Raw genomic sequence first — 144,179 nt, 5'->3', positions numbered from 1 at the left:
GAGAAAAATTAGCAATGGCGATAAAATAGCATATGCAGCTCGGCGATCAGTTGGTGTGAAGATGTATTTATATTTAATACAAACCGCCCAAACACTTAGTGTTTAGTTGAGTCTCTAGCCCTAGCTAGCCCATTAACCATAACGTGGAGCACGGAGCCTGTGTGCGTGTAGGAAGAACAAAGCGTCGCTAAAGAGCTATTGTCGACCACCCATAACACAGAGGGTAGATGCTCGTGCACGTGTAGGGAGGAGTCAGAGATAGGGCCGTCTCTAGGGACAGCCGAGCGTCAACATGACTATTCGGGGATTTGCTTTAGGATTAGCTGTATGTCATATTTAAGATGGTATATATGAAAGAAAATCATTTGGTGAACAAATATGGAGAAAACAACTCGGAGAAACATTATGGCGATATATAATGATTGGAGAATATTTAGAAGAATATTAAAGCGTGACTTAGCTGTATATAGAAAGTCTAGTCAGTGGCATATGGCGTTGCCCAGCCCTTGAGCTTTTCGGTGACTCGGGTGGCTCACTGGGTGGCTCGCTTAGCGGCTCGAATGGCTCTGGTAGCGACTTCTCGGAGTTCTCTCTGGTCGGAGTCAGAGTAGTCGAACTCAGCGGGTGGAATCGGCTCATCGGTGTTGCCGCCCATGAAGTGGTTTACGATCATGATGAGGCGGTTGCATCTTCGTCCATGAGGCACCTCAGCTTGCATGCCTCACGGAGATATGCAAGCCAGACGGAAACCTTGGCTATCTTTAGCTTGCATGACACTAGATCATCGTGGTCGTGCCTGGCTTGCTAGCCACTTGTGCATGCAACCGTGGTGATGAACGTAGTTGAATTCGTGCATATGCATGCATTGCTGCCCCACATAAGATGCATCTTGGTTATTTGCCTCGGGATCTTGTCAGCTGATGCACGCGTGGTTAATCAGGTTGCTAGAGGATGTAGAGCCATGTGCGTCGAACAGGATCTGCCGCTTGACTCCACGTATCAAAACTTGCTGCCGTGAATTCACAACAAGTTGCGTCGTGACGTCAGGTCGCCATGGGTGATGTTGACGTTGATTTTGAGATCCATCTCATTCGCCATGGATCAGCACGCACACCCCTACCTGGCGTGCCAACTGTCGACAAAAGATGCTCGGCAGTCTACCGAGGGGTATCCTGCGATGGTAGATTTGTCGGTGGAGGTGCGCGTAATCAGGAATCGGATGGTGACACAAGGCGCAGAGACAGTGATTTAGATAGGTTCGGGCCATCTAATCAACGTAATACCCTACGTTCTGTGTCTTTGGTGTGTTGTATTGAATATGAGATCTATGGAGATGTCGACTAGGGGACCCCTGCCTCTCCTTATATACTCTAGAGGGATAGGGTTACAAGGAAAGTATCCTATTTGGTTCTATATAGTATCTTATGATGCACATCGACTAGTGTCATACATGCCTTGATCTTGTGGGTTAGGCCACCTCTGATGGTGCGGCCCATGTCTTGTCTTGTGGATATCGGGGGCCATACCGCCACAGCAATGGAGATCAGAAGTTGAGTGCACAAAGCTGTAGAATGGAAGATAAAGTTGAAGCTTCTCTGAGCAAGTTGATTTGGGTGTAAAGCAAGTTTAAGGCAAGTATTGCATGTGATCTTCCTTGTTGTCCTATTCACCTTAATATCATTTTAATCATATGCATGTGTCTACCTTGGCAACCGTAGTATTTTTTCTAGCTATTTGATATCCTGGATTCCTTTATTCCTTTGGGTTATTGCATTGGGTAGTATGATGCTAGTGCTCAACTACAAACATGATCTTGTAACTTGACTAATGGTATATGCAATAAACATTAAAAGATGCTTTTTAGCAACATGGAAACAGGGGGCTAGAGCATTGGGCTGTTTTTATGGTGCTCTAGATTCCTCTCCCTAAGGACTTATCGGTAAGTGATCATCCAAGACTTACAGTACAACTATGAGGGCTATATGGCTCTGCCTTTAGCTCAGTATGAGGATCTTTTCTAGCTTATTAGAGGTTACCTTTATTGGCATAAGAATGGCTTGCCAAATTGGGTATAGGACAACCTCTACTCTTATGTGTATAGCCATGATGGAATTGTGCCATTCGACAGGGGGGTTCCTATATCTGTTTGCCGAGTCAATTTAATGGCCCTAACTTGTTAGACAAACCTTTGAAAGGCTTTATAGTGAACCCTGCCGACCTTCCTTAGTAGTGGGTCAAGAGGCTCGCGACCTCGGGTAAAAGGGTAAATCACGACTCACAGTGAAAGTGTACAACCTCTACAGAGTGTAAAAATAGTATATTAGCCGTGCTCACGATCACAAGCAACCTTGGAACATTTATGGAATAGATGATGAACACTAATGATATTGATGAAAAAGATGCTCATTAATGGTTAATTGTTTATGCTATTCATTATTCTTGTTTACCTGATCATGTGTTTATATGGGCTTGTGATAAACTTGTTGCTACTCCTTTGCTAAAATTGTGACAATTAAAAGGTAATCGCTAGTTAAACCAGTGTCAGCCTTTTGAGCCTCATGAACCCCATGTTATATTTGTTGAGTACGACATATACTTACGCTTGCTTTACTTTTCACATATTTGGATAAAAATCCTGGATGGGTACCAGATTGCCAGTTGGAGGAGTTAGGCTTGTGATCAACCAGTCAGTTGTCCCTATGGAATTGGAGTCTTCACCCAAAGATCGGAGTTGTCTTTCTGTTGTTTGTTGTCTAAGGTTATACTTTTATACTAAGTATGTTATATATTGAGCATTTGTCTTTTGATATTACCCTTATTTGTAGCTATATGTGAGATTTGACTTCCTGGGCTCACATATGGTGCGTATCTGGTTTTGTTCTTAAAATCGGGTGCTACACCTATCAAGAGGTCGAACTCCATAATATCAAAGATATAGAAGCTCAGATGAACCTTAGTTCCTTTTACCTGAATAGGGAGGACATACAAAATTCCCAAACTTGGAGAGAATGTGTCCTGAAAGACCTTTCAACAACTTTGATGTTGGGGTTAATGGCATGTGTTTCAATAAACCATGAGCAAAAGATGCAGACATGATATTAACACCCACAACTGGATTATAAAGAGCATCGAAAGGAGCTTTATTAATTTGGCAACAAATGGAAATAGAAGGTGAATCTAGATGAACCACATCAGAGGAAAGCTCTGATTCTTCTAACCATTCATTGCTTATAATAGATACAAGGTCTTTCATAGTATTTTTAAGGAAAGCTTCCTCAGAAGGGTCTAAAGGTTCTTCATGCAATGATGATTTTCTAAACTTCTAGGGGGCCCCTCATCATATGGTAATTCAAAGTATTTCCATATTCGTCAAAAAGTTCATCCTCGAATTCAAGCATAAAATCCAAAATAGGAATTTCCTCCTTTTCCGGTGGTTTGGGATCTAGGACAACTAAAGTTGGTGATGGGTCTGGTAAGAATTTGGGTTCAGCTATCTAGGATTCCTCATCTAGTGGCTTCTTTTCTACTTCTTTAGGATGTTCTCTAAGATTTTGGTAAGAATGCTTCTCCCCGAATTGGTGGAGACATGCAAGAACGAACCTCATGAGGCCGTATTATGACACTTTGAGGTTTTCCTATCAAGACCCATATAAAAGTACTAAAGAAGAATGGGGTCTAAAATGGCAAGGTTAGGGCCCATATTAATGAGAGCACTAAAGCATTCACATGCCATGCCTAGAGATTCTTTTTCTTTTTGTTTAAAAGATAGAACCTCAGAATGAAGGCTGACTACCCTAGAGATGGGAAAGAATTGCAAGCAAAAGCTAGAACACAAGGCTTTCCAATCTCCTTGTCTACTCCCAATGGTGAGATTGTACCAACATTTAGCTAGCATGTAGAACATCTAGTGGCGCTCTGACATGGTGGGGTTTGAGCTAAAACCGCACCGAATCTGTCAGGCCAGGACCTCAAGATCTGCTCCCAAAAGTCCTGGCAGAAGGGGTGATGCTAGGGGCTCATTGCTCGCCGACACAGCCCCATGGAGTGGACAAAGCTCGCCGTAGCAGTTGGTGATGTAGGCCAGGCTCTCAAAGTTGAAGGCCTAGCCCAGAGCGAAGGCGCCAGCCATGACGGAGAACTCGTCGGGGAAGCAAACACTGTCGTCTAGGGCAGTGTCGCTTGCTCCAATGATGAGGCAGGTGGCTTTGGTCACCATAGGGCCTAAATCGCACTTGACACTACCCCCTACCTAGCGTGCCAGCTATCGAGAGGTCGGAACCGCGGCAAGCATTATTATTCGAGTTGGTGTTAGAGTACATGTCTCTGATGGCTTGGGTGGACTCAAGAACACAAGAATCACAAAGAGGACGCAACAGTTTATCCTAGTTCAGTCTAATCAGTACCCTATGTCTAGTAGCTAATGATCCTTATACTCAAAACCACCTAAAATCGGAGGGTTATAATAGGGTTGTAGAGAGATTTGGTAGGGGGTTAGCTCGATGCTAATCCTAAGGTTGCCTCGTCGCCGATGGAGTTTTTCCCTCATCAGAGAGGAGGAAGATGACGGGATGTGGTGGAGGAGCTCTCAATGCCCCTCTCTGGGTTGCCTTGCTCTAGGTGCTGAGCAGATGCCAAGGAATGGAATGGAGTGGAATGATCTGTCTTCTGGTGATCATCCCCCCTAGGTCCGACCTTATCCTTTATATAAGGAGATATGTCGGGTACATGGTGGTTTGGGGGAACTAGTCTATGGTCTACATGCACCAGAGTTCAGGAGGGCCTTGTAGCGATCTGTTGTGGACCATGGTGGTGTCATGGAGCCAAAGAACCCATGGGCATCATCCGACTACTCTGTTCTGACACTCTGCGTGTCAGGATGTGTCGGCTTGGACTGGCCTACCCTAGGTGGACCTTCTAAAGTCTTGTTGGCGGTGAAGGAGGTCGGTTTCAGGGGCTGACACATGGGCCCAGAGGCCTCTGAGTCCCTAGAGGCCACAAGGAAGCTTTGTCTTCTTGTGTCACGCCCAGTGCGTGACCTTGTCAGGGAAGTGGCCTGTAATGTTGTGCCCAAGGGGCAGTGCCAGGGAGCCTCCGAGCCTCGGTAACTCAGGGCGTGTCTTCTTGTGCCCAGGCCATGGCTAGCTTCGTTGGTGAGGCAGGAGCCAAGGACCGGGTTAGAGTGCTATCATAGATCGGGAGCCTCAGGGCTCGGGCAAGCCCCTAAGCCCCAAGCAGAAGTCGTGGCGGAGTCAGGCTCGGGCGAGTTTCTCCTCAGAGGGTGCGCGCGAGCATACCCGATGGGTATAGCCTCCGAGCCCCTAGGCGATCCTAGAGGGGTCGATAGGGGGGTCTTCATCTTTTGAGAACCATTGGACCCGAGGCTTAACATACCCATATGTTAGGATCTCGTCCACGAGCATGCTGGGGCCCAAGGCCTGCTCGCCTGGTGCCGCACCTAGAGCCAACTGAGGTCGTGGAGCTCCATGACGACATTGAGCTATAGCGCGGCGATGGCAAGCGTAACGATGTTGCACTAGTGTCACCGGTCACTGCGCTGTGGCCCTAGGTGAAGCCATCTCCCGACATGCCTAGAACAGCTCCACACATCGGTGGACGTTCCAAGAGAAGCGCAGGGTGCCTGACGATGGACCCTCCCAGACACCATGTGCAACGAGCCCGCATGAGCCACACCGTCAAAGCCACGAACTTGGCCCTGCCGGCCACCAGGCCAGCCATCCTCCACAGCCAACTACAAGATCGGGCGGATCCACAGTGGCACCCACCAGATCCAAAGCAGGGGCGCGAGATCTGGCCATGGTGGGCTCAGATCCACCCCGCCAGCCAATTGCCGGGTCGCCTCCACCATTTGCAAGGCCGCCCAGATGCACCATGGCACCCACTAGATTTGAAGCAGGGGCGCAAGATCTAGCCATGGCACGCCTGGATCCGTCTTGTCAGCCATGCCAGCCACCCATGGTTAAGGAGAAGAGGCAGGGTGGCGAGGGGAGGAGGGGGAGGACGGCCAGACTACGAATGGAGGCTCGTTTTTTAGAGTGGCGGCGGTGGCAATCGAAGAAGGGCAGGGAGGTGGGGGATTGGTGGCATCGGCGGGTCAACCCCCCCCCCCCAAGCCGCCCATTGGGGCACTCTAGGTACTCTGTGTTGAAAGATAGTAGGAACACTACTATGTTTAAACTAGAACACAGCTTTCAGTGGTATTTTGTGTAACAATGAACTTTACATGGTATTTTTCAGATGTCATAATCTTTAAGTGCTATAAAACAAATTTTCTGTTTATTTTCTCATGGATTTTTCTAGTTTGAATTTGCATCTCAGTTTTTACATATGAGTACATATATTTATGCACTACGTACCAAGTTCAAAAATTCTTTGAGTCATTTTTGAGAGTTTTTTTGAGAAATTACATGGTACAACGTAGATGCCCACAACGCATGCACACTCATATCTATGAACATAGGTACACAAATCCTATCCCTATAAGCGTCTCTAAAGAACTGAGCTGGCAGATCTTGAGATTCACGAAGTCAACATAGGTGCTTCGCTGTTGACCGGGATGTTGCCTACCATAGAAAGCATAGCGCCGTTAAGTCTTGAATTTATTCTAGGAGAATGCAAACACCCGTGCCAAGTCGAGGACTTAAACCCAAAAAGGCAGATTTAAAAAAAAGTTTCAATGCACCTGAAAGGACCATGATGCCTAAGAGGGGGGGGGGACTAGACAACTTAAAAACTTCAACTCTAAAGCTATGGCCTCTTTTTCTATCTCTAGCAAAACTATGCAATAGATAAACTATCTAAATGTGCAACTACGGTTTTGCTAGTGTGTTGCTATCTCTACCGCAAAACAAGTAATGTAATCAAAGTAAATGCGGAAGCTAAAGAGCAAGGTAGAGATATGTAAACTCCCATCGATGACTCTGGTATTTTTACCGAGGTATCAAGAAGCGCACAAGCTTCCTCCTAGTTCTCGTTGGAGCCCCTTGCAAGGAATCCCTCGCAAGGGCCAAGCTCCTGGTCGGGAAACTCCATGGATAGCCTCGGGCCTTCCCCACGCGCAAGTGGGTCTCCGACGTGCCTTTCGGCAAGCCTCTCCCGGATGCTCCCCGCCGTCTTCACTATCAAGCTTCCGGCCGAAACGCCGCGGGCCTTGTTCCCTTTGGTATACGGTGGCGGCCACACCACAAACGTGGTTGGTGTGATCTTGCAAGACTTCAAGCCCCTCCGATGTACAACAATGGTGCGCGCAAGCACCGAGTGGTAAGAGGTATGCAAACCTCACTAAACACTAGGCCTAAACCTAGAGCAAGCGCATGAGCGATGGTCTAATCAACCTAAGCACTTCGCAAAGCACCTACGCTAATCATCAAATGAATCACTGAGCTCTATGCAAGTGGAGATCACTAAAATGGTGTATCAACACCCTTGATATGTTTCCTCAGCTCCACACATTCTAAATGGCTAGTTGGGGGGTCTATTTATAAGCCCCACTGAGAAAGTAGCCGTTGGGGACAAAATCCTGCTTTTCTGCTACTGACCGGACGCTGAAGTCATCCTGACCAGACGCGTCTGGTCGCAGTTTCGCCGTTCTAGAACATCTCTGTACTCGATCGGACGCTGCTTCTCTATGTCCGGTCGTTTCGCCGCCAGCGTCCGGTCCAGCATCCGGTCGTTGCTGCTGCTGACGCCAGTTTGCCGAGCCTATTCACCGGTGCGTCCGGTCGCTTCTGCCAGCATCCGGTCCAGCGTCCGGTCGCCTTTGCGAGCTCATTCCTTCACGATCTTGCGTACGGCTTGGTTCCTATCTTCATGCTTAGACTTTGCTTGATATCTTGAGTTTTCTCTTGTGCTTCTAAGGTCTTGATTACGGTGTTGATCATCGGATCATCACGTCACCTTCGTCCAAGTCACTTCTTGCATCCTATTGGACTGCAAAACAAACACTTGCAAATTCATTAGTCCAATTTAGTTGTGTTAGTTATCAAACACCAAAATCCAAAGTAAATGGGCCTAGGGTCCATTTTCCTTATAATCTCCCCTTTTTTAGTGATTGATGACAACACGACCAAAGCAAGCAAATAATAAAAAATTTGAAATCTAAAAACTACCTACTTGCTAGGATGCAATGCAAGGGGCAAGGTTATGTGATGCTAAAAGATACTACTTTGTAAAACTAAATGATACTTCATAAAACTTATCTTGCCCTTGCAAATGTCCCCATGTGGCATTATGGATTTAATCCTTGTTTCCTACAAATTTTCCCATTACATAGGCAATCCATAATCCACTATCCTCCCTTTCTTGGACCATTACACTTTGTATTAATGCTTGCCTTTGGTCCTCTAAATTCTCCCCCTTTGGAATCAAACACCGAAAAGGAAGACATTAGTAGCACAAGGAAGGGTCAAACTTTGTGATCCTTTGCATGTAGAGTGGAATAGATCACAAACTTTGACTCTCACAAGGGAAAGTATATGCATAAATAGCAATTTATTGCACAAGGGAATTTAATCTATATAATGCATGGAGAAAGCATATAAATATCAAAATAAAATCAACATGATGATATTGGTTTAGAAATACCACATGTGGAAACTAATTTGATTTCTACCACTTGCAATAGGTGGTGGATATTTGAAGTACGATGCTTAACTCCGAGGACTCTATTTTCCTTGCAATGAGACTACTGCACACATGATAAACTTGAAAATGGTGTTAGTCTCAAAGCATACAACTTGTAGAGTAACCTCCCCCTAAATTTGTGCATACAAGTGTGGAATACTTGTAGGAATTATGCACATTGATTTGAGAATCAAAATACCACTTAAAGGATGACATCACATAAATGTGAGAATCATTTTCAAAGATGATTTTTGGGAGAGATTATCTACAATTTGGACTTTGTCACATATTAGATGAACAATTGTAAGACAAGCTATGTGCCGTGCTTCTAAGCATTTTTACACCATGTAGGATTGTTCCAAGGAATAAGAGTGAAACCGAGCAAGCCTACCATATGATGCACCTAGTGTATGCATGACAAAAGATATAAGCATGTAAATGCAAACCTAGGCATGAAGAATAACTAGATGCTTAAAGATACCATTTGTAGGAAAAAATTAAATCTAATACTGATTGAAGTAAATTGAATCTAGTTACCTAGCATGAGAAGGGGAATTCGGGTCCATAGTGTTCACTAACCTACTTGGCAATGGTTTTGTCCATCATGATGCACCCTATGAAATGCACCCATACTTTGCCAAGTCTCCAAATTCCCCGAAGTCCATTGGACTTCTCACTTCCCTTTCGGGATCCAAACCTTCTTGGTGCTCTTCATGTTGGAAATGATTTCCTTTGGCACCCAAAAGCGTTTGACCCCATTGTTGGCTTGCTTTTTCACCTTGATGGCCACCACCTTGTCATTTTTCTTCTTCTTTAAGAGATAAGGTGTGGAGGCCTTCTTGTCCACCTTATTAGTGTAGGTGTTGGAGAGCTTGCTTGTTTGCTTTTCCTCTTTCTTCTTTTCTCCTCCCCCATTCTTCACCTTGCACTCATAGGACTTGTGGCCTTCCTTGTGGTACACGTAGCAAACCATGGTTTGTCCTTCATCAAGCTTCTTCACTCCCTTGACGGTATTATCTTGATGAAGTTGGGCTTGCTTTGCCTTACCTTTCACTTGAGTTAAGTCCTCGGTGAGGCGAGCTACTTCTTGCTTGAGTTGCTCATTCTCCTTTGCAACCTCTTGTGCGTATGTGTCTACAACCACTTTCTCAACACAAACTTGGTTGCACAAAGGTGAGTCTAAACATAAATCATTGCAAGAAGTAGAGGCATCCTTTTTAGACATGTTTAAGATATAACTTTTCTCTTTAGATGCCTTGGTGGGGGTATTATTAATGGCTTTAAGATTAGCAACTTTATTAGTTAGCTCATCACAATGTTTGCACATAGTTTCCATTTTTGCAAGCAAACTTTTATAGGCATCTTGTGAGCTAGCTAACTTTTCTTTTAATTTTTCATTTTTCTTTATAAGTTGCTCATCATTAATTGTGCATGCATTTGTTGCTGCACTAGCCTCAAGTTTCTCAATTTTAGTAGATAGTTCAACATTAAGATTAGCAAAGTTCTCATATTGTTCAAGCAATATTTTGTATGATTTTTGTGAACTATCTAGTTTTTCTTTTAAAATTTTGAGCTTCTTTTGTTGACTAGTGCAAGCTTTAGCATAATTAAGATTTTCTTTCACAATTTCATGATAAGAAGGCATATCATCATCACTATCACTCTCACTAGAGGAAGAGCTTTCGTTACCTCGTGCCATAAGGCACACACGAGAAGAGTTTGATGATGAGTGCTTGTGGCCTCGCCTCTTGTGATAGGGTTCTTCTTCACTTGAAGAATCATCCCATGACCTTATTGATTTGAGAGCTTGGTTCTTGCATGCCTTCTTTTTTGTCTTGGGTGTGGGCTTGTTGGGACAAACTTCCACAAAGTGCCCCAACTCGCCGCATCCATAGCATCCTCTCTTTCTTTGCTCATTTCTTTGATTTGTGAAAATGAAATCTTGGATTTGGATGGGCACACCCTTGACATTTAGCCTTTGGATCATCTTCTCCACCTTGTTGATAAGTTTGATTGATTCTTCATCAAGGTCGGAGGTGGAGGAGGAAGATTGATCATCATCACTTGAATCTTCATCATCATCATCATCCTCATCTTCTTCTTCATCTTCACTTGAGGAGCTTGAGCTTGAGCTTGTCTCAACTTGCTTGCCCTTCATGTTCTTTTTCTCGCTACATGCGAGAGCTGTGCCTTTGCTCGATGAAGAGGCTTCTTCTTGACCCATCTTACGTGACATTTCAAATGCCACTAGCTTGCCAATTGCAATGCCTGGGGTCATGGTGCTCAAGTTCTCCATGTTATGAAGGATGGTGATGATGCTTGCATATTTCTTTTGTGGTAACACGGAGATGATCTTCCTCACGATGTCCGCATCATCTAGCTTTATTAATCCTATTGAATGGAGCTCATTGATAATCAGATTCAAATGAGAATACATATCACGAACAAGCTCATCATCATTTATTGTAAAGGAATCATAATTTTATTTAGCTAGATAATGTTTTTGCTCATGGACATTACTTGTGCCGTCATGGAGCTCTTGGAGTTTTAACCAAATTTCATGAGCCGTATTTAAAGTGAACACTTGGTTAAACACGTCCATGCTAAAAGATTCAAACAAGCAATTTTTCGCTTTAGCATTGAAATGCATTTCTTTTTCATCACTCTTTGTGGGGTTTTTGTGATTCTTGATGGGTTTCATCCCGTCACGAGTGATTCTCCATACTCCCAAATCAACCGTCTCAAGGTGGCAAACCATTCTAGCCTTATAGTAAGGAAAGTTAGTGCCGTCAAAGTGCGGAGGCCTAGAGGTATCCATCCCAACCACTCTAAATAACGTCGGCTCAAGGGCGGTTAAGCTAAAGGTCCAAATTGAGTCAACTGGCTCTGATACCAATTGAAAAGACCGTGACGCCTAAGAGGGGGGGGGGAGAATTAGGCAACTTAAAAACTTCAACTCTAAAGCTATGGCCTCGTTTTCTATCTCTAGCAAAACTATGCAATAGATAAACTATCTAAATGTGCAACTACGGTTTTGCTAGTGTGTTGCTATCTCTACCGCAAAATAAGTAATATAATCAAAGTAAATGCGGAAGCTAAAGAGCAAGGTAGAGATATGCAAATTCCCGTCGACGACTCCGGTATTTTTACCGAGGTATCGAGAAGCGCGCAAGCTTCCCCTAGTCCTCGTTGGAGCCCCTCGTAAGGAATCCCTCGCAAGGGCCAAGCTCCCGGTCGGGTAACTCCGTGGATAGCCTCGGGCCTTCTCCACGCGCAAGTGGGTCTCCGACGTGCCTTCCTGCAAACCTCTCCCGGATGCTCCCTGCCGTCTTCACTATCAAGCTTCCGGCCAAAACGTCACGGGCCTTGTTCCCTCCGGTACACGGTGGCGGCCACACCACAAACGCGGTTGGTGTGATCTCGCAATACTTCAAGCCCCTCCGATGTACAACAATGGTGCGCGCAAGCACCGAGTGGTAAGAGGTATGCAAACCTCACTAAACACTAGGCATAAACCTAGAGCAAGCGCATGAGCGATGGTCTAATCAACCTAAGCACTTCGCAAAGCACCTACGCTAATCACCTAATGAATCAGTGAGCTCTATGCAAGTGGAGATCACTAAAATGGTGTATCAACACCCTTGATATGTTTTCTCAGCTCCACACATTCTAAATGGCCGGTTGGGGGGTCTATTTATAAGTCCCACTGATAAAGTAGTCGTTGGGGATGAAATCTCGCTTTTCTGCTACTGACCGGACGCTGAAGTCGTCCTGACCGGACACGTCCGGTCGTCTCGACCGTTGAACCGCGAACAACTGATCGGACGCTGCCAACGTCCGGTCACCTGCCACCGGACGCGTCCGGTCGCAGTTTCGCCGTTCTGGAACCTCTCTGTACTCGATCGGACGTTGCTTCCATGCGTCCGGTCGTTTCGCCGCCAGCGTCCGGTCCAGCGTCCGGTCGCTGCTGCTGACGCCAGTTTGCCGAGCCTGTTCACCGGTGCGTCCGGTCCAGCGTCCAGTCGCTTCTGCCAGCGTCCGGTCGCCTCTGCGAGCTCGTTCCTTCGCGATCTTGCGTACGGCTTGGTTTCTATCTTCGTGCTTGGACTTTGCTTGATATCTTGAGTCTTCTCTTGCGCTTCTAAGGTCTTGATTACGGTGTTGATCATCGGATCATCACGTCACCTTCGTCCAAGTCACTTCTTGCATCCTATTGGACTGCAAAACAAACACTTACAAATTCATTAGTCCAATTTAGTTGTGTTAGTTATCAAACACCAAAATCCAAAGTAAATGGGCCTAGGATCCATTTTCGCACCAAGTGAGGGACCACGCAGATCACACGCCCAGTTATCAACGCCAAGCTAATGTAGGATTAGTTACGCCCAGTTATCAACGCCAAGCTAATGTAGGATTAGTTTGTTTTTCACCCTCTATAAAGAAAGTTTGTTTTTCACCCTCTATAAAGAATCGTATTCTGCGGATTCGATTCAGCCGTTTGCTGGTTCATTTTGCCATGTTTTCTTCTGATGAGCTGCGCTGCATGCCCGGCTTCGGGGTTCGTGGTTAACCCGTTCTGGCCGTCCCGTCACGGCTCGCGCTCCGAGGATTTGGCATGCTGCTGAGGGAACAAACACAGGCGGTGCTGCCAGTCCAAGCCGACCAAGGCGGAGGAAGCGGAAGCAGGGGGGAGCAGAGCGAGGCTGTTATATGCTCAAGTTTGTAGAGTGGAGTGGATTTGAGAGAATAAATCAGTACAAAAATATCGTTAATAGTCAATTTGTTTTTAATCATCAAAATGACATTGGCATTGTGCCCATTAGCTTGTCACGCTTTTCTCCATGTTCAGTTACGACAGTGTATAGATTGACATATTCGTGTAGAATACATGACAAAACAGATTAGTGAATTATATGGCATCGCATTTCTCTCTATATGTATGTATATTTGCATCGCCTTTAGCCACGACGCTTCCTATGCAAAACTTGCACGGGCATGCTAGCTCCCCTCCATCTTATTAGTGAGATTTTGGAGAAAATCAAATGCCAACTTATACTTTTATACAAACTATTTTGATTCTATGAGCCAAGGAGAACATATCAAATCAAACCAAAGCATTTGCTTATGGCTCCATATTGTCAATATATTCTGAATGATGCAGTGGTGGCTGATCATATCCCAAAAAGTGTGCTCTTGGTCGAACTATCTCCGTCATATATATCGATTTATTTTTCTCGACGTACAGATTTGATGAATCGAAGGATAAATTCCATGACAGAACGAGGAAAGGTCATGATGGAACGCAAATCCAAAGACTCCATACATATGGTAGTTCGTACGCTTGGCTCGTGGACAGCAGCTGAACTACTCAACGCCCAAATGGTTGTACAGTGTGTGTTTGTTTGACATTACCAGACAGTTACTGAACACAAGATAGCGTTGATAGCAAGAGCGCGCAAGCCGGTTCAGAACAGCCGGGCTTTTGGGCTCACCTCGTTGGTGGGTCTGGTTGTCTGCCAGCTCGAGCCTTCACCGCTGCAGCGGATATGCATAATCGCGCATATCTCGTACTCCCTCCGTACCTAGAAAACAAGACGTCCTGGGCCTTAGATTCAGTTTTCGCAAAGCACGTCGTTGTGGCCGTAAAGCTACATACTCGGACGCGTTTGCCCCTGGTATTAATCGATTCGGCTGTCAGTCCAACCGCCCACATTAATCGCGTGCGGCGCATGCGCATGCTCGCAGCTCGCCCGCTTCGTTTCACCCATCGCCTTCCTTAATCGCGCACACGCTCGCCGCTCGCTTCGTCTCCACTTGCACGCTCGCTGCTCGCACACGCGCGCCTCTCTTCCTCGTCGCCCGGCTGTAGTTAGGGTTCAGAGCTCGGTCGCGCCATGGAGTACGTCGAGTCGCTAGAGTCCGTCGAGGTGCCGGACTCCGTCGACACGCTGGACACCGTCGAGGGGCTAGAATCGGAGATGGCGCTGGACTCCGTCGAGGTGCCGGACTCCGTCGAGGTGGTGCCGGAGTCCGTCGAGGTGGTGCCAGACTCCATCGAGGTGGTGCAGTGTCCTCGCTGCGGCACGTTCCATGCTGGCGGCGTTTTCGAAGAAGCCTGCTTCCAAGCTCGCCGCCGTGCTCGCAGGTGTGCCCGTTGTGGCCTTTTATATGAAGACTACGACCTCCCAGCAAGGTTTTTGCATAACATGAAAAAGTTTGATTGTGAGTTCTTCATTCCTCATGTGGAGAAACTTTAAATGGATGGTGACACAATACTTCCTCCTGAGCACGTTATCAAGAAGTTGGAAGATGCAAAGATGAAGCAAGATGCACAGAAAGAAAGTAAGGTACATGTCTCATTCAGTCTTTGCTTCGGCTAGCATGCTGCAAAGACTAACATGCTTGCATCTTCTAATATTTTACTTCTAATTTGCTGCAGGTAGACTAGCAATGCATTCAGCAAGCGAGGAAGCTTCACATGAGATTTGCAATGGCAGTCGATCTTCTCTCTCTAGTTTTTCTTTTTGCATGTGAGGAATTTTAAACTTGTTGTATCCTTTAACTTTCATGGCTTCCTTCAAAACACTTTGAAGTGTTACAAAAATCATGTTTGCTTTTCGTGGAGAGTACTCTAAGAATGCCTACAAAACATTAGTTCAAGAAATGAATCAATGAATTGTTGGACGGTTGGAACTAGATATTTTATTGTTTTTGCATCCTTCTTGTATTGAATAGCTTGAATAGCTCGAAAAAAACCCAAGTCAAAAATGTTGAAATCCGGAGAATTGGGTGGTTGACAAATGAGGCGAATGTCAAACCCTTCTTGCTTGGCGGCCTCACAAAAAATAGGATCATCCACTTTTAAATTGGAAGGTGCATTATCTTGTTGTATGAAAATTGGCTTGTTCACATCTTCCCTTGGCCATTTGGCTCGAATAGCAGGCAAGCATATTGTTTACCATGAAATCACTAATCACATCTCTTGTGATTGAAGTTATTGGCTTGATTACTTGTTCTCCACGTAGACGATTATGACTTCTTCTGACAGCATGTTCATAAGTGACAAGTGGAAAACAACCAATTTTCCCATCAAAAACGCACTCTCCATTCCTAAACCTTGGCCGAGCACAAACACACAAGAATATGAGCCTAGGGATGTAATTCTTGTTCTTACAAGTACGATGTGGTTCATCTTCCTTAGGTAGCAAGTAATATTTTTGAGATTTTTGAGAGAGGTAGAACCATTTTTCATCAATGAACACAAAGTCAAAAAAATCCTTAAACCTTGGATCATCAACCAAACCCTGCTCAATCATATCAACACACCACTTCAACCTAGTCTTCTTGTTAGCATATGTGAGATATGGTTTGATGCTACTAGAGTGGCACCTAAGTAAACCTTTTTTTAAATACCTTTGTATATTAGATTTGCTCATACCAAGTTTACTAGACACATCTTCTATGGTCATTCTTTGCTTGAGAGGGATGTTGCGCAATAGTTCCAAATCAGGATGTACTGCCTTGCGTCCACTCCTACCCTTCTTGGTACTAGCTACCACAACTGGAATGTTATGAGCAAGTTGGGTTTTACCTCGCTTCCATAAGCGCTGAACTGACCAGATGTGTATACCAAATTAAGCAGCAACGATTGTTGTATCCTTCTTGTCTAGTTTCCCATTCTTGCTTCTAGCCAACAATACTTGGTACACTTGCCTTGTTTCTTCTTCTGTCATGTCCTTCCTTCTAGCCTGGACAGTATGTTCTATTAAAAGAAAAAAACAAGCGCATTCAAAGTATCAGCCACGGCATGCAGATTTTGTACGGTAGATGTTGTATCAGAATAATAGGCATGGCATGTAGGTTTACCAGGTAGGTTTTGTACGAAATCGAAATCAATCGCACCATAGTCATCTAATGGCAAGTTCAAATCAAATCCTGTCCAAAAAGGAAACAAACCAAACTAAGGAAAGATGGAGCTTGAAGGAAACAAAAAACTCAAACAAGGAAACACATTACCATTGTCGTTTTCTTCTAAGCCAACGTTGAGATCAAAGCCGTTGTCATCATCTTCTAAGCGAACGTTCAGATCAAATGCAGCAACTCCTGGATCAGCCGCCATTGCATGCAAAACAAGGAAAGAGAAGAGAGGGAAGTCAGGAGATGAGGCACGGTAATGGAAAGAGAAGAGTCCAGGAGAAAGACCGCGTTTTAATAGGCACAGTGGAACTCAAACGACGGAGCGGGCGAGCGCTAAAATTAAAATTCCGTGGCGCCACCGCAAAAAACGTTTGCCTATGAAAAAACAACGAAAAATGGCGCCCAACACGGCGCCAAAAGCGCCCAAACGTGTGCGCCACGCCCAGCCAAATCAAATTCGTGCGCCATGCAGCCACAGTGCTCACGCCACGTAGCCCGCCAGGTATCGAACCCAAGACCTCAGGACCAACGCCTCAATGCACTAGCCATCTAAACCGGTAAACTTTCTCGTATAGAATGCACCCGCAACCATATTTAATAGGGGCAGACATGGAAAAATATCCCATAATTAATCACTCCTTGGTAAGCACAATCCTGTCCTAAACGACATGTTTTCTGGGTATGGAGGGAGTATCTCTTATCTTATACAACTAAAACATATGGATTGTCAACATCTACTTGGCAAGAAAAAAACACTCATGCGATCCATATCCAGCAGGCAAATAATCACAATATGGAGACACTGGAAGGCAAGTAAATAAAATAGAATAAAACTCACGGAATCACCGGCAGACAAATAATCACCTCACGTAGACACTAGAATGCAAGTAAATAAAATAGAATAAAACAGAAAAAGAATTATGGGAAGAAAAATGAATTTATTGGAATATCACCATGCAATGATCATGATCGTGATCCAAATCTCATTCGTCGTCCTTCGCGTTGCGTGTTGATAACAAATACTTTTTCCCCAAAAAAATTAATTGTTGTCATGCCTCATGCGGGCTAGGATATTGTAAGTCGAGTATATATATTTTGGGCAAGGCAGAGCATGGATAAATTCAGTTCGATGCCTAGCAATAAATTTTCAGCCTTTGAGGCAACTGATGTTTGTTATAACTTTCAGACAACAAGCTCCAAGCCTATCTTTTATTTCAGATTCATTATGATAATGAATGTGTTTCTAGACATCATCATGGTATAATACATGTGAAAAATTGAATTGATATATTTTTTATTTTGACTTGGCTAAGAAATATCTTTTTCAATTTATGTTGCACTGTTGTAACGCACGGGACACTCATCTAGTATTAACAAGATAGGGAAGGTTGCAATCAGCATCACTTTTGTATACCTCATCAGTACACTATTGGGCCGTTTGTGTCTCAACCGTTGTATTCGGCATGTGTCCACGGCCATATATAGGCTGATTAGAGTTACTTTATAACAGGTTGGTGTGGTACGGCTATATATAACTGGAATTGCCGATGCAACTAAAAAGGCGGAATGCATGTATGTACTTTCTTCTATATCACATAGAAATTATTCATGTAATGAAAGCGTACGACTGTACGAGCCTATCCTTTTCAAGGCTACCACTACTCTATAAATATATATATGATTATGTGTTCTAGCCGGTGTTTATGAATAATATCGTTCAGCTTCACTCTAGCTAGTTCACCAATGAGATTTTGGAGGATGCCAAATGCACACTACGCCAAAACACACAAGCATTGTTAAAGCATTACTGCCGGTTCTGATAGTGATTGCTTCCATACCGAAAGTGCATGCCTGCAATACTCCCATACCGAATGTTACCATCCAACATTAGCCTGGGCACATCAACGTGTCCAGGACCATGGACCCTGGGCTCGTGTACGAGCTCAACGTCCCCAGAGTACGCCGCCCACGTCTGCTCCACGCTCGGCGAGGCCGCACTATGCGCCGTTTCGCGCAATGACTGGTGGAGATACTCCGGGCTGCCCACCATGCATGCACCCGTCCAACCTCAAATATCTGAGCATCACGGTACCGCTGCAACAGGCGGGCTTCACCGGCCGTGGTGAGGATGCTGACGAACGTCGCGCCTCCGGGAACGCCAGAGACATACACGGCCAAGGTGGTCATGCCCTCGAAGGTGCGCGTGACCGTCAACCCAAGCACGCTCACCTTCACCTCCTATCAAGGGCAAGAGGCCTCGTACCAGATCTCGGTCAGCCGAACCGGCAATCACTACTACAACAATCTTAACCGAGGCGGGTAAAAAGCATTAACTGAGGCGGTTTTTCGTTGAAAGGTCACGGTTAATTGGTCCTATAACGGAGGCGGTTGGCCGCCTGCCTTGATTAATCAAATAAAACAAAAAAATAAGAAAGTTCGTGGACAAGCCCAGCGAGCCCATCCACGGGTCCGTCGAGCCCATCCACAGGTCCGTCGAGCCCGTCCACGCGCCACCGCCGTCGCCAGGATCTGCCGCCGCATGCTCACCGCCACCGGGATCTGACCTGCGGCCACTTGATCTGCGCCTGCATGCTCCTCGCCGTCGGGATCCGGCCTCCGGTTGCCGAATCTGGATCTACACGCTCCCCACCGCCAGATCTAGGCGCTCCTTGCCCAGATCCACGCTGTCGGTAAAGGGCCACGCCATGGCCGCCACCGTGCGCCGCCGAGAAGGGGTCGTGCCGTGGCCGCCCCTCACGCAGCCGGGAGGGGCCCGTGCCGTGGCCGCCCTTCGCGCCGCCGGGAAGGGGCCGTGCCATGGCCGCTCCTCGCGCCGCCGGGGAGGGCCCACCGCGTCGCCGCCTCGCCCGCGCCCGCGCGCTCATGTGGTGCCAGAGGGGGCACGAGGCCGGAGGTGGAGGGGAGGGAGAGGAAGGGGCGCCATGGGGGAGAGGGCACAGGACCGGAGGAGGTAGGGAGTGCCGCTCTGCTCTGGAGAGGAAGGCGGCTGAGTGGAGAGGGAGAGGGGAGGGATGGGAAGTGAGTGAAAAAAAACCCTAATTCCTGTATTTATACTCGAAATGGCTATTGGGTCCGTCTCGGTTAATAGATTTTTGTGAGGCGGATGGTTGTGACTGCCTCGGTTAATAAAAATGCCCGCCTCGGTTAATCCCAGGCATTGACCGAGGCGGTTGAAATTCCTACCCGCCTCCGAGGCCCATTCTCAAACGCCTCGCATAAGTTTCTCTAAAGTAGTGAATTTTTCCCTGGTCCAAGGAGTTGTGTACCAGGCCACCGTCGAATGGTCCTCAAGCGAGCACATGGTCACAAACCCCATGCTCGCCGCCGTCGACGGCCTGGCCACATCTCCGCCGTCCACGCCGTGGAAGCTGGACTGAGCAAGGGGCTGGGCGTTGATCGTCCACTTCTGCGTTTCTACTATTTTGTTTGCTATCCTGGTCGAACCGCCGGTCGCCGACCAGCCGTCGTTGCTGGCGGTGTGGCCACGCCGGAGTTAATAACTCCAAACAGATCCCCGGTTCTAAATCGTGGCACGCTAGCTGGGAGAGTGGGTTTAATTTGCTAGTTAATTAGGTTAACTATAGGGACGAGACCTATGCAATGTTGGATGGTAACATTCGGTAAAATCGTGGCACGCTAGCTGGGAGAGTGGGTTTAATTTGCTAGTTAGGTTAACTATGGGGACGAGACCTATGCAATGTTGGATGGTAACATTCGGTATGGGAGTAATGCTTTACCAATAATGAATTGCAACAGGGGATCTCACATAGGCATGACACCGAGAAGGAAATGTCCTCGACCTGCACGGGGATCTCTACAGCCCCGTTTCACCGACAACCTGAGCGGTAGCAAGTTCTTTCTCTTATTCATTGATGACATATTTCATACAAAGAAACAGTCATACATTGCTAGGTCAATGGTCATGGGTTCGATTCCTAGTTACATTAGGGCAAGCTGCCGTGGGCAATTTGTTTAGTCGTGCGTGGGGGCATGACCGTAACCGGTAACTCCATTGGTCCTGGCCAACCACTCCTCCAAGGGCGCCAACATGGTAATTTTCAAATGCTGCTTTACTGAAATCTAAATCGTTGTGACTGTGATTTGCAATCTGTTGCAATCTGTTTCATATATGCAGAAAGGTACTGTGATATGCAATGGAGCTACTTCATTGTGTGATCGGAGAAAACTGAATGCTGCTAGCTCATTCTTTAGAAAATGAACATCAGCTGGTAGCGTGGATCAGAGAAAATGATTTTGGCAACATATAGACCCTGAAATTGTTTTTTTGGCTGATTTCTGTATTTGCGCACTTCTTACTAGTACTGCAAATAGTGATATTCCATAAAGTGGTATAGAATTGATAAGAACTTGTTGGAATCTAATAAGTTTCAGTTCGACTGATGTTGGACTGTGATATGCAGGGATCTAGAAGAGTGGCCCCTCGTTACCCATTTACCATCTTTTGTCAAAAATTTTCTGAAAACTGAATGGCAGTTGCTTGTCAGTCCTAAACTACTTTTATCAAAACTGAATGACAGTACTGAAAACTGAATGGCAATGCTACTTGAATGACAGCTGCTTGTCAGTTCCAAACTCTGAAAAATGTAGAGAAAACTGAGATGGTGTTCCCAGGAGACAGCCCAGTTCTATTACTGCTAGTCCAAAGTCTCCTGCATCTGAGAGTGCTATTTTTTTTGTTACTGATAGTGCTTGTAGTTTCAGACTTTCTGTATGGAACTACAATTCTTTTTTTTTCATTTCCTGCTACTTCTAATGCTTGTAGGTTGGCCATTATATATGTCAGCTTTGCTGTTATCAAGAGCTAGTTTCAGAGGGATCAGTTTATATCTTTCAGATCTCATAACACCAAACTTTAAATTTATATCATTCAGATATTTGAAGCAAACAGCATGGCAGCTGCAAGGAGCCTCAAGAAAAAATGGAGACTTCACGGAACATGGATTCTGAAAAAATATTGCAATCATATTCAACTTATTTATGCTTGATCTGTTTTACGTCAATTAGCAACACAATGGTATATACATGCAATCATTAAATGACTTGTAGATATAAATGTCCATGCAGCCCAAGGCACGACGGCACGGCACGAAGCCCGTTTTTTTAGCCCGACACGAGCATGGCCCGGCCCGATGACGTGCGGGCCCGGGCTAGCCCGGCCCGAGGGTGCAGGCCGTGCCTGGGCCGCTGTTTAGGCCCGTGGGATGGCACGGCACGGCCCGGCCTTCGACGGTCGGCCCGGCCTGCCCCCTCCCCCTCCTGGGCCTCCTCACTCCTTCGTCCCCTCCCCACGGCCCAGTGCGACCCACCATCCCCGCCTCCACCCCCCCCTCAGCCCGGCTAACCCTAACACCCCATCGCCTCCACGTCTACGCAGCCTGGTGTCGGCTAACCCTAACACTCCCTCCCGAGAAGCACGGGCAGCCGCGCAGCCGCAGCCCTCGGCCCTCGCTCCCTCCCCAAGTCACCGACCTCCACTCCTCCCTCCCCAAGGCCGGCCTCCACTCCTCATCCAGCCTCCAAGCCTCCCAGCGCTCTCATCCTCGGCCTCCGCCGGAGCTCAAGGGCGGCTAGGTCTTCCCCTTCGGCCTTCTCCTCCCTCCTCCTTCTCTCCGAATCCATCACCAGCCATGCCCGAATCCGTCGGTCCCCTTGGCTGGATCCGGCCTGTCGGCACGTAGATCTGTGGTGCACATGGCGGGAGGCGGCTGCGGTGGCGGGGCTGTGGTGCTAGTGCAGTGCGGGCGGCGGCGCGGGGAGCCACGCGGGCTACACCGGTGGCCCTACTGCGTTGTCCTGGCCCAGCTTGCCCGGTGGCCGTAGCTCATGGAGCTGCGGCGGCATCGAGGCCGGTGCCGCGCGGGACGTCCCTCCCTCCCTCAAGCCCTCACGCATTTTTTTTTTTCTGTCTGCCTCTTACCCTCCCCTCGGGATGCCGGCCCCCATGCGGAACGCCCCCTCCCCGCCTCCACTCCGGCGGCTCTCGCTTCCTCCCCGTTCTCCTCTCTCTGGCTGCTATGGAGTACGTCGAGTCGCTAGAGTCCGTCGAGGTGCCGGACTCCGTCGACGCGCTGGACACCGTCGAGGGGCTAGAATCGGAGATGGCGCTGGACTCCGTCGAGGTGCCGGACTCCGTCGAGGTGGTGCCGGAGTCCGTCGAGGTGGTGCCAGACTCCATCGAGGTGGTGCAGTGTCCTCGCTGCGGCACGTTCCATGCTGGCGGCGTTTTCGGAGAAGCCTGCTTCCAAGCTCGCCGCCGTGCTCGCAGGTGTGCCCCTTGTGGCCTTTTATATGAAGACTACGACCTCCCAGCAAGGTTTTTGCATAACATGAAAAAGTTTGATTGTGAGTTCTTCATTCCTCATGTGGAGAAACTTTAAATGGATGGTGACACAATACTTCCTCCTGAGCACGTTATCAAGAAGTTGGAAGATGCAAAGATGAAGCAAGATGCACAGAAAGAAAGTAAGGTACATGTCTCATTCAGTCTTTGCTTCGGCTAGCATGCTGCAAAGACTAACATGCTTGCATCTTCTAATATTCTACTTCTAATTTGCTGCAGGTAGACTAGCAATGCATTCAGCAAGCAAGGAAGCTTCACATGAGATTTGCAATGGCAGTCGATCTTCTCTCTCTAGTTTTTCTTTTTGCATGTGAGGAATCTTAAACTTGTTGTATCCTTTAACTTTCATGGCTTCCTTCAAAACACTTTGAAGTGTTACAAAAATCATGTTTGTTTCGTGGAGAGTACTCTAAGAATGCCTACAAAACATTAGTTCAAGAAATGAATCAATGAATTGTTGGACGGTTGGAACTAGATATTTTATTGTTTTTGCATCCTTCTTGTATTGAATAGCTTGAATAGCTCGAAAAAAACCCAAGTCAAAAATGTTAAAATCCGGAGAATTGGGTGGTTGACAAATGAGGCGAATGTCAAACCCTTCTTGCTTGGCGGCCTCACAAAAAATAGGATCATCCACTTTTAAATTGGAAGGTGCATTATCTTGTTGTATGAAAATTGGCTTGTTCACATCTTCCCTTGGCCATTTGGCTCGAATAGCAGGCAACACATTGTTTACCATGAAATCACTAATCACATCTCTTGTGATTGAAGTTATTGGCTTGATTACTTGTTCTCCACGTAGACGATTATGACTTCTTCTGACAGCATGTTCATAAGTGACAAGTGGAAAACAACCAATTTTCCCATCAAAAACACACTCTCCATTCCTAAACCTTGGCCGAGCACAAACACACAAGAACATGAGCCTAGGGATGTAATTCTTGTTCTTACAAGTACGATGTGGTTCATCTTCCTTAGGTAGTAAGTAATATTTTTGAGATTTTTGAGAGAGGTAGAACCATTTTTCATCAATGAACACAAAGTCAAAAAAATCCTTAAACCTTGGATCATCAACCAAACCCTGCTCAATCATATCAACACACCACTTCAACCTAGTCTTCTTGTTAGCATATGTGAGATATGGTTTGATGCTACTAGAGTGGCACCTAAGTAAACCTTTTTTTAAATACCTTTGTATATTAGATTTGCTCATACCAAGTTTACTAGACACATCTTCTATGGTCATTCTTTGCTTGAGAGGGATGTTGCGCAATAGTTCCAAATCAGGTTGTACTGCCTTGCGTCCACTCCTACCCTTCTTGGTACTAGCTACCACAACTGGAATGTTATGAGCAAGTTGGGTTTTACCTCGCTTCCATAAGCGCTGAACTGACCAGATGTGTATACCAAATTAAGCAGCAACGATTGTTGTATCCTTCTTGTCTAGTTTCCCATTCTTGCTTCTAGCCAACAATGCTTGGTACACTTGCCTTGTTTCTTCTTCTGTCATGTCCTTCCTTCTAGCCTGGACAGCATGTTCTATTAAAAGAAAAAAACAAGCGCATTCAAAGTATCAGCCACAGCATGCAAATTTTGTACGGTAGATGTTGTATCAGAATAATAGGCACGGCATGTAGGTTTACCAGGTACGTTTTGTACGAAATCGAAATCAATCGCACCATAGTCATCTAATGGCAAGTTCAAATCAAATCCTGTCCAAAAAGGAAACAAACCAAACTAAGGAAAGATGGAGCTTGAAGGAAACAAAAAACTCAAACAAGGAAACACATTACCATTGTCGTTTTCTTCTAAGCCAACGTTGAGATCAAAGCCGTTGTCATCATCTTCTAAGCGAACGTTCAGATCAAATGCAGCAACTCCTGGATCAGCCGCCATTGCATGCAAAACAAGGAAAGAGAAGAGAGGGAAGTCAGGAGATGAGGCACGGTAATGGAAAGAGAAGAGTCCAGGAGAAAGACCGCGTTTTAATAGGCACAGTGGAACTCAAACGACGGAGCGGGCGAGCGCTAAAATTAAAATTCCGTGGCGCCACCGCAAAAAACGTTTGCCTATGAAAAAACAACGAAAAATGGCGCCCAACACGGCGCCAAAAGCGCCCAAACGTGTGCGCCACGCCCAGCCGAATCAAATTCGCGCACCATGCAGCCACAGTGCTCACGCCACGTAGCCCGCCATGTATCGAACCCAAGACCTCAGGACCAACGCCTCAATGCACTAGCCATCTAAACCGGTAAACTTTCTCGTATAGAATGCACCCGCAACCATATTTAATAGGGGCAGACATGGAAAAATATCCCATAATTAATCACTCCTTGGTAAGCACAATCCTGTCCTAAACGACATGTTTTCTGGGTATGGAGGGAGTATCTCTTATCTTATACAACTAAAACATATGGATTGTCAACATCTACCTGGCAAGAAAAAAACACTCATGCGATCCATATCCAGCAGGCAAATAATCACAACATGGAGACATTGGAAGGCAAGTAAATAAAATAGAATAAAACTCACGGAATCACCGGCAGACAAATAATCACCGCACGTAGACACTAGAATGCAAGTAAATAAAATAGAATAAAACAGAAAAAGAATTATGGGAAGAGAAATGAATTTATTGGAATATCACCATGCAATGATCATGATCGTGATCCAAATCTCGTTCGTCGTCCTTCGTGTTGCGTGTTGATAACAAATACTTTTTCCCCAAAAAAATTAATTGTTGTCATGCCTCATGCGGGCTAGGATATTGTAAGTTCGAGTATATATATTTTGGGCAAGGCAGAGCATGGATAAATTCAGTTCGATGCCTAGCAATAAATTTTCAGCCTTTGAGGCAACTGATGTTTATTGTAACTTTCAGACAACAAGCTCCAAGCCTATCTTTTATTTCAGATTCATTATGATAATGAATGTGTTTCTAGACATCATCATGGTATAATACATGTGAAAAATTGAATTGATATATTTTTTATTTTGACTTGGCTAATAAATATCTTTTTCAATTTATGTTGCACCGTTGCAACGCACGGACACTCATCTAGTATTGACAAGATAGGGAAGGTTGCAATCAGCATCACTTTTGTATACCTCATCAGTACACTATTGGGCCGTTTGTGTCTCAACCGTTGTATTCGGCATGTGTCCACGGCCATATATAGGCTGATTAGAGTTACTTTATAACAGGTTGGTGTGGTACGGCTATATATAACTGGAATTGCCGATGCAACTAAAAAGGCGGAATGCATGTATGTACTTTCTTCTATATCACATAGAAATTATTCATGTAATGAAAGCGTACGACTGTACGAGCCTATCCTTTTCAAGGCTACCACTACTCTATAAATATATATGATTATGTGTTCTAGCCGGTGTTTATGAATAATATCGTTCAGCTTCACTCTAGCTAGTTCACCAATGAGATTTTGGAGGATGCCAAATGCACACTACGCCAAAACACACAAGCATTGTTAAAGCATTACTGCCGGTTCTGATAGTGATTGCTTCCATACCGAAAGTGCATGCCTGCAATACTCCCATACCGAATGTTACCATCCAACATTAGCCTGGGCACATCAACGTGTCCAGGACCATGGACCCTGGGCTCGTGTACGAGCTCAACGTCCCCAGAGTACGCCGCCCACGTCTGCTCCACGCTCGGCGAGGCCGCACTATGCGCCGTTTCGCGCAATGACTGGTGGAGATGCTCCGGGCTGCCCACCATGCACCCGTCCAACCTCAAATATCTGAGCATCACGGTACCGCTGCAACAGGCGGGCTTCACCGGCCGTTGTGAGGATGCTGACGAACGTCGCGCCTCCGGGAACGCCAGAGACATACACGGCCAAGGTGGTCATGCCCTCGAAGGTGCGCGTGACCGTCAACCCAAGCACGCTCACCTTCACCTCCTATCAAGGGCAAGAGGCCTCGTACCAGATCTCGGTCAGCCGAACCGGCAATCACTACTACAACAATCTTAACCGAGGCGGGTAAAAAGCATTAACTGAGGCGGTTTTTCGTTGAAAGGTCACGGTTAATTGGTCCTATAACGGAGGCGGTTGGCCGCCTGCCTTGATTAATCAAATAAAACAAAAAAATAAGAAAGTTCGTGGACAAGCCCAGCGAGCCCATCCACGGGTCCGTCGAGCCCATCCACGGGTCCGTCGAGCCCGTCCACGCGCCACCGCCGTCGCCAGGATCTGCCGCCGCATGCTCACCGCCACCGGGATCTGACCTGCGGCCACTTGATCTGCGCCTGCATGCTCCTCGCTGACGGGATCCGGCCTCCGGTTGCCGAATCTGGATCTACACGCTCGCCACCGCCAGATCTAGGCGCTCCTTGCCCAGATCCACACTGCCGGTAAAGGGCCACGCCATGGCCGCCACCGTGCGCCGCCGAGAAGGGGTCGTGCCGTGGCCGCCCCTCACGCAGCCGGGAGGGGCCCGTGCCGTGGCCGCCCTTCGCGCCGCCGGGAAGGGGCCGTGCCATGGCCGCTCCTCGCGCCGCCGGGGAGGGCCCACCGCGTCGCCGCCTCGCCCGCGCCCGCGCGCTCATGTGGTGCCAGAGGGGGCACGAGGCCGGAGGTGGAGGGGAGGGAGAGGAAGGGGCGCCATGGGGGAGAGGGCACAGGACCGGAGGAGGAAGGGAGTGCCGCTCTGCTCTGGAGAGGAAGGCGGCTGAGTGGAGAGGGAGAGGGGAGGGATGGGAAGTGAGTGAAAAAAAACCCTAATTCCTGTATTTATACTCGAAATGGCTATTGGGTCCGCCTCGGTTAATAGATTTTTGTGAGGCGGATGGTTGTGACTGTCTCAGTTAATAAAAATGCCCGCCTCGGTTAATCCCAGGCATTGACCGAGGCGGTTGAAATTCCTACCCGCCTCCGAGGCCCATTCTCAAACGCCTCGCATAAGTTTCTCTAAAGTAGTGAATTTTTCCCTGGTCCAAGGAGTTGTGTACCAGGCCACCGTCGAATGGTCCTCAAGCGAGCACATGGTCACAAACCCCATGCTCGCCGCCGTCGACGGCCTGGCCACATCTCCGCCGTCCACGCCGTGGAAGCTGGACTGAGCAAGGGGCTGGGCGTTGATCGTCCACTTCTGCGTTTCTACTATTTTGTTTGCTATCCTGGTCGAACCGCCGGTCGCCGACCAGCCGTCGTTGCTGGCGGTGTGGCCACGCCGGAGTTAATAACTCCAAACAGATCCCCGGTTCTAAATCGTGGCACGCTAGCTGGGAGAGTGGGTTTAATTTGCTAGTTAATTAGGTTAACTATAGGGACGAGACCTATGCAATGTTGGATGGTAACATTCGGTAAAATCGTGGCACGCTAGCTGGGAGAGTGGGTTTAATTTGCTAGTTAGGTTAACTATGGGGACGAGACCTATGCAATGTTGGATGGTAACATTCGGTATGGGAGTAATGCTTTACCAATAATGAATTGCAACAGGGGATCTCACATAGGCATGACACCGAGAAGGAAATGTCCTCGACCTGCACGGGGATCTCTACAGCCCCGTTTCACCGACAACCTGAGCGGTAGCAAGTTCTTTCTCTTATTCATTGATGACATATTTCATAAAAAGAAACAGTCATACATTGCTAGGTCAATGGTCATGGGTTCGATTCCTAGTTACATTAGGGCAAGCTGCCGTGGGCAATTTGTTTAGTCGTGCGTGGGGGCATGACCGTAACCGGTAACTCCATTGGTCCTGGCCAACCACTCCTCCAAGGGCGCCAACATGGTAATTTTCAAATGCTGCTTTACTGAAATCTAAATCGTTGTGACTGTGATTTGCAATCTGTTGCATATATGCAGAAAGGTACTGTGATATGCAATGGAGCTACTTCATTGTGTGATCGGAGAAAACTGAATGCTGCTAGCTCATTCTTTAGAAAATGAACATCAGCTGGTAGCGTGGATCAGAGAAAATGATTTTGGCAACATATAGACCCTGAAATTGTTTTTTTGGCTGATTTCTGTATTTGCGCACTTCTTACTAGTACTGCAAATAGTGATATTCCATAAAGTGGTATAGAATTGATAAGAACTTGTTGGAATCTAATAAGTTTCAGTTCGACTGATGTTGTGTCTGATGTTGGACTGTGATATGCAGGGATCTAGAAGAGTGGCCCCTCGTTACCCATTTACCATCTTTTGTCAAAAATTTTCTGAAAACTGAATGGCAGTTGCTTGTCAGTCCTAAACTACTTTTATCAAAACTGAATGACAGTACTGAAAACTGAATGGCAATGCTACTTGAATGACAGCTGCTTGTCAGTTCCAAACTCTGAAAAATGTAGAGAAAACTGAGATGGTGTTCCCAGGAGACAGCCCAGTTCTATTACTGCTAGTCCAAAGTCTCCTGCATCTGAGAGTGCTATTTTTTCTGTTACTGATAGTGCTTGTAGTTTCAGACTTTCTGTATGGAACTACAATTCTTTTTTTTTCATTTCCTGCTACTTCTAATGCTTGTAGGTTGGCCATTATATATGTCAGCTTTGCTGTTATCAAGAGCTAGTTTCAGAGGGATCAGTTTATATCTTTCAGATCTCATAACACCAAACTTTAAATTTATATCATTCAGATATTTGAAGCAAACAGCATGGCAGCTGCAAGGAGCCTCAAGAAAAAATGGAGACTTCACGGAACATGGATTCTGAAAAAATATTGCAATCATATTCAACTTATTTATGCTTGATCTGTTTTACGTCAATTAGCAACACAATGGTATATACATGCAATCATTAAATGACTTGTAGATATAAATGTCCATGCAGCCCAAGGCACGACGGCACGGCACGAAGCCCGTTTTTTTAGCCCGACACGAGCATGGCCCGGCCCGATGACGTGCGGGCCCGGGCTAGACCGGCCCGAGGACGCAGGCCGTGCCTGGGCCGCTGTTTAGGCCCGTGGGATGGCACGGCACGGCCTGGCCTTCGACGGTCGGCCCGGCCTGCCCCCTCCCCCTCCTGGGCCTCCTCACTCCTTCGTCCCCTCCCCACGGCCCAGTGCGGCCCACCGCCCACCATCCCCGCCTCCACCCCCCCCTCAGCCCGGCTAACCCTAACACCCCATCGCCTCCACGTCTACGCAGCCTGGTGTCGGCTAACCCTAACACTCCCTCCCGAGAAGCACGGGCAGCCGCGCAGCCGCAGCCCCTCGGCCCTCGCTCCCTCCCCAAGTCACCGGCCTCCACTCCTCCCTCCCCAAGGCCGGCCTCCACTCCTCATCCAGCCTCCAAGCCTCCCAGAGCTCTCATCCTCGGCCTCCGCCGGAGCTCAAGGTCGGCTAGGTCTTCCCCCTTCGGCCCTTCTCCTCCCTCCTCCCTCTCTCCGAATCCGTCACCAGCCATGCCCGAATCCGTCGTCCCATTGGCTGGATCCGGCCTGTCGGCACGCAGATCTGTGGTGCCATGGCGGGAGGCGGCTGCGGTGGCGGGGCTGTGGTGCAGCGGCAGCGTGGCGGCGGCGCGGGAGCCACGCGGGCTACACCGGTGGCCCTACTGCGTTGTCCGTGGCCCAGCTGCTCCGGTGGCCGTAGCTCATGGAGCTGCGGGCGGCATCGAGGCCGGTGCCGCGCGGGACGTCCCTCCCTCCCCTCAGCCCTCACGCATGGGCGCCGATGCCGCGCCCCCATGCGGACGCCCCCTCCCCGCCTCCACTCCGGCGGCTCTCGCTTCCTCCCCTTCCCCCTCTCTCTGGCTGCTCGCGCTTCATCGTGGGCCCAGGCTGGCCCGGCACGCTGGACTGTTCGTGCTTCTCGGGCCGGCCCGGCCCGATAAACGGTCTAGTAGGCCGTGCCTGGGCCGTAGGTCAGGCACGGTGCCCGCCTCGGCATGGCCCGGTAGGCACGACGTGTCGTGCTGGGCTGGGCCGACCCGTTGAACATCTATACTTGTAGATAGCCAAATAGACAGCCCCTGTCTGTGGATTGTATGAGCTGTCTATTTAAGTGTTTGTGTCGTGGATTCCAAGAACTTGCAGACAGACCCTGTCTTGCGGGCTATACATGCCCTAACACCGTCTTCAGGCTCTCCGCTCTCCGTTGCCTACACAGCGGAGCGCCCCGATCGATGCGAGGGTTTCCTCCCCGAGCACGGCTCCGTGGTTCCTCCCGAGGGTGGACCTGCAGCTGCATAAGAGCAAGGCTAATAATACAGCCGGCTTGCTGGCTGTAAGGTTCCTTGCAGCCTTCTCTCAGCCCACTCATATAGTAGTTAGCTCTTTACAGTTAATACATGGCCCACTTGTCTCTCTCACAGACTTTCTTGGTTCTTGTGCCCAAGCCGGCTGTAAGCTTACAGCCCGCTTCTTCTCTCTCCTCCCCTCTCTCCTCCACCTCAGCATTTAGTCGGCTTACAGTCTGCTATTATACTTGCTCTAACAATAAGGTGGCATACCCGATGTCTATCCAGCCGAAGGCCCTGGTTAGCGGGCGAGGGTCTGCCAGGGCGGTATGCTGGAGGTGGTCCCCCCAACAGATTTGATTTTGGGTTCTCTGATCGAACTTCTCTGTGAACAGTATGTTTAAAACCTGCTCAGATTAGCTTCGGAGCAACATTAACCATTTAACCTGCTCAGAGATTTCTTATGCGCTAATTAGGTCCTGGAGATTATATGACTATACTGTTAGCAATCAACTGCATCCTACATGTTGGAAAATCTGAACTTCCACATCTAGATTATTGTGGTTAAGCCGTCAGTTGAAATGTGTGTGTGTGTCATGGCATTTCTTATCTTTGATATGATGTTTTCTACTTCAATAGCGAATAGACACATATCATCACAAAATCCATTTACATGGCGGCTATCAGGATGCAGCACACGCAGGTGGTTGATTAAGTCTCCAAGGAATCAGTCCTAGGTGCTTTTGTTTAGGAGATAAGTTAGTCGGTTAGGTAGCTGATGATATTAGCAGTTTGGAATTAGAATTTAGCTGAGTCGTACGAGGAGAAGGATTACATTTCAACCTTCGCCTTTATGTAGTATTTTGACTCATCATCACATCCTATATATCATATATGAGCTCTCCAATAGTTTGGTAATCCATTTTGGGAGAAATGACAAGACCAATCACCTTATTCAGTGCAGTTGTGTTTTAATATTCCTAAGGCTTTTTCCAAAGATTTGTCCTGTACAATGTAATGGTTCATTGTGACGTCTATCCCCATCTTGCTAGGAAGACTACTACCTTATCTCTATACTTATATGATAGAAGTTTATAATAATGTTGCATTATTGTTGGTATTAACGATTCCTGGACACTACTGGAAACTCATATACTTCTATGTGTGCAAAAACCCACAGAAAAATGTGAATACCGATAGAAAAATATTTTTCTGACGGTGTACCGTCAGAAAATTACCCACAGAAATAGAATGACAGAAAAATCGATTTTTTCTGTCGGTTCGCTGTCAGAAACAATTTTTCTATCGGTCTTACACGCACAGAAAAATTATGTTCGGTCATATTAAAAATAAAATTTATGTGCATTATTCATCACAGAAAAAAAGAAAAACCCGACAGAAAAATCATTTTTCTATTAGTGTTATCCCATCAGAGTTGCACTCACGGGAAAAAAATTGTATTTTTCTGTCGGGTTAGGTGAACGCACAGAAAAATTGTATTTTTCTGTCAGGTGTTCACAGACCACCGACATAATAGTATACACTTACCCATGCAGCAAATTGGATACAATAATTATTTAGAAACAGTAGCAACAGCATATTAAAATATAGACTGTCCATACAGTAATTTCATCATAACATATAAAGATGGAGTCCAAATGTTCAGCACATTCATTCATAGCATCCAGGCTATATGTAGATGATGTCAAAATATTTCGGCATCAATACATTCAAAAGCATTACCATCTCATCTCAACAGTTCATGAATTTCACTACTGATAACTACTGCACTACTATGCTGACAACCAGATCGATGTTGCTACCATTGAAAATGAGCAGCTCTTAGCTCTTTCATTGCAGCTCCTATCGACCTACAAATAAAGCACAGTAAGCAAGATAGTATCAACTTGGCATACATCAGGTAGTAAGCACAACTTTGTTCCAGGTAGTAACTTGGCAACTAACCTCCAGATGTCAAACTGCAAACCTTCCTAAATTCCATATGTCAAACTGCAAACCTTCCTAAATTCCTAAGGTAGAAAGCAAAAAATTGGACTCCTGACGACATAGACAAACACATAGACTGTTCCACAAAATCTTAAGAACGTTCACCTAATTACAAAATTGTTGCTCCTTACTGCATCTGTTCCATAAATTCTGAATAAAAGGGTACTGAACACAAATTTAATTTTCTTTGTGTTGCGTATACTACTGAACACAGTTTAATTTTCAACAAATACTAAGTGCTGACACCAAAGCCCATCTGTTATTCTAAATAGCATCACACTATACAGAGTTGCAGACTGGTGTTGAATGATAGAGCTAACCGACATTCAGGCAATGGGAAAAATCATAGCAAGAAGCATAAATTATTTAATCACTGATTTTCTCTTCACCGATTCTTTAATCACAGCAAGAAGCACATACATACTACAATTATAAAATCTCACGGATCTCCCTTGCTTGTATGCACATCCAGTTTGCTTGAACAACTACTAGAAAAAGAGGCACAACTTAACATTTGGGCAGCTATTTACAACTGCATACAACTCTGTTTCGCACAACAAGAATGGGGGAGAAGTGGAATGCACATACCTGATGGGAGCTCAGTCACCGGCAAAGGGCCCAATGGAGGAGGCGGCGTGGAGAAGAAGGGCTGCCATGTCGCGGATCTGGCCAGAGCTCGTTGTGATGCACATACCTGATGCACATACAAGGTTACAAGATGTGAACAATCTGAGCTACTAATTTCGAAATAAGGCAATCTGAATGAAAAAATAAACACCAAGGAAATTTCTAAACTCTACTTATCAACTACTTCACTATTAAGTATGCTACTAATCCATTGATCAACTATGTCCAGAAAGGCATAATTTAAAACATGATAACTGTAAACATGAGCCATATCATACTGCTTGTAGCCTTGTACCATTGCAGAGAAATACCAATTATTGCAAAATGCTTACCTGTTTAGCTTTATGTCATTGTTGACCTGATTATCCAGTTTCCAGCATGTCTTTCTTATCATCTTCCATCTCACTATCTCTTCACTGTCCCTACAGATGCAGATAATGAGACTACTGTGTTGCATATAAACCATAGAATGTTCCACCAAATATGACATGAAGTGATCACAAAGGAGAAGGAATATGGAATCCATGAAAATATGTAGGCAATGCTGAATCCATGAATCTATTGTGTGACGACACATTCAGTAAAAAAAATAAGTGCTAAAAATAGTTGACTTAACCACATTGATGCACAAACTCATGAGGTTTCCTTTTGTTAAGCAGCAGTTCCCAATCAATCAAACTACTGGTGTCTTTAGGATAGACTCACAGTGTTGAGGAGGCCTGGAGCCTTTTTCCCTCCCCGAATGAACTACTGAATGTGCTGTGATGCCAATATTTTCCCTCCCCAATGAACTCCTAGCTTAGTTGTAGGATCAAAATTGCCTAATAATTAATTCAGAAGGGAGGAGTAGAAGGCCACGCAGATCTAGTAACAGTACCTGAGCAAAAAACAGAATACATTGATTTGGTACCTCGCTCGTCGCCTCCATGCCATGGACCTGTGCAGAGAAGAGACGATGCCATGAGAGAGGGGTAGTGGGAGGAAGGGGATCAGAGCTTGCCTTGCTAGATGTTGTGGTAGCAGCATCCGCGGCTCGTCGACCTTGACATTGACAATCCCCAGGGGAGGAGCAGGGTCGCGTAGTAGCGACAGGCACCGCAGGGAGCTGGGGGCGTGCATGCCGCCGGGGGCTGGGGGAGTCGTGCACGATGCCAGGGGATAGGGGGCTCGAGATCCGCCTCCTCTGCCATCTCCTCTAGGAGCAGCCTCTGGATCTCGCCGTGGGCAGGCCCGTGCTCCGGATCTGGTGGCGAGAAAGGGGGTAGCACGGACAATGTCATAGCCTGGCTATTGGGTGGCCAGCTCGGCCAAGGCCTCTGCGGCAGAATGGGTAGCAGCGGCAGTGTGGCACGCAGCTGCAGCCTGCCTAGCAGCCTGGCGGTGCGCCCATCCATCCCCAGCCATTGGCGGCGGCGGCCGGCATGGCCAGCGAAGCTGGCTAGGGCATGGCAGCCTGCCTAGTGCGAGGACGCGCGGCATGGGGAGGAAGAGGAGGGGGCGCTGGTGCTGCACAAGGAGAAGCTGGGAGCAGGGGAGGTTGCCATGGGAGGAGCAACAGGGAGCGGCGTTGGCGTCGAGAGAGAGGGAGCTCGCGAGAGCGAAGACTGAGACTCCGAGAGAGACCATGGGGCATGCTGCTCCCGTGCATGTGGTGAAGAGAAACTAGGGTTTGGGAGGGAAACAATGTTTTTAACCATCGGATCGAGAGATGGACGGCCTGGTATCAACCGAAGTTGCAGCTGGGCCTATGGGAGGTATTGGGCCTATCTCTCATTTTGGGCTAGAATGGAGTCATCTTTGCCCAAGACTATTTTCTTTTTTTTCTTTTCTTTTGTTGGTAGAAATGTATTAAATTCTAAGATATCAAAAATGATTTCAAATGAAAATACTGTCAACAACAAAGTAGTAGAACTCATCAATATCCACAACTTTGGTTTTGGTCATTTTTCCATATGAGTTTGTTTGAATAATTCAAAATTTGAATTTCAAAATATGAGAACAATGACAGAATTTTTGGATAGCAAATGACTTGAAATGAAAAGTCATAAACCAAAAATTTGTAAAACTCATCAAGATCCACAACTTTTATTTTGGTCATTTCTCCATCGGACTTTGTTTGAACAATTCAAATTTTGAATTTCTAGAAATGACAACTTCAAACAAGATTTTGAAATAGCAAATGATTCCAGCTGAAAAAGTCATAAGCAGGGGCAGGGGAGATCGACAGGGAGAGGAGGGTCGTCGCGCCGAGACGAACAGTGGAGGGGAAGGTCCCATGACCCTGTACAGCCGGCGGAGGACCTAGGGACGTGCCCTGGAGCACCGGCGGCTAGCGGCTGGCACCCAACGGGTGGCCAGCAGACTAGGGGAGAGCGAGGGCGCCAAATCGGTGGCAGCGGCCGGCGGGGAGCTTACGTTGGCGTGGATCTAGAGGCTGCCGACCTGGTTGCGACGAACGACATGGATGCGGAGCTGCTGTGGCGGCGGGGCGGGCCTGCGTATGTAGCTGCGGCGGCGGCGCAGCGTGTGCGTGCGTGCGTGAGGAGCCGAGCGAGCGAGTCCGCGAGTGCGTGCGTGCTGTTGGGTCGAGTGCATGCGAGGGTGTTTGGGGCGCCAGTCGACGGGTTAGGGTTAGGACTTCTTTGTTTTTTATTTATTTGATTAATTAAAGTATTTTCTTTTCACGAGAATGCATAAACATTGAAATGGAAAGCGCGAACGCTAAATCCTAGTGGTCGTTTGAATTTTTCCGTGTGTGTGTATGTTTTTTCTGTGCGTTTTAAATAACCGACAGAATAATAATTTTTTTTCTAGTGCATGCATGTATATTTTTCTGTGCGTTTTTAAAGAACTGACAGAATAAGTTGTATTTTTCTGTGAGTGCTGATTTTTACCGTGTGTGTATTGTCACGCACGAAAAAATCATATAATTATTCTGTCGGTTTTTGTATTTTTCTGTCGGGACATTTTGGAACCAACAGAATAATCGCAATTTTTCTGTGCGTACCGAAAAAACACACAGAAAAATTCGTCACCCACAGGACAATTCGAGTTTCCAGTAGTGGGAGATAATACTTCCTCAAATTTTTACAAATGTTCACTTGCGTATATTTTCGTTTGACGGTGATCTGCTTGCTATCCAATTAACATATCATACAGTGAAAGAATTTTGCAAAGGCTAGTAGTATCTAAATATGATCTTCGTTTTTAATACTTTCTTGATTCTGACTTGTTATATCAAAAAATGCATTATATTCCATCAAGTATTCAAATAAGCACATATATTTCCTGTCATGATTTCACTCTCACTCCTTGAGTTCCCTCTTGCACAATGCTAGCTATAAACTTCCCACGGTAATGTGGAGTATCGTCATTTAGATTAAAAAAAGTCTTAAATTAACTGAGCCAACCACTACGTAAAAACGATTTTTACTAACGGGATGAATTTTTTGTAGGGGCGGCCGGTGATGGAGCCGCCCCTACAGTGGCATGCTTGGGAGCGCGGACACCCGCCACCCCTACAATTGGAACAGCAGGGGCGACTGGTGATACGAGCCGCCCCTACAAATGGGTCTGATTTGTAGGGGCGGCTCACTCACCAGCCGCCCCCGGCGTTTCTATTTGTAGGGACGGCTGGTGATTGAGTCGTCCCTACAAATGTCCCCTGTATAAAATACCTCTGATTTATAGGGGCGGCTCAATCACCAGCCGCCCCTACAAATAACCCACATATAGCACAACTGTAGCATCTTCTTTCTCCTCGGGTCACTCACTCCAATCCGTGAAAGAAAGGTGGAGAGGCCTTGGGCACCTCCTAAAAATTGCTCTACTAAGGGGGAAAGTTTTGGTCTCAAATCTTTTGGTGGAGAAGGTTGTAGAAGGTAAGAAAATGCTATTCCACACTTTTTTTGAAGTTTTAATGGTTGATTAGTGAGTAATTAAAGTTTTGTTTTTCTCTCTCTTCTATGGTACTTGAGCTACTTATGAAGCAAATTAGATCCAAGTTTTAAATGTACTAGGATAAATTAGGGAGGGGAACAAGATCATACCCTTATTTGGTCCATGTTTCATGATTTTAGTGAACAATTAGTTAGTTTTATGCATGTTTCATGTGCATGTAGATCTAGATCTAGGGTTTGGTTTTTTTATTAATTTTGTTTTTGTAAATTTATGTTTGATAAAATTGGACTAGGGTTTATATGAAAGATATTGGGTAAAGTATAATTGTTGCTAATTGTTGTCTTTGAAATTGTCTATTGTAATCAATAAATATGTATTTTAATTATTTATGGATAAATAGACCATTAATTAATTTTCCTCTACCATGGTGTGTTTGTATGTTTCATGTAATTATATCAGATTTATATTCATATATATCTGAAGTATATACAATTATTCTCAAGTAATTATTAATTTGATTCATTTTTATATATCAGAATAAGTAGTCCTTTAATATTTGTTTTGTTGTTGTTGTAAAAGATGGAGTACAGGAACTCTTGGGTGTATGGTTCGTTAAGGTTAAAGGCAAGTTTCCAGTGAAGAGGTGGATAAATTTATTGAAGCCGCAAAGAAACATGCAACGACATTGAAAGAGAATATGGATATAATTATTTGCCCCTATAAAGATTGCAAGAACCGTATGGCTATGGATAGATGTGACTATCATCATATCACATTTGATTATGCAAGGATTTATTGAGGACTACACAGTGTGGATTCATCATGGTGAAACGGTTATTGTTAACGACGAGGATGAGGAGGAATACGACGACTGAAACCATAGAATCCCTGTCCTAATATTCAGCAGAGCTTGATGCACGAATGGATTTTGAGTTTGGCAATGAACAAGGATGGTGATGCTGGTGGTTGGGATGGTAACGACGAAGGTGGTGCCAATAATGATGGTGGAGCACGTGTCGGGGATGAAGATGATTTGAAGGACATGATTCAAGCCCTTGTACCAGAGATTTTACTAAATAGCCCGAAAGGTCTAGAAAATTTAGAAAGGGTGACCAAAGCATCGAAGGAGACTGTGTATGGTGTTGAAAAGGGTTGTCCGACACATTGGACATTGCTACGTTTTGTGCTTGAGCTGCTCATCCTAAAGGCTAAGTACAAGCTGGTCAGACTGTAGTTTCAAGGATCAATTGCATCTCCTGTCATGTGTGCTGCCACAACCAAACTCAGTTCTCGCCAACACATACCAAGTGAAGAAGGTCATAAGTCCATTGACAATGGGGGTTGAAAAACTCCATGCATGCACCAACCACTATATACTTTTTTGTGAACGAAACGTTCAAGTCACTAGATAAATGTCCTCGGTGTGGGGCCAGCCAGGTACAAGAACAATGACCCTTACGGTGGGGACATAGCCTCCATGGGGAAAAAGAGGAATAAGAAGGGTACAAAAAAGGTGATACATGAATCTTAGCCCCTAGAGGACACTCCATTAGTCAACGATGCAAAGCAGAGAAGAATTCCTACCTTGGTAATGTGGTACTTGCCAGTGACCGGACCGCTTGAGACGTATCTTCCTAAACCCTAAAGAAGCCGCACTCATGACATGATGGGATGATGAGCGCAAGGTGGATGATGATAAGATTGCACACCCAGCTGATTTTAGTCAGTGAAAAAGGTTTGATGAGAAGCACAAAGAATTCAGCGATGAGCCAAGGAATGTATAGTTTGGCTTGAGCACCGATGGAATGAATCCCTTCAATGAGAGGATGAGCGACCACAGCACATGGCCAGTGATCTTGACCATGTACAACATCCCAATATGGTTGTGTCAGAAAAGAAAGTACCTTCTCCTCACTATTCTTATTTCTAGCCCTAAACAACCAGACATTGATATAGACTGTGTTCCTCGAGCCTTTGATGCAAGAAATGGAGAGGCTATGGAGGCATGGGGAGTAGATGTTACGATGCAGTTCCAAAAGGAGGACTTCATATGGAGAGCAATAATATTTTTTACTACCAATGATTACCCTGTGTTGTTTGCTTTGTCTGGACAGATCAAAGGGAAGACTGGGATGCTTGGTTTGCTTGGATGGTACTACATGGGTGTACCTAGATGCATCCAAGAAGATAGTTTACCTAAGGAACCGACGCTTCTTAAAGACAAGTCACAAGTACCGTAGCAAATTGTTCTTTAGATTTTATGACAATGCCCCGGAGATTGAACCCCCTCCGGAGAGACGTCATAACGGAGAACACGTGTACAGAATAGGTGAAAAACATACGCGTCATCTATGGAAAGAAGAATCCGGATGGGACGAACAGAGATAGAAGCACACCTCCTATCGAAGGCGTACCTTTCAAGAAATAATCAATCTTCTTTCAGTATCTACCTTATTGGCCAGACTTGGAGGTCCCCCATGCCATTGATGCTATGCATGTGTAGAAGAATATCTTTGAGAGTCTCATTGCTACCTTGATAGACACAGGCAAGTCAAAGGATGGTCTGAAAGCATGGAAAGACATGGTGCGGCTAAACTGTGATACCACAGCTTCACCAGGTACCTGAGGCTAATGGGAAATACACTCTACCCGCGGCGTGCTTCAACCTGAACACCAGACGAGAAGAGAGCTATATACACTTTCCTGAGGGGGATCAAAGTCCCGATTGGGTTTTTCAGCAAATATGAAGAAGCTAGTGTCAATGAAGGACTTATCAATAACACACAACAAGGGTCACGATTGCCATGTGATGCTGATAGTGTTTCTACCTATTGCAATCAGGGCTATAAAGCCAGAGTTCTTGAAAATGGCCATCACATGTATATGCTACTTCTTTTCGAAGATCTCACAGAAGACTGATTGGCAAGCAAGAGCTAAGTGACCTATATGAATTTGTGGTGGAGACACAAAACCAACTAGAGATGTGTTTACCTTCTGATTTTTTTGATACAATGCCACATCTCATGATTCACATGGTTCATCAGATACAGGCGCTGGGCTCTTGCTACTTGCATAAAATGTGGTCCTACGAGCGGTTCATATCGGTTCTAAGTCGATATGTGCATAATCGAGCATACCCTAGAGGGCTCCATGATAGAGGGTTACAGTACTAAAGAAGTCATCGAGTGTTGTCAAGAGTACCTAAAAGTATAGAAAAGGATTGGTAAACCCGATTCTTATCACTAAGGGTAGGCTAGCTGGGAAGGGCACCAGTGGTAGAAAAGTATTCATCGACCATGATTATAAAGAGGTGAGTCGAGCGCATTATAGTGTCTTACAGAGTACACAACTGATGCAACCGTACATTGATGAACACTTGGCTATCATTATGGAGGAGAGAAATGGTCGTTCAGGATGATTGGGTCATGAAACAACACAAGCAACGACTAACTACATGGTTGAAGGACCTAAAACATACCGCCTGGAGAAACCATAGACTATTACTATCAGTAGGTTAGCGGAGGGGCCATCGAGACAAGTGACATCTTGGAATGCTGATGACATCAATGGGTATACATACTATACCCACGCAAAGGATAGTAAATATGTGAACCAAAACAGCGGCGTTCGAATAGAGGCTCTCGATGGATTGGGGTGAAAGATCCAATACTTTGGCATCATTGAAGAGATATAGGGAACTTGACTATGGAAGGGATATAACGATGGCCCTGTTTCGATGCCGCTGGATCAAACAACACCAACTGAATGAGATCGGATTGAGAGTCCTGGACCTCGAGAATCTAGGCTACCAAGATGACCCTTGGGTGCTCGCTTCATGTGTCACATAAGTTTTCTATATGTCTGACCCACAAAGTAACCTCCCCTCGAAGAAGAAGACAAAGCATGTGGTTACCTTCAGGAAACAGCACATTATTGGAGTTGATAGCGTGGACGATGTTGAAGCTTACAATAACTACGATGAGATGTCCGCTATTCATAGACTTTCCTAAGAAGATCAGTGTTGTGGAAAAGAACCTACCCAAAGACATATTGTCATGGGAACGAAAAGGTGTCAAGGGGAAAGTTCGTTACAACAGGCTTGCTAGTTGTTGAACGTGGAGTATTTGTGTAAGTGTGTGTTTGTAAGACTTCATTTATGCATGCGTGTGGACTATATATTTACGTATGTGTGTAAGACTACATATTTTTGTATGTGTGTAAGACTATATTTATGCATATGTGTGAGACTACCCTTTGCAACATCCAGATGAATCTATTTGAACATTCACTCTATTACTACTAAAACTTTATAAAATCACTTAACACTTTATGAAATGAAGAAATGACCAAAATAAAAGTAGGAGGTCTTGACGAGTTATACAACTTTTATATTCATCACCTTTACAGCTGAAATCATTTAGTGTTTGAAAATCAGATTTGAAGCTGTCATTTTCTGAAATTCAAAATTTGAATTATTCAAAATTAGTGACAAACATAGATGACTAGACTAAAATGATATAGCATGATTTTAGAATATTTTAGGAAAAAACATCACATTTGGAGTTAGTATGAAGGGAAAAAACTAGTTACAAGTTTTAGCCACAGATTAAAAAGAGAAATCACACTTGTTCATCATTTATCATCATAAACAGTTATGATTTTTCTTTTTAATCTTTGGGTAAAATTTGTAACTAGTCTTTCTCCGTCATACTAACTCCAAATATGATAATTTTTTCCTAAAATTTTCTAAAATCATAGCCCTATCAAGTTAGTGTGTTGATTTGATCATTCTTTTCATTTGACAAAGTTTGAGCACTTTCAATTTTCAAATTTAAAAAATGATAAGTTCGAATGAGATTTTTAACCATTAAATGATTTCAGCTAAAAAAGTGATAAATACCAAAGTTGTATAACTCATCAAGATCTACAACTTTTATTTTGATCATTTCTTCATCTGACAAAGTGATAGTAAATATTAGTTCATAAATCAACATGTTTCTCGTATAGTTCATGAAACTATGAGTTATATATGAATTTGTGAACAATATTTACTAATACTTTGTCATATGAAGAAGTGACTAAAATAAAAGTTATAGATAGTGATGAGTTCAACAACTTTTATGTTCACGACTTTTATTGTTGAAATTATTTAAGGTTTCAAAATCTTGTTTGAAGATGCCTATTTATTGAAATTCAAAATTTCAACTGTTCAAATTTAGGTCAAATGAAAATATGATCAACATAAAAGTTGTACATATTGATGAGTTCTACAACTTTGGTATTCATGAGTTTTTCATCTGAAACCATTTTCTCTTTCAAAATATTATTTCAAGTTGAAATTGTTTGAATTTCAAATATTAATTATTCAAACAAAGTCACATGACAAGATGACCAAAATAAAAGTTGTACATGTTGATGAGTTATACAACTTTTATGTTTACATTATTTTCATTTTATCTCATTTAATGTCATAAAATTGTAGTCGAAGTTTTAAAATTCAAATTTTTAATTTTTGTTTTTTTTGTTTTCTATATTGTTTTGACTACAACTATTTATATATATATTTCTACATATATAGAATAATACAAAACATTATATTTGTGCATATATACAATTGTTTTTATATTACTTTGTGTTTTTGTAATATAAAAATACAGAATTAATAATTTAAAAAAATAAAAAATATTTGTAGGGGCGGTTTGATCAGGAACCGCCCCTACAAATGCATTTGTAGGGGCGGCTGGATCAGGAACCACCCCAAGAAATCGGCATGAGTATAAATACAAAGGCGCACGGGTGAAAACCTGTAGGGCACTCTCTTCTTCCTTCGACGCTGTCAGGCTGCCCACTCCTTCCCCGGCGCCCCTGCCGACGTCGCCTCCTAGGACCTCTCCCGACGCCCGCAGCCCCCTCCCCGCACCCGCACGCCCCCTCCCCGCACCCGGCTGGCAGCTGCTAGGGATTTTCGACGCTCCCTCTCCAACCTCGACCACCGAACTCACCGGCGTCGACATGGAGGTCGCTCTCGGGCGCTCCTCCACCACCGCCTTTCCGTAGGACACCGGGGCTAGGGTTTGAGCTCCGTCCGGCTCGGTCACGTGCTCTAGCTGGTGTCCCCGCCACCGGCACTCCCTCTCTGACCTCGGCCACCGAACTCACCGACGTCGACAGTGGGGGTCGCTCTTGGGCGCTCCTCCACCGCCGCCGCCTCACTCATCATCCGCCGTCGCCATCCGTCTCGAAGGTCAGTGCACCTCATCTCCTTCATTGCAGTAGTTTGTATGATAAGGATCTATGTTGCGTTTGCAGTTCAGATTGTGGAGGATATCTATGCTTTGTTGGTCTTCTGCTCCTGCTCGATGGTGACCTAGTATGTTTGTATGATAAGGATCTGTGCTGCGTTTGCGTTCGGATTGTGGAGGATATTTGTGCTTTGTTTGCTAAGGTGATAGATCTGTGCTACGTTTTTTGTTTCTGATATAGACCTATGTTGGGGGTTGTTGTTTTTATTGTAGTTATTTTTTTACTACACAAAATAGTATATTCTGCACTGTAGTTTAGAAAATTATTTACAACTTGGAGCACTGCATCAAAGCACTGGAGATTGGAAAGCTACTTATAAGTTAAATATATGTTGATGTTTCCTTTCCAAATAGTTGGCATGTCTGCATCATCGAAGAGTTGAAAACATTTTAGATTGCTAGCAAGTTTATGCTTGAATTTGAGAAGGCTACAATGAAGGCTGCAATGAAATTATATTATTATATAAGATTATTATAAGATTATGTCTACAGTTCACAAAATCAGGAACTAAATGTCCATTTTTATAGTATCATACAACATGCAAAGATCTAGATCCAACACTGGTATTTATTTGAGCATAGATACATATAAGAATTGGTTGTAATATATATCTTTATTATTTAAAAGCAAGCCACAATCATGTCCATGGAGACAACAATAAAAAACAATAATCTCATATCATTTTTGTCTGTTGCACACACTAGAAAACAGTAGTACATATGTGTTTAAGCAGCTGTTATCAAAATATTTACATCACAGACAATTCTTATACATGAAAGATTATCTGATAGGATTTTTAGATAGAACATATAATATTTCAATATGTTCCAAGAGATAAGAAGGCTAACTAAGACAACACATGCATACAACAGAGATAAACGATGGAACCAATCAAGTAGGATTTTTTATAAATGGAATTAATTTTCTGAATCTAAATGCAAACTAACTCATGTAGCAGCAATGTTTTAAATATCCATATGTCATGTTGAGTGGTCGGTTCAGTTTCGTGTTTTCTGTCATGTTGTGTTATGATAAACTAGCTTTTATTCAGTAAACTAACTTCTACCAATGCTTTTATTCAGTAAGCCATCCATTTCAGTTTTACTGGTAGCCCCTGATAAACTAGCCGGTAATCATATGAAAAAGGTAGATCAACAGTAAGTGTTTGTGTTATGATTTGATCCCCTGTTGTTAATTTCTGGTATTCAGTTAACAATCTTTAGTTTCCTCTTGTTATACTCCGGTCTTTCTTTTGTGAATTTTATAGCTTGGTATTGGGTTAACAATCTACCAGCTTACTGTTGTATGGTAGAAGTAGAAGATCTCTCTCTTTTTCTCCATAGGTCACACTAGATGCCTCCTTGTGATGGCATTTAGCAAATTTTCCAACCATTTTGCTTGCCTATTAGCCTCCAGCATGGCTTCTATCGGCTACTAACACTTGTCGGCTTCCTAACAGGCCGATTTGTTTTTGCTTCCTATAGGCTTACCGATAGTACTTGCCTATCGGCTTCCTGCATGGCTCCTATCGGCTATTGTATGGCTGACATGATCCTATCGTCTCCACTTTGTTTCTTATCCTCTCCTCTATGTTTGGCAGCAAGCAGCTGCTCTATTTGTTTAGGCAAGCGGGTGCTGCTCTATTTGTTTTGGCAAGCAGCAACTGTTTTTTTTGCCTCCTCTCCTCTCCTCTTCTCTCCTCTCCCCTCCTTTTTGCCTATGATGAAATTGTCATCTCCATATATTATCTGAAATGAGCTGATGATCAAATTCTTGTGAGGACCTAGGCATCATCTACCTTACCTTCATGCACTTTGTTACGATGCCTTGATGCTCCAAGATCATGATCAAATGATTATTGACATATTTCTAAGGCCTCTTACTCATACTCCTCCTACTTCTACTACTACTACTAGTACTACTACTTCTACTACTACTGCTGCTCCTACTACTACTTCTACTACTGTCCTACTACTACTAATTTATGCCTTTTGCTTATAGCAGTAAGTGATTTCCTATGTTTTCACATTGGCCGGTTTCTACTCTTAACTATATTTGTGATATTTTCTTGGACTACTCCTCCTACCACTACTCCTACTACTACTACTATATTTTTTTTGCTTATATAATGCTAGTGTGTAGTGGTTGTTGCTACTACTACTACTTAACTACTACTACTACTCCTCCTACCACTACTCCTACTAGTACTCCTCCTGCTCCTACTACTACTCCTTCTCTATTTTTTTTGCTTATATACTGCTGGTGTGTAGTGGCGGCTGCTGCTGCTGCTGCTGCTACTACTACTACTACTACTACTACTACTACTACTACTACTACTACTACTACCACCACTACTCCTACTCCTCCTCCTACTACTACTCCTCTTACTACTCCTACTACTCCTATTACTCATCCTCCCTAGTACTCGCTACTCCTACTGCTGCTCTTCTTTCAGTGATGCTCCTACTACTACTCCTAAGTGACTGCTGCTCTTACTCTACTACTACCACTCTACTGCTACTACTTACTCTACTCTACTACTTTCTACTTACTACTACTACTTGCTACTCCTAAGTGGCTGCTGCTCTTACTCTACTACTACCACTACCACTACAGCCACAAACTCCGTCGATCGCATACGGGAACCAACTAGTTGCACCTTGGTGTTTCTCAGCGACCGGTAGATTACTGTGATGGAGGTGGCAACAGCTGTGGCACATCCTTCCGATGGCTTACACCACAATAATAAGATACTGCCAGACTACACTAGGGTCGAGGTGCATACCGTGAAGCCCGAGTTCATGCAGTGGAGGATAGACTACGCAACTCCCGAGGGGCTAGTGTTACTTGGAGACGTTATGAGGCAGTTCATCCTCTGGCACAAATGGGACATTATATTGACTGCTTCTTCGCCACCTCCCCCTCTCCCAAATTTGGAGCAAGTTGTTGAGGTCGGGGAGATATTTTCACCATCTCATGACCACCACATTCCTGAGATGCCACATTCTTCCTTGCCTCCTAGCGAGCATATGCCTGATGAGATGCCACAACCTTCTCCAGCTCGTACCGAGCAAGTGCATGATGAGATGCCACAGTCTTCTCAACAAGCACAGCCGATACATGAACAATGAGTGCCTCCTGAAGAAGGTGATGCACAAGAAGATGAGGACGTGCCTGAATGGGAACTTCGAAAGAAGCATCCAATCACCATAAGGCCAGTTTATGTTCTGATGAAAGACGTCTCGTCGGTGTCCAAGTTGTATTCCCATGACCAGTTCAAGCCTGAGAACCAAGTTAAAAAAGTCCCATCACGGGTTCTAAGGAGGCCGTCACTAGCAAACTCCACCAAATTGCAAAGCAGTATCCAAATGTTGATGCCATCAAATGGTCAAAGGATTAGTCCGAAAACATATGAAAGAGGCAAGCCCTTCCTACCAAACCGAGACATCCAGCGCCTACCACTTGGAATGAGAAGGTTCCATAATTGGTACTTGTGTGTTCTCCCAACGAGCATAGACCTCATACAAGCATGCTTCCCCACCGGCACATTTGGAAGCCCAGCCGGAAAAATTGTCTTTAACTTCAATGACATGCACACATGCTTTCACCTGGGAGAAATGGAGATGAATCTAATTCGCACGTGGTGCCTGTAAGTCCTTGTCCTCTCAATATGATATGAATGTAATCTTTGAATTTTGTTATAACTAACCCATGCCGTGATTTATAGAATGCAAGTGCACATTGTCAAACAAATGCCAAGTGTAAAAGCCGGGTATCTAGACCCTCAAGCTATAGCCCAAACAAATTTTAATTACCCTAAACAGTGAAACTGGATGCTAAAGAGCTAGCTGCTGCAAAGACTCTTCGAGAGATAGAGCACATCCGTACGGCGAAACTAAGGGAAGAGTCCCTTAAGGTTGCGGCATACATTGCCCTGGCTTTCAAAACTCTCCAACAACACTCTACTATATGGCTACCATATAATTTCGAGTAAGTTCAACTCTATACTTAAAGCTTTGTTTGATGTATTTTATTCGATGCAAAAGAGCTTATCTAGTTCTATGATTAAATCTATACAGCAACCACTGGATTTGTATAGCCGTCGATGTTGGGAGGAGCATGGTATGGGTCTTTGATTCAATAGATAGGGACCCGGTGACATACAAAGACTTCATATCGATTCTCAAGACGTATACATATCGACAATCCTCATTAGCTTATATGTTTGTATGCATACTTGTAATGTTCACTTTTGGATACTAACAAGTTGTATTTGCTAAAATAATTCGAACATGGCATTTAGGTTCTATGTCACTAATCATCATGGAAGGCATGATCCAGCAAGGAATAAAAAGCTAGCTATAAAAACACTATCTGCGGTAAGTGTAACTTACTTCTTCAGTACTCCATTACATGGCTGTCAAAAGCATTATTTAACATTTTCATATGCAAAACACACAGTGCCCCAAGCAGAAGCCTGGGAGTGTACATTGTGGATACTATATATGTTTTATAATGAGTAACACCGGTGCCTACAGGAGACACCCCTTAAGGGTAAGTTTGAACATCTTCATCCATAGTATAAAAACTTCGTACATGGTATGAAATACTAAACCGAAACTTGTTCTCTTATAGTGAAAAGAAGAGACAGGAATGAAAAGAGACTCATACAGGGATGACCAACTCTTAGTGCTCGTCGGCGACCTTTGCAACTTTATATTGGACCAGATTGTACATGTCAAAGGCGCCTACCATGACCGAGAGTCTGACTTAGGTAGAAATCCTCAGTACCAACACCTTCGTGAGACTGAAAGGCTAGCTCTAGGACGTTGATAACAGTATGTATGGAATTTGTATATTTAATGATGGATTGTATATATTCTTGTGAATTGGACTTGTAATTGTAGTTTATATAATACTCTTGTGCTTATAGTCTAAGGGGTTCGGAACGCTGGTCGCGGGGCGTTTGGCAACGCGAACGCGGTTCGGAACGTTGGTCGCGGGGCGTTCGGCAACGCGAACACAGTTCGGAACGCTGGTCGCAGGGGCGTTCGGCAACGCGAATGCTGGATGGAATACGTGAAAACAAACAGTGTTCTGGTCGAATTTGAATTGTAAATTTGATTTTTTTTTTGCGGAAAAAACATACCGTAGGGGCGGTTCTAAATTGAACCACCCCTACAAACTAGGTATTATAGAGGCGGTTAGTTAGTACTACAGTCGTCCCTACAAATCGATTTGTAGGGGACGGCCTAAAAATCGCCCCTACAAATATATGATTTGCAGAGACAGTTCGGTAGGAGCGGCAGACCAAACCGCTCCTACAAAGGATTACTAGCCGCCCTTAAAAATAGTTTCTGTAGCAGTGAACGCTGATTCCCGCGTAGCCGCCGCAACGGTGGTCACGACTGACGACCCGGCGCTCCAAACTGCCGGAGCAGCCCCAGTTTGGTGTGGTCTTCTGACTTCTCCATCATATTAGAATGTACTTAAAATGTTTTAATGCCCTCAACCGATGAATCGCTGGGCAGTTGACGTTCTTACATTCTCGTAGTCATAGTTTATTATGGCAGAGGGCTGTTGAGTCAGTCCTGCACGGGCTGCGCAGGCGATCAATCTTAATATATACTTGACCGTGAATCGATGCAACATAAGCAGGTGAGGTCGTCATCTCATATAGTGTCATATATGGCTGCACTATAGGACTTTGAAGTAGGGCCTTGTTCACTTTAGCAAATTTTTTTGAACCCGATAAATAGTACCACTTTCGTCTTATTTGGCAAATATTGTCCAATCGTGGACCAACTAGGCTCAAAAGATTCATCTCGTGATTTCCAACTAAACTGTGTAATTAGTTATTTTTTTACCTACATTTAATACTCCATGCAAGCTGGCTAAAAATTGATGTGATGGAGAGAGAGTGAAAAAACTTGAAATTTGGATGGCATCTAAACAAGGCCTAGCTTGCTGCAGCTCAGAGTTCTTAGCAAAATTTAGGACGCATAACTGCATAAGCTTCCTAGGACTGGTTGGATGTTGGGTCCCTGGTGCTAGGAGCAGCAGTTCCCTGACGTGTATGTTGCTTGAATGAATCAAGCACATTGCGACCATTGAACACAGATAGGTGAGAGAAAAATTCAACCTTAGTGCTTATTTGGCTGCACTCACTCCAATTGACGTGGGTTGAGAAATGATTAGCTAGGGTGGAAAATTACATGTGGGTTGGAGTGCAAGGCAAGGCAAGAATGCGTCTTTTAATTGGATTCTAGGCCTGGGGGGTCTCTGTATCGATGCTCACACAAGAAGAGATGGATCATGCTGCACATCGATTGTAGCATGCCTAGTGTCATTTCGGCTTTAGTTAGTCCTGGAGTTACTTACCCTAGTAGCTAGCATGCTAAAATTATCAAAGATTGATCCAAAAAATATACTAACATGCCACCTTTGCACCTATAAATCTATTAGCATGTTGAAAGTTGTTATTCCCTCCATTCCAAATTATAAGTCGCTTTGACTTTTTCGGTGCATCTATTTTACTATGTAGATATATATTATATTTAGATGCATAGCAAAATGGATGTATCAAAAAAAAATTTAAAACGACTTATAATTTGGAACAGAGTGAGCAGTAGATATAAGGGCAGCCATAGATACTAACAGGCTACCTTTGCACCTATAAATCTTGAATGATCGGCCAACGGTGTTCATAGAAGGCACCATAAAGCCATCCGGGCCTGGACCTCTTTTTAGAGTTTTAGGGCCAAGCACTGGTGTTTCAGTATGAAAAGACGGGTTCAGAACATTACAGCCTAGGGGGATGACTACAACATTCGACAGTTAAGGGTGCAACATCACGGATTTAAGAACCCTCCAGCAGAGCACCGTTTTGCCACAACATTACTTTCAGCTATGCTTCAGAACAAGACTGCCCAGTTGTCCACCTACATCCGCTGCCCAGTTCTTGAGCTATATATATAGCCCACAAATCTTGCTGAAATCACCTTCAACGAGAAAGGATCACCTGATTGTTTTTTGCCAGCCTTTTAAAACAATCTACTTTCTCCACCACCATCTTGTGCTTGGAAGACGAACATGGAATAATCTAATTTAATTTGTGCATAGTAGCAATGCTCATGTAGAGCTTTTCCATCCTGGACCAGCAGGTTCTCTGAAATCAAATATCATTTCTAAGTTTCCTCATAAACTCCATAAAGCAGACACAATTATGAAGTTATGAACTAGATGTTTCTTATTACTAAGCCAAAGAGACCACCAATAGAATGAAAAGTATCTCCTATTTTAACTTCCAGAACTTGGGAAATAATTGCCCAAAGTTGTTTAGCTACTACACGGTCAAAAAAATACATAGCTTTTCTAGATACATAGCTTTTGCTACACATCTAGATATACATTATGTTTGTATACATAGTAAAAGATATATATGTTGAAAAGCCAGAACGACGTATATATCACAACTTTAGTTTTTATAATATTCATGTTTTGGTAGATTTAAATATTGAGTTTTGTGACTTCCTTTGATGACTTATAAAAAACATATTCAAATCTTTGATTAAAGTTGGCAATGGTTAGTTATCCTCATGTCAAGAATTGGTCTATTTATTGATTTATTGATAATTATGACAGAGAACTCTTTTGATTTTCCATATGGCAGCCCTTGTCGAGTTATACTGATATATACGTACAACTTGGAGTTATAGTTTGATTAGTTGGATCATCGGCTTATATAGATTATAACAATAATAGGTTTCATTCCTAGGGAACTTTTTTCGAAAAGCGTGCTTAGCACGTGCTTCATTAAGGGAAGTGGGAATCAAGGTACACAACCCGAAGGCCCGGTTGGCGAGTTGCCATAGGCGCGACGGGTAGAACACATACAAAGATCACCGGCTCGAACGGTGAAGCAGCAAGGTCGTAGTGCTGGCTAGACTAATTGTGCGACAGAGAGCTAGGGGAAGCCCGCTAGGCAGCAGGCGTGAAGAGCGGCGCGAAGCTCCAGAAGCCGGCCGCTATCCAGTCGTTGGCTTCGTGACGGATCAGAGATACGAGCTCGGTCCGGCGTCTTGCAGGAGGAGTCGAAGGTCCTTCTATTGCGTTCCTTCCAAACCTCCCAAGAAACAAGCAGCACCAAGGGCCTTGGCCAGGGCGCGTAGCTTCTGGTCGAGGCATCTGCAGGCGTCAACGTTGGGGTTGGGTGGCCCCCAAGCCGCGCTGACAGGTGTCCAGGAAGCCGTCAACCTTGGTCCAGTACGTGTCGAAGCGGAAGCGTGGTCGCGCCCAAGGTTCAGTGTTGAGCACCAGGAGGAGAAGAGCGTGGTCGGAGCAGTCCGAGGAGAGGCAGCGGAGCTGGGGTAGCGCTCGAGCCACTCAACTGTGGCGATGAGAATATTTGTTTATTAAGCAGTGGACATCATGGAATGATCGAAGAAAAACGGAAGCAATGAACCAAATATAATAATATAAGAAGTCTAAAAGTCAGATCTAACTTGCATGAAGATGCCGACTCACAGTCAAAGAAGTTTAAAATTAAGATAATAGCGACGGGCTACTATGCGGACTCACGATCACCCATCAATAAGAAAACGACAATGTTTGTATGCATGCATGGCGGCACGTAGCTGGATTGATCGAGCTAGATTTTATTGTACTACTACGTAGCACCAACCATGTAATTGATTGCCCTGTTAGCTTTATACGTCGTACACAACAAATCAGTCAATAGTACTTTTAATTATAGCTTATCAACCAAATAAATAGGGTATTCTAACAGTGGATGTCAAAGTCTGATTAGTCTCACAGGGAGAAAAAAAGGTAGGAAAACATATAGCACTACAGACGCACTCCTATATGGACTCATAGACAGTAATTAACCACGCATTTGGATAAAAAACAAAAATAGAATGAGGTGATGGACGAAAAGTCTAGAGGTAGAAATTTTGGTATCTGATTAGGAAATTCCTAAGGATCTATTTGATTTGAATTCTTAGTTATTTAGGTTACGTCAAGAAGTTTTGCATATATGAAGAGCTATAGTGAGACCAACAAAAATATTTTCTACATTCACGGAGTCGGTTAGAGAGAGGTGGCCGAAGAAAGTTGACTAAAATCTTGGTTCTTTCAGCTCTCCTGCGTATATGAGAAAAAAAATAATTCTTTAATAGTTTGGTAATAATAATAATAATATCGATATCCAGTAACCGCCACTGTACCAATCGATGAGTGTGCTCCTAGCCTCATATATATGTCATATATATACCCCCCAACTCCCCATCTCTCCCTCCATCCAAGCTTGATGGCTACCGCTGCGAAGCTCGCCGTGGCGCCGGGCACACCGACGACGATAACGAGTCACCGAGTGTCCACAACCCTAGCGGTGTCCTCCGCCACGCCGATCACCGTCAGCCTCAGCAGCCTACAACACAAGCAGGAGGCTGCAGCGTCGACGACGGAAGTGGCGCCCGCCGCAGGTAGTGTCCGCGCCAAAGCCGCCATGGTCGTTACGCCGCCGCCGCTGGCGTGCATGTGGCAGGAGGTACAAGGCGCTGGCGACTGGCGAGGCCTGGTGGAGCCGCTGCATCCGCTGCTCAGCGCTGAGATCGTCCGCTACGCGGAGCTCGTGGCGGCGTGCTACAGGGCGTTCGACCTGGACCCACGTTCCCAGCGGTATCTCAACTGCAAGCACGGCAAGAAGCAGATGCTGCAGGCGGTGGGGATGCACGGCGCCGGGTACGGGTACGCCGTCACCAAGTACATCTACGCGGCACCCGACGTCTTCGGCCGACCCTGCAGCAAGAGCCGGTGGATCGGCTACGTCGCCGTCGCGTCGGACCGGGAAGCAGCTCGTCTCGGCCGCCGCGACATCCTTGTCTCCTTCCGCGGGACGGTGACAGTATCGGAGTGGCTTGCCAACTTCATGAGCACGCTCGCGCCTGCACGCTTCGACCCTGCTGACCCCCGCCCGGACGTGAGAGTCGAGTCGGGGTTCCTCTCCGTCTACACCTCCGACTCCGACGATGCCTTCGGGAAGTTCACCGCCGGCAGCTGCCGCAACCAGCTGCTTTCCGAGATCTCCCACCTTGTTGCCAAGCACAAGGACGAGGAGATGAGTATCACCCTCGCCGGACACAGCATGGGAAGCTCCCTCGCCCTCCTCCTCGGCTACGACCTCGCCGAGCTCGGCCTGAATTCGTACCCTAATAACAACGGTATTAACGGTGGTGGTGGCTCGTCGTCGATCCCCATCACAGTCTACTCCTTTGCCGGTCCGCGCGTTGGCAACCTAGAGTTCAAGAAGCGATGCGACGAGCTGGGCGTGAAGGTGCTACGGGTCGTGAACGTGAAGGACCCAGTGACCAAGATGCCCGGGGTCCTCTTCAACGAGGGCGCTAGGGTTCTAGCAGGACGGTACGAGTTGCCGTGGAGCAAGGCCTGTTATGTGCACGTCGGCGTAGAGGTTGCCCTCGACTTCTTCGAGGCTGGTGACATAGCTTACGTTCACGACCTGCAGGCCTACATTGATCAGCTTCTCAAGTGCACCGACGACGACATCACTGTTGCTGTTGGATCCGACTCGATAATGGATGAAGAAGGAGGTGTGACCGGCAGGGCCGTCGCATCCATGTTCGAATCGTGGTGGTGGCAAATGGCTGCGATACGTGCTGGTGAATTAATGCAAGCGCTTGGGATCTGAATGTATCAGTCCTGATGGTGGCCTTTCATCGTGACCACGGTCCACGGCCATCCCTTTTTTGTCCGCGCGCTGCGGGCTTAATTTCATGGATACTTGTACTTGAATGAATACTGGGTAGATCAACTCAGAAGTCGAAGAGCTAAGGCACTCCTCTTAGCAATTTTCACCTTATGAGTTGCAACCCTTCTTATTATTTCTAACATGTACATGAGCATGGGTTGTCTTAAAAAACAGTATTCTTATAAAAATCAATACTCCCTCCATTCCAAATTAGAAGACGTGTTGGCATTTTTTTATGAGAATTACACAGTACAACATAGACATCCATAGCACGCACGTACACTCACCCCCTGTAAACACACGTACGCAAACCCTACCCCTATGAGCACGTTCGAATGACTGAGCCAGGCAAATCACGAAGTCACCGCAAGGCGCCTCACTGTCAATAGAGATGTCGCCTACCACTAAAAGCATAACGCCGTTAAATCCTGCATGGAATGGCATTTCTAAATACATAGATTTTGTTACACACTAGATATATACACTTATGTCTAGATACATAGTAAAATCAATGCATCTAGAAAAGTCAAAACACCATATAATTTGGAATGGATGGAGTATTAATTCAGCACAACAGAACTGGCAAGGTAGCAAAACTTGTTGCTTTTGTCACATAGATGAGACATACAATTCAATACTTGTTCTTTGATATTGGCGATTCGCTCGCGCAGTTTGGTCCATAACTCAGATGGTTTCTGGTCTTCCTAAACCTATAAGTGTCTCACACATGTTTGGCAGGTGGGGGAAATAAAAACTTGAAGCCACTTCTCCTACTAGAGGAAGCCGCCATTTGCTGGTCAATTTGGCTTCGCACACAAACGGTATTGTTTTCGGAAAAGAAAAATCATTATTCTCGCAGGTTATCTACATGGTTATATATTGGTTCCATATATACATAGACTATTCTACAAAAGTCGCATATGCAAGACTTGGTTGTGGTGGCTTTGCAAGTAATGGTTGACGCTAGCAGTCAAGGTTTACTTTTTCCCGAGCACATATATAGGTGGCGATCTAATCTTTGTATTGATGGTCACTAGGGTGTGCATGATGTTCTACTTTTTTTTGTTGATGTGTGATTTATTCATGCAAAGGCCTGAAGGCAATTTTGAAGACTTTGTATCACCTTGATGTAATGTTATTGAAAATTAATAACTTTTTATCGAAAAAATATAGTTCTTGTTTTGTGTGCCACTTGAAAAAGAAATCTCTATAATGGGAATCATAAAAGACCCTTAGTTTCTCATCCGTGAGTACTGTATGAATGTTCATTACAACAGCCCCACATCCATCTTAGTCGTCTGATTTCTATCACGCTGCATCAAATATGAGCACACATTTGTTTCCTCCAGAAACTTCATCCACTCCAACCTTATCCTTTTCAAGGTGCCCGTCTCGGCACCTCCGCTCCATGGGGCGCCACCTCTCGATTTCTCTGCTGCCTCGCCGCCAAACTCCGCATCGAGGCCACCCCGCTTCCACCTCCATGCGCGTGCCCGTCGCCGCTCCATGCCATCCCGCGCCCGCTCCGCTTGTCCCCACGCCGTCCCCATGTCGGCGTCCCGCGCCCTCGACTTCCACTCTATTGCCTCTGGCATGGGCGCGCTATCACCGCTCACCACTATGGCTTCTCCTATGGTCACACCCGGTGCTGCGGCCCACTACGTCGGTGCTGGTGTCTGCAGTCTCAGCTCAGGCGAACCCTGCGCGGACGGCTCCTAAAATAAGAACCTCTGTCTTGTAAAATTATTTGTGTAGTAATGATTGTAAATGGTGCTTAAAAAAGATAAAGAAGTTTCTCTTAAGCAAGCTAGATGGCCAGAGAAGAGGAGGGTGATAGGTAGGGAGGTGATTGAGAAAAGGTCTGTCGCCGTCTCAGCCAATAAAAAGCAGGGGAGTCTCCTCTCGCTTATTTGGGGAGGTGATCTCGCTAGCGGTGTCCGCGAGAATCTCAACACATGAGTTTTCCATGGAAAAATACTTGAAAGGTTTTCATAGAGCAATCATAGCCACATGCCACATATTCATGACGTGTGTTTACATGCTGCTAGCATCTAACGAATGGAACTGGCCTGGGGTAGTTGAAAAGAAAAGTAAAATACATTGGAGCAACCTCTCAACTTAGATGCCATCTAGATCCCTAGACTTCCAAAATGCACATCCACGTATAGGTACTTAGTGAAAGGAACCTTGATGTCGCCTAGGAGGCCTAGAGGGGGGGTGAATAGGCATGTAAAAATTCAACTCGAAACTCTGTTAGAACAGAGGGTGGCACTGCCGGCCTTATAGGGCAGCACTGCCTCTCTTCAAAAATAAAGCAGACAGCATTGATATTTCACAGATAGTAACCTGACCCTCTCAGCTGCTCAATCCTGCAAATTCAACTCGAAACTCTATTAGAACAGAGGGCGGCACTGCCGGCCTTATAGGGACGGCACTGCCGCTCTTAAAAATAAAGCAGATAGTGTTGAGATTTCACAGATATTAACCTGACCCTCTCAACTGCTCAATCCTGCAACAGAAAGACAAAATCCAGTTCAAAGACTGGATACCACAGAAATCTCACACAAGAGAGGATCGAGCTACCAAACCCTAACAACAGCTAGCAAAGAGCTAAACCAGCAAGAACATAAAGTGAAGCATGCGAGACAAAAAATTTATCCCGTGGTTCAGCTCGCCATCAAGGCTTGTCCTAAGTCCACGTTGTTGAGGCATCCACAAAAGGATTGGCTCGCCACCAAGGCTTGCCTTGCCCTCGTTCTCAAATCAAGAGAATGAACTCTTGAAGTGAGGGGTGATTTCTTAGCTTTTCAAATGAGGTTACAAACCTCCCAAGGCTACCACACAAGTTGGCAAGCACAAGGGCGACGCCTAGCCGGCTAGGAGCAAGCTCCAAGAGTAACAAACCCTAGAACCGTTGGCCAAACATGAACCAAATGCTCTTAGACTTTGGGAATCAATGGATCTGCTCTCCAACCGAGTTTTGTTGTCTTTTCTCTCAAGTTTTGATGGTGGAAATCAAGGATTGCTTGAGGGATGAAGGAGCAACAATGGAGGAGAGAGAGAGGTGAGCTTTTGGTCTGTTCAGTTTCGAACTGAACCGTTGGAGAAGATGGCTCTACGTTGTGGGCTGGCCCAAATGGTATTTATACCTCTTGGGTCCCAACGGTCGTTTATGGGCGGCACTGTCGCCCTTATAGGGTGGCACTGCCGCCCTAGCCAAAACAGGTAGAATCTAGAGATTTTTGGCTGGCTGCTTTGGCTAGGGTAAGAGGATATAGATCTGTAGTTTTGAGCATCTGGTTGCACAGTTGACCAACTAGTACTAGAATCTCTCTTTATAGTACGGCTTTTCCTAAACTCAAATTTAAAGCATAAAAGAATGTAAATGCCTTTGAGCTTGTTGTCACTTCATTTGGCAATTGAAAACTTCTATTATCGAATATGTTTTCCTCATTCTCATTATACCTTGATTATGTGACTTGAACCATTTCTATACTTATGAGTTCACCTTCATGGCTTCAAGTCACTTTCACTAATGATTTGATCCTCAACACAATATGACTCCTCATAGCTTGATTAGTACCTCGACTCAATGCAAGTACTCTCTTCTTCACCTTAGCCATGGTACCTCGGTCGCCAAGCCGTCGCTTGCCCTTCACATTCGCTTAGTACCTCGAAGCCCTTTCCTTGCTATCTTCACCCTATCAAGCCATACTTAAGTCACATTATATTAAGCATCCATTGAAAAACCATTTCCTCAATATTTTGATCCTTGCTTGAATATTTTCTAGATATGAATGTTGAGATCAATCAAGCTTAATTTATCTCACATAGAGACATACATGGATCAACATCAATATGGTCAAGCTAATTCACGATTCCTTATTCCCTTCTCATTTTGGCTTGACATTCCAATTGATCTTTCATATATTCATTCATGTAAGCAAACCAATGTAGAGACCTGACTTATATCCACTATACATTGTCATTTACCAAGTATGTTTGCTTTCATATGATGCTATGATATCCCACAACATAAAAGCCATTTCATTGATTCCATTTGTAGTTGTTGTCTTTTGCTTGAACTAGATTGCTTCCATAAACTTTCAATATAACAATACATAGTTTGGCATTCACTTTAACACAATGTGGCATATCATCAAGTTTGCCTACTAGTTGAACCTTGTATATACTTGTTAATACACAACCCACAAGTATATGCAATAGACTCAGTTTATTGTTCAACACTTAGCAAACTTATTAGACATTTAATTGTGTTGTTATTCAATTTACCAAAACCCACTAGAGGGCTAGATGCACTTACAATCTCCCCCTTTTTGGTGATTGATGACAACACAACTAAAGCTTACAAGAGATTGATAAATATTAAGATTTTGAATCCTATTATATAGTGAGCTCTCCCTAAATGTGTGTATTGAAAGAATTCAAATTTTGGCCTCAAATGCCAAATGCACATATTTAAGATGAAGTGTGGGAACTCTCCTATATCTTGGCATCCATGGGGTGCAAGGTGTAACATGATAACCGTGATGCTCATGACAGTTCATGCAGTCAAAGATTGCTGACCAGTAGAGGGCGGCACTACCGCACCAGAGAGCGGCACTGCAGCACCTGCCTGACCAGCACAGGAGAAAACAAGCATCACTCAAGGCATGAATGCCACACACTAGCATAAATGGTCCTTATTAAGAGCATCAATTTAAACTATCCTTGCACACACCACAATAATATTTTTTAAAACCTTATATGTATGCCTCTCCTTTACCCCTTTCCATCCTCATATCAATCTCTCTCCCCTTACATTCTCCCCCAATATTTCTCCCCCTTTGGCATTAATCTCCAAAAAGGACCTCTCCACCAAAAGGAAGAAATGATGGGCGGCAGTGAGGGCAAGAGAGGTAAAAGTTTAGCATATGGAATTTCTCACCTATTTTCTACCAAACAAAGTATGCAACTTTTAGGTCAAGATTCTTGAGAGGTTAGCATATTTGGCTCATACTTCACTTAGATGATAGTATAACATAAGACAAACTCATGCCATAACCATAAAAGGTATCAACCAAATATCTAAAGAATTCTCTAATCGCCACCACAAGAACAAACTTATGGTGTGACTCAAAAATTGCATACACATGCACACACTAGCATGTAAAGGCCTAGATGCACAAAGGTAATACATGAGTTCATGGAGCGATATACCTTTGTTCTAAGCCTCATAATCTCCACTATGAAGATGATTTCAATACTTGGATTTAGTGCTTTGATGGGACTAGTACTTCTTTATGCAAGATAATTTTATTTGTGCCCATCTCTCATCATCATCATCTTCAAGGAGATATCATAAACTTGTGCTTGATATCAATTGAAAGTACATTGCTAGCTCTTAGTTGTCATATTGAGATATCAGCGGAAGACATATTTCTTGATATACCAAGTTAAAGATTATCAATCAATACCAATTGAAATATGATCTTCATAATTTTGACATCAATTGAGAGTCTTCACAAGGCTTTGTAATGTTTTGGTCGTCAGCAGCTAGCCCAGGGGCCGTGGGATGAGTATATATACACCCAAAATCAAAACTAGCCATTGGAGTTCAAAAACTAGACATCAAGACCTGTACAAGTGCGGCACTGCCGCAGCTCTCAGAAATAGCACAGGTCACCTCACGGAAAACGTCATATCTCTTTACTTCGAACTCCGTTTTTAGTGATCTTGGACTTTCTGGAAAGCTTGTTTCGAGAGCTATCCAGCCCAACCAAGAGAAATCCCAAAGATCAACAAGTGCGAGTGTTGTTCTATTGAAAGGATCTTCACTAGTTGACGTCAATTGGAATGAATGCCCGTATCTCATAATGTCACCTAGGAAATGCTCATAAAGATAAGAGATAGCATTAAATTGCACAAGAGAATTTCACAACTAGTGATCATTTTGGATGTGGAAGGCATGTAGATCACTAATTGCAAAACCTTATAACATAGACTAAATTTCCCTTTTTTTATAGTGCATACATATACATGTGGAAGGCAAGAACATAGGCACTTTTGGTCAATTAAGTCCAAACAAGGGAATTTAAGCTATATTATGGAGAGTAGCTACTTAAGAGATAAAAATACAATCCAAATGAATATGAGAGATAACCAATTTGGATTGAGTCAATGTAGCATACTCATGAGAGACTCATTCTCAGCAAGAGACTACACAAATTCACTAGAAGAAAAGGTTAGTCTTAAAAGACACAAGGCATAGGATGCCCCCCCCCCTTAATATGTGCATCAAGTGCTTGAATTACTTGTGAAATGCACTAGAATCGGTTTAAGAGTCGAGGGAAGTTCATCCTATATCTTGGTCAAGGCATGATAAATTTGCAACAATTGAAATTATGCCAAGGAAACATACCACCACCAAGGTAGATAGATCACCACATAAATTTTCATCGATATGACCATCATAGGTGAGACTTCAATGATTTGGATGGCTATAGTTCTCACTTGATGAAATGTGGTAAAACTGAGCTCTTGTGATCATCCAAGATCCATATTAGTTTTCTAGTTCTTTCTTTACCTAGAGCAACTCACATAGAGAGCAAAGGTAAAATTCATGAAATTTGCAAGTTATGAACTAGGAGTTATCACTCTTTGTTGATAAGATCCTAGGAGATCAATAGGATAGATCATAGGTACTTGATGAGCACTTAGAGAGGAGAAATAGCAATGAAAGCCCACCCTTCAATTATTTTCTCCATCTCATCCAAATCTAGGTCCATTTAAAAGATTGGGACATTCAACATTTAAACCAGGAGCACTTGGTTTATAAAGACCGAGACCTCCTAGAATAATTGTGAAACACCTAGAGAATTCAAAGGAACTACCCATCCTCCTTTTTCCATGTGTGGGACTACACATCAAACACTTGAAAGAAACTAATAATCCCACAAGATATAGGCTAAGCTCCCCCTAAATTTGTGCATACAAGAGTACACAAAGTTCACTTAAGCACAATAACAATATGAGGTCAAGGGAGTGACTTGCACTATACTTCAACTGATTTGAACTCTTTGAAACTGCTTGCAATTCAATAGTCTCAGCTGATTACTTCTTGTTCCAACTAGTTGCAATCACTTGCTACTGCTTGTACTCTGATTGCAACTTATTTGGACCCTTGTGTGAGTTCTTTTCTTTCATTGAAACTCCTTTAGACAAAATTTATATTTCTCATATTTACTGATTCTTCATGACCAACTTGAGAGCTAACTCAATCTTGTTGCCACAATGCAATCCAATTCCATTCGGTCAGTTTTTAGATTCTGTCATCCTCAAAAAGGAAAAAGAAATCCATATCTCTCAGACCACTAGCCCAATATGCATGAATTTTGGTAGAGATCTTCATCTATGAGCCCTCTAACTTCTCTAAAAAATTTAGCTCATTTGAACTCCATTTGGTCTATGAAAATAATTTTCTACCAAAACTGCTCAAATCTGAAACTGCACTATTGAAGCTGACAGAAACCAACTCAAAACTGATTTGCTTCAAAACCAATCTTCATACCAATTGTACAGCAATAAGTACTAGATGTGTATAGCATGCTCACAAAGTTTTAGGTCAATTTATCAGTATTTAAATCTCCAAACCATGCTTGAAGGTAGTCAACTCAGATTTGCAATTTTCTGGACAGATTTGATGATCGATGATTCTTCTTCTTTTACTGTCCAATCTTTGAGGTGATTTCAGTTGAGAATACATATAAGATGTTATATCCATTCAGTCCTCTCATCATCACTCGTAATCTTGTGAATTCTTCTTGTATAGCTTATTCAAATCAACCTCAAACTTGATTCAAGCAAAACTAAAACTTTTGATCTAAATGGTCTTTAGCAGCAATATCTTTCTTTAGGTGAAGAATAACCTTTAAGCTTATGAATTAAATTAGCACATCTTCTTATTGATTTTCTATGAATAAGCTCAATCACAAGAAGACATTAGTAACACAAGCACTAGTTTTCCATTTAGTAACCATTTATATGTGGATGACAAGTGGGTTACCAAAATGGAGAAACCTCATAACATGGACTAAATCTCCCTTGATGTCTCATGCACATTCTTTTGAGTGGAATGGAAATGTAAATGTGCATGGTTGGTCATTTAAGTCCAAATGGTAGATTTAAGCCATATTATGGTGAGTGGCTAACATAGACAAATCTAATCCAAATTAGCTAGAGAGAAAATACATCACATGGTTTTGGATTGATAGCCTTCATATAATAGCACACTCTATTTGAGAAACACATTCTCATTTAGTGAGACTACATAAATCACTTAGAGAGAAAGATTAGTCTCACAACTCTAGCCATAGATTAAAGTCTCCTTTTATAAGTGCTCTAAGTATTTGAATTTCTCACATAGCACTTTATTCATTTAAGAACTTGAGATTTTCACTCTATGTCTAGGTCATGGCAACAATAGTGTAATCAATTTGAACTATGCCAAGAGATACTCACAACCATTATAGCATGTAGATGCCCATAAGATGAGAATGAGAATTTGGCAATCTAACATATGACAAGATTCCATCAAGTAGGAAGTTCTTGACTTGTGAGTAATAAGTCCTTTTACTTGACTTGAGCTTGATTCTTTATTCTTGGCCATTCTGAAATCTACTTGTATCCTCCAATGTGTACCAAGATTCCAAATCCATCAAACCAACTCATAATGTGCACGAACATACTTGCTTCATCTTGTTTTTCTTGGTTTGAAGTCCACAAAGGAAAGTCAAGTCATCTATGTTGCTTGGTGTGGATGATCAATTCAATTTTGATCATATTTCTATTCTATGTCTAGCAACCAATGAATATTTTCAAGTGCTTTTATTATCCTAAGCGGCTACACAAGATACAAAAGGAGTTTAGTTTCAAATAAATTGCACTTGAGATTTAGATATTACCACCCTTCTTGATTGTAATGGATGAGGTGGTCTTTTCATCTTCATCTTGCACATATGAAGGTTGTAGATTTGTCCATGAACTAGAGTGGAGTCAGCTGCTACTATGTAGGAGGGATGGCACTATCACCCTTGGGTGCGGCACTGCCGCCCTGCTGATTTGCAGCAGGGGTGTGCTGCACCTCTGCATCAGAGTTGTCAGCGGAATTTAGTACAGTAGCAACTTGAGGAGCTTCCACTTTTGTAGCATGTACTTCTTGTGGTCTTATATCACCAATGGTCATTTTCTTGATTGCTCTACAAGGTGGTTCCTCATTACCTACAATATGAATAAGATCTTGCTCTACTAGAGAGCCATTAAAAGCATCATATGGCAAATGATTCACTTAGACTTGAAGTACTCTAGCCACTCTTAATAATTCACAAACACACATATTTTTTATGAACTATTAGAGACCACACATGTCAAGTGGCTAGCTAGCAAGGGTTAGGTACTAGTTACCGAGGTGAATATGAAGTTTGAAGTATTTCCATTGATTCATTTTTGGGTCAACCATATAAGAATATGCAATGTGAATTGATTGATAGCTTGAGTGAATATTTTCAATCAACTTGCTCAAGCACCCCGAAGCTTCATATCACCTTCAAGTACCTACAACACTTACTAAGCACAATTTGGTACCCAAACTATGTTGGGTCCATTATGGTTAGTCACATGAGACTTAGGCACACAAATGGCCTATGTGCTAGCACATGGTGAACCAATCACCTTTCTAGTACAAGTGTCATTTTTGGGCCTTCTAAGCATATTTAAATCAATTGACAAGTTGAGCTTAGAAGTGTTACCCATGGGACAATCCTTACTTAAATGTCCATTTCCTTTGCAAGTATAGCATAGGCGGTTCTTGTTCTTTCTAGCCTTCTCTTCTTGCACTTTGCTTGCTACCTTGCTAATGAACTTCTTTGTTGATGATGACAAGCCTTCACCTTTTTTATTAGGACATGAACCAATTTCATGTCCCTTCTCATGACAACCATAACACTTCCTCTTGCTTCTTCTTGTCTTGTTCTTTGGAAGTGTGGCTTGATCATCTTCCTTGTTGGAACACATAGAAGCATTGTGTCCCATGTTGGAGAACTTGACATGAGCCAACTTCTTCTTCTCTTGGATCTTGCTCACGCCCTTCTCTTCTTTCTTCAAGGGGCAATCTCTGACATGGTGACCATCTTTCTTGCACTTGAAGCAAGTGATGAGAGTCATCTTTGATTGATGTTGCACCTTGATGGCCTTGGGAGCTTTCCTGTTCTGTCCAGGTGCGGCACTGCCGCCCTTGGGGTGCGGCACTGCCGTAGTCTGTGCAGCTGGCTGAACTGCTGCATTCTAGACAGATTGTACTTCTTTAAGTATCCCCTTCACTTTGCCATTGTTGGACTTGTAACCCTTTTGATAAGGCTTGATGCATGCATTGGTTGATCCCTTCTCAAGCTTCTTCACCATGTCTTCGTGGTTATCTTGAAAAGGTTGAGCATTGCACTTGCCCTTCCATTGAATCAAATCCCTTTTTAGCATTTCAACTTCTTCCTTGAGCTGTTCATTTTCTTTTGCAATGGAATCATCACAAGTTTCTACAATTTCATGCTCAATGGAAGGTTGGCTTGCTTGAGAGCAACACTTGTTAGCACATGATAAAATAGATGAAACTTGTGTATATGTGCATTTGTGAGTGTGAGGTTGGTATGATTTTACCATTGTTACCACAACCTCATGAGCCACCTCTAGCATGAGATGAGACTCCATAAGCTTCTCATGAGAGCACAAAAGCCCATCATGACTTTCTTGCAAAGTCTCATTTTTGCTAGTAAGCCTTTCCAACTTGTCTTTGAGCATATAATTCTGATCTTCTAATTGAGCAACATAAGATAGAGAGTTAATAGTATGAGTTTGCTTAATTAACAAGTTTTCATACCTTTGGACCAAGCTAGCATGAGAGCACTTAAGCTTTTCATGCTTTTTGGTCAATTTCTCCAAGTATTTGATCTTTTTAACGAGAAGCTCTTCTTGCTTGTAGAGATCTTCTTCTTGCTCTTGAATCTTCTCTATGAACTTGATCACTATCAACTTGTCTTTCTTGCTTAGACGTGCAAGGTGTTGATTGATCTTATCATCATCACTACCACTATCACTCTCACTCTCACTCTCACTTGCCACTTTCTTCTCTTTCTTTGCCATGAGACCGATATGTGAAGTGCTATAGAGAGTTGAGCTTCTTGGTAAGGTGGAATCATCATTTGGCTTCCACCGATCACAAGCTTCTTCTTCCTTCAAAATGTTAGTCTCACAAGAACTAAAGAAAGTAGAAGTACCACATGTAAAAATATTGTTCTCACCAACTATTTCATTACCATCCAATATAGTCATATGTTGGTGAGGAAGTGAATGTGGCATGATCAAATAGGCCTTTTGAGAGAATCACTTGAGGCTCATCATTTGTCGATGAAGTTGAGCATTCCTCAAGTGGTTTTTCCAATGAGAGGTTGCTCTCTTCACATTTGGAGTTGCCATACATTTCCTTGAGCATGGTCCAAATGATGTGAGCATTACCAAGTGGTTCACCATCTCCAAATATGACAGCATTAAGTACATCTTCACTCAAAGCACTAAATAAGACATTAACAGCTTGAGCATTGAGTTATAAGCATTTCACTTCCTCTCTAGATAAGTAGATCAAATCATCATGAGGAGGTGAAATACTCACATCTACAATCTGCTCTATTTGAGGACCCATGGTCCTCAAAACATCAAGCACACTAGCAGACCAAGATGTATAATTTGAGCCATCTAAAAGTAAAAGTTCTAGAGATATCTCCTCACTTGTTGACATCGTTCTCTCAAGGCGGTTAAGCCCAAAATTGAGAGCTAGGCTCTGATACCAATTGAAAGGACCTTGATGTCGTCTAGGAGGCCTAGAGGGGGGGGTCAATAGGCCTGTAAAAATTCAACTCGAAAACTCTATTAGAACATAGGGCGGACACTACCGGCCTTATAGGGCGGCACTGTCGCTCTTCAAAAATAAAGTAGACAGCGTTGATATTTCATAGATAGTAACCTGACCCTCTCAGCTACTCAATCCTACAAATTCAACTCGAAACTCCGTTAGAACAGAGGGTGACACTGCCGCTCTTCAAAAATAAAGCAGATAGTGTTGAGATTTCATAGATAGTAACCTGACTCTCTCAACTGCTCAATCCTACAACAGAAAGACAAAATCTAGTTCAAAGACTGGATACCACAGAAATCTCACACAAGAGAGGATCGAGCTACCAAACCCTAACAACAGCTAGCAAAGAGCTGAACCAGCAAGAACACAAAGTGAAGCATGCGAGACACAAAATTTATCCCGTGGTTTAGCTCACCACCAAGGCTTGCCTAAATCCACATTATTGAGGCATCCACAAAAGGATTGGCTCGCCACCAAGGCTTGCCTTGCCCTTGTTCTCAAATCAAGAGAATGAACTCTTGAAGTGAGGGGTGATTTCTTAGCTTTCTAATGAGGTTACAAACCTCCCAAGGCTGCCACACAAGTTGGTAAGCACAAGGGCGATGCCTAGCCGGCTAGGAGCAAGCTTCAAGAGTAACAAACCCTAGAACCACCGGCCAAACGTGAACCAAATGCTCTTAGACTTTGGGAATCAGTGGATCTGCTCTCCAATCGAGTTTTGCTGTCTTTTCTCTCAAGTTTTGATGGTGGAAATCAAGGATTGCTTGAGGGATGAAGGAGCAACAATGGAGGAGAGAGAGGTGAGCTTTTGGTCTGTTCAGTTTCGAACTGAACCATTGGAGAAAATGGCTCTATGTTGTGGGCCGGCCCAAATGGTATTTATACCTCTTGGGTCCCAACGGTCGTTTATGGGTGGCACTACCGCCCTCATAGGGTGGCACTACCGCCCTAGCCAAAACAGGTAGAATCTAGAGATTTTTGGCTGGCTGTTTTGGCTAGGTAAGAGGATATAGATCTATAGTTTTGAGCATCTGGTTGCACAGTTGACCAACTATACTAGAATCCTTCTTTATAGTATGGCTTTTCCTAAACTCAAATTCAAAGCATAAAAGAATATAAATGCCTTTGAGCTGGTTGCCACTTCATTTGGCAATTGAAAACTTCTATTATCGAATATGTTTTCCTTATTCTCATTATACCTTGATTATGTGACTTGAATCATTTCCATACTTATGAGTTCACCTTCATGGCTTCAAGTCACTTCCACTAATGATTTGATCCTCAACACAATATGACTCCTCATAGCTTGATTAGTACCTCGACTCAATGCAAGTACTCTCTTCTTCACCTTAGCCATGGTACCTCGGTCGTCAAGCCGTCGCTTGCCCTTCACATTCGCATAGTACCTCGAAGCCCTTTCCTTGCTATCTTCACCCTATCAAGCCATACTTAAGTCACATTATATTAAGCATCCATTAAAAACCATTTCCTCAATATTTTGATCCTTGCTTGAATATTTTCTAGATATGAATGTTGAGATCAATCAAGCTTCAATTTGTCTCACATAGAGACATACATGGATCAACATCAATATGGTCAAGCTAATTCACGATTCCTTATTCCCTTCTCATTTTGGCTTGACATTCCAATTGATCTTTCATATATTCATCCATGTAAGCAAACCAATATAGAGACCAACTTATATCCACTATACATTGTCATTTACCAAGTATGTTTGCTTTCACATGATGCTATGATATCCCACAACATAAAAGCCATTTCATTGATTCCATTTGCATTGTTGTCTTTTGCTTGAACTAGATTGCTTCCATAAACTTCCAATACAACAATACACAGTTTGGCATTCACTTTAACACAATGTGGCATATCATCAAGTTTGCCTACTAGTTAAACCTTGTATATACTTGTTAATATACAACCCACAAGTATATACAATAGACTCAATTTCCTATTCAACACTTAGCAAACTTATTAGACCTTTAATTGTGTTGTCATTCAATTTACCAAAACCCACTAGAGGGCTAGATGCACTTACACTTAGCCCCCCACTACGTCAATGTCCAAACATGTCCCGATCACTGACGTGGCACTCCATGTTGTCCGTCGCCTGCCGGATTGCTCTAAGGCGACACGCACACCGTCCAACATATGTGCCCGCACGCTGCTCACCTCCCTCACGTGCCTCATCACCCGTGCGCCGCTTACTATCTGCCATTGGCATTCCCGCTTGAATCTCACTATCCACTACACCATGCCTCCATATGCCACAGTTCCATGACTAGGGTTGCCGCAAAGGTCACCTCAAGCCTCGCTCCTCCCGTGCTTCTCGCCTCCGCCTCTAACCTAGCTCCTCTGCCCCAACCTATCCTTCTCCTTCTCAATCTCAAATCCTGGCACATGGACTAGGTGGCAGTCGTAGTGCCAAAGCACACATGATAGCTTGCCATGACGTGCTTTTTCCATATCTTTCTATCCTCCCTGCACTTGGCATTGGTGCTCCCGTACACCTCAACACCATTGCCATCGGGAATGACAATGACACTCCCTAGATGGCCACTATCTGGGCCTAGTGCCCCTCCTCATCCGTGCGCCCCGCACTCATCGTGCCTTATGTGTCCAATGGGGCTGGTCAGGCCACCGTGTCATGATCGCCCGATCCTCACAATTTTTTGCAGGCTTTTCATGCTATATCATATGAATAACTATAATCTATACATCAGCCACGGACTAACAATGAGTGCGGGTTCTACGTTACATGGGCAATACACAACTACAACGGCAATGATTTAACGCCCGAAAACAAATTGGTGTATATGTTTTTCATTTTATGTATATTTGTTAAATCAACGAAAGATGTTACTATTTTAGTTAACACTTGTGCATTTCAATACCTTTTTGCTTTGATGATAGTGACAAGTGCTTCACGCCCATGAGCTGCTAGCATCCAAGATCACACCAATGTAAGACCAACTAGCCGGATTCATCATGGACCAGGTGATCCAAGAAGATTAAAAATTTTTCACTTTACATGGAAATGACCCTAAATCAAAGTGATTTATTTATAATATTTGCATTATCGATTGAATCACGACGTGTAACTTGAAGCATAATCTTGATGGCAATGGTGTGTGTGCACGCGCGATGCATTATAATACTATATCAAATGTAAATATTAGACACTAATCTCTATTTAAATGTAATAATACAATACATAAAAATCATTATGTTCATCTCTTGCCTAGTTTGGTATTAATCACTACACTGTGCTTTCATTCATTCTTTGCTTGTGTAATGTAGTTGCTTTTGCAAGTTGCTTTAATGGTAGAGTAGCTAGTTTAGTTGCTCAACAGTTTAGCTAGCCAGAGATGTTTGTTTAGTTGCTAGCCTTCTGTGTTTGTGTGCTCTAGTGGTAGAATTCAATGGCTACTATAGAATTGTGTAGGGACTTGTATTGGGTGACAGAATAGGCAAAGTAGTATCTTTTTGGTTTTGTTGTTTCACTAACTACTTTGTTTTAATGTTGTGCTTTTTGTAGGAAAATTTTTATAGGCTATGTACCCCTCCACTAGGCATCTATGTCCTTTCAACGTGGGAGAAGGGAAAGAGGTGGCAGGAGGGTGGCACGATACCAAAAATAGGGTCTTGATTTAGGCCCCTTTGGTTGGGCTTTTCAACCTGCTTTGCTTTTGCAAAAGCCAAAGCCAACCAAAAGGGGTGAAAGGCCACAGTTGCTTTAGGCAAAAAACTGCTTTTGCTCTAGTACAAAACTTAAAGCAGCTTCCTCCTGCTTTCAGCTGCTTTTGGGGCAAAAAATTACCCACCTACCACTGATTATGAAGATACATGTCATTTTTTCCTCTTCTTTCCTTGTCCCCAACTTCTTCCCGTCACGTAGGACCTCGTGACTTCACCCCGCCAGCAGATCCCTCTCCCCTCCTTCAACCCCTGCCATGGCCCCGGTCTCGGTGGCGCGACCTCCTACTTGAGCTTCGGTGGCGGGCGCGGGCGCAACCCCTGCCCCATCGGCTCCCTCCTCTCCATCTGATGCAAACTCTGTCGACTCAGTCGGCTTTGTCCTCTCTATCCCCGTCGGGCCCTTGCCCCGGTGGGTGGTGGCGGCACCTGCTCCCCTTCAACGCATGGGTGCAGCACCTGCTCCGAGCCTGGAGGCCAATGTGGCCTCTGCCCCATCCCGATGGCTGGTGCGGGCATGGCCTTTGTTGTTTTGAGAGGATGAAGAATCTGTGAGGCTGACAAGTGGGGCTGGTCGTAAGTGAGAGATGTAGAAAGTTGAGTGGGGCCGATGATAGCAATTTTTTTTGGAAGGCTGTGAATGACATGTGAAGTCTGCTCAACAATTTTTTCAAAAACCACAACTACTCAACCAAACGGCTTTTGATTTTTCTCATAGCCCACACCTCGCAGGTACTTTTTCAAAAGATACAGCTCACGGCTCCAAAAGCCACATCTCAACCAAACATAGTTTTATTTATATGTGAGATGAAGATGACTAGTGGGCTTCCAGTTAATTGGGTCGTGCTGGGCCAGCAATGCCACTGGGCCATCACGGACACAACGGCCATCGGGCCATGCCGTGTTTGGACCGGGCCAAAAAGTTGGGCCGTAGGCCGTGCTGATGGCCCTCGGACCTTATGGCCATCTATAGGCTCGCATGCACATGGCTCTCCAGTCTCCATCTCCACGACGCCTTCTTGCAGGGCCTCAGCGGCCGGCGCTCCAAAGTCGAAAGACCGTGGCCCGGTCGCCCACGAAAGCAGCGGGAGCTTTCCCCACAACTGGCAAGCCGCCACGAGGTTATCCGGCCGGATTCTTGTCCATTCCTGATTGTAACTTGTTTCTTTCTGCTCCACCGATGGGTAGCCGTACCCAAATGACTAAATGAGGACCCAAGCAGCAGTCTATCTAGTAGACTGTTCAATAGTCAGGTCTGGTGGCCAAAACAGTTCCCTGTTCGCTTGAACTTATTCAAAATTATTTTTCAGTCATTTTTCTCTCACAACATTTCAACGTAAGTCAAATTTCAGCCTCAGCAAACAGGGTGAGCGTCTCTAGCAACCACACGCGCTCCTTCTCTCTCGTTTCCGCCGTCTCTTCCTTGTTGCACCTTTAAAGACGTACGCCGGGACCATTCATCGCTGCCATTCCAAGCCGCAAAGCAGTAGCTTGTGTATTTTTTTTTCTCTCTCCCACAAGTAGCCACGCACCCACGCGTGATTTAATCTGGCCCTCGATCCATGGAGTCGACGGTGCTGAGTGTCGGCAAGTCCGTGCTGGACGGAGCGCTGGGCTACGCCAAATCCGCCGTCGCGGAGGAGGTGGCCCTGCAGCTCGGCGTCCAGCGCGACCACGCCTTCATCAGGGGCGAGCTCGAGATGATGCTGGCTTTCCTGATGGCCGCGCACGACGAGCGCGACGAGCACATGGTTGTCAAGACCTGGGTGAAGCAGGTCCGCGAAGTGGCCTACGACGTCGAGGACTGCCTCCAGGGCTTCCCCGTTCGTCTAGGGATGGTGAGTAGTCCTTGGTGGTGGTGGTGCGGCATCCCTCGGACATTGCTTGACCGACGCCGCGTGGCCAAGCAGATGAAGGAGCTCCGAGCCAAGGTCGAGGATGTCAGCCAGAGGAACGAGCGCTACCACCTCATCAAGGGCTCTGCTGGCTCCAGGCAGCTTGCTGCTGCCAGTAGCATCAGCACCGTGCAGTCCAGCTTGGCCAGCGCGTCGTTGCCGGGCATCATGGAGGAAGCATGGTTGCAGCAGGACAAAGCAAAAGGGGATCTCATTCGACCCATCATCAACAAGAAGGATGAGCATATTAGAGTGATCGCTGTGTGGGGAAGAACAAGCCGTGCTATTGTTAGTGCGACATCCATCGTCAGGAGGGCTTACAATGATCTCAAGACAAACAAGTAGTTCGAGTGCCAAGCCTGGGTCACGCTCACACATCCTTTCAATCTAACAGAGTTTCTACAAAACATTGTCAGGCAATTTTATGCTAATTGTTGTCTTGGAGAACTGGCCGAAACACAAGACGATGCACCAGCTGCTCCTGGCGGGACCCAAGATCTGCGGAGGATGGGAAGGATGAAGGACGGTTATTTGGTCCGTGCATTCAACAAGTATGTGGCTATGAAGAGTTATCTGATTGTGCTTACTGACCTGTCCACTGTTGAGGAGTGGGACCAGATTAAAGCATGTTTTCCTGACAACAAGAGAGGTAGCCGACTTGTAGCATGCACAGAGAAAATCGACGTTGCAAGCTTGTGCGTTGGGCCAGAAACTATGGTACTAGAGCACAAGCAGTTATCTACTGACCAGACTCTGTATGCTTTCTACGAGAAGGTAATTCAAACCCCTTTAAGTAATATCATTGCTAAAGTTACCTGTTGTTTTCTAGCTAGTTAAACAGGTCAGCTAAATAAGTTGCTGTCTCGTTGGAGTTGTCACAACCCACAAAATATTTAAACGTTGCTTTTTCAGCATCCCAAACACAATTAAACATTGCTTTGTAAAACAGAGAGTAGCACCTAACCTATTTTTCTTACGTCAAGGGTTCACAAGATGAAACACATTCAATGGAGTCAAGGCCTAGCTTAAACACAGACACTACTAATATGAAAAGATCTGTGTATGGAAAGAGACTCGCTCGCATGGAGACATCAATAGCTGCTTCGAAGGAATCTCATAATTTCATTGGGCGAGAGAAAGAAAAATCAGATATTATCAAGCTGATCTCAAATAAATGTAGCCAGCGAGAATTTAAGGTGATATCCATATGTGGAATGGGTGGTCTTGGGAAAACCACCCTAGTCAAATATGTCTACCAAAGCTAAGAGGTCAGTGCAATGTTTGATAAGCGTGCTTGTGTCACAATAAAGCACCCTTTTGATCCTAATGAGCTCATCAATAGCTTAGCTACACAACTAGATTGTAAGGAAACAGTCAATGGTGACAGGAAAAAAAACAAGGAAATCAATTGTCCTTATTGGCTAATTATTTAGAAGGAAACAAATACCTTATTGTTCTGGATGATTTATCGTCTATCACGGAGTGGGACACTATAATGCATCTTTTCCCTACATCAGTAACAAAAAGCCGAATCATAGTCACCACATGGCAAGAGAATGTTGCTAAGCATTGTTCGAAGGAAGACAAAAACATATACAAGCTTGAAATTTTGGGAGACAGAGATGCACATAGCCTCTTCACAGAAAAGGTACGATAGCATATTATATGACTGGTTTGCTTTATTTGGAATTGCATTGCAAGCATATAGAATGATTGTTTTTTTCCTTTTGCATCCTCCAATGCGCGTGTGGGCACACACACATGTACATTTAGTGGTAATTTCTTTGTTCTCTTAGGGCAGTCCCAATAGTGTATTGATGATGGTTTCTATCCTCATTAAATGACTTGTCACGTAGGCAAAATGCTGACATGGCAACGTAATTAATGAAAAAAGAGAGCAAAAATCATAGAAATGGTTTCCTCATGAAGAAATCAGGTCTTCTCTTGACCCAATGCACCAAGAAACCATAAAATCGCCATTGGGGAGAAACCACCAGTTTCTAACGGGCTCGTGCCGCACTCTTATTGGAGGAAGAAGATAGAGTTGGGAGAGAGAAAGAGAAAATAATTATTACTCATAGAAATCATGGGTTGGAAAGCAGTATTTTTTTGGTGCGGTATCCTATGTTATAGAAACTACTAGTTTCTTTCGTTGGGACTGCCCTTACACTTTATTATCTTACCTAAGCATTTATGTATGCACACAAAGGGTTAGCATCATCACTTATTACTGCAAAGCAATTAATGGAAGGAGGCTCTAAGTCATGTTCTATTTTAGATTCCTCAAACTTTGAACTCCTTGTGCAAATTAAGGCCATGTTTAGTTACTCCCAACTCCCAACTTTGGCACTATGCAAAAAGAAGATTCCCCGTCACATCAAACTTATGGTACATGCATGGAGTACTAAATGTAGACGAAATCAAAAACTAATTGCACAGTTAGGTTGTACTTTGCGAGACGAACGCATTGAGCCTAATTAGTCAACTATTGGACAATTATTACCAAATGCAAATAAAATACTACATTGCGCTACAGTGGCGCACAGTGAATCCGGCGGCGCCGAATTCGCCCAACTAAACGTGGCCTAAGGTTAGCATGATGATGGTACACGGTGACCTTAAGTTTACAACTTTAACTTCTAAAAGTAGCATTCTATTTTGGTAGGACTCTAGTTAAGTTTGATAGCCTATACAATTCAAATGTTCAATAATTGTTTTCTCCTTGTAAGTGTTTTATGATAGCTTCAAGGCGGCCTAAATGCTGGCAGCTTTAGTCACAATGCAATAGATTTCACATAAACAAGGAGAATTCTGTTCTCTTAGGCTAGAATATATGATCTGTTTATTTGTCAATAAGGTTCATAAATAAAGGTATTTATATTTTTCTATGCTTGAATATATTTTAGACCAAAGTGTTTATTTTGGAATATATTTATCTGTACTACCATCTGAGATGGTCCACCAAAGTATTTATTTTGGAAAATTTTCGTCTGTACCACCATCTGAGGTGCACTTTTCACCTATACCTCCATCTAGATTGCGAAAATCTTGTATAAAGACATACTACGGTAGTTGTTTGGTCAGCAACCAACATACATAGCAAACCGACTTAAGATGACATTTATTAAGTCTACATAAAAATGGACAAACCCTTCAAAAATGATTTGAGTAAATTGAAAAACCTATAAACATGGTAACATATGAATTGACAAAGAACCTATTGTCATCTTAATCATGTGACTAAGATACATTATTTTATATGCAATAGGGTAAACTATGATAGTTTCCCTACAGTTTCCTGATACATTGGAGAAGTGTATTGTTGTAATGTAAATGTTTAATTATGTATTTCTCTCTTTTATCAATCATGCCATTTTCTTTTTATAAGGAAAGCCAGATTTGATGGCCCCTCTAGTGGTTGTAGTTGGGTTCTAGTTAGGCTGTGGTGGGATAACCATGGGGTCACTGGCGGAACCACGTTGGGGCCATGCTGGCTCCGGCCCCTCCTTGCCGTGGGTGAATTTTCAAAGGACAGACTGCATGCATACTAGTCCATCATAATTTTTTACAATTTGATCCTTTTTTGAAGAAAATTTATGTTTGGCCCCCTGAGAGACTTAAACTCATCTTTGGACCCTGGGGGTCGGCGCCAGGACTTATGGCGCCGAGGTAACACGTCTCGGCGCCACAAATCTTGGCGCCGAGGTGCCTGGCCGAGATCCTAGGTGGCGTTGACGTGGCCAGTACCTCGGCGCCATAATACATGGCGCCGACCTCGGACACGTTGATTACCGGCAGACTGGGCGGCCACGTTGCCTCGGTTCCCGTGCTCATCATAAAAACTGGCTGGCCGAGCAGTGCTGGTGCATCTGCCTGCCTTCCTCCACTCCTCTCTCTCTCCCATACATCTCCCTGGCAGTCCGTGCCGCGGTCAGGCCCATGCGATGGCATGGCCAGTGCTACAGTGCACGCAAAGGTGTGGGCGACGGAGTGGGCAGTGATGGGACGAGGCGGGACGGCGTGCGGGGCTCAGGCACTTGAAAGTTGACTTTGGCGTGGGGGTGAGACGACGTGCGGCGCGGGTGGCAGGCGCTGGCGCGGCGGGTCGGCCAAGTGCCCAGCGGTCTGAACAGAGGGATTCGAGGAAAGGCTGAGAGGATAAAAGAGGAAGACACGCGTGCCCGTATGTTTGAAAACCAACAGAGCAACTGACACACCAGTAAGAGAACAACCAAACGAAAATTAGAAAGCTCCATTTTCTTAACACGCATTTGAAACTGATGCAATGCCATGATGCTCATTATGCTTAATGAAGTTCTTTAACCCTAAAATTAACACCTGGGGTGTTAGACATAGATCTGCAGTAACCTGTGATTATTGGTAGCTCAGTACATGTGCTTGGTTGAAAACCTACATGAACGTAAAAAGGTGATAGCAGGCAGCCATTCTGTACTGACTCGATCTGCTGTCTCTGCATGAAGCTAGAGACATTTACAATTTGGTAGCTGCTAAAGTAATGTCCTGAAGCTATAAAATGGTATCAACCCAATGCCATACTCTGGCTGGCATAAACTTCATACGCTACTGAGACAGACAATTAGCAGCAAAGTTCAGTTAGTACAAAGCTGTAAAAATGGATTTATGCTAACACACAACACAGACTGAACAAATCCTGTTGGTTATCCATGCTCTAGCCACTGACACATCTTGGCGCCGCGTACGCCAGCCAACAGTCACCAGCCAGTCAACTTTCAAGTGCTTGAGCCCCGCACGCCGTCCCGCCTCGTCCCATCGCTGCCCACTCCGTCGCCCACGCCTCTGCGTGCCACTGTAGCACTGACTACGCCATCTAGTTTTGTGAAGAGCACGGGAACCGCGGTGTAACACCCCGGTGTTACATTGTAATGTTTTGCTAAAACATCGCAGGAGCATTATGTATTTGTGCATATGTGTGTAAATTGGAGTATAAATCAATATACGACATTTGAAACGTTTATCCGAAACGGGAAATAGATGTTAAGTTTCATGTCGCTTTATATTGTTTAGTATTCTAAACGGATTTTTATGAAATAAAAATGATGTAGATCGTGTATGTGAACTTTAATAAAAATTTGTAGTACGTACTCAGTAGTCGATAATGAAACAGGTAGCTCGGAATTGGAATGCGACGCGAAACCGTTCGAAGTTTAAGTCATTTCGCGTAAGTTATAAATGGGTCGACGAAGCCACTTTTGGTAATTTGTAGAAAACCCGTGCACGTCGTCTGCTTCGGACAAGCCATCTGACCATGGTCACCACTGTGCCTCGGTTGCCTGCCACCGCACGCAAGCACACTGCGCACGAGTCATATCAGCTCTGCACTCGCGTGGGTCGACCGCGCGGACAGTCGCCTGGGCACGTCTCAATGTTTCCCGTCGTCATGTGCACGCGTACCTTGCGTTAATGACCGTGGATGTGCCAACGCCTCTGTCTCCGCTGAAGCCATGGCCAACGGTACCTCTTGCTTTCAATTCGACGTGACCGTAGAGCGTTAATGAAATTCGTCGCGTCCGTGGCTCCGCGAGACAGCCAGCAGCTTGATTGACACCACCTTGCCCATTGTAGCACCTCACTGTGCTTCAATTTTGGAAGCACAGCTCCGCCTGCTCCATAAGAACGAGGTGAGCTGCGCCGTCGTCCATCCACTGAACCAGAGCACACCAGTTCAATTCACCGCATTGCTAGCTTCTCCTTCAGCTGGGTATCGCACTGCCCACTTCATTCAAAGCTCCACCGCCGTTTTGCATATTCTTCGTGGCCGGCGGAAGATCGCCAGAGCAGAGCAAGCAGAGCAGCGACGGTGCGTTACTGTTCATCTTAGCTTGCTGACATCATCATGACGTCACCCCTACATCACACGTGTTTGTGGCCGCTTTTCATGTAGGAAAATAAAGTCGTAATACGTTGAAATACGCCTCTGTGGGCTGCTGCCGCTTGCTGGGCCGCGCTGCTCGCGCTGGCCACCTGCTGCTCGCGCTGGGCCGGCCTGCCAGCCCGCTGCTGGCGCCTGCGCCGCGCGCTGTTGGGCCGCGCGCACTCGCCCGCGCTGGCCGCTGCCGCTGCCGCGCCTGCTCGGCCTGCCTGCCGCGCCCGCGTGGCCGCCCGCTAGCGCCTGCCGCGTCCGCGCTTGCCTGCTGGGCCACACCCACGCGCCACGCGCTGCTGCTGCGCTGCTGCTGCCGCGCGCTTGCTCGCTGGGCCGCGCTGGCCGCTGGGCCGCGCTGCTGCTGCGCTGCTGCTGCCGCGCGCTCGCGTCCGCCGCTGCTGGGCCGCGTGCGCTGGCTGGGCCGCTGGCTGGGCCACGCCCGTCGCTGCCGCGCTGGGCCGCGCCCGCGCTGGCACTGCTGGGCCGCGTTGCCGCTGTGGGCCGGCCTGTCGCCCGCCCGCTGGGCCGCTGCCGAGCCAGGCCGTGGGCCACGAGGCCTGTTTCGGTTGTTCCTGAGAATAGAAATGATTATTCAATTTAGTTTCAATCTAAACTTCGATAATTAGTAGTAAATTGTATGGTTGTCCAAAAATAGTGAAACCAAGTTTGTTAGGTTCACAAAAATACCATCTACTTATTAGTACAGTTAGATTGCAGTTAGCTATTATGATGATAGGTTCATAAATTTTAATTAGCGAGCTTAGCATTATATAGATTAATAATTGTAGGAATTATTGTGGCAAATCGGTAATAGTTTTATCTTTGAAAATTTTACAGTAGGTTCACTAGGATATCGTGTACTTGCTGTAAATTTTATAGCCTTAGAACGAGTTGTTAGATAAAGTAGCTATTGCCTTTGCTTTATCGTATATAGCGTAAACTAGCATTAGGGGTAAGAATAGCGGTAGTTGCTATAACAATAATGATACTTCGAAATGGTTATCGGCGACAATAGGTAGCCTAGTACCGTGGTCGATATCCATAGCTTAGTAGCTAAATCAATGTACTTTTATTTTAAGAGCTGTTGTTGTTATATTCCTAAGCATTGCATCATCATTTCATGCATGTAGATCACGAGCTGGTAGACTTCGTGCCCGTCGTTGAGCCGGAGTACGACGAGGTGATCGAGGAGTACGAGGAGGAGATCTTCACACAGGAGGAAGCCCAGGAGCCTGTTGGTGCTGACTTTGCTGACCCGGCACCTGCCCAAGGCAAGCCCCGGTGCATAGCCCCTATTTTTAAATGATCACTGAATATATTTATATGATATGCATTTACGTTACAGGCATTTTATGGAAACTACATGCATAGATATATCCATCATGAGTCCTACTAGTGCAGGTCGAGTAGCTGCTATGCTCAGGATGTCGGTAGCGTGAGTAACCTGCCGTTACTCGCAAATAGGTGATTACACTATGATATCATGATGAAATAATGGAAAGGAAAAATGGTGACCGGACAGGGATGTGGATCTGGTACTGGTGGGTGTGAGGGGTTGTGTCCTGCGGCCAACAGGGCATAGCTCGGTTACACTTTTTCCCTGTCTATGTCGATTAAGGACCGGTCGTTGCATATGACTCTAGGCAAGTCACAGACTATTGTCCCGAGCACATACTTGGGTATGGGCGCAGGGAAGACTTGCTGCTCTCTTGTCGCGGATCCGGCTCTTTCCGGACCGACTGATGGGAAGAGGAGGTGGTGGAGGTCCTTGCACCGCACTGAGTCCGGGATTCAGGATGTGGGGGCTTGGAGTCCAAGTTTGGACGGGGACCTGGACACCCGGGACAGGAGAGTGGTGGGTTAGTCCTGCTTGTGCCTGGGGTACAAGCGGGGCGTGTGTCTTCGGGGCACCCAGCTGGGTACATTGATTCGCGAATCGCCGGGTTATCCGGTACGACTTGTCTGCGGTTTAGCACCGTAGTAAGAACTGGAAGTGAAAAAGGAGAAGGAACAATATCGATTGCTCAACCCCTGCTTGAAAGTAGAACAGGTGCTTATATAGATTGACTAGATGAGAACTTAATCCGGCTGATGATAATAATGTATCAATAAGGATTCACTATTAGTATTGCTTTTTGCTAAAAGAGAACCAGCAACCATAAAGCCTAGCATATTCCTTGGAGTCGGGAAAGTATTCCCACTGATCGGATAAGTCTTGCGAGTACATTGTGTACTCAGGGTTTATTTACCCCTGTTGCAGGTGATGCTTGAGGAGTTCCTTGTGTGGAGGATCCATCTGGTGGGCTCAGACGGAATCCTCGTTATCTTATCGCTAGATGTTATCCTTTAATATTCCGCTGTTTATCATTCCGCACTCTGTATTTGGTATTGTAATAATGTACTTTTAAGAAACTCTAATGTATGAGATGGACTTGTGTTGTAACTCGTTTTCATTATTGGATCCTTGGGATAAATGTGGATCTTTCGGGTTCTCCCTCGGGGTGTGCCCGACGGATACCGCTCGTGATAGGGGCTTTCGGGGTGCTTAGTGTCTGGTGGAAGACGAGCGCCTCCGTAAGTACGCTATTCCGGGTGGTTCTGCCACAGTTGGTACCAGAGCCAATAATGGTCATGAGTTCCTCACTCTTTTACAAAACTAAAAGTTTGACCAACAAAAGTTTTGCGAAAAGTAGGATGCGATTAAGTTAAGTGATATAAGTATAAGCCCTAGCTATATGGTGTATCTAGGATAGCGGCACTGGTTTTATCTAATCAGTTTTCTGCAGGTACACTGACTTACGTGGCGTAAGAAATCGCTTAGTATACAGAAAGTGAGTGTGCGATGTGCCAAAAATGTTACGAATGCCGCTATATTCCGGCTTGAGTGAACGTATAGGTCGAAGCATGCATCATATAGTAGCATCTTACTTGATCTAGGAATCCCCTTCACGTATAATGAAAGTAGTAAATTGGTAGAACTAACTTAATGAATGCTTTAATAAATGTGCTACCATTTCTTTAATCTCTGGATCCTGATCAGGAAGGTGTCCTAATGGTTGGTTCGTCTCTCTTATAGATGAATCTGAGGTCCGGACGTGGGAGCACTAGTTTGGGAGCGGCCAACGAGGGCCATGGTGACAGTGGTCGGGCCTTTGAGCGTGACGATGAGGGAGCTCGGGAGGTTCCACCTTTGGTTCCTCATCCTTTCCCGCCACCGCCACCGCCTCCGCCGTTGTCCGCCGCGGAGGTCATGGTGGAGTTGTTGGCTGCTCGTCAGGAGTCAGCCGCTGCTCGTCAGGAGACAGCTCGTGCCATGGAGATTATGGCACAGGCCGTTGCGGGTCTCGCCCGTGGAGGCCCCGGGGGCAACGGTGGGAATGGGGGTGGTGCTTGCCGTCCTGAGGGACAGTCCTCTTACCAGGACTTCCTCAAGACCCACCCACCCACGTTCACGCCGTCGGACGATCCGTTGGAGGCGGAGCACTGGCTTCGCACGCTGGAGCAGAAGTTTCGGCTGCTCGGAGTGGCCAACGAGCAGAAGGTGCACTTTGCGTCCCAGCAGCTTTTGGGGTCCGCAGGTGCCTGGTGGGAGACTTTCCAGGCCGCGGAGCTGCCGGATCACCCGGCAACGTGGCAGGAGTTCTCCACCGCCTTCCGCGAGTTCTTCATACCTGCTGGTGTTATCCACCAGAAGGTGACCGAGTTCATGGAGCTGCGTCAGGGGAGCAGGACGGTAATGGAGTATGTAACCCAGTTTAACCACTTGGCTCAGTATGCTGGTAGTCAGGTGGACACGGATGACAAGAAGAAGGATCGCTTCTTTCGCGGTCTCACTCCTGCTCTTCAGGAGAAACTGTACCTGGGGAACTATCAGACCTTTGGGGCTCTGATGAACGCCGCCATTGCTCTTGAGGGTTTTCAGCGGGCATCTCAGGCGGATTGGAAGCGGAGGAGGGTGGCAGCTGGATCCTCCAGCCACCCTCATACTCAGAAGGTGCAAATTGTTAGGCGGGGGCCCTATCAACCATCCGGCGGGCCTCCGTTCCGGTTCCCCCAGCAGACATCACATACTTCTGCTACTCAGTACAAGACACCTCAGCAGCAGGTGCAGCCCCAGCAGACTCAAGGACAGCAGGTCCCACCTCGTCAGGGATTCGGGAACAAGCCTGGTGCTTGTTTCAAGTGTGGCAAGGAGGGCCACTATGCCAGGGAGTGTCCTCAGCAGCAGACAGCTCAGCCGTCTCAGCCATCTGCAAATTCCAGGCTGATTAAGAGGACTTTCATCAAGAGGAAGGTGCCCAGCAGATCTGGTCAGGTGCACTTCACGGATGCTCAGCAGGTTGTGCATCAGGAAACAGTTATGGCTGGTATGTTTACCATCGAATCCCATCCAGCTTTGGTGTTGTTTGATTCTGGTGCATCACATTCCTTTATGAGCATGGGATTTGTAGAGCGGCACAACTTATCACTATTGGCTATACCGTATGCCTATAAGATCCGTACTGCGGGTTCTCAGATGTTCATCAATACCCGCACGGATACAGTAAGTTTGGTATTAGCCACCCACACTTACCGTCTACAGTTCATGATAATGCCTGGGCAAGGCATTGATGTTATTCTTGGAATGAACTGGTTACGGGCATATGGGGTAGTATTGGATATGAAGAGAAGAAGTGTAGAGTTACGGCTTCCGTCTTCTGAGGATAGGATGTCTCTCATCATACCCTCAGTACCGGTCTTACCTGTTGTTGCCCATGCTGAAGCCGTTCCTGATCTTACCTCCATTCCAGTAGTATGTGAGTTCCCAGATGTTTTCCCTGAAAATCTTCCTGGATTGCCACCGGACCGTGAGGTAGAATTCTCCATTGAGCTTGAGCCTGGTACTGCTCCTATCTCTAGGCGTCCGTACCGCATGGCTCCGAGAGAACTGGCCGAAATGAAGAAACAACTGGAGGAGTTGATGGACAAGGGTTTCATCCGCCCAAGTTCTTCACCATGGGGTTGCCCGGCAATTTTCGTGAAGAAGAAGGATGGTACTCTGCGGATGTGTGTGGATTACCGCCCTCTCAATGCGGTAACAGTTAAGAACAAGTATCCCTTGCCCCGCATAGATACTTTGTTTGAACAGTTAGCTGGTGCCATGGTGTTCTCGAAGATAGATCTCCGATCGGGCTACCATCAGATCAAGATCAGGCCACAAGATATACCAAGGACAGCTTTCTCTACTAGGTATGGGCTCTATGAATACTTAGTGATGTCTTTTGGCCTCACCAATGCCCCGGCCTTCTTCATGTACTTGATGAACTCAGTTTTTATGCCGGAGCTGGATAAGTTTGTGGTAGTTTTCATTGATGACATTTTAATCTATTCCAAGAATGAGGAAGAGCATGCCCGTCACCTCCGGATAATACTGACTCGGCTAAGGGAGCACCAGCTGTATGCTAAGTTCAGCAAGTGTGAGTTTTGGTTAGATCGAGTGCAGTTTTTGGGACATGTGTTGACACCTGAAGGCGTTTCTGTAGATCCCAGCAAGGTGCAAGATGTATTAGATTGGAAATCTCCAAGGTCTGTGCACCAGATCCGTCAGTTCCTTGGGCTAGCTGGATACTATCGATGTTTCATCCCTGATTTCTCCAAGATAGCCCAGCCCATGACTAAGCTGCTCCAGAAAGAAGCTAAGTTTGTTTGGAGTCCAGCTTGTGAAGAAGCTTTTCAGTCCCTGAAGACTTTTCTGACCACTGCTCCTGTATTGGCTCAACCTGATATTGAGAGGCCCTTTGATGTTTACTGTGATGCCTCGAAGACGGGTTTGGGGTGTGTGCTTATGCAAGAGGGGCGTGTGATAGCTTATGCTTCGCGCCAACTGAAGAAGCACGAGGTGAACTACCCTACCCATGATTTAGAGCTAGCTGCTGTAGTTCACTCTCTGAAGATTTGGAGGCATTATTTGTTGGGCAACAAAGTGCACATCTTCACTGACCACAAGAGCCTTAAGTATATTTTCACCCAGTCTGAGTTGAACATGAGACAAAGGAGATGGTTAGAGTTGATCAAGGACTATAATTTGGAAGTCCACTACCATCCAGGAAAAGCCAATGTGGTAGCTGATGCCTTAAGTCGTAAGTCGCATCAGGTTGAGGAAATACCCTTATCACTTCACCACACAGAGGTGCTAGCTCATATTGCATTGACATCAGAATTGCTGGAGCAAATTATTCGGGAGCAGAAGGAAGACCCCGAAGAGATTCCTCACATCAAGAAGTTGCTAGTTGAAGGACGTGGACCTCATTTTAGCATTGATGAGATGGGAGTCGTGAGATACAAGAATAGATTGGTGGTTCCGTCTAATGAGGAACTGAAAAGGAAGATTCTAAAAGAAGCCCATCATTCCAAGCTATCTATCCACCCTGGTAGCAACAAGATGTACCATGATCTACGTCAACTATACTGGTGGTCTTATATGAAGCAAGATATCACCCAGTTTGTTGCAGAGTGTGACACTTGTGGTAGAATCAAGGCAGATCATATGCGTACTCCTGGATATCTGCAGCCCTTGCCCATTCCTGTTTGGAAATGGGAGGATATTTCCCTGGATTTCATTGTGGGTTTACCCCGCACCTCCTCTGGCTTTGATTCTATTTGGGTCATTGTGGACCGTCTCACCAAGTCTGCCCACTTCCTTCCGGTGGACACTAGATACAATGCAAAGAAGTATGCGGAGTTATACTTTGATCGGATTGTGACCCTACATGGAGTTCCTCTCACCATCATCTCTGATAGAGGGTCAGTTTTTGTCTCTCGTTTCTGGGAGAAACTCCAGGAGTGTTTGGGTACTCGTCTTCTCAGAAGCTCGGCATACCACCCACAGACTGATGGTCAAACTGAAAGGGTGAACCAGGTGCTCGAGGATATGCTGCGGGCTTGTACCATCTCTTTTCCTGAGAAGTGGGATCATTGTTTAAAGCTGGCAGAATTTTCTTATAATAACAGTTATCAAGAGAGTATCCGCATGGCACCATTTGAAGCTTTATATGGACAAAAGTGTAGGACGCCACTAAACTGGGTTGAAGTAGGAGACCGTGGGTACTTCAGGCCTGATTTCATAAAGGAGGCCCGAGAGAAAGTAAATATAATTCGTGAACACTTGAAGGCAGCTCAGAGTCGACAGAAGGCTTACGCAGACAAGCGAAGAAGACCTTTGGAATTTGCAGCTGGAGATTTTGTGTATCTCAAGGTATCTCCTATGAGAGGGGTACATCGGTTTGGTGTCCATGGCAAGTTAGCCCCTCGGTATGTGGGTCCATACAAGGTGTTGCAGCAGTGTGGTCCCGTTGCTTATCGTCTCCAACTCCCGGAAATTCTCTCGGCAGTTCACAATGTATTTCACGTCTCGCAACTGAAGAAATGCCTACGAGTTCCTGAAGAATCTGTGGAAATAGAAGGACTTCCGCTCCAACCTGATCTGTCTTATGTGGAGCATCCTATAAAAATCTTGGATGAGAAGGAGAGAGTGACCAGGAACAGGGTGATAAAGTTTTACAAGGTGCAATGGCAAAACCATTCAGAGGATGAAGCCACCTGGGAGCAAGAGAGCTACTTAACAAAGCATTACCCCCATCTCCTCTCTGGGTCGGATAGTTAGTGTTGCGCCAAATATATTTCTCTGTCTCTTTCTCACACTAGGCACATAAATCTCGGGTCGAGATTTTCTTTTAGGGGGGTAGATTTGTAACACCCCGGTGTTACATTGTAATGTTTTGCTAAAACATCGCAGGAGCATTATGTATTTGTGCATATGTGTGTAAATTGGAGTATAAATCAATATACGACATTTGAAACGTTTATCCGAAACGGGAAATAGATGTTAAGTTTCATGTCGCTTTATATTGTTTAGTATTCTAAACGGATTTTTATGAAATAAAAATGATGTAGATCGTGTATGTGAACTTTAATAAAAATTTGTAGTACGTACTCAGTAGTCGATAATGAAACAGGTAGCTCGGAATTGGAATGCGACGCGAAACCGTTCGAAGTTTAAGTCATTTCGCGTAAGTTATAAATGGGTCGACGAAGCCACTTTTGGTAATTTGTAGAAAACCCGTGCACGTCGTCTGCTTCGGACAAGCCATCTGACCATGGTCACCACTGTGCCTCGGTTGCCTGCCACCGCACGCAAGCACACTGCGCACGAGTCATATCAGCTCTGCACTCGCGTGGGTCGACCGCGCGGACAGTCGCCTGGGCACGTCTCAATGTTTCCCGTCGTCATGTGCACGCGTACCTTGCGTTAATGACCGTGGATGTGCCAACGCCTCTGTCTCCGCTGAAGCCATGGCCAACGGTACCTCTTGCTTTCAATTCGACGTGACCGTAGAGCGTTAATGAAATTCGTCGCGTCCGTGGCTCCGCGAGACAGCCAGCAGCTTGATTGACACCACCTTGCCCATTGTAGCACCTCACTGTGCTTCAATTTTGGAAGCACAGCTCCGCCTGCTCCATAAGAACGAGGTGAGCTGCGCCGTCGTCCATCCACTGAACCAGAGCACACCAGTTCAATTCACCGCATTGCTAGCTTCTCCTTCAGCTGGGTATCGCACTGCCCACTTCATTCAAAGCTCCACCGCCGTTTTGCATATTCTTCGTGGCCGGCGGAAGATCGCCAGAGCAGAGCAAGCAGAGCAGCGACGGTGCGTTACTGTTCATCTTAGCTTGCTGACATCATCATGATGTCACCCCTACATCACACGTGTTGTGGCCGCTTTTCATGTAGGAAATAAAGTCGTAATACGTTGAAATACGCCTCTGTGGGCTGCTGCCGCTTGCTGGGCCGCGCTGCTCGCGCTGGCCACCTGCTGCTCGCGCTGGGCCGGCCCTGCCAGCCGCTGCTGGCGCCTGCGCCGCGCGCTGTTGGGCCGCGCGCACTCGCCGCGCTGGCCGCTGCACCGCTGCCGCGCCTGCTCGGCCTGCCTGCCGCGCCCGCGTGGCCGCCCGCTAGCGCCTGCGCGTCCGCGCTTGCCTGCTGGGCCACACCCACGCGCCACGCGCTGCTGCTGCGCTGCTGCTGCCGCGCGCTTGCTCGCTGGGCCGCGCTGGCCGCTGGGCCGCGCTGCTGCTGCGCTGCTGCTGCCGCGCGCTCGCGTCCGCCGCTGCTGGGCCGCGTGCGCTGGCTGGGCCGCTGGCTGGGCCACGCCCGTCGCTGCCGCGCTGGGCCGCGCCCGCGCTGGCCACTGCTGGGCCGCGTTGCCGCTGTGGGCCGGCCTGTCGCCCGCCCGCTGGGCCGCTGCCGAGCCAGGCCGTGGGCCACGAGGCCTGTTTCGGTTGTTCCTGAGAATAGAAATGATTATTCAATTTAGTTTCAATCTAAACTTCGATAATTAGTAGTAAATTGTATGGTTGTCCAAAAATAGTGAAACCAAGTTTGTTAGGTTCACAAAAATACCATCTACTTATTAGTACAGTTAGATTGCAGTTAGCTATTATGATGATAGGTTCATAAATTTTAATTAGCGAGCTTAGCATTATATAGATTAATAATTGTAGGAATTATTGTGGCAAATCGGTAATAGTTTTATCTTTGAAAATTTTACAGTAGGTTCACTAGGATATCGTGTACTTGCTGTAAATTTTATAGCCTTAGAACGAGTTGTTAGATAAAGTAGCTATTGCCTTTGCTTTATCGTATATAGCGTAAACTAGCATTAGGGGTAAGAATAGCGGTAGTTGCTATAACAATAATGATACTTCGAAATGGTTATCGGCGACAATAGGTAGCCTAGTACCGTGGTCGATATCCATAGCTTAGTAGCTAAATCAATGTACTTTTATTTTAAGAGCTGTTGTTGTTATATTCCTAAGCATTGCATCATCATTTCATGCATGTAGATCACGAGCTGGTAGACTTCGTGCCCGTCGTTGAGCCGGAGTACGACGAGGTGATCGAGGAGTACGAGGAGGAGATCTTCACACAGGAGGAAGCCCAGGAGCCTGTTGGTGCTGACTTTGCTGACCCGGCACCTGCCCAAGGCAAGCCCCGGTGCATAGCCCCTATTTTTAAATGATCACTGAATATATTTATATGATATGCATTTACGTTACAGGCATTTTATGGAAACTACATGCATAGATATATCCATCATGAGTCCTACTAGTGCAGGTCGAGTAGCTGCTATGCTCAGGATGTCGGTAGCGTGAGTAACCTGCCGTTACTCGCAAATAGGTGATTACACTATGATATCATGATGAAATAATGGAAAGGAAAAATGGTGACCGGACAGGGATGTGGATCTGGTACTGGTGGGTGTGAGGGGTTGTGTCCTGCGGCCAACAGGGCATAGCTCGGTTACACTTTTTCCCTGTCTATGTCGATTAAGGACCGGTCGTTGCATATGACTCTAGGCAAGTCACAGACTATTGTCCCGAGCACATACTTGGGTATGGGCGCAGGGAAGACTTGCTGCTCTCTTGTCGCGGATCCGGCTCTTTCCGGACCGACTGATGGGAAGAGGAGGTGGTGGAGGTCCTTGCACCGCACTGAGTCCGGGATTCAGGATGTGGGGGCTTGGAGTCCAAGTTTGGACGGGGACCTGGACACCCGGGACAGGAGAGTGGTGGGTTAGTCCTGCTTGTGCCTGGGGTACAAGCGGGGCGTGTGTCTTCGGGGCACCCAGCTGGGTACATTGATTCGCGAATCGCCGGGTTATCCGGTACGACTTGTCTGCGGTTTAGCACCGTAGTAAGAACTGGAAGTGAAAAAGGAGAAGGAACAATATCGATTGCTCAACCCCTGCTTGAAAGTAGAACAGGTGCTTATATAGATTGACTAGATGAGAACTTAATCCGGCTGATGATAATAATGTATCAATAAGGATTCACTATTAGTATTGCTTTTTGCTAAAAGAGAACCAGCAACCATAAAGCCTAGCATATTCCTTGGAGTCGGGAAAGTATTCCCACTGATCGGATAAGTCTTGCGAGTACATTGTGTACTCAGGGTTTATTTACCCCTGTTGCAGGTGATGCTTGAGGAGTTCCTTGTGTGGAGGATCCATCTGGTGGGCTCAGACGGAATCCTCGTTATCTTATCGCTAGATGTTATCCTTTAATATTCCGCTGTTTATCATTCCGCACTCTGTATTTGGTATTGTAATAATGTACTTTTAAGAAACTCTAATGTATGAGATGGACTTGTGTTGTAACTCGTTTTCATTATTGGATCCTTGGGATAAATGTGGATCTTTCGGGTTCTCCCTCGGGGTGTGCCCGACGGATACCGCTCGTGATAGGGGCTTTCGGGGTGCTTAGTGTCTGGTGGAAGACGAGCGCCTCCGTAAGTACGCTATTCCGGGTGGTTCTGCCACACGCGGCAACGCGGCCAGTTGTGAGTGGAGGAAGGCTGCTCGGCCAGCCAGTTTTGTGACGAACACGGGAACCGAGGCAACGCGGCTGCCCAGTCTACCAGTCATCAGCGTGTCCGAGGTCGGTGCCAAGATCTGTGGCGCCGACCTCGGTGCCATGTATTATGGCGTCCAGGTACCGGCCACGTCAACGCCACCTAGGATCTCGGCCAGGCACCTCGGCGCCAAGATCTGTGGCGCCGAGACGTGTTACCTCGGCACCATGAGTCCTGGCGCCGACTCCAGGGTCCAAAGATGAGTTTAAGTCTACCAGGGGGCCTGATGAGGACAATTCTTTATCAGGGCCAAACGTAAATTTTCTTAAAAAAAAGGTTAAATTGTAAAAAATTAGGCTACTCGATGCACATCTACATGGCTGCATGCATAGTTAGTACTGTACTTGTCTTCATGTCTGCTTTATATCGGAAGCTTTCTGGTCTCTGCGCTTGTTGGCCTCCTCGCAACTGCCATGCATGCCATCTAGAGCCAGCAAGCCGTCCATAAGTCCCAGACTGACTACAGGGCTAAAATCGCAAACGTTAGTCGTGATAAGTTCCTGAGGTCCTTAGGTCGATGTTTAAGGTACTTCACCTATGACGTCTGTAGGCTCTAGTTAGGATGAACATGTTCAAACAGGATAAGCACAGGCACACTGATGATTAGGTTTTGGTTAATTTGGACAGTGTATATGCTGGAAGCATATCATATCTATTTCTTAGGCATTTGCTCTCTATTGGATTATTGTTGACATTCTATTCAACTGATCGGCACTCTTAGCAAATTTGTAGCCAAAGAAAAGGAGAGAATTTTTTAGTTCTAGCTCCATCCGGCCCCTCCTTTCATTCAGCTTTGGCTCTGCCACAGCATGGGGTTATTAACGGGCGGTGGGACACATGCTAACGGGAAACAAAATATTACTAGGTGAAGGCTAGGCTACTGAGAGAGTGAATGGGCTGTCAAAGCCATATATGTTGCTGGCATAGGAAACTAGCAAACTTGAACCGTTGGTGTGAAAGCCGATAAACCAGAATGGCCCCTAGTAGATTTTTGTTCAAAAGAATATGCAATTAACTTTAGAGAATCTATGAAACTAAGCAAAATATGATGAGATTTATTTGCGGCGATTAGAAACATGCAAGCAACATACTATGGAGTAAGCTTCAAGGACATATATATATACAGTTTTAGTTAGATCTTGATGATGTAGCATTTGTTGTCCGATCCTTAGTGGGATCATCTATTCATCCTTTGAGGAAGAGGAGGTTGAGGGAGGTCCGCACCAACTCCAAGATAGTCTTTGGACCTATTTTACCTAGTTACACAACTGTAAGACATATTGTGTTTCCATGTTCACACACATAATGAAATAATTGTCCTCATAAACTAATTATTAGTTCATAAACAACAACAAAGCCTTTAAGTCCCAAATAAGTTGGGGTAGGCTAAATTATTAGTTCATAAACTAATTAATAATTGCAACTAATATTGTGTTTCCATGTTCACACACTTAATTAGTGCTAAATCGTATTTAGGAACCAAATTTAGGTGTTTCAGAAGGTTATAGATTTGGATGAGCAGCACCCAGAGTTGGCTGAAGAGGAAAAAATAATCTTGAAGAAGTGCAAAGGACTTCCTCTTGCAATAGTTACCATAGGTGGCTTCTTGGCAAAGCAACCAAAAATTCCCCTGGAGTGGAGAAAGTTGAACGAGCATATTAGTGCTGAACTGGATATGAATCCAGAGCTCGGGATGATAAAGAATGTCCTTATGAAAAGCTACGATGGTTTACCTTATCACCTGAAATCTTGTTTCTTATATATGTCCATCTTTCCTGATGGCCATAATATTAGTCGAAGACGCTTGGTGCACCGGTGGACCGCAGAGGGTTACTCAAGCGATGTGCGTGGCAAGTCTCCTGGGGAAATAGCCGATTGCTATTTTATGGAACTCATTGACAGGAGCATGATTCTACCATCTCAACGATCAATTATAGTTCAGCATCTCAAAATCAACAGAGGAAAATCTTGTTTTTAGATTGGAGGAAGGTTGTAGCTCCAATGCCCATGGAACAGTTCGTCACCTTACCATAAGCAGCAATTGGAAAGGAGATAAGAGTGAATTCGAGAGTGCAGTAGACCTGTCTCGTATGCGGTCATTAACAGTGTTTGGAGAGTGGAGATCATTTTTCATTTCTCATAAGATGAGGTTGCTGCGAGTGCTAGACTTAGAGGGCACATCAGGTCTAGTTGATCATCACCTTGAGCACATCGGGAAGCTTCTTCACTTAAATATCTCGACGAGATCCTATTTCTAAGATATATTAATCATATCCAATCATATTTTTTGCGGAATTAAATAAAGATAATTTTTATATAAAAATTATAGATCTCGACGAGATCTATAATTTTTTAGTTTTGAGTTTTTTCATTTGAAGTCGTTAAGATGCTCAAAAAAAATAATGACATATTTAGACATAAGGGTATTTTCGACTTTTTACACATGCAGTTTGACGGCGTTAGAGCCCAAACTGACGGCAGTGGCATGTAGGGCACAAAAAAAGTTAGAGCAGTGACGCTGAAGACCGCTAAACTTTTCCAAAAACACAAAGAACGTTGCGATCTTTTTTAATGGCATACAAAGAATTTCCCCCTAGAAGTTTTGGGCCACGTCTGAGGCTGCAGCCCTCCGGGTCCAAATATGTTTCCCTGAGGACAAGTACTGTACTGGACCTAGCAATGGTGCTAGACTGCTAGGCCCGTTTGGATGTTACAGTATTCTAAGCCCTTGTTTAGTTTTCATCCTAAAACTTTACATCCTATCACATCAAATATTTGGACATATGCATGGAGTATTAAATATAGACTAAAAAATAACTAATTGCACAGATTGTGATTAATTTGCGAGACGAATCTTTTAAGCCTAATTAGTCCATGATTCGATAATAAAGTGCTACAGTACACACATGTGGTAATGACGAATTAATTAGGTTTAATGAATTTGTCTCGCGGTTTACTGACGGATTCTGTAATTTGTTTTTCTATTAGTATCCAAATACTCCATGCGACACCTCTATATGACAGCCGATGTGACACCTCAAAACTTTACATCCAGGAACTAAACAAGGCCTAAAACTGCGGTATCTTGAAACCACAGTTTTAAAGACCACAACCATGTAATACCATGGTATTTAGAAACTAGAGTTTTTCTCTGTTTTGGAAAAAGCCATGACGCTTGATGTGTGTTGGCTACTGTAGTATTGTTGCCGGCAATTTCAAATGGCCCGGCTGCGTGGAAGCGTACAAATATGACAGCATCTGCTCTTTATACAGCAAGAGAAATCTATTATTTAAATAATGAAACTATGAGTAGTCAAACTTGATCCTCATTGCGTGCATCTGGCTTGACTGCAGCTGTCATGCAAGGTTATCCACGGATCACAATTATTTCTGTGCCTAGCATGCCGGACTTTTTTTCCTATATATTGATCAGATCTTACGAGGACCTTGCATGCAAACTAATCACAACTCTATCTAAATATTTATATATAGAAAGCTTTGTCTAAACACCGCAGTTCAACAATTATAAACAATGCGAAGAAGTTTTATCCAGCGCAAGCAAAGAGATGATGATGAGTTTGCTCTCATCACAGGATATAATCTTGGGAGTGATTCTTCATCTGAGCATACACCAATCCGTGATTCTATTATTTCAAGAGAAGAATATGTATCAGAAGTTTTGAAGGGTCATGAGTTAGGCTACAAGCGAGAATTTAGAATGGAGAAAGCAATCTTTTATAGATTGGTGAATTTTCTTCGAGATAAGAATCTTCTGCAAGATACAAGAGGAGTTGCGGTTGAAGAACATGCAGCTATTTTTCATGTATGCTATATCAAAAAATGCAAGCAATAGAGATCTGCAATGGCGTTTCCAACATAGCGGCGAGACAATAAGTAGACACTTTGGATCAGTACTAAGAGAAATCGTGAGGTTAACAGGAAGCCTTATATAATTGCCAACCATCAATACTCCGATCAAAATTTCAAGTAATTCAAAGTTTATGCCACACTTTAAGGTACTGCTAGTGGCACTCATTTTTCGTACATCTATTTATGTTCTCATGTTCAAATTTTAACTATATTTATGTTATGTAGGACCGCATTGGAGCAATAGATGGAATATATGTTCCGATTTCCATTGCTCCACATTTACAAGATCCATACCAAAATAGGAAGGGGACACTGTCTCAAAATGTCATGGTTGCATGTAATTTTGACAATCGGTTTGTACATGTTAGTGCGGGGTGGGAAGGCTCAGCTACATATGTGCGAGTGTTGCAAGATGCACTACAGAATAATTTTTAGAGTAAAATACACCCTGGGTACTTAAACTATTGAGGCATTACCATCTAGGTACTCGAACTGAAAAAACTACCACCTGCGTACTTAAACTATGGGAGCATTACCATCTGGGTACTCGAACTAAAAAACCTCCCACTTGGGTACTTAAACTATTGGGCCATTACCATCTGGGTACGTGAGTGGGCCGTCGCCGCCGCTGCAGAGCGCGGGAAAATGAATTTTGATTCTTTTTCTTTTTCTGAAAATGGATGAATAGTGCTAAAATTTGTTATTTTTGTAAAAAAATAATTAGAGCTTCAAACATTCTAAAAATTTTTGTGTAGCCTCTATATGATGTACTCTACCTAGAAAAAATATGAAACTTGAAAAATGAATAGTTTTTGTATGTTTAAAAATTACTTCTTTTAATTAATAAATGAACTTCTATAAATTTTATAATTAAAATAAATAAATGTCAAAAAGAGGCGGCCTAACTATGTGCGAGCGAGCAGGCGAGCACAGGGTAGGCCACCTCTTTTTATACCTCACAGGCAGATATTGTTTTATCATGTTGTACATTTCATACTTTTATAAACAGCCATCTGGGAAGCGAACAATGGATTGAACAATATGGTTTGTGAGCTGCGTGAGCAAACAACCTTTTGGTTCTGGAAGATGGAGAGTCTCGGAAAGAAAATGGCTGCACACGGAAGGAAAAAAAGGCGCACAGAGAAAACAAGACACGTGCCATCTGGGGAGGACGTGCGCGAGGACGCGCGTCGCGCGCGCGAAGACTTCCGTCGAAAATAAAGAGGGTCACGGTTCAGTTTCGGGGACTCTGGAAAAACAGTGGTTTTGCTAATGCCGTAGTTTCCAAAACTGAGAATTAATTACACCCAAACACCTTCTTTCTTTCAAATATCTAGGCATTTTAAAAAAATCACAGTATTAATCTAAAACTCCAAAAAAAAAAAACTGAGCATCCAAACAGGGCCTAGACCTAGTAGACAGATAGTGCAAGACATTTGACTTTTAGTCCCAATCTTTTGTTTGGTTCGTGAAGAAAAATAATAAGGGGAATTGAAGAGGGAATTCATATCCCCTATTTGATATGGGGGTTTTGAGGGGGAAATTAAAAAGGCAAATCATCATGGACGGTGCGGATCTATTTTTCTTTGATTAAAAACACAACTCCCACCCAATTCTCACCCCTCTCTTAGAGAATTGATTAGTGGGAGTTGGCCCTCTAAATTATCCTTCATCTTCTCATCAAAACTCCCATTCTCACAAAATAAACAAGAGATTTATAAACTCCTATCTCCAGGGGCGGATCCAGCGGTGGGGCGGGGGCGGGGGGGGGGGGGGGGGGGGGGGGGGGCTCAAGCCCCCCCTACCCAAACCGAATCAGTGCAAATTACTGTAGAGCCCATATGAATTTTTAGGCAAAGTTCTATAGTATAGGGGGGGCTGAGACTTAAGATCGAGCAGCAGTGTTGTTCAGTCCCCCCTAAAATATTTTCTGGATCCGCCGCTGCCTATCTCTAAACTCCCACCTGCTTCCCATTACCGCAACCAAACGAGCCGTGGGCGGTTGGCCTAGCAAGGAATTGGCGTAACGGGAGCTGCCCAAGACGGAGGCAAAACAGGATAGATAGGCAGGGACGCACGGTCAAGCATGAGAGGAACTGTTCGCATACACAACCCTGTAGCCGGTGTACACGCTATGTAAACGCTATACAGTGGCTTATCGTGTCCGTTTAATCGGTCGTTTATCTCGTTTGATCACTGCTTAATACGTTTAATGGCTGTTTAGTCCGAATAAAAAACTAAACAGTAGTGGCAGTTAGTTTATTTATAAACGTTTAGGCTAACACCATTGAGAGGAGGAACTGAGAAGAAAATAAACAGCACCACAAATTTGCATCCCACGCATATTCCAGGTGCAGCCGTGAGACTACCAAATACATTATTGATTTATTTACTTCTTTGATTGATTCTTTCACTCCTTTCTTTCAACGGCAGTGCTGGAGCCCCGGACATCCAGACGGCCACGTCTGCACTTCGTTTTTGCACGCCCACGTGGGGCCACGCCCGTCCGAACGTCACCTGCGCCTCCGGACCCCACACAGAGGTCGCTCGCGACCCCTCGACTTCCCCCGCTCGGACTCCTGCTGTGGCAGGTGGGTCCCCAGCAGCAGCACCCAATCTACTTTTGAAACAATCAGATGAAACATTTACAGCATACGTCTGAAGGCAGATCAAACACTTGAAACATATGTCCGAAACACTTACAAAAACACCTTAAACACACTTGAAAAGCCATTGCAAAAGCATGTGCAACATTCAGATAAAACACTTGCAACATATGTGGGTAACATATGCAACATCCAAATAAACACATTTTCAACATATGTTTGAAAAAACAGATGAAATATTTAGAAATGATGCTTGCAATATACGTGTATAGCCATTGCAACATATGTAACATCCCGATCTACTTTTGCAACATCAACACGAAACGCTTGCAATATGCATGTGAAACACTTGAAACATACGCTTGTAACTTGTCTGGCGCGACACTCTAGTGGGCGGTGACCACCATGTCTAGCAAGGCTCGAGGCGGTCGCGAAGTATGGCACAGCCACGACGCCCTTGCTGTCTCTAGCGCGCAGGAGGATGTGATGAGGAGGACGCCGATGCCGGCAATGAGGCGACGGATGTGCGGGAGAGTGACCTTGTACTGGTACCCAAAGCGGAAGCCATCCGAGGATATGAGCAATACCACGGGCTTAGGGGAGCTTGGAGAGCGGCCGCGTGGCAGCAGACGTCGTGGTTACGACGGTGAGGGAAGAGCGAAGCAGGACGAAGTCGTGGTGGCGGCGAGGGCCACGATGAGGAGGAGAAGAAGGCGGGGGCAAATGAAGTCCTGGGTGCGGCCACGGAGGAGGAACGGAGAGCGGCGCTGGGCCACGGCGAGTCGCGGGGGTCCGGACCTCGATTGAAGGCCGGGGTTCGACCATGGAGGAGGAGAGCGGAACGTGCGGACTGAGAGATTTTATATGCGTCATGGGAGTATCAGATATTTGTGAATACGACCTGGACAACGTGACGTCACGTAGCGTCCATCGTTCGAACGCATATATGACACACTGGCCCCACCAGAATCCGTCCTACCATGTTGTCTGCTTTTTCCACCCGTGAGGCTGCCGATGGGCCCTTGCGGCCCAAGCGCGTACTACAACACCACATTCGTTGACCGCACAGGCTGGCGATTCCTTCGAGCTATATAGGCGGCCCCCCTCGGCGTGCGCCCCGGTCCACACCACCCCTCGTCTCCGCACCAGCGCCACTCGCATCGAGATCGAGACGACCCGCGTCCGACGCGCCCGTGCATCACCTCGCCTCGCACTCCCGGAAGGTTAGGGTTAGAGCTTCCCCCTCAATTCCTTTTATGCTCCTATCTCGTCGTACCGTTGTGAGAGATGCGAGCGGCGACGATTTCCCCGGTTTTTATTTGAATTTTCGGGCCCTGTTATGTGTGGTGGCTAGATCTGCTTGTCGCTGGTGTAGTAGGGGTTCTCGTTTGGTTCCGATCCGCGAGATCTGTGAACCTGACTGTGTGGGGCGCGTAGATCCGCACGATTTGGCTGGCATTGTCGCGCGTAAACTCGAAATTTTTTTGTTACCCGTTTTTCTTCATGTGTTCTCTAGCGTTTGGGGAGGAGATTATTAGGGATAATGTATTGATTACTTATGGGGAGGCGAGATGGTTGCCCATGTCGATTTGGCCGTGCAAGTGCCGCAAATCTGATGTAGTTATACGCCTGCACTATGATTTCTGGATCAAGGTCGCGCTCGTCCTGATGCTGCACGGTTGTAAGTGTGATTTCTCGCTTACTTTTTGAAACATTACGCCCGTGGGATTCTTTTCGAGCTGATGGCTTCACGACGTTGTTGAAATTGTTAATCTGGTACTAGAACGTGTAGTAATATGCTTATTTTGGTACTAATCTAGTTTGGTTTCGTGAGTCGTGACGCAGTGTCCTTGAGGTATAATTGTTGTCATGGTTTTATCTGGTTGGCCTGTTGTTAACCTTTTTGTTATGCTGTATTGTAAGTAGTACCAGATCATAATATTCAATGGGTTCCCTGCTTCACATGGATGGACAACGCAACAAACTGATAAATGATATTAGGCCATATTTTGGAGGTTTATGTAATTATATGTGAAATTTATGTGTCACCAAATAAAAATGTGTATGACAATATATTTTTGTTGGAACAATTTTACAATGTTCTGGATATTTGCTCAACAGATTTTGTAGGCATGTTTGTGTGGTCACATCACATAGCTTTTATTGTTAGGTACTGTGAATGAGCTAGAATTCTGTGACTATCTCAGTCAGATACTCATTGCCCTTCCTCATGTTGTCATTTTGTCTAGATGATATAATTTTCTACTGGTTCTTGACATTGCCTCATCAGTGGGGGTTATTGCAGTAATTCTATTCATTGATCAACATGTCGCGGGAGGAGAATGTCTACATGGCCAAGCTGGCTGAGCAAGCAGAACGGTACGAGGAAATGGTTGAGTACATGGAGAAGGTGGCTAAGACCGTTGATGTGGAAGAGCTCACTGTTGAGGAGCGTAACCTCCTATCTGTTGCCTACAAGAATGTGATTGGGGCCCGCCGTGCCTCATGGCGCATTGTCTCCTCCATCGAGCAGAAGGAGGAGTCCCGCAAGAATGAGGAACATGTTGCTCAGATTAAGGAGTACCGTGGCAAGATTGAGGCTGAATTGAGCAACATTTGTGATGGTATCCTGAAGCTGCTTGACTCGCACCTTGTGCCTTCCTCCACTGCTGCAGAGTCCAAGGTGTTTTACCTCAAGATGAAGGGCGATTATCACAGGTTAGGAAGTGGAACACTATATTGTTGCGTAGTTGAATATATTTATAGTCTATAATATTAGATCTAATTTGGTTTACTTTTTTATTTTTTATTTTTGATTGAAAGGTACCTTGCTGAGTTTAAGACTGGTGCTGAGAGGAAGGAATCTGCAGAGGGCACAATGGTGGCTTATAAGGCAGCCCAGGTTGGTTCATGTTATCACTGGCCATAACAACCTTCTTGTATTTGATTATTGTTTAGTTACTTTTATGGAAGTGGATATATTCTTCCATAAGTACTGCAATTTAATATCTTCTGAAAAATGTCTGTCCTATACTTGTGTAGGATATTGCATTGGCTGAACTGGCACCTACTCATCCCATAAGGCTTGGACTTGCACTTAACTTCTCAGTGTTCTATTATGAGATTCTGAACTCTCCGGACAAAGCTTGCAACCTTGCTAAGCAGGTAGGTATCGCATTTGTCTTTCTATTTGCTGTACCCGGTTTCAGTTGTAACTAGCTTCTGTGTTGCTTGTTTGAATCTGGGCTGAAAGAAGAGGTGCAAAATAGTATATGAATTGTTTTTGTAAACTCAAGCACAGCGATTTCACATTTTCACTGTAGATATGGTTAGATCCTTCTGTTGCTTGTTCATCAGAACAACTGGATGACTCTGCTAGTCCTATGTGATTACTCATGTGGGCTTTAGATTCAGGTGGATTGCAGATTTCTTTTGTTTCAGTTTCACTGTTATACATCTTATCTCTTGTGGCATAATTGCATTGTTGGGTATAATGTGCCGCACTTCATGCTTTGGGGTGATGAGCATTTGACACTTTTTGCCACACAAACCAATTATGTAGCAGCAGAAAACCTTGCAAGCAGCGGCAGTAGTAATTCATCATCATAGCTTTCTTATTAGTATTATTGTTGTGTTGTTACACCTACAAGAATTGCATGGTATTTGTTGCTGATTGAGAAGACTGATCATATTCTAGATGACACAAGTGCATAATGTGTACAATCTGTGTAGCTGCTTTGTTGGGCGCATGTGGGTTTTATTTCTGATCAACTATTCTTTGCAGGCATTTGATGAGGCTATTTCTGAGTTGGACACGCTTGGCGAGGAATCCTACAAAGATAGCACCTTGATTATGCAGCTCCTGAGGGACAACTTGACCCTCTGGACCTCTGACATCACGGTATCTCCTCAGCAGCTGAACTTTGCCTGTCTGTATGACATTATCCATACTCACGAATCTGATGCAATATCATGCAATTTTCTCTGTGGCAGGAGGAGGGCATTGAGGAGGGCAAAGAAGCCTCGAAGGGTGATGCTGAGTAGCCTGGTAAATCTAGATGGACGCCCTGTGCTGATAGAAGGCATTTGCTGCTCCATGCATTCCAAGATTCTGTCTTCTCGTTCCCTCCCTCTTCATGTTGTAGGCTGGTGGTAGTAGTCAAATTAGTCCCATTACTTTAGTTGGCCCTGGGTCCATTTGGACTGATGTATTGTTACTGCTGTTGAAGTCATCCGTTCTCGTTTTGCTCTTGCAGTGGATTGCTGTCTGTTGGGTTCTGTTTTCAATCTTTATTAGTTTCCCAACATGCTAGTTTTAGATTTGCTTAGGATGGTGTTTTTTTTTCCGAATCATGCTTAGGATGGTGTTAGTAGTAGGCTAGTAGCTAATACGTATTGTGTTTCACTGCATGACCACCTTTGTCTGGCCAGCCGAACAGCAGGCGGCGGTGGGAGCAGCAGGACGCGGCGTCAGTCATCAGCTCTTGTGATGGCGGCAGGGAAGGATGCTCCTAGCCGGAGCAGGAAAAAGAGGGAGAGAGCAGAAGCAGCAAGCCCAGATGGCATGTATAACTGATCATCAATCGAACTATAATCCTCCTAAGATTTGTAGGGTGGATAGCTGCATAGACATGTGTCTGTAATATTATATGCATTATTCACAGGATGCATGGTTCTTAACGATGATGCTTATAGGGGGTGATTGGATGCCCCGACGGGACGGTCCTAAGGCCCATCCGGCACGAGTTGGTGTAGTGAGGGCGTGATTAGTATCCCGGCTCGCACCATATGCCTGCTTCTCTCCATACCTTTCCCCTCCGTCATCCCGCACGTCTCCATTTTCTCGATTTCTCCTTCTCTCTCGGTCCTAGATGCCGTAATGCTTGGGCGGGAGATCTTGTCGTCCTGGGCTAAGCTTACCGCCCCCATTTTGCGCATTTCCTTCCTTCTCTGGTTTGGTGCGCTCTCTCCTCTTCCTCCCCATCGAGCTCGCTTGACCTATACGGTCAACCTCCACCGACGGATTTGTGTTGGTCCTCTAGTGCTCCGACAATATATCTCACCTGTCCCCATCTCCTACCCCTCTCTGTGCAGTGATTTCTGTTGAATCGTTTGTGGATTTTGTCTGCCGTCCACTGATATTAGGGTTCATGTTCTTAGATACTTAGATCTGGGCGACATTTTTGCTGATCTACATGTTTACATTTGCTTTCGTCTTGTTCCGCCCTCAGATCTGTGTGATGTGGACCTCTTATTTGTTGTACACATGTGTTGTCGCCTAGATTTTGCACATGATGATGCCTAGTCCGATTTACAAACTGAGCAAAGTGCCTTGGTCGATGATGTTTACTTTGTAACCCTAGGCGCTGGAGGAGCACCCTAGGCAGCCGCGTCTTGCTTAAGTCCATAGCTCTAATTCTAGTGATGGTTCTTTGTGCTGAAGCATCTAGAATTTATAACTGTGATGTTCAATCTCTTGATATGACTGTGATGTTCAAACTCTTGATATCTATTTGGCCAATGATGCAACATGAAAAATAAACTTAGAGGTGGTTGCAATTTATTTTTTGTGCATTATGTATGATTCTCATGACTGTCATCAAACCATGGGACATGATCTTAGTTTTCTTCTATCTGTTTTTGTTTGTCTTGGCAGCCACCTATGATTGAGTATTTGGAAATTGTACCAACATATCGTTAAGCTGAGGCCTCACTTACTTTGCCAATGATGATATCATATTAAGCATGTCAACTACGTTACCAAGAACTAATGACCTTGAGCTTGTGTTGAGGTACTGGAACTTTGTTTCTTACTCTGTTTGTTTCTTATGCTCCAAGCTCAAGGTCAACCGAAGAGCAACTGATATCTGAGGCCAATGTGTTGAATACTACATCATTTGATCACCATCTTATTATTGGTATTTTGTGTACCTGGGCTACATGCCATGCACAGGTCACTGGTTTTCTAAATTGCTGTTACAAAATCTTTTCTACCAAAGCAGAGGCAGTAGCATCATTCTTGGAGTTCAGGGGATGTGAAAATGAGAAAGTGTTTATGAAGCCTCCTTCACAGGTGGTCAACAAAACACCTTTGTTAGTTGTTGTTGGTATGGTTTCAAACTACCTGTGATGGTTTCAAACTGTGTGCAAAGTTGTAACGCCAATGACCTTTGTGAGGTACTGTGACTGTAATGTTGTTGACTATTAGATGGGAAAATTATTGTATGCTTGTATTTTGTCATTAGATGCTCTAAGGTTATTGTCAATGACAGCGCACAATGAACTGAGGTAAAAACATCTTTATTGTCTGCCTTGTACTGTTGAGTAGGGTGGTAACCTCACCAAAATCATACCTGGGTGCTCACACCTTCTGTCGTACGCCAAACCAAACATAGCTGGGCACACCAATTCATATCACAAAACCGTCCACACAAACAACCAAACACGATTCGTATAATCCAGTATGTTACACTCATTTGCAACCAAACAGGCCAAGGTGCATGATCTCATCTGGGATAGTTCAAGCCTGCACAGGCCCTTCATCCCGGCTGGTAGACCAAGGAGCAACCAATCACGCCCATAGTGAATCTTCTTATTAAGATGCATGGATGCATCATTGTGTTGGTAAGCAATTTCTGCAGGAATGAAGAAGCAAGCAGCTAGCTGATCGATAGGCTCAAAGACCAAGCATCTGAATTCTGAAGCTGAATTGATGCATTATCACGTCCATAATCACATAAAACAGGTACGAAAGCATCGATCCTCGACTCAGGAACGTACTGATCCGAGAGTTCTTTCTATCGCCCTGTTCGTTTGGCTTATAAACCGTACTTTTTCAGACAACGAACAATATTTTTCTTTCACAACAAATTAGTCAACAGTACTTTCAGCCATGGCTTATCAGCCAAGCTAACGTGACATATATCAATACAAGTTCGACATAGCTCCTGCCGACCGTTTCAAAAAAGTGAATCGAGGGAGTACTAACTTTGCTAGTCATTGGTTGACCGTGTAATCTAACGTCGCTCAAACTCTTATTGTAAACCTGGAAGGCACTGTCCTCTCCACCCATCGGGTCAGCCCGTGGAACGAAAATCAGTGAGGATTTGTTGACCCCTCGAAGCTTGACCTAAAAAATTCCACCACGGTAAAGTCGAATTTCATTACTTGACTGCAACGAAATTACGTGAGTTTGTAACAAATAAGAGTAAATTACTTGAGCCACAAAAAAGGCCGCATTAGACAGAACACACAGGGTTCGTCTAACCGACACATCCCAAACTACGAAGCCTAGCAGCGTTAATCCACAACTTAACAACTACGAAGCCTAGCAGCTTTAGAAAAGAAAAAAAAAGCTTTGCTAGTGCATTCTTCTTTGTAATACAAATTGGTCTTCATTAGTTTCAGAGGAGAATCTAATCAGTGTATGCATGGCAATGCATGTACTCTCCTATAGGGAGGCATCTGGTCATTTTGCATCCCTTTCTTTTTGTAGCCAGTGCTTGCTGGGTCCCGATCATTCCCCGTTCGCTTGGTTTACACAGCCTTTGCGTACTGCCTGATTGCATTGCACCCCTGCTTCAATATCGTACGACGTACGTTACGTCGACTTACGAAAGCAGCAGGCAACACTAATCTACAGTCAAGCTTAAGAGAGCCACACAAGTACTAGGGAGTATGTACATGCACTGGCCTTTTAGGAAATAGTTTAACCCTGTAATGTAGAGCATGTACATTATTGTGTCTGTGTCACCCTCGCATTTAGTATTTGTTTTTTTTAAAAAAACATCATGGCCGAGCCAAACGGCCGAGCCGACATTGCTGTGAGCACTACATGTTACTGGGCTAAGCTATTGCTCATTGGCCCATCTTCTTGAGTAAAGCAGAGTGGAAAAAGTTGACATTACCTCTCTCAATTTTGGTGGTTTTGTTATGAGCAGTTTTGAAGTTGGTTTTGTCTTTTTCTTTTTTATTTATTTCGGCTACTGCGAACACAAGGTTGACAAGTACCCTTGTGTGTTCGTTTTGTGATAAATGATTGTCAATGTGATCCACGAAGTAGGTTGAGTGGTGACTAACCCTACCATGGCGAAAGCTATGTGTGCGACATGTCTTTTGGCTTGTGTTGTGCAGGTGTGGAGCTCGGATGTGGTGGTCGACGGCGAGGTGAAGGTCAAGGAGGACGTGTCGTGCCGACAGACCGGGAGCGGTGAAGGACGGACGTGAGGCTTGGACCGAGGGACCCAGAGGCCGGGTGACTAGCCATGGTGGCTGACACTTGGGACATCGACAAGTGCAAGAAGACATGGAGTGACGGTGTTGACCGGGTCAAGACGGCGGACGCGTGAGTCGAGCGAGGCTCAGGAGGACTTGGCGGGCCGACCGGTCGAGGACGGCGGTGACACGCGTCGGATGGCGGGGGACGCGTATGGAGTACGCTACTCACGGACGGTTTGATGGTTTGGGCCTCAAAACCATCGGATGGACGGTTTACGGGTTTGGGCCTCAAAACCCGGGCGGAGGTTCCGAGGAGGGACGGACGGCACGTGGCGGCATCGGGGAGTTCGCGTCGAGGCGAATCTACCGGTGAGAAGGCGCGGTGGCCGTCGGATCAAGATTACACCGGGTTGGACAACAACGCCCTTGGGCTTAGCGGTTCAACTCATTTGTATCCAGGGGCAAAACTGGGAATGTGTAATAGCCCTGTTAAATAGGATGAGGGAGCCCCCATCTCCCTCACCTCCTCCAGTTTTCATTTTCTCCTTTAGGGTTTCTTCCTCTAGTTTGCTTCCATGTACGAGAGAGGTCCACAACTCAAATTGTGACTTGATTTTGAAGGAATCGGTGGCCGTAACCACCGTATATCCTCCGGGATTCATGATTTAGTTGTGTTCTTGATGTGATTTTGGTGTTCTTCACGAGCTCCTTTTGTCCCTTCTTGTTTCCCCTCTCGTTTCTTCGATTTGGGACGGTTTTGGTTCGTTCTTGTTGCCTTGGATCGATCAGTGACATGAGTAGAAGCTTTCCACCGAAGGAAATCCACTAATTCCTCACGAGATCGCAGATCCGGGCAATTTTAGTTCTTGACCTATTTCTTGGGGATTTTCTTCAATTCCTTCGATTCACGGAGTTAGAGTTTGTCTCGGGCTATGATCTTTTAGAGGTTGCCTTTCTACTCGCTTGTGAACTCTTGTGCAAAATTTCAAGTCATTTGGAGTTGATTTGATCAAGTTATGGCTTGATTTTAATTTTTCCCGAGAAACTGCTCGTTCATACCGGACGTGTCCGATATCATACCGGACGTGTCCGATATTTCTCACTTTGGAGTTTTGAGCTGAAATTTTGTGGAGACCTTCCCTTGGTGTCTAAAGAGCTATGGTTAAAATTTCATGATTTTTGTACACCGTTTGATGGGGTTTTGGATTTTTCTCTTTTGGTCAGCTTGCTGCTGAAAATCCCGGACGTGTCCGATATCATACCGGACGTGTCCGGAAAATACTGGACGTGTCCGATATAATACCGGACGTGTCCGATATTTGCAGGAGCAGTGCTGTTTTCTTTTGAGAGTTTGCTCGTTTGGGCTTTGATCTGTGTTCCGTTTGCTCTGTGGTGACCCGCTGTGTTCTGAGGGAGCATCCACCCTTCTCTAGGGTCGTGGTCATCAAGTCTTTCGTGTATGCTTTTTGGGGATTGATGTTGGGACAGTGGTCGAAGATTTCGAAAGAAATTTGAGGCTCCCATTCACCCCCCTCCTCTGGTCGCCGTTTCCGGTCCTTTAATTGGTATCAGAGCCGGTTAAGGATCATTCCACCTTAATCGGTCCGTGATCCACGAAGGCGACATGGAGCGTGGTTCTGGCAAACCACCGCACTTCGATGGGTCAAACTATCCTTATTGGAAGATCCGCATGTCTGCGCATCTCCAGGGGATTGATTGGCTCGTCTGGGAAATTTGCGAGGATGCTACTTACGTTGTGCTCCCTACTGCGGCCCGTACCACCCAGGATCACAAGGATCGGCACAACGCAAATAGCAAAGCTCGCAGTGTGCTTTTCTCGAGTCTTTCGCTTTCTGAGTTCGAGCGTGTCTCCGATTGTACTACAGCTCGAGAGATCTGGGTGAGGCTTCAGAGCTATCACGAGGGGACCGCACAGGTCAAGACCAGACTCTATGAGACGTATAAGCGCGAGTACGAGAACTTCTCTCAGCTTGATGGCGAGTCCATCGATGCCATGTTTTCCCGCTTTCAGACTATCGTCAACAAAATGAAAGCGAACAAGGCCAACCTACCTTATAGTGATCATGAGAGGGCGCTCAAGCTTCTCTATGCCCTTGATCGAAAGGTATGGGATGTGAAGGTGTCGGCGATCATCGAGTCCGCCAACTATGACACCCTCACCGTTGACGAGCTTTTCAGCAAGCTCAAGTCCACAGAGATCGACTACCAAACCCAAGCCAAGCTCAAGAATCCCTCTGCACCAACCATGGCTTTGGTCTCAGGTAGTGGTTCAAGTTCATTGACTAACCCTTCACAAGCTTCTTTCTCTTTGTCGTGCTTGATGTCAGTCACAGAGGAGCAGCTGGAGTCTCTTGGGGATGATGAGTTGGCACTCGTCATCAGTCGGTTCTCTCGGTTTCACAACAACCGTTTGAATCGCCGACGTAGTGGTGGCCCGAAGGAGGGATGCTATGGATGTGGAGATCCGGACCACTTCATCGCGCACTGCCCCAAGAAGAAGCCCTTCATCAACAAGTACGACTCCGGCAAGCGCAAGGATAAGCACGACTACACCTCTGGCAAGCACAAGGCCAAGGGCGGTTTCGACAAGGAGGCGATCAAGAAGGCGTACCGCAGGAAGGCCAAAGCTCAAGAACGTGCCTTCCTCGCCTCCCTCAGCGACCTCGACGACGACTCCGACGATGATCACTCTTCTTGTCCCTCGACCGACGATGAGTCCGAGAAGAAGCGCGAGGACAAGCTCAACGGTCTCTGCTTTGTCGCCGGTGCAAACCATGGTGGGTTTTGCACTATGGCGGTTGACGGTGGAGCAAAGCTCAAAAAGGACGTCGACGTCGACGACGACGAAAACGAGGTACCGCCCACACTTGACTCACTTATGCTTGAGCTTGATACTATGAATGATACATTGATGAGTCAAGATAAGTTGCTTAAGCGTGCTGCCCGCGAGAGAAAAGAGTTTAAGGACCAGCTAGAGGTTGCTTTGAAGGAGTTGGAGCTTGCCAAGAGTGGTGTAGTGGTGTCAGAGGAGGAGGAGTGCGATGAGTGCGCTATACACATGTCTAACCTCTCTGATTTGCAATCCAAGTATGCTATTTTGCTTGATGAATGTTATGAGTTGAAGTCTCGTTCTGGGTTGCTCGGTGCGTGAAAGTCCTGCTCAGGCTTGCAATCTGAGTTGGCAGAGAAGGTTGCCAAACTTGCTGAGTTTGAGAAGGCCAACTTAGATAGCATCACCACTACATGTGTTCGATGTGAAGCTTTGGTGTTGGAGCTTGAGTCCTGCAGGCACGACAAGATGGGAACCGAGGAAGAAAACACACAACTTCGGTCCATCTTGAGCTGGGTGTCGTGCAGTGAGCCCCAGTTGGGCATGATGGTGAGCCAGTTCAGGCGGGGAACTGACTCATCGGGAGTAGGCTTTGCTATAGGTGGGAAGGGTGAGCATGTCTATGGCAAGGTTGGTGAACATAGTGGTTTGAACCCAAGTGAGAAACCCACCAACACTCCCAAATTGATCAGGATCCCTCCACCAGAGTCTATCAAGCCTATGATCAAAGATGGTGTGTTTGAAGAACCACCAAAAGCTCCACCATCCAAGCAAGTTTGGGTTCCCAAACCGAACCACTTTCGGAACTCACTCGATACTCTACCCAACATCTCTAGTGCACCCCTTCCTAAAGCCAAAAAGCCTCAGAGAGTAAACCACATCCACAAGAGAGTGAGTCAACCACCATCCAAGAGAGAGGTGAGGTACCACTGTGACTATTGCCATAGAGATGGTCATTTGGCTGAGTTTTGCTTTAGGAGGAAGAGAGATGAGCGGCGTGAGTACGAGTTGAACAACCGGAACATGTACCGTCCTCCCCATGGCGTACATGTACCGCCTGTTCAGAGGCACAGTGTTAGGCCTAGAGGTGCAATGCCTCAAGGTGCTAGGCCTCAGGTGGCGAGACCACGTGGTGGTCGTGCCCGGCGTGGCCCAAGTCATGATCTATATGACTCTAGACCTCACGACGGTGGCTTTCAGTCCCACACTCCTAGCGGACCACGTTTTCCCCCACGTGGTGATCGCTTCTCTCCAATGGGACATGGCATGTATGGTGTTTTTCCTAACACTTTTCCAGGGCAAATGACTCAACACTGGTATTCTCCTCATTTCACTAACCCCAGTGTTGTGCCATTTGCTCACCCCCTATCTTTCTATTGATGCAGAGCGGAGGCCTGGAGAACACGTGGCTTGTTGATTCCGGCTGTTCGCGCCACATGACCGGAAGTTCCAAATGGTTCTCCAGCCTCGACCCCATGCAATACAAGGAGTACATCACATTTGGGGACAATAGCAAAGGTAAGGTGCTGTCTCATGGGACCATTCGGGTCAATGAGTCTTTTATCTTGAAGGACGTTGCTTTGGTTTCAAGCCTACATTTTAATTTGCTCTCTGTTTCGCAACTCCTTCAAGATGGGTTTGAGGTGCGCTTTAAGACTGGACTTTCTCGTGTGCTCGATTCTCAGGGACATCTAGTTTGTCAGATCGTTCCTTTTGGCCGAGTTTTCAGAGCTGATTTCTCTCAGTCTTTCGGTTCTTCTCGCTGTTTGGTTGCCAAATCTTCTTCTGATTTGTGGAAGTGGCATAGGAGACTTGGTCACTTGAGCTTCGATCTCCTAGTGAGGTTGAGTTCTCTTGACATGATCCGAGGATTGCCCAAACTTAAGTTTGAGAAGGATCTGGTATGCCATCCCTATCGCCACGGAAAGATGGTGGCTGCTTCCCATCCTCCAGTGACTCAGGTCATGACCACGAGACCCGGTGAGCTACTCCATATGGACACTGTTGGTCCGGCTCGGGTTCGGTCAGAGGGAGGGAAGTGGTACGTTCTAGTGATCGTGGATGATTTTTCTCGTTATTCTTGGGTGTTTTTCATGGAGGGCAAGGACGAAGCGTTTTCTCATGCTCGTGATTTGATCTTGAGGTTGCAAACTAAGTTACCAAAGAATGCCATACGAGCTATCCGCAGTGACAATGGCACTGAGTTCAAAAACTCTCAGTTTGACACCTTTTGTGCTTCCTTGGGTCTTGAACATCAGTTTTCTTCACTCTATGTCCCTCAGCAGAATGGTGTTGTTGAGCGCAAAAATCAGACTTTGGTTGAAATGGCCAGGGCGATGCTCAATGAGCATAGGACTCCTAGGCGTTACTAGGCCGAAGCCATCAACACCGCCTGCCATGTTTCAAACCGCATTTTTCTTCGTGCTTTCTTAAAGAAGACATCCTACGAATTGCGGTTTGGGCGTCCACCCAAGGTGAGTCATTTTCGAGTCTTCGGTTGTAGGTGCTTTATTCTTAAGCAAGGTAATCTTGACAAGTTTGAATCTAGATCTTCGGACGATATATTTCTCGGTTACGCTTCTCATTCACATGCGTACCGTGTGCTTAATCTTGAGACTAACCGTGTCGTGGAGACTTGTGAAGTCACCTTCGACGAAACCATGCCCTCTTCTATTTCGGTCTTTGAACGTGCAGGTGATGAAGAGATGGGTGATAGCATTTTTGTTGAGGATGACAATGACGTCGATTGGGATGATCCCAAGCCATCTCAACCGGCTGCCCCGATCGAGCCAGCTTCGACCACTTCGGCTCACGGCCCTGAGCCCTCCACCTCTACTTCATGGGGTCCGTGCGAGCCGCTTCCTCAATCGACTAAGGAGGCCCCAGCTGTGGATGAGGGGGAGGCGACTTCGTCTTTGGGTGCACCTCGACATATCCAGCGACGCCATCCTCCTCAGACCATGATCGGCGACATCGACGAAAGGGTAACGCGTTCCAAGTCTTATCATATTTCCCATTTTGCTCATTCTGCTTTCGTAGCTTCTTTTGAGCCTCGAGATATTGGACACGCACTATCTAATGCCGATTGGGTTAATGCTATGCACGAGGAGTTAGAGAACTTTGAGCGGAACCAAGTGTGGGTTTTAGTTCCACCTCCACCAGAGTGCCACCCCATAGGTACAAAGTGGGTTTACAAGAACAAGCAGAGTGAGGATGGGGTGGTGGTGAGAAACAAGGCGAGATTAGTGGCTCAGGGTTTTTGCCAAAAAGAGGGAATAGACTATAAAGAAACCTTTGCTCCTGTTGCCCGTCTAGAAGCCATTAGGATTCTTTTAGCATTTGCAGCTTCGAAAGGGTTCAAGCTGTATCAGATGGATGTAAAGAGCGCCTTCTTGAATGGGTACATAGAGGAAGAGGTTTATGTGAGGCAACCCCCTGGCTTTGAAAATCCAAAGTACCCCAACCATGTTTTTAAACTCCACAAAGCCTTGTATGGTTTGAAGCAAGCCCCGAGAGCCTGGTATGAGCGTTTGAAAGCTTTCTTGCTTGATAAGGGTTTTAGGATGGGTTCCGTAGATAAGACTTTGTTCCTCCTCAAGCAAGGCACAGACATCCTTTTGGTTCAGATATACGTGGATGATATAATCTTTGGTGGCTCTTCTCATGCTCTTGTTGCCAAGTTTTCAGATACTATGAGCAGGGAATTTAAGATGAGCATGATGGGCGAATTGACTTTCTTTCTTGGGCTGCAAATCAAGCAAACTCGTGAGGGGACGTTCGTGCACCAAGGCAAGTACACCAAGGACATGCTTAAGAAATTTGATATGGGTGAGGCCAAGCCTCTTTCGACGCCCATGTCAACCACGACGGCCCTGGATGAGGACAAGGAGGGAGAAGCCGTGGACCAGAAGGAATACCGAAGCATGATCGGGTCCCTGCTGTACCTAACGGCGATGAGACCGGACATCCAATTCGCAGTCTGCTTGTGCGCGCATTTTCAGTCTTCTCCACGCACGTCTCATCGTCAAGCCATCAAGCGGATCCTCAGGTACCTTCGTTTCACACCCGAGTTTGGTCTTTGGTTTTCAGCTTCCTCCTCCCTTTCTCTTTGTGGGTATTCTGATGCGGATTATGCTGGTTGTCGTGTTGAGAGGAAGTCCACTTCGGGGACTTGTCAGTTTCTTGAATCTTCTCTTGTGTCTTGGTCTTCTCGCAAGCAGTCTAGCGTTGCCCAATCCACCACAGAAGCTGAGTATGTTGCTGCTGCTGCTTGTTGTTCCCAGTTGCTTTGGATGATAGCTACTCTGAGAGACTTTGGGTTAGAGTTTAGGCGAGTGCCTTTGTTTTGTGACAGCACCAGTGCCATAAGTGTAGCCAAAAACCCAGTCCTTCACTCAAAGACAAAGCACATAGAAGTCCGCTTTCATTTCTTGCGTGACCACTATGAGAAAGGTGATATTGATCTGCACCACATTAATACCCAAAACCAGCTCGCAGATATCTTCACCAAACCACTTGACCAAGCCCAGTTTGCTCGCTTGCGAGGGGAGCTTGGAGTTTGTTTCCCTTTTTAGAGGAGGGGAACTTTGGTTATTGTATTCTAGTTTTGCTTTTCTTTGTAGTTTAGTCTTTGTTTTTGTTTTTATATCATACTTGCATATCATATCATCATGTATCATATTGCATCCTGAGCTTCATCCTTATAGTAGCTAGATTGACACTATGCTCTTGTTGGGGATGTTATGGATATACATGATGTGCTTTTGGCTTAGGCTCCTCTGGATCAATTGATGCATGTTATGAGCTAAGCTTATTTTCCAAACTGTGAACTTGATTAAAACTTGTTGAAACATGAAATGTGTTCACCACTACTTGTGGCACTAGCATGTGTAGAATGTGTTGAGATCTTTTTCTTGCTTCATGTATATGCTTAGTTGCTACGGCTCATACTTTGAGTTACACACTTGCTTGAGAAACTTGAATTTGTGCTAAAACTTGAAAATCAAACTAAGTGAATTGAAAAGATCGGGATGGGTCTGTACTATCCTATGTCAGAGTATCGAGACAGCTCCAAATTGCACTTATTGGTGAACTTGAGCTCTGTAATGGATATCGAGATCATTGTCTTAAGCTTCTGATTGCTTTTGGCATAGGCTTGACATGGTCGCTAAGTCAGGTTTTGGTGGCACAGATAACCTCCCGCACACACTTGTCTGACAAACTTTGGTAATAAGCTGCATAACTCTGATAAATTTCAATTGGTGTCTAAAATTTGATCAAACCACAAGTTTGTCTCATGACATGATGTGTGAACTTTGTTTGGGGTAGTTCACTTTGCATACATGTGTAGCACAAGGTCGATCTCCTGTCTATTTTTGCTATGTGCTCCTTTGGTGGTGAACCCTCTTTTAAAATTGCTCAAACTTGATCAAAATTGCTTAAATGCCATATTTCGTCTCATTTGGTCACTTTGAGCATTTGCTAGCACTTGTATGTGTTGCTATATATACATGACAGCATCAACTAGAGCCTCTTTTCAATCTACTTACTATAATCTTGAAGCTTCTGCATTCGTGCATTTCTGCATTCATAGCATAATTTGAGGGGAAGATGCAATCTTTGGGCTCTAGCTTGATAAGTGCATGTGTCAACAAGGGGGAGAAGTTTCCACACTCACAATGTCACCTAAAGTTGAGCGATATGCATTCATTTGAGAGAGATTGCACTTGTTCAGGGGGAGTTGCATTTGAGGTGTTTTGCTAGATGTGTTGAGCCTTTGCCTCTTCTGGAGGGTCTAGCAGTTTTGCATTTGAGGTGTTTTGCTAGATGTGTTGAGCCTTTGCCTCTTCTGGAGGGTCTAGCAGTTTTTCGGTTTTTCGAGCTTTGCTAGTGGTGTTGAGCCCGTTGCCTCTTCTTGAGGGCTAGTTTTGTTTTACTTGGTTGCGTCGAGCCGTTGCCCATGTCTTTGGGGACCAAGTTTTGCTCACCTTCAAATGACCCAGTTTTTGGCTTTTCTTTGGCTTTTGGTCATTTGGGTGAGTTCTTTCTTTTCTCTTCTTCTTCTTTTTCTTTTGCTCAAGCTGTTCGTGTATTGGTGTTGACAATGCACTCATCAAGGGGGAGATTGCGAACACAAGGTTGACAAGTACCCTTGTGTGTTCGTTTTGTGATGAGTGATAGTCAATGTGATCCACGAAGTAGGTTGAGTGGTGACTAACCCTACCATGGCGAAAGCTATGTGTGCGACATGTCTTTTGGCTTGTGTTGTGCAGGTGTGGAGCTCGGATGTGGTGGTCGACGGCGAGGTGAAGGTCAAGGAGGACGTGCCGTGCCGACAGACCGGGAGCGGTGAAGGACGGACGTGAGGCTTGGACCGAGGGACCCAGAGGCCGGGTGACTAGCCATGGTGGCTGACACTTGGGACATCGACAAGTGTAAGAAGACATGGAGTGACGGTGTTGACCGGGTCAAGACGGCGGACGCGTGAGTCGAGCGAGGCTCAGGAGGACTTGGCGGGCCGACCGGTCGAGGACGGCGGTGACACGCGTCGGATGGCGGGGGACGCGTATGGAGTACGCTACTCGCGGACGGTTTGATGGTTTGGGCCTCAAAACCATCGGATGGACGGTTTATGGGTTTGGGCCTCAAAACCCGGGCGGAGGTTCCAAGGAGGGACGGACGGCACATGGCGGCATCGGGGAGTTCGCGTCGAGGTGAAGCTACCGGTGAGAAGGCGCGGTGGCCGTCGGATCAAGATTACATTGGGTTGGACAACAACGCCCTTGGGCTTAGCGGTTCAACTCATTTGTATCCAGGGGCAAAACTGGGAATGTGTAATAGCCCTGTTAAATAGGATGAGGGAGCCCCCATCTCCCTCACCTCCTCCAGTTTTCATTTTCTCCTTTAGGGTTTCTTCCTCTAGTTTGCTTCCATGTACGAGAGAGGTCCACAACTCAAATTGTGACTTGATTTTGAAGGAATCGGTGGCCGTAACCACCGTATGTCCTCCGGGATTCATGATTTAGTTGTGTTCTTGATGTGATTTTGGTGTTCTTCACGAGCTCCTTTTGTCCCTTCTTGTTTCCCCTCTCGTTTCTTCGATTTGGGATGGTTTTGGTTCGTTCTTGTTGCCTTGGATCGATCAGTGACATGAGTAGAAGCTTTCCACCGAAGGAAATCCACTAATTCCTCACGAGATCGCAGATCCGGGCAATTTTAGTTCTTGACCTATTTCTTGGGGATTTTCTTCAATTCCTTCGATTCACGGAGTTAGAGTTTGTCTCGGGCTATGATCTTTTAGAGGTTGCCTTTCTACTCGCTTGTGAACTCTTGTGCAAAATTTCAAGTCATTTGGAGTTGATTTGATCAAGTTATGGCTTGATTTAATTTTTCCCGAGAAACTGCTCGTTCATACCGGACGTGTCCGATATCATACCGGACGTGTCCGATATTTCTCACTTTGGAGTTTTGAGCTAAAATTTTGTGGAGACCTTCCCTTGGTGTCTAAAGAGCTATGGTTAAAATTTCATGATTTTTGGACACCGTTTGATGGGGTTTTGGATTTTTCTCTTTTGGTCAGCTTGCTGCTGAAAATCCCGGACGTGTCCGATATCATACCGGACGTGTCCGGAAAATACCGGACGTGTCCGATATAATACCGGACGTGTCCGATATTTGCAGGAGCAGTGCTGTTTTCTTTTGGGAGTTTGCTCGTTTGGGCTTTGATCTGTGTTCCGTTTGCTCTGTGGTGACCCGCTGTGTTCTGAGGGAGCATCCACCCTTCTCTAGGGTTGTGGTCATCAAGTCTTTCGTGTATGCTTTTTGGGGATTGATGTTGGGACAGTGGTCGAAGATTTTGAAAGAAATTTGAGGCTCCCATTCACCCCCGCTCTGGTCGCCGTTTCCGGTCCTTTAATTGGTATCAGAGCCGGTTAAGGATCATTCCACCTTAATCGGTCCGTGATCCACGAAGACGACATGGAGCGTGGTTCTGGCAAACCACCGCACTTCGATGGGTCAAACTATCCTTATTGGAAGATCCGCATGTCTGCGCATCTCCAGGGGATTGATTGGCTCGTCTGGGAAATTTGCGAGGATGCTACTTACGTTGTGCTCCCTACCGCGGCCCGTACCACCCAGGATCACAAGGATCAGCACAACGCAAATAGCAAAGCTCGCAGTGTGCTTTTCTCGAGTCTTTCGCTTTCTGAGTTTGAGCGTGTCTCCGATTGTACTACAGCTCGAGAGATCTGGGTGAGGCTTCAGAGCTATCACGAGGGGACCGCACAGGTCAAGACCAGACTCTATGAGACGTACAAGCGCGAGTACGAGAACTTCTCTCAGCTTGATGGCGAGTCCATCGATGCCATGTTTTCCCGCTTTCAGACTATCGTCAACAAAATGAAAGCGAACAAGGCCAACCTACCTTATAGTGATCATGAGAGGGCGCTCAAGCTTCTCTATGCCCTTGATCGAAAGGTATGGGATGTGAAGGTGTCGGCGATCATCGAGTCCGCCAACTATGACACCCTCACCGTTGACGAGCTTTTCAGCAAGCTCAAGTCCACAGAGATCGACTACCAAACCCAAGCCAAGCTCAAGAATCCCTCTGCACCAACCATGGCTTTGGTCTCAGGTAGTGGTTCAAGTTCATTGACTAACCCTTCACAAGCTTCTTTCTCTTTGTCGTGCTTGATGTCAGTCACAGAGGAGCAGCTGGAGTCTCTTGGGGATGATGAGTTGGCACTCGTCATCAGTCGGTTCTCTCGGTTTCACAACAACCGTTTGAATCGTCGACGTAGTGGTGGCCCGAAGGAGGGATGCTATGGATGTGGAGATCCGGACCACTTCGTCGCGCACTGCCCCAAGAAGAAGCCCTTCATCAACAAGTACGACTCCGGCAAGCGCAAGGATAAGCGCGACTACACCTCTGGCAAGCACAAGGCCAAGGGCGGTTTCGACAAGGAGGCGATCAAGAAGGCGTACCGCAGGAAGGCCAAAGCTCAAGAACGCGCCTTCCTCGCCTCCCTCAGCGACCTCGACGACGACTCCGACGATGATCACTCTTCTTGTCCCTCGATCGACGATGAGTCCGAGAAGAAGCGCGAGGACAAGCTCAACGGTCTCTGCTTTGTCGCCGGTGCAAACCATGGTGGGTTTTGCACTATGGCGGTTGACGGTGGAGCAAAGCTCAAAAAGGACGTCGACGTCGACGACGACGAAAACGAGGTACCGCCCACACTTGACTCACTTATGCTTGAGCTTGATACTATGAATGATACATTGATGAGTCAAGATAAGTTGCTTAAGCGTGCTGCCCGCGAGAGAAAAGAGTTTAAGGACCAGCTAGAGCTTGTATGATTGAACTGTAGTAAAAATTTTATACTCATTGGATCATGTATAGCTTAGTTATAGATTTATTTATATTTAACATGCATAAAACTAAGTAAAATCTATAACTAAGTTATACATGATCCACTGAGTATGAAATATTTACTACAATTTAAGTATATAATAATTAGCCCACCATAAAATTTTTTCCACAATTGGACTATAGAAACTGCAGCTATGAATTATTTTATTTAATTACAGAAAAGCATAGATCTAAAGCTACAACAAAAACTTTGTACTAAAGCATACCATATTATATGTTCACTGTATAGATCTACTCACGTGGAGTCCAACAAAATTTGATTTTCTATTTTGTGATTTTTTTGTGATTTTACTATGAATTTTTAAAGATTTAGCCAAAATAAATAAAAAAGATAAAGATAAAACAACATTTAAAACTGTTTATAATAAGGTCAGGGAGGTAAGCTGAACGGTTTTAAAAGTTGAGGATGATGTTTTATCTGATTTTATAGTTCAGAGAGAATAAGCCGACTTTCTCAAAAGTTAGGGCCAGTTTGGATGCTAAAATTTTTGGCAAAATGCTACTGTAGCGTTTTCGTTGTTATTTGGCAATGAGTGTCCAATCATAGTTTAATTGGGCTTAAAAGATTTGTCTCGTGGATTTCGTCTAAATTATATAATTAGTTTTATTTTTTTATTTATATTTAATGCTTCATGCATGCGTCTAAAGATTCGATGTGATGGAGAATCTTAAAAAAAATTTGGTATTTTGGGTGCTAACTAAATAGGGCCTTAGTGAGGTAAGACTTTTCCCGGGTTCTTTCTGCTCGCTGCCCTGCACACACACTGCTGTAGTAGACTACTAGTCTAGAGGAACTACAAACTCTTCCTCCTTCCAGTAGGTTCCACCCCATTTCCATCATCAAGGGATCGAGATGAACAACTCCACCTCGCCGGCGGTGGACTGGGGTGACGACTCGGCGGGGGAGATGGACTCTGAGGACGCAGCGCCTTCCTCCTCCGTGGGCATGGGCGTCGGCATCGCCATCAGCAGCATGATGGAGGTCGACGCCGACGGTCGCCACCCCCCGTCCGCCCCCGACGCCGACTTCTTCAACGCCTTCCCCGACGACTTCGACGACCAAGACCTCGACTGACTGCTGCCGCCGCCTCTGCTTTGCTCGCCCGGCCCCCTTCCACCAGGTACCTTGGAATTGGATCTAGGGTAAGGATTCACGATCCGATGCACAGTACTGTAGCACGTCTTCTATTCGCAATCTAGCTTCACCGCATTACTTTAGCCGCACAAGTCAATTGTCCAGCACCTGAAGCTTTGCGCTAGTTGAATTGTATGTATGGTCAAATTGGGAACCTGCTCAGTTGCTAGTTCATTGTCTGGAGGAAGCGCCTAGCAGTGCAGTATTTCCTTATTAGTACTACTTTGTGCAGACACTTATGCTGGCTACTGTAACAACTTACTTGACTGCGTGATTGCAAGTGTCTTCCCGATCCCCGCCTTCATAGCTGGGATTGATGATTTGCTCGATAGTGAACTATTCGTTTTTTTGGGAATAAGCCTATGATTATGAACAAGCTATCTGTATTCATCTTCCATGCCATAATTTGGTATGGCGCTTTAACTTGCCTTCGGAACACTTGTATATGATGGATGAACACCAGCAATACTGTACGGTACAAGTGCGGTGACTCATGATCCAGGTCTCATCATCCATGGATTACTTTGTGCTTGTTTAAATCTAAGGGATGGGGATGGTTGCTCCAATGGGTATCCGCAGTTCTCCTCTAGTTCAACTCAAAGAACTAATCAGACAATTTATTACCTCATTTCTGTTTATATAATTCATTAAGTTGAACTATAGGAGATCCATGGATCGCTCCACCCTGTCCTTATTTCAATCCACTTGCTCTGGTTTTTCCATGAACACCTGTTGTATTGTATCAGCATTTGCTTCCATTTACGTAACTAGGGCTGTTTTTGTGTCTTGTGAACACTGAATTATAACAATCGACATAGACGGTCGCTGAGGCATGTTCATTTTATCCATTCTCAGTTGGGGGTTGTATATGAACCTACCTACTAAGGAGGCAAGGAAGCACCAGGCATCCATCTCATTGTCCTCGTGTTGCAGCTCTAGTGGTGTTGTATTGTCAGCTGTGATCATGTAAGAACCTGACCTGGTACATTATGTACATAAGAAGAATAAAGAACCTGTTATTGTACATAAGAAGAATAAAGAACGTGTTAACTTCTGTGGTATATAAGTTCATGGCAGAATGTTCTTGTTGGTTGGATGTTTTGCACGGTTGAGCAGTGTTGTAATGTGATGGTGGGATGAACTCGCGACTGCGTTGGTCGCATATGTAATGGTTTTGCTTTTTATTGGTGAATGGTGAAGACAGATCTGAATGTACTTACTGATCATGAGCGTTTTTTTACATGCTCAGCTGCCCTTGCTTTCTCAGTTCCTCTAGTGTTCCTTACTAACTTGATGGAATGATATTGGAGTGAGTAGTTGATGTCGTGATGCCACGCAGATTTGTTTACCAGAAAGACCTAGCAGCCTTCAATCTGGGCTTTACCTCCCTCCTATCGTAGATCTCGTTTTTTATGTTGAAAATATATGGGGAAACAAATAGGACAAAATCTTTCTTTGCTTGTAATATACCTGAGATTTTACTGCAAAAAATAAGGAAATGATGAAATGCAACAATAACAGGCTGCTAGTACATCCAAAATGAACGATTGGGCTTCTTTTGCTGCTTAGCCTTGGGCAGTCACATCTGGCCCAATGGGCTACATAACGAATTAAGGTTTTCCTTGCTTGGCCCGCCCGTCGTCCTCCCTCTTCTACTCCTTGCATTGCATGCTCTGTTCTTCTCTTCTCCACTACGCAGTTCGGCTACCAAACGAAAACCCTAGCCGCCGCCGCCGCCGCCGCCGCCGCTCTTCGTCGAGATGGGAGGCAAGTGCCCGCACCGCAAGGTCAAGAAGCGCCGCCTCTCGCACAAGACGGCTCGCCGCGGCAAGTTCCTCCTCAAGGCCGACGATGCCGTCTACGACGAGCTCGTCAAGCTGGCCGACCAGGGCAAGGACGCTGAAGCCAAGGAGCTCCCCGTCGATGAGGACCTCCCAGGCATGGGACAGTTCTACTGCCTCCACTGCGAGTATGATGTCCCCCTCTCCTCTCCTTCCTGTCCCTTCCTTCCACCGTTCTGCTATTTCGTATCCTCTGCTAGGTATGTGCCCGTACGTTGCTACGGGCAAAAAATCCATGCCATATATATTTCTCAATGAACACATTCAAGCAACGCTTGTGTTTATCATGGTTCCTAATTGAGCATTGGTGGAGCATGTGCTATAATTCATTCGTGGTAAAAGAACAACTAATCTAGACCAGATGGACTCTAGTGAATGATAAATCATGTTTATGTTTGCAAACTAATTTGAATTTCCATGTATGCATGATGTAAACCTTATTGTACTATCATGTAAAATGATCTTAAAATACTGAATGCTCATAGCACATATTCCAATCTCTTGCTATTTCATCATCCTCATGTGCCAACAATTATTATTTTTTTGTTTCCCTTCCTGGACACAAAAGAAAATATGCAATGGGATTCAGCACTGGAATTAGGCAATTGGGAATTTTCATGCACCCATTCTAGGATCATCAATTTGGTTTACTTCGTCAAAGAATGGACGGGATAACTTTTATTTGTGATTTTCCTGTGGCACAAAATTGAATAAGTTTCGTATCTATGATGTAAACATCTACTATACCAGTATGTAGAAACTGAGAACTGTTCCTGCTGTACCGACTGTAAAGCCGGCATATTTGAATCTGTAGAGCTTCTTGTTGGAGGGGATGTCTGCAAGAGCTGACCATTTGATATTTACATTGAGGATGGACTGTGATTTCTTTCTTTGATATGCTTCACAATACCCAATTCTCTATTTGGGGGTAAACCCCCTCATAAATCTGCTAAACCCTCCTTGAAGTCTCTCTTTCACTCCTCTTTTCTCCCCCCTTATTTCTAAACTTTTCATACTGTTTCACCTTCCCATAGTTATGTAAATCTAATAAATACCACAATAGTGGAAGCAACTACTGTATCTGTTCCCACAAAAAATAGAGCAACGAGAAATCAGATTCTTATCAATTTGTCCATCATTTATTCCCACTTGCTTCAAGGATGATAAACCCCTCCTTGACCACCAACTTGCTTCAATTTGAAGGATGATAACGCCAACTTGCTTCATTTTTGGACTTGCAATATGATATTTATCTCATGCCCATCCACTTATAGGTAAACCCCTCCTCGACCACCACTCAGCCAAAGCAGGTCATGTCCCCGCACTCGAACGCATCAGGCCTGCCGTGGCGTACCTTGGACATCCTGCTGCTCCACCGCCGATGTCGTGGCTCACCTTGGCCAGGATGGCCAGATCTCATGGAGGTGTGGCCGTGCCTGTGTGGAGTCGCCATCGCTTGGTCATTGCCTCCTGGGAGATCCGGCCGCTGGTGGGGAACCAGTGAGGGCTGGCCACCTAATTGATTGGGCACTGGGCGGTGGCGTCCTTGTTGCTCCGGCGTGGGTGGCGCTTGGACCCTAACAGTAGTCACCTAGAATGAGGTGGGGGCGGAGGTGCAGATGGCAGTGCGAATGGCAGTCAGGTGGGGGAGGGGGCGTGGATGGGTGTGATGGGGTTTTTTTAATGGGATGCTGATCGCAGCCACAGGGGCTTCACCGCGCCTGTGGTAGATGGGTCTGTTTCATTCTTTTTAGTGGTATATATATACAGAAAAAGATAGAAGATCATACTAGCTGTTCCTGAACACTCTTGTATTGTCTTATCCAAACAGTAGGGCTATTTCAGTGAGCTAGGGTTGGTTCATTTGATGAATTAGTTGTATGTACGTGCACAATTTGTAAGCTGCTGCCAACTTTTGTGCTGATATTAATAAACTGTGTGTTTCAGTTGAGTTGTCCAGTTTAGAGTAAAATGGTGAACTTTGGGTGATGTTTAGGTGGTTTGATGCTGCCTGGAATTTAACTGATAGTAGATGCCTTGAATTGATTTAGAGGGATTAGTAAAATGTGGCTACAATTTAAGGTGTGATTGCTGGCGTTACCATGCTTGTGATGAACTGCACTTATCTTGTAATTGTGCTATCTATAGTCTAATCTTCTACTGATAATCATATATATCTGGTATTGGCTTTGGCTGCAGTCGCTACTTTGCAAGTGAAAGCGTGAAGGATGACCACTACCGCTCAAAGCGCCACAAGAAAAGGTGATTCATTCTGTTTGCTCTAAGTAATATCGCTGTACTCCTCATTCAGAGATGATGTTGAAGAAAATCTTCCCTGAACACATTTGATTTATGCTACCAATTGGCAAAACATGTGATGACCTGCACTTACTATGCTTGTTGCATGGTCATTCTCAATTTCAATTGAAGAAAAAAGAACCGGTTGGTTGATATTGCTAGGACCAATGAATTCAGATGGTTAGAATACTGTAATACAGCTCTCTGCAGTTGACCTGTTATCTAGAGTAGAACAGATGATAAAACTTGGAGGGACCTTATTGTGTGGTTTGATATGATACCATAGCTAAATTAGTGTTGGTCCTGTGATAGTAACTGAAGGTTGAAAGCAGATATACTACATTACCAGTATGATCTTTCCCGTTGGCGGAACATGTGAAAAATCTGATGTAGGACATGTTCTGGTACACGTGAGCAGCATGATTCTGTCTGCTGTGGCGTGTGCTTTGTCTAATCACAAGCTTTGGATGATTGTAGGGTCAAGGTAATGTCTGGGCCAGCCCCACACACGCAACTTGATGCTGAACTTGCTGCTGGAATGGGAAAGCCTGACAATGGCCTGAAGCTTATGTCCATGTGAAGGAACCTCTTGTTAGTACTTGTTCCGTGTTTTTGTTGCTGTCGTACATCTGAAGCTGCTTTGCTCAGTAATAGCAGAGTTAGTAGATGGTTTTTATTGTGCACAAGACTTTTGAAGTGGGGCTTGATCAGGAGGGGAGTTGTTTTAGAGAGGTGTCATGGGTCAATGTCTGTATCATGAAATCATTTACCGACCCATACTAGTGATGATGATGTCTCGTATCATTTGGCCTCAGATTGTGCGTTATCTGCTAGGACTATGAAACACTAGAGTTGGTTTTACAGCCTGTCTGGTTCGATGAACACAAGCTACCAAATGTCACTGGTAGGGTTCGCGCTAGAGGCGGCCAGGACAGCAGCACTTGTCAGCTTCCACTCTTTGTGAGGATTTCCTAGATCTGTATGTATTTACTATCATTAAGCCGGCGAGCTTTGGCCGCTAGCCAGGGTGCCCACGTCGCCCGAAATTCCCCTGGCCGTCCGATTCTCCGATCGATGGCCCGTATTGGCTCCGTCGCTCGCTACAGTACCCACCCGCCCGCTACCAAGCCCTCGGTGGCTCTCCCCGACCCCGATGCCCTCCTCTCCGCACGCGCGCTCTCTCTCTCTCCCTCTCTCGATCCATGCCCGCCCGCTACCAAGCCCTCGGCGGCTCTCCCCGACCCCGACGTCCTCCTCTCCGCTCTCTCTCTCTCTCTCTCTCTCTCTCTCTCTCTCTCTCTCTCTCTCTCGATCCATGCCGCCATGGTGACCGTGCGCGCGCAATGGCGGGCCGGCGCAGGTGCGGCCGCCCTCCTCCTCCCCCTCCCCCCTACACCTCCACGCCGTGCACTCCCCCCCTCTCTCTCCTCTCCACTCGCTACCTCTCTCTCCCGATGCGGCCACGACGACGACAGCCGGTGCGCGCAGCCGGGGTGACGCGGGCCGCAACCGCCGCCGGCACTTCCGCGGGAGGCCTGGCCACTGCCCTCTACTGCCCGGCCGCTGCGCAGGTTAGGGTTCGCTCTCTCCCTTCCTCCCCCTCCCCTTCCCACGCCGGCGCCGGGGACGGACGTCGATGTAGCCTTGTCGGCTCGGTCTGCCTTGCTGGCGGAGGCCCAAACCGGCGGATCCGGTGCCTCCATGGCGGGATCCGTCTCACACCGCTGCCAACTGCCTCCAGCGTGTCTTGTCCCGCTGCTCCGCTTCCCTCCGCTCTGTTGTGGCGCTGCAGCCAGCGCCGCCCGCCTACTGCGACCGATCCGCGGCGGCAGCGCCCATCCTCCTCCTCCTCCTCCTCTGCCCTCCCTCCCCTTACTCTCCCTCTCTCCCCTTCCCTCCCAAGGCGGCGGTGAGCGCGAGGCGACGGCGCCCCCTGCGGGCGCCGCACCGATGTGCGTGGGGCCCGGTGGCCTCCTTCCTCTCCCCCATCCTCCGCACGGCCTCCTCAATGCCCCCTGTGAAATGCTAAGTACATATTTTGCGTTTGGATTCCCTCTATCCCTTTTACTCAGAACTTGACACTTATGCATCTTCTTAGAGCATCTGATCTGACTGTACAAAGGTGCAATATGCTCCCTAAGTGGATCAGTTACCATGAATAATGTGTTATGTTTATTTACCTACATATTATATTCTTGTCTTGTGCATTCTGAGTTGACCACATTGATCCTCTTTATTATTTAGAGCTAATTGCGTTCAATACATTGTGTGCTCACAGTTTTTTTGAGCTGAGTGTGGATCATAATGCTGCTTAGATCTTATAGAAGAGGTCCTTTATAGCTCTTCAAGGGCTATACAATTAAGTTGTGTTGTATTCTGATTCCTGTTTTTTCTTTGACCTAATCTAGTGGAAGGGCATGGGGAACCAGGAGCTCCTTGATTATTTCGGAGAATATGCAGCAACTAAAGCACGTCATGCCTATGCTCCCTCTGGGCACCGTGGTATGAGTGTGTTAATATTTGAAAGCTCAGCTGTCAGCTACATGGAAGCTGAACGTCTGCATAGGCACTTTGTTAATCGAGGTAAAGACAGGAATGCATGGCAGCTCAACAACAAGGTTCGATTCGTACCTGGTGGGAAAAGGCTGCTATTTGGTTTCTTAGCGAGCAAAGAGGATATGGAGGAGTTTAATAAGCATTGCCACGGTACTGTTTCTTACAAAATTACTGCTTTCTATTCTGTGTATGATTTTTTTTTATCTGGTAAACAACATGATTTAGTGGACTTCTCCCTGAATTCTTTATGCCTTGAATTATTACTGCTTTCGATTCTGTTGTTTTCCTTTCCTTTTTACATCCTGTTTAATCTATCGACACTAAGCGGGATTCTTATGGTGGCTGGAACATAACATCAGTTTATTTCATTTAAGTTTTAAGGTGCATTACTAGATGCTCTGTTTGGATTTGTTCCTTTTCAAGAGCAGTTCATATTTCTAAATGTGGATGCAGCACTTAGATTAAAGCATCTTGTTGGGAAAGCAATAACAGCAAAATCTTGCTAATATTTCACAGTGCTTCCACCGACTAACTTAATCCACAGTGGAGCACAACTTAAAATGACGCTTATTTTTAGGAAGAACGATACTCGAGCTGTAGATTTCCTTTTTTATAGGCCAATCAATTCTCGTTTAATGCGACTCCCTTCTTCACGGGCCTGCTTGTGAAGGCAGGATTTCTCAATGAACTTATGCAATGTGGCCTTTTGAACTAAATCATATGGCCATTAGACCGCTTCCTGATAACTTACGAATCATCGAAGCAAAATGCTTCTTTGTGTGCCATTGTTGTCTTGTTTGTGAAAATAAAAATACATCACCTCTCTTGACTGATAAACCATTGCTCGTTATGAATGGGTGAACAAATTGTGACCACAGGGACTATGACTTCTCAAACAGTACAACAGATAGATCAAAGAATTGAAATCTGTGTAAGATAATCTCCTGCTCCGCTTGATTGTTTTGCTGCAACAGGGATTAGGCAATAGGTCATCTATTGTTGTCCATCTACCTATCTAGTCTACTCTAGCGGTACGGCCATAGGCCAACCCTGTAATGGCTTACCTCAGCCATGTCTAAGTAGTTGGGGGCTCATCTCATTTCTCATGCAGTGTTTGCTAGGAAATGTAAGCATTTCATGTTTACAATTCTGAATAGTTTTATCGTATTAAATATAAAAAGACCTTCAATCTTTCAGCTTCTGTGCAACAAATATCTACATTAAACTCATAATATTGTTTTCATACAGATATTAGATATATTTTTTACATGCGTCTTAACTAGGTGATTTACCGGCGCGCGCGAGGGCGCGCGTGATGGACTAGTATTACATTATTACATGTGCTCTCCGTGACTCTGGTTTTGGCTGCTGATGCTGATGGCAGGGCCTATAATTGTCTATTTTCCGTAGAGATTCGAGATTCCTTGGGCTGTTTTGTGCTCATTTCATTTTGGATCTATCATTCTGTACTGGGCAAACGCCATCCTTGTCTGTCAAGCTCTTCGAAGGATGTCCTCCAGCAGGACGGGACCGGGCGGCACGAGTGAGCACTGTTGTGAAACGACCCATATACGCGAACAGACGTCTCTTTACGAGTGATCTCATCCATTAAGTATAGGATTAGTAGATATGATTAGACAGTTAATTTTAGTTTTAAAGGACATGTCTTTTGGGAACAGTCGTGTCCCTTCGTGACACCCCTCCACTTATATAAATATATTTCCGAGATCAATGAAAGCATCAGTTCTTCCACATCTTGTTCATTTACATTCACTTCTAACATGTTATCAGCAAGCTTCGTTCTTCCACTGAGTTCTCTCTGCCAAGAACGATGGAATTCACGAAGAAAGAGGTTCTCCAACACTATTTGTTCGGTGGCCATGTTCTTTGGTGAACGACGAAGATGTCGAGGCAACATCATGGAGACAAGAAGGTTTCCATCAAAGACAAGAACACTGAAGACGACACAGATGTCGATTCTGGCATTTCCTCCAAAGAACACAAGAAATTGCATCTGGACACAGCAATATAAGCATGGATGTGGTTTTCTTGAATTTGCCATGTTCTTATCTTACCTTTGATGCGTGCCCCTCCACCGCTGTACGTCGTAACGTGCATCCTTCCCCGTTGAGCACGGCCTCTGCGCCCGTGCCCGCGCCCCGTGGCCAGCGGCCTCGCGCGGTGGCGGGAGGCAGCGCGGCGATGGACCCACGACCGAGCGCCACTAACTGCTGACTTTAGGCCGATGAGCCCGCCCCTTGCCGATGGTTCCCGTACCATCATCAGCAACGTCGCCGGCTCCAGTGCCCTGTGGCTAGGCCCCCGCGCGGCTCTGAGCCCACGCCATGGCCAGCGACCCACGCGTCTGCGGCCTTGCGCTGTGACTAGCGGCCCCCGAGCCCGACGGCTGGAGGCCCCGTGCCCGGCCCTTGCGCCTGACTGCTCCCATCGGTGGTGGCTCCTACGTGTCTGCGTAGGAGGCCTTTCGAGGTAGGGCTACGTGCGAGGCTGCCAGCAGGGCCCACACGGTGCGCCCGCGCTCACCAGCCAGCGGCAGTGCCTGCTCGCCTCGCTCACCGGCGATGGCTGGCCTTCCCGACGCCCGACAATCGTCCGAGCGATTGGAAACCGTTCGGCTGTCTATGGGATTGGATGGATAAGGTTGTCCAAATTGCAGAAAAATCCCCTTATTTTTTGCAAGTTACAAGATAGTCCAAGTAGATTATCTATTATCTTTCAGATTTATGTTTTAACGATCAGTTTTAACATAAATACCGTGTACAATATTTACTCCATATAAATACCCATTTTAGACCAATGTGTTTAAAATGAATTATGATGCACAATATTTACCTCATGTAAATAAATATTTTTGAGACCATGCGTTATCAAAAATTGCATCATAATATGTACACTGCAGATGAGTTTATTACAGTAAATTCATACATTCCATTCTGGAAGTTTCTAGTTATGTTCAAAGAGTTTGCTCTATTAGCAAACCCAATAAACATATATTGTTATATTTACATTATTCAAAGTGTGCGTCCAAATTGACAACCCAATAAACATATAATATTATTATCACGACGTTTTCATTGCAACTACTTTATTATTTGCAATTTTCATTTTATGTTAAGCCCATTTATGCTTTATTTAAAGCTTATAGCCCTTACATTTTTAATGCAAAATCAATTAAGTGTATTACCTCATTATTTATATAACACAAATATTCCACATTGTATATTGGCCATACACAAGGTAGCGCCATAGTTGCTACTGTGGGATCTACACTAAATTCTTAGTGACTATCCTCAATGTGCGTACCCAACATCACAAATTGGAACATACGGTCTACATCTTTTCACAAGATGACTACCATTAATCAGTATTTCTATTGGCCATACACAAGGTAGCACCATAGTTGGTACTGCGGGATCTACACTAAGTCCACAACTTAGTGACTATCCTCAACGTGCATACACAATTCGTTTGCGGATTAACTAAGGTCTACATCAATCTTTTGATGATTACCTTAAAATGTGTTTATACAAATTGCATACACCACTTGGCATCTACTGTTTAACAGACTATGTCCATATTATTAGAGGTCTACATCTTTATGATGACTACCTCTAATGTGTTAGCATAAATAAGGTTTACACTATTTGTGAGATAGATCTTGTCTCCTACTTATTTTGCATTAATTAATACAATATCACCATAGCAATTTTAAATTTACCCTTAGCGTAAATTCAGAAAATCTATGGTTTAAACATTGTTAGAATAATAGCCAGCAAAGAGTTCGATCTCTTGCTCTTGATGGTCACCATTATCTAACATGGTCAATGGACATAATGTTAAACTTGATGTTCTATGGATTCATGACAATATTTGATGCTTCTCGTAAGAGAGCATCACCACTTATAATCAATTTAAATACGGAGTTTTATTTAAATAAAGCACCATATACATCCAGGTCACACGTATGTGTATCTCAATGGGTGCAAATCAAAACACTATATGGCTAGCTTTCAATGAGTGATACTAACAACACAAGGCAGTCATTCTGCCCAATGCCAACTATGATTGGCCACAACTTTATCTCTAGGATCTTAAGTCCACTTGAAAATATAATTATGTTGTTCCAAAATATCCCCCAACATTGCATTTTCGCGAAAGCACACTACTTACCAAATGTATTCTAGATTAATTCCTCATTACTTCAGGTCTAAGTGTATGATAAACTTTTATCGAGGAATCATCATTAGCATTATAGTGATGCTCTATCATCTTAAGTACATTGAATTTTCAAAATCATAACAAGTTCGATGCCATATAATAATGCCATCCATAGAACTTTAATGGTAAGATTTAACGCAAAAAGAAGTAGCAACCCCGTGCATTCTTTAGGGTCAAGGCATTTCCCAAATATGACAGAACCATATTTTGTCCCAATTGTGTATGTTACAGCCACACAACTTGGAAATGTCATGCCTTGAAACATTTAATTGACCGGTATTACAAAATCCATTGGACATAAATATCCGGCTCAACAATAAAGATATGAAGCACGCTTCTATCTTCAACCTGACACCACCAGGAAGGCCAGTTGTTCACAACAAGTTTCATGAAAAAAACCAAGTAGCAACCAAACACTTAATTAATAAGTGGGTCTTATGAGCCATGTGGGTTTTGGTGTATTGATGACATCCAGATTAGGGATTAATGTGATCTTAATGAGATATGTCGCAGCTATTAGTCCCATAAAAAACTCAAAGAGTTGATAAAGATGAAAGTGTATCCCTCAATTCTTGAAGTTGTAAAGGCGGACGAACTCAAAGCACTCTCTAAGGGTTTTATTTTTCATTTTGAGTTTAGGATCCGCTGCACTATAAAGAGGGATGCAAGCTTAGTTGGTGTGAGGAAGATAGAGTGCTCAAGCATAAAAATAAAATCAAAAGAGAGACACTCTAGCACTTCATGAGCACGTAGAATAGTTTTTGGTGACTTTTGGTGTCGGAACTCCCGACATAAGTCGAAACTCTCGACCGTCGAAAGTCAACTCAAGTCGGAACTCCCGACCATCGAAAGTCACTGAAAGCATCTAGGCCCCTAGTTGGGTTTCGGTGATTAATGATAATACATGATTACTATGACTAACATGTGTTTTGCAGAGACAATTAAGTTAGGTCATGGTAATGAAGATCGATTGGGCTATTATGGTGGTCATGCCCCTACGATAGAAATCATTTTGGTTTTCAAAGGATGGATGACAAGGTTAAGGATGGACTAGTTCTAAGTGTCGATTGGAGTTGAAAAGACACTTAGAGTAGTTTAGGACTTTGTTTTTCCTTTGGCCGTACTATTAAGGGGGGTGTGGATGGGTAGGTTGACCTAGATAAGTCTAGTGGGTTAGGTGTGGTGCACACTTGCTAAACCTAGCACTAGGTAGCTCCTAAAAAGCCCTTAGATCCATTGGAGCAAACTTCATTCACGTATGATCAAAAGTTGGAAGTGAATGGAGGGTCAAATGTTGACCGGACGCTGGCTTCGGTGTGACTGGACGCTGGCGCAGAGTCCGGTCAGTTCATTTGATCAAGGTGAAGTCGTCTGGAAGTGACCAGACGCTGAGAGGTGAAGTGACCGGATGCTGAGGGCCAACGTTCGATCGACTCCAGTAAGGTTCTAGAGAGGGAAAATCATGACCGGACGCGTCCGGTTAGTGCTGACTGGACGCTAGCCAGCGTCCGGTCACACTGTAAACACTAGAGTTCAGGTTGAACTGACCGGCACGTCCGGTCAACATGACCGGAGCGTCTGGTCACCCTGTAGAGGCACATAACAGTTCGTTTTTTAGTCCATGTTATAAATACTTCCTCCATTCGTGTGTAGGAGTACTTTTGCTCATTTCAACAACTGAGAAACACCTTTGAGAGTGCTAAGAAGAGCAAGGTCCTAGTGAGGTGATTGAGATTTGAGAATCCCAAAGAGAGCCCCCATTAGTGAGATCAAGAGTAATAAAGTATGCATCCACCCTTCTCATTAGGCTTATCATGGTTAAGTGAGAGTCCGTACTTGTTACTCTTAGTGATCACCATCACCTAGATGGCTTGGTGGTGATTGAGAGATTAGTGATCATCTAGCGGTGCTTGTGCATGACCCAACTCAAGTTGTGAGCAGTTGTGGGTGATTAACCGCGACGGAGAGTCGAAGAATTAACCTATAGAGAGTACTTGATCCTTGCGTGGATCAAGGGGGAGCCACACCCTTGTGCGGGTGCTCCAACGAGGACTAGTGGGGAGTGGTGACTCTCCGATACCTCGGCAAAACATCGCCGCGTTTCTCCTTCTCTCTTTACTTTGAGCATTTACTTTGAGTAATTTAATTCTTATCATTTATATTCCTAGAATTGTCATGCTAGAGTAGGATTGAAACTTAGGGTGCTAAACTTTTGTGCGTTAGATCAATAGAAACACTTTCTAGGCACAAGGGGTTAATTGGGCTAACCGTAGAGTTTAATTATTGCAAAGAAATTTAGAATTAGCCCAATTCATCCCTCCTCTTGGGCATCTTGATCCTTTCAATTGGTATTAGAGCCTCGTGCTCATGTATTTAGGCTTAACCGCCTAGAGAAAGATGTCTCATGGGGATGGACCTCCTCCTATCTTTGAGGGGGATGGTTTTCCATATTGGAAAATTCGCATGGAGGCGTACTTAGAAGCTTTAGATGTTGGAATACTTAGAGCCGCCTCACAAGGCTTCCTAAAACCTCAGGATGCTACTAACCTACAAGGCGATGAGGTGAATTACGAGAAATGGAATGCAAAGGCTCGAAACACCATCTTTAGAGGTCTTTGCAAAGATGTGTTCAACCGGGTGAGGAACCACAAAGACGCCCATGCACTATGGTTAGATGTTTGTGCACTCCATGAGAGAACAAAGAGTGAGCATAAGGAACACTATCATCTTGTCATGAAAAAGCTTAACTCTTTTAAGATGCTTTCTAAAGAATATGTTAATGAAATATATTCACGTTTGAATGTTCTTGTAGAGGAAGTCAATGGGCTTGGACTCACTCAAATGCAACCATCCAATGTTGTAACAAAGATCTTGAGTGTCCTCCCCATTGACAAATATGGGCATATTATGACCGTGCTTCATCAAGGTGATCTTTCCACCGCTACACCGACACAAATCTTAGGAAAGATCAATGCTCATGAGATGTACATGCACATCACACCTCAAGATGACTCATCCTCTAATAAGAAGAAAGAAAAGGACTTAGCATTCAAAGCTAGTCAAGAGAAGGGCAAAGCAAGGCTTGAGTATGAGAGCTCAAGTGATGATGAAGTTGATGATGCAAGCCTTGCTCTCATGGTGAGAAAAACCACCAAGATGCTAAAGAAGCTCAACAAGAGTGGCATCAAGTTTGATGGCAAGAAGAAGAAGTTCTTCACTAGCTCTAGAAGGAAGACAATCTCTGAGATAGATTGCTACAATTGTGGAGAACTTGGTCATCTAACTCACCAATGCACAAAGCCTAAGAAAGATAAGTTCAAGAACAAGAACAAGGACAAGAAAGATGACTCAAGTGATGAAGATGAGAAGAAGAAAGACAAGCCATATAAGAAGAGAGATGGCAAGAAGAAGGACTTCCATAAGAAGAAGAAGAGTGGAAAGACATACATCATCGGTGATTGGCTCACGGACATTGATTCATCTAGTGGCTCATCCGATGATGATAGTGACAACGAGAAGGTGGCCACCATTGTTATTAACTCTTCATCATCTTCACCGCCACCATCGCTATCATCCTCTACACACCTATGCCTTATGGCCAAGGGTGAACACAAAGTATCAAATGATGATAAGAGTAGTGGTGATGAACATGCTAGTAATGATAATAGCGATAGTGATGATGATGAATATGAATCACCTTCTTATGATGATCTTGTGAAATTGCTAAATAAATACTCCAAGATCATTATAAAGACTAGAGCTAAGAATGATAAGCTAGAAGCTAAAAATGATTCTCTTTTAGCTAAATGTGATATAGCCGAAAATGCTAGTGTTGAGCTTAGAGAAGCAAATGAAGCTATATCATCCAAACTCAAGGAGCTCAAATCTTCTAAGAAAGAGCTTAAAGATAAACATGATAAACTTGAGAGAATGCATAAAGAGCTCATCACTAGCCATAATATGCTAAAAGATGAATATACTACTGTTAAGATTAATCATGATAATCTTGTTATTGCTCAAGAATATTTATCCAATGAGCCACATGATGCTACTAACAATGTTGTTAAGATTGATATAGATACATCATGTGATGATTTGATCATTGAGAGCATTGAGTAAAGTTCTAGTAGCAAGGGCAAGCAAGTGGTTGAGGCCGATGATTATGATAAGTTTGTCAAGCTCAAGAATGACAATGAAAAGCTCAAGAAAGATCTTGAAGAGATCAAAAGTCACAACACTATTGTGCTAAAAACTCTTGATCATGATGGTGAGTTGATGCTTGAGAATGAGAAGCTCAAAGAAGAAAATAAGAAGCTCAAGGAAGAGAAAAACAATGATGCTCTTAAGGAAGAGAACAAGAAGCTCAAGTTGGAGAAAGAGCATCTCAAGATTGGATTGAGCAAGTTCACTAGAGGCAAGTATCTTCAAAGTGAGCTACTAATGAACACCGTCATTGTCGATGTGGGACCCACAGGATACACCGCAAGGAAGAAAGGAGATCTAGTTTGATTAGGATTCCTCCCATGTAATCCTAGTAGTAATAATACCCTATAATCCTACTAGGACTCTACATTGTAAACCGACTAGGACTCTGGCGTCCTGACTATATAAAGGAGGGCGGAGTTCCTAGAAAGAGGAGACAACACAGCACTTTACAATCAATCCAATGCAAAGGCTAACGCCGACTGGACGTAGGGCTATTACTCGACCACGGTTGAGGGCCCGAACCAGGATAAATCGACTATCTCTTGCGTTTACTATCGAGTTCTGCATTCACTGAAGCCCAAACAAACTGCCCTAGGTACCCCCGTGGCAGGCTATCGGTGGTGAAACATCGAGAGTCATGAAGATGGATAGAAGTGGCATTGGGTACATGGCAAACAAAGAGAAGAAGGCTCAAGCTAAACAACAACAAAAGCCAAAGCCAAAGAAGTATTTTGAGTGTGGACAAGAAGGCCACTTTGCTCATGAGTGCCAAACTCCACCACCACAACCCTTGCCCAAGCATGCTAGACCTTTTACCTTCAATGCTCACTACATGCTTAGAAAGGATTCTAGTGGAAAGATGAAAGTCATGTTCTTAGGACCCCCAACAAGAATAGGCCTAAGAAATTTTAGGTTGCTAAGTCACTTGTTGAGAAGGTGAAAGACCCTCAATAAGTTTGAGTTCCTAAAGCTTGATCTTTTGTGTGTAGGTGAACTACAAGACCGGTGGAAGTCATTGGGTTATTGATAGTGGTTGCACACAACATATGACCGGTGATCCTCGTATGTTCACCTCACTAGATGAAGAAGTAGATGGACAAGAAAGAATCACATTTGGAGGTAATTCAAAGGGCAAGGTTAAAGGATTGGGCAAAGTGACAATATCAAATGATCATTCTATCTCAAATGTGCTATATGTTGCTTCATTGAGCTTCAACTTGCTATCCATTGGACAATTATGTGATCTTGGCTTCCAATGCTTGTTCACCAAGAAAGAAGTTGTTGTATCTAAGAAGGATGATGATCAAGTGATATTCAAAGGATTTAGATACAACAACCTATATCTAGTGGATTTCACCTCCGAAGATGTAAATTTAAAGACTTGCCTATTCACCAAAACAACACTTGGGTGGCTATGGCATAGAAGACTTGCTCATGTTGGGATGAGCTCACTCAAGAAGCTAATGAAGAATGATTTGGTGAGAGGGTTGAAGGACGTGAAGTTTGAGAAGGACAAGCTTTGTAGTGCATGTCAAGCCGGCAAGCAAGTTGCAAATACTCATTCAACCAAAGCTTTCATGTCAACCACAAGAGTGCTAGAACTCCTTCACATGGATTTATTTGGACCAACAACGTACAAGAGTTTGGGAGGAAATCTTTATTATCTTGTGATTTTTGATGACTATTCAAGATACACATGGGTATTCTTCCTTTATGACAAATTCGAAGTTGCATCTTGCTTCAAGAAGTTTGCTAAGAGAGCACAAAATGAGTTTGAAGTGAAGCTCAAGAAGATAAGAAGTGATAATAGGAAGGAATTTGACAACACAAACATAGAAGCATATTGTGATGAAGTTGGGATCAAGCATGAGGTCTCCACAACATATACTCCTCAATAAAATGGTGTAGTTGAGAGAAAAAACCGTATATTGATCACTCTTGCAAGAACAATGCTAGATGAGTACAACACTTCTGAAGCTCTATGGACGGAAGCTATCAACACTGCATGCTATGTATCCAACCACCTATTCCTTTAAAAGTTCCTTGGCAAGACACCTTATGAGTTGCTTAATGGGAAGAAGCCGGACGTCTCTTTCTTTAGGGTGTTTGGTTACAAATGCTACATCTACAAGAAGCGGTAACGCCTAGGGAAGTTTCAAAGACGTTGTGATATTGGTTTTCTTGTTGGTTACTCATCAAAGTCCAAAGCATATAGAGTATTTAATCATACCACCGGTTTGGTTGAAGAAACATATGATGTAGAATTTGATGAATCTAACGGCTCCTGTTGATGTTTTACCACCGATAGCCTGCCACGGGGGTACCCGGGGCAGTATGTTCGGGCTTCGGCGTATGCCGAACTCGATGGTTTACGCAAGAGACAGCCAATTTATCCTGGTTTAGGCCCTCGATCGTAGATCGAGTAATAACCTTACGTCCAGTCAGCCTTAGCCTTTGTGTCGGATTGATTATCAATTTGTTCTGTGTTCTCTCTTTGACAGGAGCATTGCCCTCCTTTATATGGTCAGGAGGCCAAAGTCCTAGTTGGTTTACAATGAGATTTCCTAGTAGGATTACTTGATAGTTCTACTACTAAGATTTACATGGGAAGAATCCTAGTTGAACTAGATCTTCTCTCTCCCTTGCGGGGTATCCTGTGGGTCCCGTATCGACAAGCCCCCGAGCACTTCATGGTTGAGCTCTGAAAGTCTCGCTCTGCCCCTTTAAATCTTGTTGAGTAGGAATAAGATGTCATCCGAGTGCTTTTCTAGAGTGAAACCTTGCAGCGCTTCTTAGGATCTTTGAGTGGTGGGTGCTTTTCTGAAGAAAAAATACATCCATCTGGTTGTAGCCCCCGAGCCTCTTGCTATTTGGAACAAGGAGCTGGAGGATCTTGTCTTGAAGTTGTTCCGATTGTTCGTTGAAGTTTTATCAAAAAGAACTCGAATATGGCTCGTTCCAGGTTCTTTTTGTCGTAATGTCTTGAAATGGTCTGTGTTGAGGAAGTCTTTTGGTGACGTGTGTTTTTTCGAAGAAAAAGTACACTCACTGAGTGTAGCCCTCGAGCCTCTTGCTATTTGGAACAAAAAGTTGGAGGGTCTTGATCCTTTATGTTGTTTGAAAATTTGTGTTCTGAAGTAGTCCCCAAGACTTGGATTAAACCATCGTCCGAATAGTCTCGCGGCATCCTTCCGAAGCGGCCTTTTAGTCTTGGATTAAACCATCATCCGAGTAGTTTTGCGGCGTGCAGCCTCCGAGCTTATGTCCGGGTTCCTTTTTGGTGAAATTGCACTCACTGAGTGTACGAGCCTCGTGCTTTTTGGTTTATCCCGCAGTTCCGCGCTTTTTTCGAGTTCTTCTCTTTAGAAAAAAAGTCGGATGAAGAGTCTTGATGTATCGTCATCGTTGTAGTCTTGAGTTTCTTGTATTCTTGGTCCTTTGTCTTTGGTTCCGAGCCCCCGAAAGTAGTTGAAATGAAAACCGAGTTCCCTTAGTTTAGTGTTGATTAGGCTATGGTGCTGGTCGAGCCTCCGAGCGTATATCCGTGTTGTTTTTGTTCAGAAAGAAATCGGATGTGAGGTCCTGCTGTTGCCAGATGTAGTTGTATGGTGGTGGTTGAGTGTAAATGCTTTTTGTTCACGGGTTGTACTGTGCTGGTATATTCTTCCGAATATGCCCGTCTTCGAGTACTGCTTCCTCTCGCCTGAGTCATCTATTATTGAGTCCTGTCTTTCCACTGTGTCCTTTGTTAGGCTTATTTCGTTGGTACTCCTAGTCCATGTGCGCCGATCCTTTGGTCTATAAATACTGTCCCAGAGTGCTTGTTTTCATTCATTGGATATTCTGTTGAGACCTTGGTGGTCATGAACATGGTAGTTTGTAAAGTAGAGCAGCCCCCGGGCATGTTTTGTAGTTCCTGTGTGTCTTGTCGTAGCTAGAGAAAGTCTTGTGATAGGGATTAGAGGTAGGCTAATCCCGCGACAGCATTATGCCAAGATGTACGTGGTGGTAGTTGGAGGAAGTCTTGTGATGTGGGCTTCGTTCCTTCATCCGGCAGTTCTGGGTTGATCCTCGTCGCCTGTCTTGAGACCGTCCGGTGCAGATCAACACCATATCCAGCATCACATCGGTCTTGGGTAGACAGATGCCTGCCGGCCTTCTATGCTCCATGTTGCCCTGCCATGCTGTCGATTTCTGCCTTGGCTGCACTGCGTCCGTCCTTTGAAGAAAACAGTGTAACTGATGGCGGTTTGTCCTTCTGAGTAGCAATTTGGGACACGTAGTCGTTCCAGAGCCTAGTTGTGTCCGTGTTCCTCTTTGCTACTTTGCTTTTCGTGGTGCCGAGTTCGTTGGGTCTTGTAAGATTTGTAATCTTCTATTTTTGAAGTCGCTTGTAATGTAACGAATCTTTTCTTCTGAGTTGTCTTTGACTTTTCTATTGTGATCCCTGTCGTTCGTGAGACTACCGAGTTCTTTCTTACATAACTTGGTTCTTTTGTTCCTCGTGAGGTAGCCCTTTCTTTCTTCTTTCTTTCTTCTTGGTTTGACGGGTTGTTCTTGTATCAATCTGATAACCCTGCCGTGGCGTTGGACGGATAAGTCTGAAATCTGCCTGTTGGTTTGTACCATTGTGAGGATTCGTGCCCTCCATCATTTTAGCTACGTCGGTAAATGGACCGTTGCGTTCCCACATTGTGTTTTAACAGGCTTTGTGGGCCGTTTGTATCACTGAAAAATCTATTGAAAGACCTTTTATCTTCCTTTCCCTTATCGCCCAGCTCTTGCCTTTAAACCCTAGCTCTCAGAAATCTGCCGCCGTCATTGTCGCCATCACCCGAGCACCATCATTCTAGCTTCATCTTCCTTAGTCCCTTTTTTGCTTCCGCCAGTTCATGGGAAAGAAGAAAACCGCAAGCAAGTCTCAGGCGACCTTCGTGGACGAGGAGTCATCCCTGTCTTTGATTGAAAACCAGGAGTTTGTGGCCATGAGGGCAGCTCAGAAGGTTTGGCCGGCTCCAACAACGAGCGAAGACCAGCTGCGCAAGCTCGTTAGCGACGGCTTGATCTAAAGCAAAGTCATCGCTGAATGGAGAGTTCCGGGCGAGCATCGGGTTCCGGCTCCGGGTCCTGGTGAGATTGTCCTTTTTGTTTCCTTTGTCTGCGCTGGACTTTGTCTTCCTGCTTCCGCCTTCCTTCATCAGTTTCTTGGTTATTTCGGGGTTAGTCTGAACCATCTAACCCCCAATGCCGTTCTCCATCTTTCTGTTTTTGTTCACTTTTGTGAAGCCTTCCTTGGGATCCCTCCTTCTCTATCTCTTTTTCGCTTTTTCTTTCGTCTGAAACCTCAACCCCGCCGTGAAGAAACCAGCGCCCTTGGCGGTTGCGGGATTTAGTTTCGCCAGGGTCTCAAAATTAAGTTTTTTTATTATGACCTGGTTGATTGTGTCAAAGATTGGCGTGCCGAGTGGTTCTACGCTGCCAATTTGATCCCTTCTCTTGTCGTTCACTCCGGATCTGGTCCTGTGGTGAATGACCGATGGGACAAGAAGCTTGAGTCACCTACTGAGATTCAAGCGATCCAGCCACTCCTTGATAGGATTAGCATGCTGAAACAGCAGGGTTTGACCGGCTTTGGTATTGTTTCAAGCTTCCTTCGTCGCCGGGTTCAGCCTTTGAAAGAGCGGGAGCATCTCGGCTTTGAGTATTCTAGGGCCGAGGATCCTTCACGCATGGTCCTAGCTCTTGAGCTGACCGGTGAGGAGGTACTCGAGCGCCTCCAGAAGATGCTGAAAGGAGTGAGCGTCATTCCTCCTGCCGTCTCTAAGTTCTCGGCCATCAACTCGCCCCTAGCTGTGAGTTGTCTATCTTTTTGTTTGAGTTCTTTATGTACTCTTGCTGCATCCGTTCTTGCTTAGCTTTTCCTTGTCTCGGTGTTTTATCTTTTTTCGTAGGAGCTTGGGCGGAACTTTGTCGATCTGATCCCCCTTGATGTTCTCCCTGCCGTGGCGGAGACTGGGGATCGTCTAGCTGGTACTTCTGCAATTAGTAAGTCTCAAACTTTTACAGCCCTTCCTGGGGTTTCTTTCAGATTTGTTGATGTATATGAAGAATATGTTCCTCGTCTAGTCCCTCGCGGTCCTCACAGTGTCCCGAAGAGGGGGCGAATGGACGGGTCTTCATCTGGCTTGCCTGTCTCCAAGAAGCCTCGCAAACCAAGTACTCCCTCAGGTACTCCAGTTGTTGCTAGCATGCTCTTAGGTGAGCACATTTAATACTCTTTGTTCTTTTATTTTCATGTTTCTCTCTTGAACCGAGTACTTTTCATCTCCTTTTCAGCAGGTGCTCTGGTTTCATTGGCTAAGGAAGAAGAGGATGATGAAGTCCCCCTCATCATGCGGCGGTGAGTTATTTTTCATATTCTTGTTGCATCGAATTTCTCCTCTTTGTTTTGAATTTTAGTCTTGAACTTTTTGAAGTAATCGGAGGTCGGGTGTGAGTTCTTCCGAGGCTCCTGCGCCGACTTCTTCTGAAGCTCTGATGTCGAGTTCTTTGGTTGCCTCTGTCCCAAGCTGTAACGCTTCTCCGATGCGGAGTTCTCCCATGGCTCCAGCCCCGGCTTCTTCCGCGGCTCCGTTGTCAGCTGTCCCGCTCCCGTCGCCGGGTGGCGGGGACGTCTTCACCGTCGTGGTTCCCCCTGCGAGGCTTTCTCTTGGCTTCGCGAAGAAAAAAGTAGTCGGGTGAGTAGATTCTAGCTTTATCTTTTTGGCTTTTATCTTCCTTCCTCTAGTTTTTATTGGTGCTTCCTTTTATCATTTTTCAGTGTTTCGTCTTCTCTAATTTCTTCATCGACTTCTTCTCTGCCTCCTGTCGTGCCAACGAGTTCTGAACCTCGAGACTCACAACATTCTGTTGATGAAGTCGCCGCGGGGGCTTCAGAGCTACCTGACGGAGTTGCGGACTTGGTCGCTCTGAAGGTAACTGTGGCCGTCGCGCCGGGTCCTTCTATGGGTTCGGCTCCGGCTTCCCTGGAGGTTGCTTTGGTCGTTCCTTCTTCGCCCCAGCCGGCCTCTCCTTCCCCTTCTCTCGCTTCCGACGGCCCCTCCTTTTCCGGTGACGTGGTGCAACAGTTCGATGCCACTCATCGGTCATCGGAGCTGACCGCAGCCTGGGGGAGCTTGTCGGCCCTCGCGACTTCTTTTGGTGAAAAGCTCCAGGTAGGTTTTACTGCCACTCCTCTTTTGCATGCTTGTTTTTCTTCTATCCTTACGCCTTGTTTCTCTTTGCCTCTTTTTGCTCAGTCTTTCTCTCGTGATCATTCTGGCTTCTTTTTCTCATCTGAAAATGAGAGGAAGTTGTCTTCGGAGGTGGACGCTCTGAAAGCCGATCTTGACCTCCTCCGGGCTGAGTTGGAGATGGAGCGTCAAATGCACCAAAAGGAGGAGAAAGCCCTTCGCGCCCGGGTAGTGGAGACGGAGAAACAGAGAGATGTTGTGGTGGAGTCTACGAAGAATGAATGCAGAGGTGCCGCGGGTTCTGCCTGTTTCTTCTTGTATTTTGACTTCTTTTTCTGCTGACTTGTTCTTGGGTGTCCTGTCTAGCTCTCCGAGTTGAGAAGCAGAAGCTCTCGGAGAGTATTGATGAAATGAAGGCCCTTGTCTGTTCTAGTCATAATAGAGCTAAGGAGGTAATTACTCATGCTGAGGAAGAACTCACCCTTGCTAAGCTGATTAGGCGCGGAGCTGACAGAGATCTTGTGCAGGCCCAAAAAACCATTGAAGGCTTGTCCAGAAAGCTGGCGACGGCTACTGAGAATTGGAATATTTTGTGGAAATCTTTTCGTTCAGTAGCCGATGTCCTCTGGACTCCAGCGGATGACGGGCAATCTTGGGCGCAGTTCATTCCCCGGATTCCGACTCGTTTCCAAGAGTTCGCGAAGAGGTGTGCCTAAGTATGTACCAAGAATGTGTTGGCCCAGGTCTGGGTCCTTGCTCCAGAGGCGCCTCTCTCCAAGATAGCAGAAGAAGCTGAAAGCCAAGAATATCTTGACGCCGTTGAGAGGATGGAGTCTGAGGTCGAAGGTCTAGCCAGTAGGGTTGTAGACAGTCTAAATATTGACATTTCCCTTTCTGATGACAACGCCTGACTCGATTGAGCATCCCCTTGTAATATTACACTCCTTTTTAAATGAAGATTCTTTATTTTTGTTGATGTATTCTTTGCCTGGGTGCGGTTGAAGTTACTTGACTTGCTGAGTACTTTGTCCTGTTCCCGTCTCTGCTCCGCAAAACAACTCTGTGCGTTATTCTGACGAGACCCCTCGATTTATCGAGTACTTTTCTTTTCTTCCTCCTTTGTGATCCGTCGAGTGCTTTGTCCATGCTATGACTTGTTAGATGTAGATCTTTGCGTTAACAACCTTTCGCCTGCGCTATGTAAAACGACTCGGTATAGAATGTTTGCCTTGGCAAACTTCGGCATCCGAGTGCTTTCTTGAGTGGCGCTTGTGCTTTTCCGAGCAAAAAGTATTCCTATCTGGATGTAGCCCCCAAGCCTCTTGCTTTTCGGAATGAAGTGCTGGAGGGTCTTTTGAAGTTAAATTTCGGTCGACTCAGCCATTTTGCTTTTTGTTTCGGGTGTTAGCTTTTAGCTACCCTCATCGGCGAGCTCAAGCGTTTTTTCAGCTATTTTGCTCTCGGCCGGGATGCTCAGGCATATTTTCAGCCATTTTGCTTTTTTGTTTCAGGTGTTTAGCTTTTAGCTACCCTCATCGGCGGGCTCAAGCGTTTTTTCAGCTATTTTGCTCTCGGCCGGGATGCTCAGGCATGTTTTCAGCCATTTTGCTTTTTTGTTTCGGGTGTTAGCTTTTAGCTACCCTCATCGGCGGGCTCAAGCGTTTTTTCAGCTATTTTGCTCTCGGCCGGGATGCTCAGGCATGTTTTCAGCCATTTTGCTTTTTTGTTTCGGGTGTTAGCTTTTAGCTACCCTCATCGGCGGGCTCAAGCGTTTTTTCAGCTATTTTGCTCTCGGGCGGGATGCTCAGGCATGTTTTCAGCCATTTTACTTTTTTGTTTCGGGTGTTAGCTTTTAGCTACTCTCATCGACGGGCTCAAGCGTTTTTTTAGCTATTTTGCTCTCGGCCAGGATGCTCAGGCATGTTTTCAGCCATTTTGCTTTTTTGTTTCGGGTGTTTAGCTTTTAGCTACCCTCATCGGCGAGCTCAAACGTTTTTTCAGCTATTTTGCTCTCGGCCGGGATGCTCAGGCATGTTTTCAGCCATTTTGCTTTTTTGTTTCGGGTGTTAGCTTTTAGCTACCCTCATCGGCGGGCTCAAGCGTTTTTTCAGCTATTTTGCTCTTGGCCGGGATGCTCAGGCATGTTTTCAGCCATTTTGCTTTTTTGTTTCGGGTGTTAGCTTTTAGCTACCCTCATCGGCGGGCTCAAGCGTTTTTTCAGCTATTTTGCTCTCGGCCGGGATGCTCAGGCATGTTTTCAGCCATTTTGCTTTTTTGTTTCGGGTGTTAGCTTTTAGCTACCCTCATCGGCGGGCTCAAGCGTTTTTTCAGCTATTTTGCTCTCGGCCGGGATGCTCAGGCATGTTTTCAGCCATTTTGCTTTTTTGTTTCGGGTGTTAGCTTTTAGCTACCCTCATCGGCGGGCTCAAGCGTTTTTTCAGCTATTTTGCTCTCGACCGGGATGCTCAGGCATGTTTTCAGCCATTTTGCTTTTTGTTTCGTGAAAAACAACTCGTTGAAGATCATGACAAGACATGCTGTGGATGAATGCCATCTTTATTGATCATGAGTATAAACTACTACATATGTTGTTGAAGAGTATTGCTTTTTGTCGATTGTGAACGTTGGTCCCTTGTGGCTTGCATATCTGTTTTTTCTTGAGTTGTTTCTATGCGTAGAATCTTCTTAGCTGGCTGATGTGCCATGTATTGCTGACTTTTTTTCCATCTTCGGTTATTAACTTGTATGTGCCTGGTCCGGTGACTTTTGTGACAATGAAGGGACCTTCCCATGGACTAAGTAGCTTATGTCGTCCGTCAGTCTTCTGTATCCTTCTTAGTACTAAGTCTCCGACTTGTAGTGATCGAGGTTGGGTACTCTTGTTGTAATGCCGTCTTAAACCTTGTAGGTATCTGGCTGATTGGAGGGTAGCGTTTACTCTGATTTCTTCTGAGCTGTCGAGTTCTAATCTTCTTATGTGTTCCGCTTCTCCTTCATCGTATTGCTCTATCTTTGGGGATGTCCAGATCAAGTCGGCGGGCAGTACGGCCTCTGACCCGTAAACTAGGAAGAAAGGTGAGTAGCCTGTAGCTCTGCTTATTTGAGTTCGTAGTCCCCATACTACTTTCGGTAATTCTTCAATCCATTTGGACCCATAGTCCACTAGTTCTTCGTATAATCTTGGCTTTAATCCGGCTAGTATGAGTCCATTAGCCCTTTCTACTTGTCCGTTGGCCTCTGGATGTGCAACAGACGCATAGTCTATACTGAAACCATAGTCTTGTGCCTAGCCCTTGAATTCTGTAGCTGTGAAAGGGGAGCCTAGATCTGTGATGATTCGATTGGGCATGCCGAAGCGGTGCATAATGTCTTGGATGAACTCGACTGCTTTGGTTGCGCTGTACTTCGCGAGTGGTTTGTATTCAATCCACTTGGTGAATTTGTCGATTGCTACGAAGATGTACTCGAAGCCGCCTTTTGCTTTTTTCAGGGGTCCTACTTGATCTAGCCCCCAGCAGGAAAAAGGCCAAGCGGGTGGGATGCAGATAAGATTGTGAGCTGGTACGTGGGCTTGTCTTGCAAACATTTGGCAACCTTTGCATTTTTTGACAAGCTTTTCTGCGTCTTTCAAGGCGGTTGGCCAGTAGAATCCGGTGCGAAATGCTTTGCCAACCAGTGTCCTTGAAGCGGCATGATTTCCACAGCAACTTGAGTGTATTTCATCTAGGATTTCTTTGCCTTCTTCAAATGAGACACATTTTAGTAGTACTCCTGATGATGCTGCTCTTCTGTAGAGTTTATCCCCTACTAGAACGTAGTTTTTGCTTCTGTGAACAACTTGTGTGGCCTCTACTTTATCTGCTGGCAGTTTATTTTCTTTGATATAGTCAATGAAAACTTGGGTCCATGAAGTGTTGATTATCAAGATCTGAACACCTTTAGCCTGAATTTCATGTGTTGTTTCACCGGGTTGTTTGATAGAGAGGACTGATAGCTCTTCTATGAATACGCCGGGTGGAACTTTTGCTCTGTCTGATCCGAGCTTGACAAGGACATCTGCTGCAATGTTGGAATCGCATAGGAC

General features: G+C 45.2%; 3 protein-coding genes and 3 pseudogenes across 7 annotated transcripts; 4 read left to right on the top strand and 2 right to left on the bottom strand.

Moving 5' to 3' along the window:
• Positions 1 to 15,271: 15,271 nt before the first annotated feature.
• On the bottom strand, positions 15,272 to 16,759 carry LOC136500113 (uncharacterized; annotated as a pseudogene).
• A 6,589-nt stretch (positions 16,760 to 23,348) lies between these two features.
• Positions 23,349 to 24,835, bottom strand: LOC136500112 (uncharacterized; annotated as a pseudogene).
• Positions 24,836 to 53,231: 28,396 nt separating this feature from the next.
• On the top strand, positions 53,232 to 54,644 carry LOC136500111 (phospholipase A1 EG1, chloroplastic/mitochondrial-like). The gene has a single exon (XM_066495516.1). The coding sequence runs from the start codon at positions 53,232 to 53,234 to the stop codon at positions 54,627 to 54,629; it is 1,398 nt and encodes a 465-aa protein (XP_066351613.1). The 3' UTR covers positions 54,630 to 54,644.
• Positions 54,645 to 71,924: 17,280 nt separating this feature from the next.
• Positions 71,925 to 97,797, top strand: LOC136500109 (disease resistance protein Pik-2-like; annotated as a pseudogene).
• LOC136498936 (14-3-3-like protein GF14-C) lies at positions 97,154 to 100,753 on the top strand. 5 transcript variants are annotated; one of them, XM_066494639.1, is made up of 7 exons: positions 97,154 to 97,310; positions 98,393 to 98,805; positions 98,911 to 98,989; positions 99,130 to 99,252; positions 99,872 to 99,988; positions 100,081 to 100,135; positions 100,519 to 100,753. In XM_066494639.1, the coding sequence occupies exons 2-6, from the start codon at positions 98,414 to 98,416 to the stop codon at positions 100,129 to 100,131; spliced, it is 762 nt and encodes a 253-aa protein (XP_066350736.1). In that variant the 5' UTR covers positions 97,154 to 97,310; positions 98,393 to 98,413; the 3' UTR covers positions 100,132 to 100,135; positions 100,519 to 100,753. The 5 variants fall into 5 exon arrangements, with proteins under 5 accessions (XP_066350736.1, XP_066350731.1, XP_066350733.1 ...); XM_066494634.1 differs by lacking the exon at positions 100,519 to 100,753 and having other exon boundaries at positions 100,081 to 100,342; XM_066494636.1 differs by lacking the exon at positions 100,519 to 100,753 and having other exon boundaries at positions 97,156 to 97,310; positions 98,378 to 98,805; positions 100,081 to 100,342.
• An 18,632-nt stretch (positions 100,754 to 119,385) lies between these two features.
• Positions 119,386 to 122,676, top strand: LOC136501292 (zinc finger C2H2 protein ECU02_0310-like). Its single transcript, XM_066496795.1, has 3 exons — positions 119,386 to 119,692; positions 121,764 to 121,826; positions 122,340 to 122,676. The coding sequence occupies exons 1-3, from the start codon at positions 119,484 to 119,486 to the stop codon at positions 122,440 to 122,442; spliced, it is 375 nt and encodes a 124-aa protein (XP_066352892.1). The 5' UTR covers positions 119,386 to 119,483; the 3' UTR covers positions 122,443 to 122,676.
• The last annotated feature ends 21,503 nt before the right edge of the window (positions 122,677 to 144,179 follow it).

The sequence above is a fragment of the Miscanthus floridulus genome, chromosome 13 (assembly GCF_019320115.1).
Source record: "Miscanthus floridulus cultivar M001 chromosome 13, ASM1932011v1, whole genome shotgun sequence".
Lineage (NCBI taxonomy): Eukaryota > Viridiplantae > Streptophyta > Magnoliopsida > Poales > Poaceae > Miscanthus > Miscanthus floridulus.
This window is presented reverse-complemented; position numbering and strand designations above follow the sequence as displayed.

Coding starts and splice junctions, on each gene's coding strand:
- LOC136501292 (XM_066496795.1), top strand. CDS start 119,484: ATGGGAGGCAAGTGCCCGCACCGCAAGGTCAAGAAGCGCCGCCTCTCG. Junction 119,693..121,763: donor TTCTACTGCCTCCACTGCGA/GTATGATGTCCC, acceptor CTTTGGCTGCAG/TCGCTACTTTGCAAGTGAAA. Junction 121,827..122,339: donor TCAAAGCGCCACAAGAAAAG/GTGATTCATTCT, acceptor GGATGATTGTAG/GGTCAAGGTAATGTCTGGGC.
- LOC136500111 (XM_066495516.1), top strand. CDS start 53,232: ATGGCTACCGCTGCGAAGCTCGCCGTGGCGCCGGGCACACCGACGACG.
- LOC136498936 (XM_066494639.1), top strand. CDS start 98,414: ATGTCGCGGGAGGAGAATGTCTACATGGCCAAGCTGGCTGAGCAAGCA. Junction 98,806..98,910: donor ATGAAGGGCGATTATCACAG/GTTAGGAAGTGG, acceptor TTTGATTGAAAG/GTACCTTGCTGAGTTTAAGA. Junction 98,990..99,129: donor TGGCTTATAAGGCAGCCCAG/GTTGGTTCATGT, acceptor ATACTTGTGTAG/GATATTGCATTGGCTGAACT.